The following is a 121,475-nucleotide window of genomic DNA, read 5'->3' as shown; positions in this document are numbered from 1 at the left end:
AGACTCTTAAAAATGTATCTGAGCCTCTATCTTGGAGACGATACCCTGTGAGTTGGTACCACATCCCAGGATGTGAGATAACCCATTATATGGTACTTCTGTATCCCTAATAGAATACAAGGGTTTGGGAACCAAGGAATGGTATAGGAATGTCCCTTTATATCATCACTTCCAGGAAGCCATTTGAGAAATCTGTACTTTCCATCCTTGCTTTGGGTTTTGTGTGTCTGGAGGCCCTGTTACGAAAGCACATAATAAAAGTATTGCATTTCATGAGAACACATGGACACAGGGAGGGGCACAAGACATGCTGGGGCCTGTTGGGGTGAGGTGTAGTGGCAGGGGGAGGGAGAGCATCAGGATAAATAGCTAATGCATGCGGGGTTTAATACCTAGGTGATGGGTTGATAGGTGCATCAAACCACCATGGCATATGTTTACCTATGTAACAAACTTGCACATGTATCCTGGAACTTAATAAAAATTTTTAAAAAGTATTGCATTTTGAGCTCTAGCTGCTACCTGGTCACTTTGGGCTCCATTTTACAAGAGACTAGCAAGCAAGAAAAGGAATCACTATCCTGGCAAATGTAATTGTTCCTGATCATCAGAAGAAGGTAGGGCTACTGCTCCATAGTGGGGGCAGTAAAGAATGTGTTTGGCACTCAGGCGATCCATGGAGCCTCTCTTGGTTTTCCCATGCCCTTTTGTTACAAGTAAATGGATACCATCAACAGCCACCACCGGAGAAGGGTGATGGTAACTAGAGGCTCAGATTCTTCAGGAATGAAGGCTGGGGTTACCCCACCAGGCAAGCTGCCTAGACCAACAGAGGTGTTGAATGAGGGTGGACAGTGGAGGAGGATAATGAGTATCAGTTATGACCCTAAGATATTTTATGTCAGCCTCAGAGGCTGTACACCATCACACTAACCTTTTTAAGTTGTCCAGAAAACATGGGGGGTTTCCCAAACAAATTCCTGGAGAAGCTACTCCTAGATGGGACAAACTTGTAAGAAACAAGTGGAATTGTGAGGTGCAGTGGCAGGCTTTGGTCAATTCTGTGGTACTCGACAGAATCTCTTCAGGGTTGGATCATCTAACTCCAGCTGCTGGGCACATTAACTGATAGCTTACAGCTGTGTCTCTCTCTGCCCTTTGCCATAGAAAATAACCGTGCCAAACTCTATCTCCACCACGATGGGGTGACCTGCAACCAAAGCCCAGCTCATGTGCAGGTACAAACGCATAGCCAAATTACCTCAATCTGAGACAACTCAGAAGGGCCATCTCCATTCCAGAGCTCCCTGTTGAATTAGCTAAAGTCTCAGTTGCAAATGCACTGGGGACTGGCTTCTCCCTCTGCCCAATTTTGTTTTCCTTTCCTCTTTGCAAATTTATCTCCTTAGAGATCTCTCCAATAAATCCTCAGCATGCAACTTGGGGTTTCAAGTATGTTTCCAGGAAAGCCAATTGCAGACACTATACTAGAAAATAATTTAAAAATATCCCAACAAACCAACCGTAGTAACCTGGTTACCACCAACTGCAACCAGCTGGTTAAAATGGCAAACTTTTATGTTTATTATAGCACTATTTACAATAGCAAAGACTTGGAACCAACAGAAATGTCCATCAATGATAGACTTGATAAAGAAAATGTGACCTATATACTCCATGGAATACTATGCAGCTGTAAAAAAGAAGGAGTTCATGTCCTTTGCAGGGACATGGATGAAGCTGGAAACCATTATCGTCAGCAAACTAACACAAGAACAGAAAACCAAACACTTCATGTTCTCACTCGTAAGTGGGAATTGAACAGTGAGAACACATGAACACAGGGAGGGGAACATCACAGACTGGGGCCCGTCAGAAGGGTGGGGGGAAAGGAGCGGGAGAGCATTAGGACAAATACCTGATGCATGCGGGGCTTAAAACCTAGATGACGGCTTGATAAGTGCAGCAAATCACCATGGCACGTGTGTACCTATGTAACAAACCTACACGTTCTGCACATGTATCCCAGAACTTAAAGTAAAATAAAAATTTAAAAATGGCAAACTTTGCATATGACATTATTATTGTTAACTTCAGGTAAAATAAATGTTTGTTGTTGTTGTTGTTTTATTTGAGATGGAGTCTCACAATGTCCACCAAGGCTGGAGTGCAGTGGTGCGATCTCTGCTCACTGCAACTTCCACCTTCCCATTCAAACAATTCTCCTGCCTCAGCCTCTTGAGTAGTTGAGATTACAGGCATCCACCACCATACCTGGCTAATTTTTTTTTTTTTGGTCTTTTTAGCAGGGACGGGGTTTCACTATGTTGGCCAGGGTGGTCTTGAACTCCTGACTTCATGATCTGCCCGCCTCAGCCTCCCAAAGTGTTGGGATTACATGTGTGAGCCACCGTGCCTGGCCAATAAATGTTTACTGATTCATTCATGTCTTAATAAATCTCTTTTGTTTTTAAAAAATGTGGTTTGCGTGAACAAGCACAGCAAATATTTATAGTACAGTAGCAGAGATTTGTAGAAAAGTGTAATAAGTATTTATCACTAAGTAGAAAGTTGATGGAATTTTAGGGGAAATTAGGGTGAGGAGGTAGAGGTGAAAGGGCAGAAATCTGTTTTTTCTTCTGTTTATTTCATTTATTTTGTTTTAAAAATAAAACTTTGGTTGCTTATGGCTGAAGGTGTTCCTTGTGTAAGTCCTGTTAAAAAAAATAAAAAAAGAGAGATCTCCCTAGACTTACAGTAATCTTAAAACAATGTCGTCATTAAACACTTTTGCTAATGTTTAGATTTAAGGCTTATAGGTTTATTATTCATTCTCATAGAGTGAGCTTTTCAACTTTCTATCTCACAAGTATTCATAAAATATAATTTATAGAAGAGACTGACCTAAATCCAATCTGACCTAAATTATATTCTGTGGTATTTTGGAGGAGATTACTGAAAGTCACATCGATGGATTCTTAGCCCAGGGAAACTTTGTGGCATCCTAAGTGGACGCTGTGCTAATTCAGGACATTCTTCGAATACTTCTTCAGAAAACATCCTCAAAAACACTGTTCTGAGACAAGAGCCTCCAGCACAATGCAAAGGTGCCCTAAAGGCCCCTATCACACAGTAATCATAAGAATTGATAAGTGCTTTGGTTTGCACATGAGCATTTTGAGGCGTAGGAAGGTGTGACATAATAAAAATATATATATTTGGTCTCTGCTCTGGTTCCTGGCACAGAGCTCCTGACACCCTTGTAATTTCATGAGCCACTGGGGCACTACATGCATCTTTTGTTCTAATATTTGGTCACTGACCTGGTTCCTGACACAGAACTTCTAATCTCTTGGAATTCCTGGGTCATAGGAGCATCTTTTGCTCTACAAGGTGACACTTGGCAGGCTCCTGGGTGGGGACTGGCCACCAGAAAGACCAAGCCATGATTTGAAACTGGGAACTTTCAGCCCCACCTTCCAGCTTTTTGGAAGGAAACAGGAGCTGGAGATTCAGTTAATAATTAATCATACTTATGTGATGAAGCCTCCATAAAAACTATGGGCCAAGTGCGGTGGCTTGTGCCTGTAATCCCAGCACTGTGGGAGGCTAAGGTGGGCAGATCGCTTAAGCTCAGGAGTTTGAGACCAGGTCTAGCTAAAAGTACAAAAATTAGCTAGGCGTGGTGGTGCACACCTGTAGTCCTAGCTACTTGGGAGGCTGAGGTGGAAGGATCAGTTGGTACAGGAGGTTGAGGCTGCAGTGAGCCAAGATCACACCACTGCACTCCACACTGAGTGACCCTGTCTCAAAAAGAAAAAAAAAAAAAAAGAAAGAAACAAAAAAAAACTGAACTATGAGTTTGGAGAGCTTCTGGGTTGGTGAACACACGCACGTCATGATAGGGCAGCATACCCAAACTCCACAGGGACAGATGCTCCTGTCCTTGAGACCCTTCTGAACCTTGCCCTACATATCTTGTCATCTGGCTGTCCATTTGTGTGTGTGTGTGTGTGTGTGTGTGTATATGTACATATGTATATGTTATATATATATTTTTTTTTCTTTCTTTCTTTTGAGACAGAGTCTCACTCTGTTGCCCAGGCTGGAGTGCAGTGGCGTGATCTCAGCTCACTGCAACCTCCACCTCCCGGGTTCAAGGGATTCTTGTGCCCCAGCCTCCCGAGTAGCTGCGATGAGGTTTCTCTTCAAATAATCTGATCAATCTTTTATTCTTTAATTCATAGTACTCCTCCACCACCACCTTTTTTTCTCCTTTTTTCCTTTTTGCCTTTGTTAGATGCCCAAGCACACCACAGCACCAGGCATTATCAGTACCAGCTCACATTCCTTTCCTTATTTGGAAAGAGGACTCACTTTCTAGCTCATTACAGATACCCCTTCCCCTTCTTCTCCACTTTCTTTTACGTGCCCACCTTCTCTAAAAAAATCAAATGTTTAGCCAACTGGGATTAGTTTAGATTGTACGACCTGACCCTGGCCAAGGGGGAAAGGGTACAGGGGCAGGACTTGCGTCAGGAATAAAGGTTATCGTGCCCCTGTTCGGGTGTGCTCTCATGGCAACTGGCCAAGGAGGCACCCCTCTGCCCAGAAGTAAAATTGTTTTGCTAAGAATCCTTTGTTCGAGTGTTCAATTTCCTCAGGATTTTGAGCGATATTCCTAACACTGGGGTTACAGGCGTGGGCCACCATGACCAGCTAATTTTTGTATTTTTAGTAGAGATGGAGTTTCGCCACTTTGGCCAGGTTGGTCTCGTGATGGTCACTCCTGGCCTCAAGTGATCTGCCAGCCTCGGCCTCCCAAAGTGCTGGGATTACAGGCCTGAGCAACTGCCTCCATTTGTATATTTCAAAGCATCCTTTGAAATAAATAGGCAGTAGTAAGTAAACTGTTTTCCTGGGTTCTGTGAGCCACTACTGCAAATTATTGAACCCACGGAGGAAGTCAAAGGAACCTCCAATTTTTAGCCAAGTTGGACAGAAGTTGTGGGCAATCTGGAGACCTCTACTTGTGATTGGCATCTGAAGTGGGGGGCAGTCTTATGAGACTGAGCCCTTAACCTATGGGATCTGACACTATTTCCAGGTAAGTAGTGTCAGAATTGAGTTAAATTGAGTTAAATTCTGACACCAGCTGGTGTCAGAGAATTGGCTGGTATGGGAAAAACCCTACACATTTTGGTCACAGAAGTGTTCTGTAAAAGTGTGAGTACAGAGATGAAAAACTGTTTTCATTTTCCCTTACATGTGGTGTCAGAAATAGAGTTTTGAGAGTACAGTAGAAGAAAACAGTTTCTTTTTTTCCTATTATACAAGAGGATGTCTGTTTATGGTGAAACATTGTGAACTCTGTCAGCCAGAAGTTTCTATCAATCAGCACTTCCTCTCACACTTCTGTAAGCAGATTGTACTGTAATTATAATTGATATTTGTAAAAACAATCCTCAGGCAATGAAAACATTAAACAAAGATTAAATTATGTTGCATATAGTCTAGTGTAGTATTAATTACATTTTACCCTACAGTTCTCCAATCCCATGAAAATCGGTAAACTTGCACAGTATATATGGAAATTTTATTACCCTGGGGGTTCCATCCTCTTATCTTGCTGTTTGGATTGTCCCCTTCCCATTCCTATCAGCAACTATCCTGTCCAACATTTCATATAGAAACTGGAGGCAGTTGGACAAGAACTCACTTGACTTCCTGCATTCCTCTTAACGAATTTACCTGCATCTGCTCCCATCCTTATCTCTTTCGCTCCAGGAAGAGATGTCTCTCCGGCTGCCAGCAGCTCATCTCTGCTCTCGTCTCCCTTTCTTCAAGAACCCAGAACTCTCACTGATCTCCTCTCTCACCTGTATTACCAAAACTCCACTGATTCTTTCCCCTTTAGAGTACAAACAGGCTCGGATGGCTCCTATCTTAAAAAGAGGCTTTCAATTGGACAGTCCCCTCTAGGTGTCACTTTTTTTTTTTTTTTTTTTTTTTTTTGAGGCAGTCTCATCCTGTCCTCTAGGCTGGAGTGCAGTGGTGTGATCATGGCTCACTGCAGCCTCGAATTCCTGGGCTAAGGAGATCCTCTCACCTCAGTCTCCTGAATAGCTAGGGCTGGGATTACAGGTATGAGCTACCCAGCCTCTCTGTCACTTAATACTGCCTTCCCTTCACAACTAAATCTCAAAAGAACAGCCTACACTCATTGCCTCTACTTTTTCACTTCCCAATCACTGCTTAGTCCCATTGTCTTTTTCCCATCACTCTAGGAAACTGCTTTTATCTAGGTTTTACTTTTTCTTTTCCTTTTTTTTTTTTTTTTTTGAGATGGAGTCTTGCTCTGTCACCCAGGCTGGCGTATAGTGGCATGATCTGAGCTCACTGCAACCTCCACCTCCCAGGTTCAAGTGATCCTCCTGCCTCAGCCTCCCAAGTAGCTGGGACTACAGGCATGTGCCACCATGCCTGGCTACTTTTTTGTGTTTTAAATAAAGATGGGGTTTTGCTATGTTGGTCAGGCTGGTCTCAAACTCCTGACCTTAAGTGATCTGCCTGCCTTGGCCTCCCAAAGTGCTGGGATTACAGGTGTGAGCCACCACGCTTGGCCTAACTAGGTTTTAAATTGCTTAATTCACAACATGCTCTTATTTCACTTTAGCGATCTGCAAAATTTGACAATTTATTCTTCCTTGAAACACCTCCCTTGATTTCTAGGATACCATCCTTGGCTAGTTTTCCATATGCCTCCCGAATTGCTTCTTCTTAATTTTCTCCCTAGGCTTTTGGTACTTAGTATTTCATCATTAGCCTCTTCTCAACTTTTCCCTCTCAACATTTTATTATAAAAAAATCAAATTAGAGAATAGTTGGAAGACTTGTGTAGTGAACATCCATACACTTGCCCCTTTGTCACTTTACCTTATCACTCTCATTGTCACTCCTACCCCATGTATCTAGTTTAGAACATTTCTGGGTTCATACCTGTCTAGTTCAAATGGATATTTCTACCCGGACTCTGGTCCAGCACCAGAGGCCTTTCAAACTCAATATGGTGAAATTGACATCATAATTCTAGAGTCACCCTTTATTTTTCCCTTTCCCTTATCAGAGACTAAGTCCTGTCAATTCCATTTCTTTAACTCCTCTTCCCTCTGACCAAGTTCAGGCCCTGATGATTTCTTGTCTCAACTGCTCTTCCTGCAGCCCGGCCTGCTCATCTCTAATTCACCCACCAGCAGCTGCCAGAGTGTTGTTTGTAGGTGCAAGTGTGATCATTTCAATTCCTTGTTTCATCTTTCAGGAATTTCAGGTTAAGCTCCTAACCTTTAGCACAGTCCTGCATGATCCCTAACGAGCTTCATCTTTCACCATCCTTTCTCTTGGACTTTAGGAACTAGCTATAGAAAGCTACTTAAAATTCTTGGAAAAATCCTCTGTGTTGGTATTATGCTAACTCTTCTCACTGGTGTGTTTTCCTTTACCTTTTCACCTAATTTTTGTCCTTCTAACTTCCAACAACTTTTCCAAGTTGCCCTTCAAAAAACAGTTTAGACACCACCTTCTCTGGGAAGACTCTGGGAAGAAACTTTCGTTCCTACCATTCTATCACCCCTAAGTGTGGGTGAGATGTCCCTCATAGGGCACCTTCCCATAGCATCTTGTGCTTATTAGTTAATTAATTGAGTAATTTAATAAATATTTGAAGGGTTACAATGTGCTCGACACTGTGTTAGGTGATGGGAATACAACAGTAAATAAAATAGGGCTGCTGGTCCCAAAGAATTTACACACTAGTTGGGGAGTTAGACCAGCAAAAGAAATAACTGTAATAAAGTGTGGCTAGCTCATGAAAAAAGTATCCACAAGGCACTCTGGGAGGGGCATAAGTAAGTCCAGGCTTGAAGAGCAAGGGATGGCTGCTTGGAGGAAGTCATCTAAGATATGAAGGAAGAAAAGGAGGAAGCTAGGGGATGGGATTGGGTAAAGTGGGAGTGACTGGAAAAGATGAATAGAGAGGGAGTGTGGCTCAGACTGCTGGTTAGTGAGAGACTGACTCATTCAGGGTAAGGTGTGTCCCCAGTGTTTGGTCCAGTACTTGACATAGTGTAGGCATTCAACAAACACTTATTGAATGAAACAATGAGTGAGTGAATGAACAAGAAAATGAGGCTGAAGAAGGGGTGATATTAGAAGGACCTCATATGAAAAGAAGTTTGGATTTTATTTTGAGGACACTCTACTGGTACTCCATGAAAGAAAGACTTTAAGCAAGAGGTTGACATAATCAGATGTGTACTTTGTAAAGATTACTCTGGGTAAGATGAATTGAAAAAGAGTGAGAGGCAAGTCTAACAGCAGGAGATCAGTTAGGAGGCTGGTGTGGTAATCGATGTCAGAGGTGACGGTGACTTGAAAGCAGGTCATGTGGTTGAGATGGAGAACAGTGGACTGGTCTGAGAGATTAAGGAGACAGAGCTCAAAGGATTGATCATCAGAATGATGATGAGAAAGGCATTGAGGATGCTATAGAAGTTTCTGATTTGGACAATTGTTGGCAGCACTCATTGGGATGGGAAAAAAAGGCAGAGGTTTCTGGAGCTAGGGGTGGGCTGTGAGGGAGGTGAAAAGTACAGTTTTAGGCTGGGTGTGGTAGTTCACGCCTGTAATCCCACCTACTCAGGAGGCTGAGGTAGGAGGATCACCTGAGCCCAAGAAGTCAAGGCTGCAGCAAACCATGATAGCACCACTGCACTCCAGCCTGGGCAACAGAGTCAGACCCTGTCTCAGAAAAAAAAAAAAAAAAAAAAAAAAAAACAATTAAAAAAAGTCCAGTTTTGAACATTTTGAGTGAGTTTGAGTTTGAGGCACATAGTAGTCTGATGCCTTTTTCTTATTCTTTCCTTCCTCCGTCATGCATGACTGGGAGATGATTTGCTGGCTATAACTCCTAGGCTCCCATGTCAGTGGGCTTCTGGTGTGGTTTGGGCAATGGGAGGCACTGGTCAGGGATTAGAGGACAAGAGCAGGGGAAAAGTGAAATATTACTCCTCTTCTCTTTCCACCTCAGACAGGGTCTACAGTCATGGATGCATCTTCTCTGCAGCCCCAGCTCCCTCCCGACAGGCTCGCTCCAGCCTTCTCCAGCAATACCTAGCCTTGTGCTCTAGTGACACAGAGGCTTTCCTTTGTCCTTCAAGTCTAGGGGTGATAGTGGCTTCCTGCTGATGCCAGATTCGGGGATCCCCCAGAGTTTTCTGTTTGGCTTCTCAGTGCTCTGTCTTCCCTGTGCAGCATTAAACTTTCTCTTTTAAATATTCAGGGTGGTTTCTGACTTGCTGAGGAACATCCAAGTGGAGGTATCCAGAAAGCTCCTGAGTATGTGAGACAAAGTTATAGGCTGAGAGTTATCAATACATAGATAGCTGGAGTTTCTACCATGGCACTTACTTCCCTGGAGGACAATTGTCTCCTTACCCGACCGTGTCTGGTACCAGTCTGGGAAATCCTTAAGTGCAGAAACAGTGTTTTATTTCCTTGTTCTTTTTTTTTGAGATGGAGTCTCGCTCTGTTGCCCAGGCTAGAGTGCAGTAGTGTGATCTTGGCTCACCACAACCTCTGCCTCCCAGGTTCAAGCGATTCTCCTGCCCCAGCCTCCCGAGTAGCTGGGACTATAAGCACTCGCCACCATGCCTGGCTAATTTTTGTATTTTTAGTAGAGACAGGTTTTCACTATGTTGGCCAGGCTGTTCTCGACTTCCTGACCTCATGATCCGCCTACTTTGGCCTCCCAAAGTGCTGGGATTATAGGCGTGAGCCACCTCGCCTGGCCATAGCATTTTATTTCTATCCATTTGCCTAGAGTCCACTCAGCACCTGGCACAAAGTAGGTGCTTGACAGTGTTTATTCACTGAAGAAATCAATGTATAAACTCTAAGCATTATTTTTAGGTGATATTAATTGGTGGATGCATTTTCACAATAAAACCGAACTCAATCAACCAGGGGAGTGCCCAATCTGAATTAAAACAAAATCCAAATCACTGGATATTTGCTAACATATGCAGTTTTACTACCTTCAGGATTGTCGTAATACAAATAAATGGACAGCAATAAGTCGCTCTCGTTATTAATTCACTTATTGAGTAGATAAGAGTAATTAGAAATTATTGCAGTTGTGAATATAACTGTGTATATAAAGGGCACTGCTAAATAAACTGAAGATAGCGGGCTTATTTAAATGGGTTAAACATTCCTCTGACTCTCCTGTCTTGGATACACAATGAATTTCCCTAGAAATGATCTGCAGAGGTAACCTCTGGCAAGGGCCTAGATTATTAAATCTGAGCTATGGCTAAATAAATCAGGTGGTACACACAGGGCATTAAGAAGTGTAGATGCTGACCTTGGCCCAGAGGAGAATCATCAGTTCTGTTCCTGAGAGCTACAGATCATATATTTTGCTTCTGTCAGCAAGGTGAGGGGCCATGCTGGTTTCTAGGGTATCTGTATATGTTGGATGGTGCTGACTCTATGGGTGGGAGGGAAAAATGAAGCTAATGATAGCTTCAGTTTGTCTTTTGTCTTCTGGTGGTTGAGAACCCATGAGAAACATATCCTTCTGTTCCCTACATCAAAAATGGAAATGGCATCAGGAAGGTGGAGAGAGGGAGTCCTTGATACCTTTCTTTGAATAGCAGTGACAAATGTTGTGTTTTAGAAACAATTTAACTTTGCAAAGAACAAACAAACAAACATGGATTTGTCGCAAAACTAAAAAATACATATAAGAAAAAAGGAAAACAACAAAATGAAATAACTGCAAATTCCACTATGTAGAGGCAATCTCCTTTCACAATTTGGAATAAATCCTTCTAAAACCATTCCCATGCAAATATGTATACTTAAAAGTATCTTCATATTAGACATATTGCTCTGTAACTCACCTTTTTAATGCAAAAAATATGTCATGAGGCCGGGTGCGGTGGCTCACGCCTGTAATCCCAGCACTTTGGGAGGCAAGGTGGGGGCAACATGAGGTCAAGAGATAGAGACCTTCTTGGCCAACCTGGTGAAACCCCGTTTCTACTAAAAATACAAAAATTAGCTGGGCATGGTGGTGCGCACCTATAGTCCCAGCTACTCGGGATGCTGAGGCAGGAGAATTGCTTGAACCCGGGAGGCGGATGTTGCGGTGAGCTGAGATTGCGCCACAGCACTCCAGCCTGGTGACAGAGCGAGACTCCATCTCAAAAAAAAAAAAAAAAAAAAAAAAGCCATGATCAACCTTCCATGTCAATAAATGGTTGCACTGTTAATAGTTGTATGGCATTCCATTTAATAAACCCACCGCAATTTATTTAATCAGTCTCCCACTGAGAAACATTTGGATCAGCTCAAATTTTTCACAATTTGCATACATCTGATGACCTGATTTTTAAGGTGACTCTTCAAGCATTTGTAAAAGATATTTTAGGGCAGACTGTGGGAAGAGTAGAGTAGGGATATGAGGGAGCCCAAGGGAGGGAAATATTTTATGAATTAATATTGTTGTTAGTACATAAAGGACATCAGTTAACAGGAATGAGGTGGGGAAGGGATAGTATGTAGCAGGAGAAAGTCAGAGAGGGTAAAATGACAGGCATGGATAGAGAAAGAGGAACCCAGAAAGACAAACAGAAGGAGAGAGAGGGAATGTGACAAGAACAGATATAGAGAGATTCAAATAATCCTCAAGGATGCTCAAAATAATAAAAAATAGTTTTGTGATGATTGCCAAAAAGGCCAGTAGCATTTACAGCATTCAGGTGATGATACATCATTGAAAGAAAGAAAAGGAGATTTTTATGTGAGACAAATTGCCCAAAACCTGAGGGGGAGTTTTGTCATCAGGATAGATAAGGAGTAACCTTTTAAAAATTCTGAAACAAAGAGCAAACAATATAAAGAAATCTCGGCCAAGCAAGGCGGTTCATGCTTATAATTCTAGCGCATTGAAAGTCTGAGGTAGGAGGATCGCTTGAGGCCAGGAGTTCAAGACCAGCCTGGGCAACATAGTAAGACTCCCCTCTAAAAAGCAAAAATAAAAAAATTAACTGGATGTAGGGGTGGGTGCCTATACTCCCAGCTACTCGGGAGGCTGAGGCAGGAGGATCACTTGAGTCCAGAAGTTTGAGGTTGCAGTGAGCCATGATCGTACCACTACACTCCAGCCTGGATGACAGACTGACAGAGAGGGATGCTGTCTCAGAAAATAAAATAAAAAAAAAAAAAAGAAAAGAAAAAGTAAAGAAATCTCATTCTACTTTACTTACCACACACATATGTTCATATCATGTGTTAAACATTGTCTTTTAAAAAATAGCTTAGGGCCACCTGTGTTGTCTCAGGCCTGTAATCCCAGTACTTTGGGAGGCCAAGGTGGAAGAATTGCTTGAGATCAAGAGTTGGAGACCAGCCTGGACAACATAGCGAGACTCTGTCTCTATTTCGAAATAAGCCAACAGCTCAGAAAATCATTTTCTTTAACTCTTACCTGTGATACTTTTAATTATGTGTTCTCTTATGGTGATTGGCTGGGGTTAAAATATTCTGAAGCATTGCTTTGCATCACAGCCCCAGAGAAAATGAAAGGGGAAGGCGTTAGCTTCCCTTTTCCCCGCTGTTCTGCCTGCTTCCTGTTTTAGAAAAATTAAAATAAGGCGTGAGCAGTCACTTTCTCTTGAACATATTCTTCCATATATTCTGGGGTAGGGTGAAGTATGTATTTTTGGGGGCTGGAGTATGGCCTCTGTCACAGATTTTCCTCCCTTATCTACACTAGTGGGGAATAATGAAAATTACTTGTACAATGAACATCACTTATACAGGACACATATTACGGTATATTCCAATTTTTAAAAATATCAACTCATATAAAGAGGAGGCCAACCCTGACTTATCTCATGGGCAAGCTGTGTGGCACAAATGAAATTACTAATGTGAAAGCGTTTGGTCAACTCTAAAGGTCCTTACAAGTTTGCGCGTGTTTTTTTTTTTTCTTCCAGATGGAGTTTCGCTCTTGTTGCCCAGGCTGGAATGTGATGGCATGATCTCGGCTCACCGCAACCTCCGCCTCCTGGGTTCAAGCGATTCTCCTGCCTCATCCTCCCAAGAAGCTGGGATTACAGACGACCACCACCACGCCCAGCTAATTTTGTATTTTTAGTGGAGACGGGGTTTCTCCATATTGGTCAGGGCGGTTTCGAACTCCTAACCTCAGGTGATCCGCCCACCTCGGCCTCCCAAAGTGCTGGAATTACAGGCATGAGCCACCGCACCTGGCCAAGTTTGAGGTCTTTTTAACAATTAGAAATTTATTCTACTCAGGGATCTGTAGAATCCATTCAAAGCCAGAAATTTCTGCTTCTTTCCCACACCTGGTGGGAGAAATGGAGGAATAGGCCCACAAATCGCCTTGGCTTTTGCGGTCTCCCAGTATGCACTTTTGCATGGACAGAAAAATGAGAGAAATGCTTTTACCTTCACCAAACCTGTTGGAAATGGTTAAGTTTCCCTTCTTTTGACTAAAACAAAACTAAAAACCACAAGAAACCTACTCAAGATTGGCTCATATGAATCACATCCTGTGTGGAACCCCGTCCTGTGTCAATGACATTGAGACACAGAACAAAGAAGGGAGAGGGCAGGTCAGTGCTTCTAAATGCAACTAAGGGCACTTTCATTAAAGAACTAAGGCTACAGGCTGAACAGGTTTAGCATGACTCAGCAAGGTGGGTCACTGAACACCATCCACCCAGGGGCAAATGAGCTTGTCCAATCACATGACCTACAAGATCAGAGGATAGCAAACCAGACCTTTGGTTTCCTGAACCGCATGCGCAAGTCAGTCCCGTTACACACAGAACAGTCAGAGGAGGAGGTCACCGCCAGGACAGTGGAGACCACTGTAGATCCTCTTCTCGACACTGCTCTACCATGTTACCTTGTGTCTGGTTGTGTGTGTGCCAACCACTTCTACAGCGGGTGCTGAGGCAAACCTCCTCAAGGGTTCTGATTTGGATCTTCCATTTGGAGAAGACTTTGATTCTGTCCATATTCATGGCTTTTCTTTCTTGCATTAGGGACTGATGCATTGCACACACAAATGAGCCCAATGTATTTTAAGTGAGAAAAAGTTCCAACCCTCACCACCAATTACACCCTATCTTGTCATTTTTTTCGTTCTAGTACCTACGTGTAATTTAGTACTTTCGAAGTCTTCCATTCTTTCTGAAAGCATGAGCACTAATATGTGTAATTTGCTTTCTTGTGATTCTGAAATCTTTTAATGCATACAGTTCAGACATCCTGTTTGTTTAATATGAGCAATGCCAACTTTATTTACTGTAATAAATATACTTCTTTATTCTTCTGGAAAAAAAGGGAAATTAATTGAAAAAGATACATTTAAGCTATTCCAGTGTGTAATACAGAGGCTGCTGCTGAAATACAATATAATATCAGGGAATTCCACAATCTTGTTTGCTTTTTGATTCATTTCCATATTTTTCTTAAATATGGCATTGCTGCAGTACAAAGTAGAACATATTTTAGTGTCTGATTCACAGTCTCTTTACTAACTTTGGAACTTTAAAAGTTGGCCAAATCTGATAGTGAGAGGGTTCAAGAAAATTGATATATGTGGTGAAATGTAGTTTTGTGGCCTAGCTTTGTGTTTCAGAGCTGTTACACAGTCAGATTGTTTTTAAAGGAATATCTGCAACTGTTCCAGCAATTCTGGTATATGAAAATGTTGCTGGTTTTGCATGGAACTTCATAACCTGTATGATATTACTCATGGGTATTTGTGGGTTTTGTTTTAGATGTAGAAAGGATGCCTCTTGGCAAAAATATTTTTTTCTTTTGCTTCTTAGAGGTTTTGTATTCAGCTCAAAAATCCCTAGTATCTGTTTCCTTAGGTTCATGGGCTCCTTTAAACTTTACATTTGTATTTCTTTTTTGTTTTTTTTTCCCAGTCAACTTCATGGACGTTTTGGAATGTCCTTTGTGCAAATTCACTTCCCAATGTTGCAAAGAGATTTTGCTTCCCTTTACCCTCTTCCAGTTGATTTTCTTCTCTTTTTTTTTTTTTTTTTTACCTTTTTTTTTCTTTTTTTCTTTGACAGAGTCTCACTGTCATCCAGGCTGGAGTGCAGTGACACGATCTCAGCTCACTGCAACCTCCGCCTCCCGAGTTCAAGCGATTCTCCTGCCTCAGTCTCCTGAGTAGCTGAGATTACAGGCATGCGCCACCACCATGCCCGGCTTATTTTTGGATTTTTAGTAGAGACGGGGTTTCACCATGTTGGCTAGGCTGATGTCGAACGTCTGACCTCAAGTGATTCGCCTGCCTTGGCCTCTGGAAGTTCTGGGATTACAGGCATGAGCCACCTTGCCTGGCCGCTGATTTTCTTTAAACAGTCTAACAACTTTTCCTGTGACATGTTTAGGCCTCTGAGTGTAATCCCTGTGGTAGGCGGTACAGTGTCTGAAATTCTCCATATACATTGACTTCTGACCTCTTTGAAAATGTGATCTGTAAGAAGGCCAAACAGGCTTTCAAATGCAAGATGATTTCAGATTCAACATGGTTTCCTTTGAGGTTGTTACTAGGAAATAATTTGAGCAACAAGTGTAGTCATCACCATATCCTGATATGCCAGTAGAAAGATAAATTACTGCCTGTAAGTTACAACATTTCACCTCCACCCATGGCAGTTTTTTTTATATTACCCATTTGTCCTCTCAGTAAATGATGTCTGTAAAAATAGTTGAAATAGTTGAAAGGAATTTAATTTAAAATATACTCACATGTATTCACCTAAGTACAAAGACACACAGCATTTAAAAATAAGTAAACGCAGCCTTTTCTCCCTTGAAATGTATCAAATACTAAAGCTTTTTATAACATCTTGATCCTAAAAAGAACTGCAGAAAGCCATTTAATCCATTCTCAGACATCTGGCCAGACTAGCCAGCATTATGCTAGTCTTCAACAAATGTGACCAAGGCTTCTTGTTCCAGTTTTGCTTTATTTGTAATACAGTTTCTTTTCTCTCTCTCAGGTGAATATATTGGTTCAGAGTATTGGGTCAAAGACAGGTCCCACTTAAAGGAGCAGTAAAAAGAAAGATTTGTCAGGATACATGGCGGCTCACACCTGTAATCCCAGCACTTTGGGAGGGTAAGGCAGGAGGGTCACTTGAGCCTAGGAGTTCAAGACCAGCCTGGGCAACATAATAAGATCTTATCTCAAAAAAAAAAAAAAAAAAATTAGCTAGGTGTGGTGGCACATGCCTATAGTCCCAGCTACTCATGAGGCTGAGGGGGAAGGATCACTTGAGTCTAGGATATTGAGTCTGCAATGAACCCTGATTGTGCCACCACTGCATCTGGGTGACAGATCAAGATCTTGTCCCCCAGCCCCCCGCCAAAAAAAGAAGATCTGTCAGGATAAACTTAATGGGAACAATTACAATATTTTAATTTGGAAATTGTTCTTAGATCACACAATATACAAGCAGACAATAACATGTAAGTTATTATGAAATGATATAAGCATGGACCTATAAATACTTCCTAACGGTTTCATAAACTGGCTGTTGTTCTCTCTCCACCCTTCCAGAAGAAGAGCTCAGAGCTGGAGATTTCACAATTCCCTTCTAACAGCTATGCATTGATCCCATTTGCGATAACCTGGCATTATATTCATATCACAATGATCCAGACAGTTGTGCATATTTTAGGAATGGAAAAGACAAATCATTTATTATATAGTAATTTTTTTCCTTCTTTGGTCCAACAAGTTGGGCAGGCCTATGGCTACATCACAACTGTTGTGTGCTTCTTATTTCATATATTTTATTTTTGTCTGCCTGAATCATTTCATGGCTTTTCAATGTCCAAATGTAATTTAGCACTTTCCTATAATTACACTTTTTCTAACAAGTGTATTTGTTTGTGCTTGCAGTTTTCTATAATTTAATTGCTTGGTCATTCAGAAAATCCTTTACATTTTTAATGCAGATATCCTATTTATGTAGTGCCAATTTATTAACTTTGGTAATTTTTTCTGTTGATGCTATTTTGTGAAAACACTGCATTTTTGTTTTGTTTTGTTTTGTTTTGAGACAGAGTCTTGCTCTGTCCCCCAAGCTGCAGTGCAGTGGTGCGATCTCAGCTTACTGCAACCTCTACCTCCTGGGTTCAAGTGATTCTGCTGCCTCAGCCTCCCAAGTAGATGGGATTACAGTCGTGCACCACCATGCCCAGCTAATTTTTGTATTTTTAGTGGAGATGGGGTTTCGCCATGTTGGCCAGGCTGGTCTCGAACATCTGGCCTCAAGTAATTCACCTGCCTCAGCCTCGCAAAGTGCTGGGATTACAGATTCATAAGCCACCGTACCAGGCCAAAACACTGCATTTTTATCCCAAAGGGAGTCTAATGTATTCCTCTCATTCTAGAGTTAAAAAATCTGAGCCTGCAGAAACTAGGTAGCTCTTCAAGGTTAATAGGTACTGGAGTAGTTGACAGAGTTGAGGCTAGACCTGGATCCTCCAGGGCTTTTTCTTTTCTTTCTGCGGGGGAAGAATTTTTCATCACTTCATGTGTTTTGTCACAGGGCTTACAAAAATCTTACCAGTAATTTAAATGAGTAACCAACTTCTCTTCTGATTGTTAAGATTATATCAACAGTTTTGTAATGATTGCAAATTTGGTATAAGGGAGGCTTTCTCCCATTTGAATGTAGGGGCAGTATTTTCCAGAATCACTCTTCTACAAGTCACTGAAAAACAAGCAAAATATTTACATTTAGATGAATATGGTGTTGGGCCATCTAACTTGCTAGTAATCAGTCTGCACCTGTACTTGCAACAGCTGTGTTCAGATTCGATTTTCTTTTTTCTGAGAACATCAGTAATACAAAGCAACTTCCATCCATCTCCTTGCTTAAATCTCATTAGAACTTTGGAAGGCCAAGATGGGAGGATTGCTTGAGTTCAGGAGTTTGAGACCAGCCTGGGTAACATAGTGAGCCTTTGTCTCTACAAAAAATAAAAGATTAGCTGGGTGGTGGCACTTACCTGTAGTCCCAGGTACTCAGGAGGCTGAGGCAGGAGGCTGAGGTGGGAGGCTGAGGCAAGAGGATCACTTGAGCCCAGGAATTTGAGGCTGCAGAGAGCCATGATTGTGCCACTGCACTCCAGGGTAGGCAACAGTGAGACATTGTCTCAAAAAAAAAAAAAAATCCACAAAAATCTCATTAGAAAGAATTTCAGGAAAAAGAAATCCAAATATTTCGTATTGAAGAATTCAAATTGCATCTGCAAAGTAGGTATTACAGAACACACTCTTGTAAGCCATCACTGCCAAAACTAATGTTTTTGTTTATGAAAGAAGTTCATTTAAGGACCTCCATTTCGATTAGTATCATATCAAAAACAAACTAGCAGGCAAATTAAGAAACAACTGAGGGCCGGGCGTGGTAGCTCAGGCCTGTAATCCCAGCACTTTGGGAGGCTGAGGTGGGTAGATTACCTGAGGTCAGAAGTTTGAGACCAGCCTGGCCAACGTGGTAAAACCCCGTCTCTGCTAAAAATACAAAAAATTAGCCAGATGTAAACAGATGTGGTGGCAGGTGCCTGTAATCCCAGCTTCTCTGGAGGCTGAGGCAGGAGAATAGCTTGAACCCAGGAGGCGGAGGTTGCGGTGAGCTGAAGTCGCACCATTGCACTCCAGCCTGGGTGACAGAGTGGTACTCTGTCTAAAAAAAAACACAAACAAACAAAAAAAAAAAAGAGAAACAACTAGGGGAACAACCAGTAAAACCACCTAGATGATATAAATGGGAAATCATTGCCAGAATCTATGTGGTTAACAGGCAAGATATAGCTCTCTGACCAATCCTTGTACTAACCATGATACCTGTTATTTCTTCTAAACAGAATCTGAATTAAAGCTCTCAAAAAGCAGCCATTTTACTTGAGGGCGGGAGTATCACTGACTAGTGATCCAGATTAATTTATAACTAGATTAACTAGGTTGTGATCATCTTAGAAAGCAGGAATAAGTCTCTAATAGGTTTGGATTCGTCTTTAGGGTGTCCAGGTATAGGTGGGATGGATTAGAACTGTGTTTCCCAAACTTAAGTCATTTGCCAGTTACTTTTAGGATTTTTGCCACTTCTGATCATGTACCACTTTTTTACATTTCTTATGTCATATTTTTCTTTAAGATGATTTAATTTGAAACTTAAATACATTTGTTTTAAAAAAGACTTTATCACTCCTGTAAATAGGAAACCAGCATCACTCGCTATAAACAGATAGTAATTGTGTGCTGATTGTGGTGGATCGTGTCTGTAATACCAGCACTTTGGGAAGCCAAGGTGGGAGGATCACTTGAGCCCAGAAGTATGAGACCAGCCTGGGCAACACAGCAAGACCCCATCTCTACAAAAAATAAAAAATTAGCCGGATGTGGTGCTGTATGCCTACAGTCCCAGCTACTTGAGGAGCTGACGGGGGAGGATCCCACCTCCTGAGTCCAGGAGTTAGAGGCTGTAGTGAGCTGTGATAGCGCCACTGCACTCAGCCTGGGCAACAGAGTGAGACACTACATCAAAAAAGAAAAGACAGTAATTGTGAAAATAAAGAAAATAAAGACCAATGCTATTATATTTTAGTTAAATACCATCATCTCAGAAGGCTGTGATCCCAAAATCTGCTATCTTTTTGTTGAAAAATAGAGTAGTGAACACCCGAAGTGTTAAATATGTGCTAACATCAAACTAAGACTTTTCTCCTGAGGCAATCAGAAGAACTGAAGAAAACTGGAAAAGGAAAAACCCGCCTCTGCCATGTCCCCTCCTGCCGTTCTCCATTGCCTCATCCTGTGTTAGCTCCCGGGGCCTCCATGCTGTTCTGTTCCACCAGTTCACTGAGTTCACTCCTGTCTCAGTACCTTCACACTTGCGGTTCCCTCTAACCGGATAGATAAGTTTTCCCCAGATCCTTACAGAGTTCCATGGCTCACTGGCCTCTACTCAAAGGCTGTTTTTCCTTTTCTTTTCTTTCTTTCTTTCTTTCTTTCTTTCTTTCTTTCTTTCTTTCTTTCTTTCTTTCTTTCTTTCTTTCTTTCTTTTTTTTTTTTTTTTTAGACGGAGTGTGGCTCTGTTGACCAGGCTGGAGTGCAATGGTGCAATCTCAGCTCACTGCAACCTCTGCCTCCTGGGTTCAAGCAATTCTCCTGCCTCAGCCTCCCGAGTAGCTGGGATTACAGGTGTGTGCCACCATACCTGGCTAATTTTTGTATTTTTAGTAGAGACGGGGTTTCACCATGTTGGCCAGGCTGGTCTCGAACTCCTGACCTCAGGTGATCTGCCCGCCTCAGCCTCCCAAAATGCTGGGATTACAGGTGTGAGCCACTGCGCCTGGCCAAATGCTGCTTTTTCTAATAGGTGTTCCCTGACTGACCACAGTCAGTAAAATAGCTCCTCATTCATTAATTAATTCATTCATTCATTCATTCATTCATTCATTCTGGGTGAACTTCCATTGCAGCCCATCTATTTGGCTTCCTTCCTTGTCTTACCCTGTTTTTTCTGAATGGCTGGATTCTCTTTGTTATATAGCCAACCAAAAATATAATTTATTCTTCTCTTGTTAGTTAAATAATATTGTTTGGTTTATAGGTAGGGTTAATTTTTATTTAAAAACATATATGTGTAAAAATTACAGAAGAATATATGAAACACTTTAACCATATAATCTTCGGGTAGTAGGAGTTGTGGTGATTTTTATTTCCTTTGTTATACTTTTCTGTATTGACTGATTTTATTCCCAGTAAATTCAGTTTAAGATGACAAAATCTCTGTTTTTTGTAGTCATAAACTTGTACTAGTCATAAACATGTGCTAGCTCCATGTGAAAAAATTAGTGCTGTTCAACATAAATTCTCAGGATATTATACTCGAAGGCAAGTAAGAATAAGGGCAAAGAAACAAGCATTAAGGTGAATAAATTAGATGACAAGAGAAAACCTAGTCTACAAAGTTACCATTTAAATCCTTAACTCCAGGCAGCTATTTCATAAATGGTTTTGTTTGGTCATACAAGGTGACCATGGGTCACATAAGGTAATGTTAAAATCACAAGTCAGGGTTTCTGTCTGACTGCTGGTGGGCCAGATATCTTCCCCTCCCATGAAAGAAAAATCATTCTGTAGTGTTAAGAATCTTGTCAAGTCTGTAGTAATGAGCACTTCCTCTTCCCCCACCAAGACCCTCACCCCAAATTCTGCTTGGGGCATTATACTGCAGGCTAATGATCTAAACAAAATTAAGATTGGTTAAATTAATAATTCCATGTTCCCAATTAAGAATTTATTTTGCACTTAAGATATTGATCCATAGTCCTGTGTATATTTTTAATGCAAGCAAATATTAGTGAAGCAAATTTGTCATTTTCATTTGTGTATTTTGGACAAAGGTTTGTTTATACTCAGTGAAATGTTAATTTGTCTGGTTATTTCTCCTTTTCCCAGCAAAGAATATTTAATCTCCTTTCTGAAAATGATTCGATTTGGGCAGCAAATCTTATGCTGAGAATTCTTCCCAGATCTCAAGTTATATAACTGAACAGATGGCATTCGCATGGCTTTGACAGGTCAGGCTGCGATCACAGGACATCCTGAGGAAGCAGCTCGGAAGCCTTCCCAAGGAGAGTGGGAAGATCCCGTGAGTGAGCAGGCATGTGTGGCTGTGGGATTGGGTGAAGAAATGCACTCTGACTCAGCTTCCCATCTTCACGGCCCAGGAGCAAATTCTTCAGGATCCTGAAAGAGGTACAAATAATCCTGCAGAAACTAGTGGTACATTTGATTGAATCAGAAAAATAAACAAATCTTTCCTGTGGGAGAAAACAAAGTTTCTCAGGGAATGTGATACAGGGAGAGTGATTTGGTTTGTGGTCATGGTTGAAATGCCACAGGTAGATGGACAGTGAATCGGATGTGTTCTAATTGTATCTTGGGCTTGCAGCATGATGGGGCAAAAATGGGAAAAATATCCCTGTCTTCACAGAGTTTGCAGCTTACTGGGAGAGAAAAAAAATCAGTCGCTCAGTCAATAAATACATGAACAAATACACACATGACTGTGATAAGGGCCAAGGAGAAAACAAAATATGCCGGGAAGGGGGATACAGAGATGTGTGTATAAAATTTTAGATAGAAATCCTCTTTTAAAAAGTATGTCATTTGAGTAAAGAAAGACCTGACGGAAATGAGAGAGAAAACCATGTGTATAGCAGGGAAAGAGAACTCCAGTGAGCGGAGACAGCCAATGCAAATGCCCTGAGCCAAGGGAAATGCCCGGAGTGTCCAGGGACCCATAAAAATCCCAGTGCGGCAAAAGCAGAGTACACCGGGAAAGAAGTGTGCAAGATGAGGTTTGAAAGCCAATGTGAGGTCAGATCATACAGAGTCTTAAAGTTCACAGCCTGGAACTGCCATTTCTTCTGAGTGAGATGGAAAATATTAGAAGGGTTTGGAGCAGACAAATGACATGATTTGGATTATTGTTTACTGGGATCACTCTTTGGAGGAAATAGATTGTGGGGCAGCAAGGGCAGAGGCAAGGGGCAGAGCAGTGAGGGGCAGGGAAGAAGCATCTAGAAGGTTATTGAGATAACCCAGGCAAGAGAGGAAGGTGGATTGGACCAGGATGGTGGCAATCTAAGCAGCAAGGAGTGGGTAAATTCTGGATATATTTTGAAGGTAGAATCAACAGGTCTGGTTAATCGATTAGATGCATTGTATGAGAAAAAAAAAAAAAGAGGAGTTCAGAGTTATTCCAAGGTTTGGGTGCTACACAACTGGAAAGACGGAGTAGATGTGAGAAGCTTAATAAGAAGGAGGAGAATGTGGGAAGGGCAGGTTTGGAGGATATCAGGACATCTGTTTGGAATATATTATGTTTGAGATGTTGAGTGGGCAATTTAATGCACAAGTCTGATGTGCTAAGGAGAGATTTGGGCTGAAAATATAAATGAGACAGTCATCAGTACAGACATGGCATTTAAAGCCGTGAGGCTCCGTGAGTTCACCTAGTGATGGATAGTGCGTACAGAAACTAAGAGAATATGCAGACAGTGATAGTCTGTATGGAATGCTGCTGGTAAGTCCAATGAGGCAAGCTGACCATTGAGTTTAGCCATATGCAAGTCATCACTGATCTTTATAAGACCAGCTTTTTAGAATCTAGAGCAAAAGGTTTGCTGGACTGGGTTCAAGAGAGAATGCAGACATTGGACACAGCAAACAAAGACACTCCATTCAAAAACATTTGCTTTACAGGGAAGAGGAGAGATAGTGGTAGTTGGATGGGAAGATGGGATCAAGAGAGGATTTTTAAATTTTTTAAATTGAAGTACTATATATATGGTAAAGATGCTTACTGCTTGTGTATCGCTCCATAATTTCCACAACCAAACACACCCAAGTAACTAGTACTCATTTCAAGAAAAATAATATTGCTAGTCCCCAAAGTCTCCTGCCTGCTCCCTCTCAATCACTGTCCCCACCCAAGGGCAACAACTATCTTGAACTGACTTCTAAAACCCAATTCATTTTCCTACTTTTGTACTTTGCATAAATGAAATCATACAGTTCATGCTTTTCTGCATCTGGTTTCTTTGCCTGTATGTTACATTTGTCATATTCATCTATATTGTTGCCTGTAGTGACGGTTTGATCATTCTTATTGCTATATAATAATCTATTGTGTGAGTATACCAAGATTTATTGATCCCTTCTACTGCTGCTGGACACATGGGTATTTTCCAGTTTTACAAAGAGTGCTCCTATGAGCATTCTAGTACATGTCGTTTGGTGAGCGACATTTTATTGGGTATATTGCATACACATTTTATTGGGTATATTTCTGTGAGTGGAATTGCTGGGGCATAGAGAATGCGTATGTTCAGGTTTAGTTTTCCAAAATAGATATATCGATTTATGCTCCCACCAGCACTGTAAGAGAGACTTTATCAGTAATAGGGGTGATATTATAATATCTTCATCTGTTACTCCTTTGTCTTATATCTTAATTTTTTGAGAATGAAGGGGGTGAAGAGGGGTAGTGATTACTGGGCCCCCTCAAAATCTTAAGGAAGAGACTGCTGCTCATAGGGTTGTTGTGAGGAGTGACCCACTGTAAAATACCTGGCATCATCCGGGCCCAGGACATGTATCCAGCATATGTTAGTTGTCACTCTAATTTTGTAGTCACCCTCTCAGCCTTGTCTCCAGGCAGAGGTCAAGGTAAAGCAGTGATAACTGCAGTTTCCTTCTCCTCCAAATCACACTCATCCATCCAATTTGCTTTATAGCCCTGGGAAAGGGTGAGCGCTCAGGGTGCTTCACTGACCATATTGCAGGACCAAGAATAAGTAGCACAGAAGCTCACATACCCCTCTTCATAACTTTCTCTGCCTCCTTCTGTTAGACCAGGCGTTTCATCAGGTTCCTGAAGGGGTTAAAGAAGAGTCCTGTGTTCGATTTCATTGCAAGTCATCTAATAAACCATCTATAGAAAAAGCATACTCTAGAGATGGTTTATACCACCATTGAACTCTAATAGTAGCAATCCTAAGGAGGGCTGGTTAAATTATAGCTGGACATAATTCCTTGCCATTTGTCGCTATCTGGAGATGTTCATTGTTTATTAACGAATAAATTTAATATACTTCTGCATTAAAAAAAATTCTTTCCTTATAGCTATGTCCATCCAAAAGGAGCATATGTGATTAAAATCATCACCAAGGAGATGAATTGATTTTTACAGGATTGTGTCTGATTATATCTTTTATTCCCACATCAAAACATCTTTCAGTGATGTAATCTAGGTAAAACCAAAATCTTCTCTATAGTGTATTTATATATACTAAAAGGATATATATATACACTTTAATTTTTAGAACAGTTTGGACTTGCAAAAAATTATAAAGATAGTAAAGAGAGTTCCTATGTACTCCATATCCAGTTTCTCCTATTATTAACAACTTATATTTGTATAGTACATTTGTTATAATTAGTGAATCACTACCTGTATATTATTAACAAGTCAATACTTTATTCAGATTTCCTTTGTATTTATCTAATGTCCTTCTTTATTTTTGTTTGAAACAGAGTTTTGCTCTTGTCACCCAGGCTGGAGTGCAATGGTGTGATCTTGGCTCCCTGCAACCTCTGCCTCCCGAGTTCAAGCAATTCTCCTGCCTCAGCCTCCCGAGTAGCTGGGATTACAGGTGCCCGCCACCATGCCCAGCCAATTTTTAAATTTTTAGTAGAGACGGGGTTTCACCCTGTTGACTAGGCTGGTCTCGAACTTCTGACCTCTGGTGATCCACCTGTCTTGACCTCCCAAAGTGCTGGGATTACAGGCATGAGCCACTGCACCCGGCCCCTAATGTCCTTCTATTTCAGAATCCCATCCAGGATACCATATTACATTAGTTGTTGTGTCTCCTTAGGCTCCTCTCGGCTGTGATGATTTTTCAGATTTACCTTGTTTTGGGGAATGAGTACTTTGAGGAATACTCATCAAATATTTTGTAGATTGCTCCTTAATTGGTATTTATTTGATTTTTTTTTTTGCATGATTAGACTGGATTATGGGTTTTTGGGTAGAAAACCACAAAGATAAAGAGGCTTTTTGTTGCATTGTATCATGGGTACATTCCATCAACATGACTTAGTACTGTTGATATTGATCTTGATTGCTCGGCTCAGGTAATTTGTCATGTTCTTCACCGTAAAGTTAAACCATGTCTATGCTGCACCCTTTGGAAGGAAGTTACTATATACAGCCCACATCAAAGGAGTAGGGGGTTATGTTCTACCTCTTTGAGTGTAGAATATCTACAGAAATTATTTGGAATTCTTCTGCATGGGAGATTTGTCATTTTCCTTGATTTATTTATTCAATTCATTTATAATAGTGTGAACTCATAGTTATTTAATACTTTCAGTTATAGTTTAATATTGCATTATTTTGTGGTTCAAATTGTTTCAGGTTTGGCCATGAGGAGCTCTTGTTGAAGCTGGCTCCTCTATCCCTTTGAGATCCTCCTATCATTTCGTGTGTGTGTGTGTGTGTGTGTGTGTGTGTGTTAGATACTTACTTTCCGGCACTACAAGATGCTCCAGGGCCAACTTGTATATATGCTAACTCAATCTTAGAATCAGCAGTTTCTCCAAGGAGCTCTAGTTTCTTTTACTGGAGAACAGTATTAAAGCCAATATCTGGGCACTAGAAGTTCTCCTTGCTACTGGGGTGTCATTGCTTTCTAGGCTCTCTTAGCTGACACAACAAGGAAATATGTACAGTAAACTCTGTATATATGTACAAATATCTGTAAATATTTCTATATGTAACCATAGGTATCTATGTTAAGCTAAACATGAGTGAATTCATACTGATAGCCCCAACTCTAATTCATTACCACATGGACCAACCCAGCCTATTCCCATTGCTTATCTGTGAACTCCATGAGAAATCTGGCTCCCACCATCTGCCATGCATTTACTTAATTGCTAATTCTTGTAAAAGTGCACAGCTGTATTAGAACCGTTAACTTGAAACCTTATGGGAAACAACTTTATTAAGTACAGTTTTATGGACATTTTCTTTCGCCTTTAGTCTTACAGACTCCTCTCATTTCCAAAATCACTTAGGTCAGCATCTTTTCCTCCCACCTCCTTCAGTGAAGCTGCTTTACAGATTTTTAATATAGTTAGATTGTTTTGTCACTGCAGTCCATTCTAGGACCCTTGACCTTCTAAATGATCTTGAAAATGTGCATACACTAATGTTTACTCTTTGTTCTATAAAGTTCCATGGGTTTTGATATATGCAGTGTCATATATCCATAACTACAGTATTACATAGACAGTTTTACCACTCTAAGAAATTTCTCCTGCTTAACCTATTTAATCCTTCCTCCCCTCTCCCTGAGCCCCTGGAAATCAATGCATTTTTTTTTTTTTACTGTCTCCATAGTTTTGCCTTTTCCAGAATGTGATATAATTGTAAACATACAGTATGTAGCCTTTCAGATTGGGTTGTTTCACTCAAAACTATGCATTTAAGATTCATTCATGTCTTTTTGTGATTCGACAGCTCATTTATTTTTATCATCAAATAATATCCCATCAACTGGCTGTACCACAGTTTATTTATCCATTTACCTATTGAAGGATATCTTAGTTGCTCCCAGTTTTTGGTCATTATGAATACAGCTGCTATAAATATTTGTTTGCAGGGTTTTGTGTGGATATATATCTCAAATCAGTTGCATAAACACCTAAAGGTTCCAATGCTGAATCATATGGTAAGACTGTGTTTAGCTTCTCTGCCCTGTTTAGCTAGCATGTGCCACTCCTCAAAGCCAGGTGGTGACCACCCTACAATCATCAACAGTCATCATCACCAGTTATTTCACTATTTCTTCCAGCCTCATTCCAATTTTCAGTACATAAATACGTCTATTGAGTGTACCTCCTGTGTAAGAATAATCATTCTTTATACTTTTCAAAGTCCTTTCACATGCATTATCACAATACCTCTAAAATAGCAGTATAGGAGCCAAGCTGTTCCAGGCAGAATCCTGGCTCTGATCCTAACCTATGGCCTGACACAGGGAAAGTATCTGAATCTTTTCACCTGTAAAAGGGGATACTGCAGCACCTATCTAAACTTACCTGTCCATGTTGTAAAGATTTAATGAGTGTTTAGGGTAGCACCACTTCTTGGACCATGTCACACGCTGTTTGAAGGCTCAGCCAAGATTAGAATGCGAATCTTTTGATTCCTATTCCTATGCTTCTTATCCTAGAAATGAGATTATTCCCCCAACCTCTTTTCCCTGCAACTTCGGCCAATATGGGGGCCTCGGTGGCATCAAAGCAATTGACCTAACAATCAATTTAGGAAAGGCTCTGGTATTTTTTGTGCACATGCATGGTAGGTGAAGGATCTGTTTATAGTCAAGTAGGATGATCCAATAACCATTGACAGAAATAGTCTTTTCTTATCTTTAATGAATAAAAAGAATAGCAGACTTCATTTTAATATCTAGGCTGTTAGATCAATCAATGGGCTAAGTACTGAAATAGTTTAAAAATCCATGAATTGAACTGCATGAACATGAATCTGTGCATTAAATTCTATGGACATAAAATGAATCTGTTCAAAAACAAGTTTGGGCAGTTCACATCTGGTATGTAGTGTTTTCAGAGTAAGGTTTAATTATTTTAAGAGGTTTTAAAACTCTGTATCCCAGCCAGAGAATGCTTATCTGCTTTATGCTAGTTTTTACCTGCAGAGTTTTTGTCTCTGTGACATCATATATTTATTTGCTGCTATATTTTAGAATGCATTGCACAACAGTGGGAACTGATCTAAGAAAGTTAATCATATTCTGGCAGTCGCTGAGCAGGCTGGCAATTAATGAGAAAGTCTGAAGAAAAATGTTATTTCAGAATACACCACAGCCTATTCTACATGGTCAAGTTGACTTTTTATGATCAGTTGGTTGCTTATGTTAACAGTGAAAGTGCAAAAATCCTCAAGGACTGACAAGCAAAGATTAATATTGTGTTTACAAAATAAGCAAACACAAAATATCCACAATGCTTTCACAGACACACAGACACACACGCACACACATATGCACATACATGCGTGCACAAACACATCTTTGTTGCAACCTGTTCGTCTTGGGCTAGAGGTATGTGTGGGACGTGACTAGAACTATCGGTGAGGATCATCAGGATTTCAAATAACTTGCAATGATTGATATCAGTTATAAAGACACTGAATTATCCAACTGATCATGGCTAGATTATAGTTTGGAAACCATTTATAAATAAAATTATATTCTAGTCACAACAATTTAACAATATAAATATATAGAGAAACTTAAACATACAAACATTTCAAGTAAATGCTAATTGTGACCTAATGCCTTTAGTAGAGAAGAATAATAAGAAAATTCATCTAGTGTTCTGTTTATAACTCTAATGCAAAAGATAGTTCTCTATCAGTTGAGTCAAATGTTTGTATCTTGATTATGGGCGTCAGAATTTTGAGATCTTTACTGACCTACACTCCTACCAAGAAAAAAAAAAAAGGAAGAAGTGTGGCATTTATTTGTCCATTAGTTCACTTCATTCATTCATTCTGCAAATATTCAGCATTTACCATGTATGTGGCATTGAACTTGGCCTGAAGAACAGACAACCTAATGGTGTTTGGAGAATTGAAATAGTTATACTGCAAGTAATCTAATTGATTAAATGTTCTTATTTAAAGTTGAAGACTGAGGCAAATTAAAACAGCCAAACAATTCTGGCTAGTTTTACCTATGCACTCTTGTTATGTCCATACCCATCTTCCACTAAACTTCTCTTGTCATTCTTCCCTATTTTCTAACCACTATTAAAACTCTGACAGATATATTGTTATTCACATTAATATACAATTAAGTTGGTTAATGATCCTAATCCATTCACTTCAACTACGTAAGTACAATGTAAGTGAAATAAACACGTCATTTAAAAATGAGGTCTGATCAGTACCATAAGACAGGGCAAAAAGGAAAATAAAGAAAATGAGGTCTGAGATTAAAATTTTTCATTTAAAAACATCAAAACTGAACCCAGAAATGATCACAATAGAAGCAGACAGACATTCCTTAGAACCTCTTTCTACTTTCTATTTCCTAAAATGGTTTTTCTCTGTTTTATTTCATTTTGTATCACAGATGACTATTTGGTTTAGTGTGTCTAATTCCTCTGCAATTAGATTTGCAGAACATATTATTTCATTTTAATATAAAAGTTTTTGAATCACAGCCAAATTGCTGTAGGACAAGCAGATTTTGTTTTCTTACAATTTCATTAGTAAAAAAAATGAGGATACCAATATTGAAATGTCACAGATATGGAATTTTAAGTCAAACATCTGTGTTCCCTTAAAGGAGAATATATTTTCTGAAGCTTGGGAGCCTCTATTAGTGAACAAATTAGTTAAACAGACATTTGCAATGAAAAAAAAAAAAAACCCATCAGTTTTGTTGAATTATTTTTGTTTTATTATGGGTTTATTTCATTATTAAAAGTAGAAAAAAATACATAAAATAATAGAAGAATAAGAAATAAAACAATTACTTGAGGCTCTACTAGGCAAATGGTTCTGACGTGCTTCACTGAACACATGATGTAACCTGAGCCCCTGTCTCTGGCTTGACAGAGCATCTGTTTCTCACAGATGCCTGAAAAACACCCTGCTCCTCTGGATGCTGGGGCGCATTTCTGAGCATTGCACTACCTTTAGCAAAGAGTGCAAACACGTATTCTGTTTGTGAGCGATGGAAGAATGTAGACAGTTGTGTTGTGCATAACGTCTACCTCCTTCTATGTATATATGCTCCTGTACCCAAAAGAAAAGTCACACTTAATTCATGGTCCATGGCTGTAGAAACAATAAGAAATACCACATCTCATACTGCAAAAAAGCAGGTAGAAGAACCAATATCTCTTATTTAGATATATTGTAGTAGTAAAAGAGCACATGCCCAGTACAAAGGAAGGGGCATCTGCTTCTCTTAGTTCTGGGGATGGCTATGTTTAATAACTTCAGAGGAACACTGATGAGGTGGAAGACACGTGCATGTCTCTTTTTTCCCCCTATTGCAAAAAGAGCCCTGGTACAGAGCACTCAGTGGATACTCATAAATATTTGTTGAGTGAATGAAAAGAGAACAACGAGAACTGTGATGCATTTCTAAAACAGGACTAAAACAGGCCACATGGTTAAAGTAAATGAAGATACTTAGCCAGAGAGGAGGAGACTCAGGGAGCACAATAGTTCTCTTTGTATTTGAAATAAATTTTCACGTAGAGGAAGAGCTAGATTCAACCTGAGTGACCTAGGGAACAAAATAAGTGACTGTATAAAGAGGAACATGCAATTAGAGCTGCCCCAAATGGAAGAGTAACCACTGGAATAACTCTTGTTAAGTCTTGACCATTCTAATTCTTACCCAGTTTCTACAACTTTCTGTTACCAAAGTTGCTCATTCATTCACCCATTCATTCAAAAACACATAGTTACATGGGTGAACACTTATCTCCAAACTCATCAAATTGTGTACATTAAATATGTACAGTGTTTTGTGTGACAATCATACCTCAATAAAGTAGTTTTAAAAACAGCCACCATCACCAAAAATCCCCCACAAAAATACATCTTGAGCACCTTCAGCATACAGGTACTCTATCAGGTTCTGGGGAAATAACTGTGAACCCAACAAACATGGCCTCTTTTCTCATTCAGTTTAGAAGCTGGTGAAGGAAACAGACAAGGTAGTCAGACAAATCCCTTACCAATGATCATGCAACTTTGGTTTCAGTAAAGTCAGTTGCTTGAATCAGAGTTGCATGATCACTTGTAAAGAATAACAAAAAGGGAAATCCTGAATCATGTAAGGTCTAGACAGGATGATCTCACTAGTCTTTCCAACTTTTGAGATTCCTAGAATACTGTGCTTTCTCCCTGCATTCTCATCTCAGTAAATTGTCCCGTGATGACACCCAGAAGTCATTATGTTCACTGTCATCCTCCTCATCTCTACTGTGAAGTCACTACTGACTCTTGACCATTCTAATTCTAGTTCCCACACTCATCACAAGGGTGTCCTCAGGGTAGCTGGCTGACACCTCCTGAGTCCACATCTCCGGTCCAGCAGCGTGCGAATGATAAAGTACAGCACCCCATGAGATCCTAATGAGGTTGGTTTGCTGATAATAGGTTGAGAAATAAGATTCTTCTGTCTGACGGGTTGAATGGTGGTCCCCATAAAGATATATCCACGTCCAAATCCCTGGAAACTGTGAATGCTACCTTACTTGGAAAAAGTCTTTGCAGATGTAATTAAGTTAAGGATCTTGAGATGAGATCTCTCTGGATTCCCCAGTGGGCCTTAACTCCAGTCCCAAGTGTCCTTCTAAGAGACAGAAGAGGACACAACAAACACACAGAGAAGGAGGTAATATGAACATGGAGTCAGAGAATGAATGGATGTGGCCAGGAGCCAAGGAAGCCAAGGACTGGCAACAGTCACCAGAGGCTTGAAGAGGCAAGGAAGGATTCTCCCCTGTAGCCTCCAGGAGTGTGATGACACCTTTATTTCAGACTTCTGGCCTCTATAATGATGAGAAAATAATTCTTCTGTTGTTTTAAGCCAGTTAGTTTGTGGCAATTTGTTTAGAAGCCCTAAAAACTAACCCATTATGCCTCCCACCATCCAATACAAACAGTTCATCACAGTGCTATCAGGGGGATCTTGCTAAACGTGAATCTGACCAACATATACCCCTGCTTTAAACCCCTTGTTTCTCTGCAACCAGTAGGCAGCATGCCCTTTCCTTGCTATGATGCCATGAAAGACTGTTCACTTGTATGACACACTTCCCTGGGGGGACACAGGTGATGCTCAACTCATAGCATGATGAAGTCAATGCCTCTGTCCCTCCCACTCAAGAATTCATATGAGAATAAAACTGATGAAACTTTTACAGGGATAGACACTCTAATTTAATTTAAACAAAATAAAAACAGAAAAGAAACCATCTTCAATCTGCTCCTGCTGTTAGGTGACTTGGAACACACCTCCATGGATCGTGCTCCGCTGATTGCTGCCTGCATTCCTCTCCAGCTGCCTCCCGGAGCACGTTTTGCTTCAGCAAACTGACTCGCATTCAGTGCCTAGGACACATGGCAGTCACTTGTGCCTCTTTGCCTTTGCACATCCTTTTCCCTTTGCTTGGAATGCCCTTACCACACATAGCCACCTCACAAACTCCTATTCATCTCATAAAGTCAAATTTGTAATCCATTTACTCCAGAAAGCCTCTCTGCCCATTTACAGTTTCATCATTCCCTTTCTTATGCAACGATCTTACTGTTTATAAAATATAACGTTTTATTTTATTACACCATATTGTAATTCTTTGTTTATGTATCCATTTCTTTGAAAGCCAGGCCATATTAAACTCATTTTATTCAGCCTTAATGAAAAGAAAAAAAGAAGATCCTGCCATTTGCCACAACATGGATGGGTGTGGAGGACATGCTGAGTGAAATATGCCAGACACAGAAAGAAAAGTATTGCATGATCTCACGTATATGTGGATTATTTTTAAAAAGAGTCTTATATACAGAAACAGTGAGTACAATAGCGGTTACTATGGGCAAGGGGAGGGGAGGAAATGCAGTGACATAGGTCAAAGGATACAAAGTAGCAGACACAAACAAGTCTAGAGATCTAATGTATAACATGGGGATTATAGTTAATAAAACTTCCATTGGGGTCAGGTGCGGAGCTCACCCAGCACTTTGGGAGGCCGAGGTGGGCGGATACTTCAGGCCAGGAGATTGAGACCAGCCTGGCCAACATGGTGAAACCCAGCCTCTACTAAAAATACAAAAATTAGCTTGGCTTAATCCCAGCTACTTGAGAGACTGAGGCACAAGAATCATTTGAACCCAGGAAGTGAGGTTGTAGTGAGCTGAGATCGCACTATTGCACTCCAGGCTGGGCGATGGCGTGAGACTCTGTCTCAACAAACAACAAACAAACAAACAAACAAAAAGCTCGTATTAGGGATTTTTGTTAAATAAGTGTATTTTAGCTGCTGTTGTCACACACACACAAAAGTAACTCTGTGAGATGATAGATATGTTAATCTGCTTTATCATAGTAACGACTTTCCCGTCTACATGTAGCATAACATCATGTTATAAACCTCAAATGTACACAAGAAAATTTATTTTTAAAAAGATGAATAAACTCATCTTGGTATTCTGAGTGCTTAGCATATAGAGGAAACCCACCACCATTCTACTGAATGATATTGATCCAGAATTTATGCCCTGGAATTGGTGAGCACGTTTGAGGGCTGTGATACTTCTTTTGCAATAAACATAACATGAATATTAATATTTAATGAAAATTTTCATGATTTTAGGAGAGAGGCTTGTGAGAGGTTGGTAAAGAAGGTGAAAAAAATGCATTCATTTTTTAGGGAACTCAATTATTAGGCAGCCACACTGGGTTTCATAGAATCGATTTGAGAACTGGGAACATAATGATCTTCATCCAGTTCTGGTGATAAAATTGAAAGGGGATACTTTTATTCTCCACAAGGAGAAATACAAGTAGTTTCAAGAACAAGACAGCATTTCGTCTTCACTTTCACCTGCAGATATGTCCCGGGCCCTGGTCCTTCTAAGTTGTCACCTGCCAATGCCTCTTCACACAGCTTTCTCAGCCCTGCCAGCACAGTCCCTCTTCTTCAGCAACAGAGAAGGGCACTGTGGCTCAGGGTTCCTTTGGGAATGGATGTTTGGAATAAAAATAACACCACAATACCATTTCCACAAGTGCTCTACATGGCTTTAAAGAAAGCCTCTTGGTAAAAGTGTTTCCATCCCTGTCCTGAAGCTGGGATTCTGCCTGAGCTATTTTCAGCCTTGTTTCCAGTTGCCGCTGGCCAGTGGCAGGATTTCACACTCGGCTGCCACATCTCATTACTGCCCATTGCGCCCTTTTTCGGGAAAGCTTCTCCTCCCAGGCTGACACACGTGGGAGGCAGGCGGGCGAGACACTGCCCCTCCTTGCTCCTGCTGGATGCTATGGCCCTCTGGTGTATTTGCCTTTGGCAAGGCAGGACCTGCGCCTCGTTTTCCTGAAAGATAGTCCCTTCTCTCCCTAGGCTGTGAGCACAGATTTAACCACTTTCTTGGGAAGTTGCAGTCAGAAATGTATCCAGATGAATCCAAATGTGGGAGACTTCTCTACCTTGCTCTCTGCCCTGGAAAGCTGAGCTGCAGGACAACATGGAGAGGTTTCCTTGCACACTGGCTTCTGGAGGGACTCAGCCAATGAGGAGCCCCAGGAGGACACTGAAGGGAGGGGACTGAGGTCAGGTTATATTCCCCTGACTTCCTCCCTGTGATGCTGCCTCTGTGAGGCTGTGGTCCTTGACTTCGGTCACTGCCCCTGTCAAGGCAGTATATATATCTCTGCACAGGACCCTTTCCTTCTGACTTCCAGTAACTACAGTTGAGTCTTGAACAATGCAGGGGTTAGAAGTGCTGAGCCCTATGGGGTCAAAAATCCATGTATAACTTTTGACTCTCCCAAAACTTAACCATGAATAGTCCACTGTTGACCGGAAGCCTTATCAATAACATAAACAGCCAATTAACACATATTTTGTATGGATTACATATTGCAAGTAAGCCAGAGAAAAGAAAATGGTAAGAAAATCATAAGGAAGGGAAAATACATTTATAGTACTGAACTGTATTCACTGACATGTAAGTTTATGTTGCCTGTTTTCAAGATGGACATCTGTCTGGAATGGTGAGGAACTGCAGCTGCAAACCTTGATGTATGGTGCATATCGAGCAATTAAACTTTTTCCTTTTCTTTTGAGATGGAGTCTCACTGTCGCCCAGTCTGGAGTGCAGTGGCGTGATCTCGGCTCGCTGCGAGCTCCACCTCCCAGGTTCATGCCATTCTCCTGCCTCAGCCTCCCAGGTAGCTGGGACTACAGGCGCCTGCCACCCCACCCGGCTAATTTTTTGTATTTTTAGTAGAGACGGGGTTTCACTGTGTTAGCCAAGATGGTCTCGATCTCCTGACCTCGTGATCCACCTGCCTCAGCCTCCCAAAGTGCTGGGATTACAGGCGTGAGCCACTGCGCCTGGCCTAAACTTTTTCTTGTAATGTCATGACTTTTCTCTGCCTCTTGGGAGAACTTCCAGCATCACTAGTGGCACTTTGTTTGGGTACCACGGTGTTATTCAAGGTTTACAGTATTGCACTAAACAGGATGAAAGATACAGGAGAACCGCAAGATAACTTTTTACAACAAGAAATTTAGTAGAGAGATAAATTGCTTACTTGTAGACGATTAGCAACACATGCGTTTTAAGTGGATACTTGCAACACTTGAGCTCACCACAATGGCAACAGGAGATGGCTATAAAATGATGACAGTAGTACAGTATGTACTGCAGTTAATTTGATGCAGTTAGCAGTTACGATTAATGCTGCATTTTTATGTTTGTTTACATTTCTCAACTGGGAACAGAGCCATGTGTGGTCTGTAAGTGTGTACGTTTTGATACATTTTAACTTTATATAATAGACTTGTGTATATTTTATGGTAGTAAATGATGAAATAGGCTAGTATCTATAGTATCTACATTTTTTTTTGCATTCATGACATACCTTACTTTTTCTTTATTTTTTCCCTATTTCTAGTCTAAGTGATCTGTTTTTCAAATTGTTACAAATCTCCAAAATATTTGCATATAAATGGAACCGCTCAGTTCAAACATCTTGTTCAAGGGTCAACTGTATTACTTCCCTTTATCCTTTCAGGGCAAGGTGTGGTAACCTCTCTGCAGTTACTAACTTGGGTTATTGCACTGTTCCTGTGGCTCTATTGTATCTCACCCACACCTTTATAAACAGTACCATTGTAAATCTTATCCAAAGTTGAGTGTGCCAACTATTTGCTGTTGGAGCTTTTACTTTTAGATTCTAGACTGGAGAGACACAAAAGTTTAACTAACAGGGATCTTATAGATTTTGATAGATTATTTGGTTTCAAGGAACCAACTCAGACTTTCATTGAAGTGAGGGTCGACTGAAAGGACACAGTGGATTAAAAACACAAATGAAGTCCAATAAGAGTACATCAACCCCTTTGAGAACTCGAAAGACTATTTTTTGATTTCAGGTCTTGCAGTTTCTTATCTATATCAACTGTTCCGTTTCCTCTACAGAGCTTGTTCCCCTGTTTCTCTTGATTCTTCCTTCATATCTATACCTCACAACTTCAGCTGGTGTGTGATTTTGACTTGCCAAGACACAGACTTCCTTCTTCACCTCTGACCTGGTAGTTGCCCTTACTAATTAAGTAGATGTTGTTGGAGCATAAAGCAAATTAATAAGCAAACTAACAAGATTGTAGTTATCAATGAGGAGATAAAAACCAACTCAAATTCTTTTTGGAAGAGACAGTGTTTGTAAGTGTTTGTAAACGAGGTTTGTAAACGAGGTTCATTGCTTAAGAGATGTACCTACCTATTTCTATAGAATCAAAAATCATGATGTATGTCTATTTATGTACCCATATTTCTCAGAAGTAAGAATCAAGTCTTCTAGAGAGTTGAAGAGAACACTTTTGTTCTCAAACATGATACTTAGGGACAACCTGGGATGAGAGGCCCGAGTTTTTGGTACACAGCAGTTTAGTGGCTTTGCCTCCCTCAAGCTGGTCTGAATCTCTCTGGAACAGACTTGTTTAAAACTACAAATAGGGCTAAAGAATCCACAGCAGCTTCAGTCATGAGTTCAGCCACTCACAATGGTTGAGTTTATTAGACTTCAAGAGATGCTTTGAGTAGGCCATGAGAGGACATCTGACCCTTCCTTCTGGTATGCCCAAGCTCTAAACAGAACCTACTGACCAGGACTTTCTTGTCTCAGAGAAATCTGTTCCATAGGAGTGAACTGGTGAAAAGGGTAGAAGGTTAAACCTGGATTTATGTCAGCCAAAATGATATTTGTTGTTAAAAAGATCATTTACTTTAAAGTATGTGTTTTACATGAGGAAACAGAGACCCAGGAAATATAAGTGGCCTAATCCTGGTCACACAGAGAGTTGATGTATGCTATACCAACTGCTCATCTTTAATTGATTGCCTATAATACTGAAAGTATTTTCAAATCTAGGATGACCAGGATAGAGGAATAGTTCAGTGTTCATAGAAAACCCCTGGGAGAGTGACTTCCATAATAGGTTGATAAGAGGTGAGGGTAACCATATAACTTATTGTTCAAACTGAGACCGCAGTCAGAGTGAAAAGGAGTGTTGTTAATAATGAGGCTAGAACATCAGGCATAGTGTGGAAGTGTCTGCCTAAATAATAGGCCATTGCCAAGAAGTGGTAAAGAGGAATCTCTAGGCTAATCCAAGAACTCAGGGAGGCTGGGGAAATAGATGTCCATGTGACAAGGTCCTTGTCAGTGATATTTGCCAAGGTTCTGAGCCTCTGGCTACTGAAATATATAGATGATGAATTCCTCTAAAACATGGAGCCTTAGGCTGAGGTTCTTCATGTAATTGGAGGTTTACTGTTCCCTTTAACGGGAAAAGGGAACCATTTATCTCTCAAATTATAGACCACTGGTCTGTTGGACAGCTCTGACTTCTCAAATTATAGGGTCAAGTTTTTCAGTCTAGTACCTTGTATGAGGAACAAAGAAGTTGTGGTGTCAATTCCATACTTGCTCTGTTCTCTTTTATTTCATAAAAAAATAGGTAAGAGAAATGAGAAATGAAAGTTCTCTTAGAGTGCATATCAATGTCCTCATCTATCTTACTCCATAAGCAAGGGACCAAACTGTATAATCTGTTTCCAGATCACTGGCCATTAATGCTTCTTCTGTGTTTGTTATGGCACCACTGTCAAAGTTTTGTGTTAATTAAAACTCCAACCCTAAATTGTAGGAAATAGGGTTGTGTTTAAGTTCTCTATCTCCTCTTTCCAAAATACATTTAAATAACTTGTTCCTGTTATGCAAAAAATAGGATCCATGCCTTCCAGTCAGAGCAAAAACAAAGGCAAGTTTTTACTGAGGATTTGTTTTTTTTTTTAACAAAAGCAAATGAACCTACTGACTAATAATTTCCAGTAACAGCATTATGGCTAAAGCATAGCAAAACTAAAATCTCTCAATTGATAGTTACTCTTCCTTAATAAATTGAAACATGAAACAACTCCATCAAATAGATAATTTACTCATTCACCTGTTATTTCCTTCTATCAAGGACCCTTAATTTCCTGGCATCTGGCCCTGAACTTGATATTAGGGGTTAGGTTAATTTATGATGTTCATTTTGGATATTTTCTTCTTCTTCTTCCACTTCCTCTTCTTCTCCTTCTCCTCCATTTTCTTTCTTCTTTCTTTCTGGTGTTTTTTTTTTTTTTTTTTTTTTTTTGAGACAGAGTCTGGCTCTGTCATCCAAGCTGGAGTGCAGTGGTGTGATCTCAGGATCTCAGCTCACTGCATCCTCCTCCTCCTGGGCTTAAGCCATCCTCCTACCTCAGCCTCATGAGTAGCTAGGACTACAGGCACATGGCACCATGCCCAGCTAACTTTTTCATTTTTTGTTGAGATGGGGTTTCACCATGTTGCCCAGGCCGGTCATGAACTTCTGGGCTCCAGTGATCCTCCTGCCTCAGCCTCCCAAATTGCTGGAATTACAGGCATGAGCCACCATGGTTGGCCTATATTTTTCTTCTAACCCATCCTTCCTAATCTAAAAAAGAATAGTATTATGGAAAATTAGATATTTTCTGGAAGACTTAGTGAAGTTCTTTCATAATCAAGACAGTCAATTGTTAACACCTATTCTTAATATTTTTTCATGTTGAAACCATATTTTCCATGTTGGCACAGAAATCTATATTGTCAACCAGATACTGATCTACATGCATGGATATACTCAAAAGTTGATTTTTGGAAAACTTTACCCTAACTACTAGGCACCCTCTAACTTATGCCAACATTCAAGGGGAATGACTTGTTCTCTGGCCAGCTCTGAAGGATAATTCTTCTTCCCTCATTCCCACTTTCTCAAGTGCCTGGCTAGATTTCCTTTCAGTCAAAAATGGTGTCTTTCCACTTTTCGGTGTCAGAAAATGTCCTCTGATATTTTCCAAGGCTTTCCCTTAGACGTCTGATATGTGAAAGCCACAAACCAAGAGATGTTACTTGGTTATTCTTGTGGCTTCCCTAAGTTTTCTCCCTGTGTTGAGTTGGAGCAGCTTCTCAGCCACAGTGTCTACCTATACCTATATGCCCTTTGAGAAACTCTCAGAATTATTCTGAGAGTCTGCATTTTTAATGACCTTATTTGATAATGCATGCTATAGACAGATGAAATTTAATGTTTAAATACAGAATCACATTTATGCACAATGTTATATCCTCTATGTAAGAAAAGGAATCATATTTCTGTCATTTGCTTTTCTACTTAAGAAAAAGGCTTTTACTCCCTCCTAATCCTCCCAAGTCTGACATGAAGTCAGGCTGTTTCATATTTGACACCACTGGGAAAATATCAGGAAGGTGGAAATCATGGTGAAGCCATGGATTTAGGATTTTTGGTCTGTGACTTTTGGTAAGTAAATTGTAGTATGTCTGAGTCATTCTCTCAAATCTTCTGAGTTTGGGGGAATGGGGCTATTGTTGGGCCACTGTTTGTGACTTAACCCCTAGAAAATTCAAGTAGAGGATTCTATAAATCTGTGATCTGCTATCAACTCTGCTGTTTATAGAGGATCAGGTACAGTTTAAGAAAAGAACATAATCAAGGTATGGAGTTTCTTGGAGATAACACTTTTCTATTTCCTTTTATGAGAAAACATAAGGGTTGTACTAAGAAATTAATATATTTTGAAACTTATGAATAGTAAAATTTCCCATTAAGTACATGTTCATTACTTAAAAATTAAATATGGACCCTTTAAATAATTCAATATTTAAGTTGAGAGGGATCATAGAAATAGAGGAAAGGAGAAGGACCATTTTGGCAGAGAGCCCATAGTGCAAATAATTTGATATTAATACTAGTTAGATGATTGAATTCTGTCAATGATTTACTTTATTTTCTAAATTAAAGCAGTTTTAAGATTATACACATACTAATGTCCCCTTGATTTGCATTCAGATGTGCTTTCTTGAATGGGAAAGAAGAGACATAACTGTGTAATTTTAGTGGCAATTTGTTAAACTTTTGAGCATACATGTATTTGTTTTGCTGAAACCACAGAATCGGATCATGAACAAATAAATTTCTTATACAATTTCACATAATGTCACCAATAAAATACCTTTACTGAGTTATAATTTTATACTTTCAGGCTTTATATAGGATCAACATAGAAAAGTTACCCAGAATACCTTCATAATTTTACAAAATTGCAGTTGAAGACATTGTTTTCCATTTTCTAAAGATCCTGTAGCAATTCATCCTTGAAACCAGATTGAAAATTTTTCATTTTAGAAAAATTTAGAAAAATTATAGTTTAGAAAAACTAAAAAATTAGAAAAATTGTATTTGCTCCGTCTAATTAGGCAAGAAGTCAAATATAACTTAATATATAGCCCAATATGTTTCTATTTTTGTCAAAGTCACTAAAAAAACTCAAATTAGATTTGCTGCCTTGCTGCACTAATTCATTTAGTTCAAGTACTTGGTGATTTTAGTTTTTCTTTTCTTCTTTTTTTTTTTTTTTTTTTTTGAGATGGAGTCTCATTCTGTGGCCCAGGCTGAGTGCGTGGCACGGCTCACTGCAACCTCCACCTCCTGGGTTTAAGTGATTCTCCTGCCTCAGCCTCCCTAGTAGCTGGGACTACAGGCACATGCCACCATACCTGGCCAATTTTTGTATTTTTAGTAGAGATGGGGTTTCACCATGTTGGCAAGGCTGGTCTTAAACTCCTGACCTCAAGTGATCCACCCGTCTCGGCCTCCCAAAATGCTGGGATTACAGGCGTGGGCCACTGCACCTGGCCTATTTTTCTTATTTTAAAAATTAATCATTTATTTGTAAATGGCATATAACCATACTGAAATAAAAAAGGTATAAACATGAAATAGATTAAAGCAGGCATTTATATGCATAAATTCTGTGTGGTTGCTTTTTAAACATTCTCATTATCCAGAGTCATCTGTTTTTGTTTTGTTTTTGACAACACGGGCATTATTTATAAGGTTGAAATATAACTTCATTGATTTTATAAATAGGGATGATTATAAATAGCAACTTTGTGAGAAGTATACGTATACTTTTTTGACACAACAATTAGAGGTGATCATAAAATTAATTTCTAATCCTTTGCCAAATTGGCCAATGGTCAGGAATAAATATTGGCTGCTTTGTTAATGTGTTTATTTTCAGGTCTTTAACAGTATGATCTGCCTGGCCATTGGTCTCAAAAATAATTATGGATGTAGGTTTTGTTCCACACTTCAGAGTTCACCTTGGTAAATGAATATATTCTTTCCTTATCATGTCTTGTGGGGAAAATGAATATATTTACATGAAGCAAGTAGCATATTGCCTGGGGAGAGATGAGCCTTGGCTGAAAAGATGGAATTAGATTCATGTGACAGCAGCTGTTCTGCAATATGTGTAGCAATATCAACCAATTTCGATTCTTGAAATAAGTATGCTCATATTTCCTCCTAACTTCCAACCAAAGTTATGCTTAGGTAGGAACTATGGTTAATAAGGATACTCCATCAATATTAAATGTAATAATTACAACTAAAATATATGTGCTACTTTATGGTTTATAATATAAATGGATAGGCAGGGAGCCAAAAATGTCAAATTCTGCATCCGTTACAATTATATTTGGCTATGTAGACAAGAATAAGAAAAGAAAACACACACACATACACACGCACACATACACACAGTGCAAATATAGAAACAAAACACCCCTGGCTTAAACAGGTGGAAAAGCAGTTCTCTCTTATCTACAAAAAGAGCTGAGACAGGTTATCTCTGGTCCTTGTGGTGGCTCCACAATATCTTGCTGCTCTGTCATCCTTAGTATTATCAATTTATGGGTCCACAGTAGCTACCTGCGCTCCAGCCTTCATGTCTATGTTCCAGGTAAGAGAAAGGAGGAGCAAGAGAAGAGCCCACCTCCTACCATTTTAAGAAAACCCCCTAGAAGTACCACCTAACAGTTCCACTCATACATAATTGGTCAAAACTGAGTCATGTAATCACATCTAACTGCAAGGGAGTTCTGAGAGCTGTAGTCATTTAGCTGGGTACGTTGCTACCTGAAATAAATGAGGGGTTCTGTTACTATGGAGGAGAGAAAGAATGGATGTTGTGCCAGGCACTGTTTTGTTCACTGAAGAGTACCATGTAATGGTTAAGGGCATAGGTTCGGAGTCAGACTGCCTGGTTCCCAATTCTGTCTCCTCATGTATTAGTTTTGCTACCTTGAACAAGTCATCTGGTTTGGTGCCTCAGTCTGTAAAATGAAGAAGACAATGGAACCTACCTCACAGGGTTATTGATTCTAAAAACATAAATCCCTCAATACAGTGCCCAACACATAGAAAATTATCAGTGATCTCTACTAATGTGCTTTTTGTGTATATTTTCCCATTGAATCTTCATAACAATTCTATGAAGTGCTTATTCTTACCCCCATTTTACAGATGAAGAATCTGAAAGTCATAGAGGTTAAATATTTTTTTCTATGGGCATTCAGTCAGTAAATGGCAGCAACTAGATCGAGCCCAAGTCCTTTGACTAAAAATCCTTACTCTTTTCCCATACAGAATGCTTCATTACTAGACGTCTGTTATATGATATCTTAGCCCGAGTTTTCCAGAAAGCAGAACCCAAGGCAAAATGTAGGCACCTCTAGGTATCAAATGCAATGGATTCCTTAATCCCCAAGACTGTCTTAAGAAAAGTCATATAAACTACTGCATCTCAGGACAGTCAGTGTTAGGGGAGGAAGAGAAAAACTATTCACCAGCTCCTGTCCCCCACTGATGAAAATTTTGCCCCATGTGTGGGGCGGCAAGTGGGCCTCACAGCATCACATGTCAGCAGCAGGAAAAAAGCTCCAGGGTGAACGGTGAGGTGGGTGTATTTTGGACACAAGGCAGGGCATTGTCAAGTTGTTCCTGTGCAAAACTGATTGAAGTGCATACAGAGTTGGTTCCATCGAAATAGCTGAAGCAGAAATAGTGTCCATGGGCCCTGAAAAGAGGGGAAGCCAAGAGGATATTAAGAGGGCATAAGAAGAGTTTAACAAATAAGGCAACTGATACTCCTTTAATAAATCTTTTATTGCCCTTAGCTTGCAGCAAGGTCAAACAGGATATTGCTTAGAGTAATTGTCTAGTTTATGTTTGCCCTTTTGGGTTTAATAGCAATTAAGTATAAACAACTGTAAAAGCACCATTGACTAAGGCACCATGTTGCTGGAGTTGCCAGGTAAAACAGTGAGCACTCAGCTAAATTTGAACCTCAGAAAAACAATGTGTAAGTAAGTCTCAAATATTTCATGGGCATCATGTTAAGTTTGACTTTACAGTAAACCACCGATAATTCTTTTAGTACAAATATGTCCTAAATATTGCATAGGACACATTTATATTTAAAAAGATGTTCATTATTTATCTGAAATTCAAATTAAACTGGATGTCCTTTATTTTTTTCCCTCAATCTGGCAACCCTAATGTTAGCTCATGTGGTCATTTAGTATTCTGGCTAAGCACCCAGAATTGGCTCTACACGAAAGTAAGCAGACACACACTAAATGAGATTGAAGTGATAACAGACATTTTCTACTTAAAAAATATTCCCCAGTGGGTTTGCAGTTATAGGAGCTGACATTTTATCACTTGAATCATTTATTTGTATTATGACATTTTATCTTCAGAGGTTTTAATTGAAATGCAAATAAAGTAACTCAGAAGGGTGCCTCGCATCTTACCTACTACCAAGTTAGAATGCCTTAGTTACTATCCTGTAGCTGTGCTGTCTGGAGCACGTGGACTTGTTGGGTGCTGTGCTTGGGGATGAGGGGCTAGAGAATCACGCCTAGGTTTTGCACTGCTTTTAGCTACAAGTCAGGTGGCCCCACAGAGGGAGGCAAAGCAGTACAGTCTTCCCGTGTCCAGGAGAGGAGAACTGGATATTTGTGAACACAATATAATGTCTTTTCATAGAGCCCTAAAGGATTAGGGAAAACCTTGAATTGTTAGATTTTGAGTAGAGAAAATACCAGTGACAATAATAATAAGCTTTTATATCATATGGCTCCATATTATATAATATTTTATTTGGTCATTGAAAAATCCTAGAAGTTATACAAATATAAGTAGCCTCATTTTATAGATTAAAAATTTGAGATTAAAATATTAGGAGACTTGCTTGAGGTCATAAAGCTGCCAAGAAACAGAATAGAGACTGAATATATATTTAGTGACTTGAGATTTTCTGCATGTTTTCCATCAATGGGGCTCAAATTTATTCAAATGACAGAGCCTCTAAGTGTTATGGTGTCCCTTGTGAAACATCTAACTAATTCATTAGGCTATAATATATGTATACAATATCAGAATCATATGTCCATGTCAAAAACTGTCTGCTAAAATAAATATGAGTTATTTATAAGTTTTTCCATGAATATAAATATAGGAACAACTTTATGAGACAGACACTCGCATTACCTTCATTTTGCAGATAAGAAAATGTCATAAAGAAGTTAAGTCACTGGCCCAGTGTCACAGCAAGAAGTAAAAATTAGCCTCCAACCCAGACTGTCTGACTCCAGAACTCATGTTCTTTAAGCATTATGCCATAATTTTGCTAATGCGGAGGAACAAAACTATAAGAGGGATTCAAGATGAAAAGATTTTAAATGGAGCAAAGATTACACATTAATTCATGTGTGTGTCTGTGTGTGGCAAGAGGTCTTGCAGGACTCCGGTTTATTTGTGCTCATGTAGCTTTGGCAGGTTTTAGAGTTCAAACCATCCTAGAACATCACCCATTCATTTCTTCATTCATTCAACAAGCATCTCCTATCAGTAGGCACAGTTTTATGAAATCCTTAGGGATAGAGAGAAGACTAAGATCCAGTTCTTGCCTTGAGAAGAGAGACAGGCAAATAAATAATCACAGTACAGTGTGATCAGAGCTACTCCAGGAAAATGCAACAGTGCCACTAGCACACAGAGGGGTGGCAGGCACCTCACCTAATTTGGGGTCAGTGAAGAATAACTGAGGGAAGGTGACACCTGGCCAGGAGTTTGAGAGATGAACAGAAATTAGTTCTGTGAGGTAGGGGTCACTGGTGGAGGAACAGGACATTCCAAGTGTGCAGGATGGCATCTATAAGAACAAAGCATGACAATACAAAATGGTCCATCAGAGAGTGCCATTTCACTCAGCCGTGTTTAAACAATCGTATTAACCTGTAAAACCACTGTTTGCTACCAAAAAGTGTATGCAACATCCCCGACTCTTACGTCCATCCCCAGACCTCTCCCTCCCCAGCCCCTTGCTATCTAACCCCATAACCGAACATCTCCCATCACTGACTCCAATCCCTGGGGTCTGTATCAGACATGGAGTAAGTTTACATGTGTGTGAATTAGGTAAGGTTAACGTTATTCAGTTTTAGTGGTAAAACATATTAATCCTCCAGTGGTGCCCAGTGTTTAGAGGAAGGCTATTTTGGTCATTTTTGCATTGGAATACGGGAGAAAGGCATCTGATGAGGTCTGAGTGTAGAGAGTGCACTGGGATCTGCAGCAACGGCTTTTATTATCAAATATACTCCCAACGTTGTCTAAGGCTCTTCCCAAGCCTTCACAAAGAAGCAGAACCCTATTGCCCTGATGTGGGACACATATACCAAAAGCCCAGAAGCCAAGGGACACAGATAACATTTTGTTTAGCAAATGATGGGCAGAAATTCAGGGGTTGGTCGAGCTGCATGGGGAAATGATTACAAAAGAGAGTCAATGAGGCCATTTCAAACTTTCTACCTTTTCCTTCAAGAACAATTTCACTCCAGCTCTGACCCAAGAACACACATGTAGCCCAAGCAAATCTCCCAAGTTAGCGCAACCCACTCTCCTTAGAAACCAGTCTATCAAGCCACCTGCTATTACCATAGCATGGCTTTTGGAGTGGGAGGATGTCTCTCATCCTTTTTCCTCTCTCCATCCTACTTCAAATGACTCATCGAAATTCTTCTACCAACACATACAATGTTCCTCCTGCAAAGATTACTAGGTAATACTGTTTTCTCTGTCTTGTTGCATTTTCTGCCATGTTTGCTCTAGCCCAGTGATGTATCAATGCACCTTATTGATTGGCATCTGCCCCAGGGGCCCTTTCATCCAGCTTTAACCAGTTCCAAAGCATGTAACTGCCCACCTCTTAGGTAGTTGAGAACCATTATATTAGAATTACACAAACAGAGAGAGAACCAAAATTCTGCAGATGACCACCCCAAAATATTGTTGTGTTACTATAATTGGGAACTTTTCTGCCCATGGTGGATGAGGTTTGAGCAAACAAAGATGAAAGTTGTGGGCGATGGAGTAAGTAGATTAATGCTTTTTGTCATCTCCCTAAGAATCCTGAGCATGTGTATTTGTTAGGGTCCCAGCAGGAAACATGTGGCACTCAAAGTGCATGATTAGAGAAAGGTTAATGAAGAGAATATATACAAGTGTAAGGGTAGAGTTGAGGGAAACCAAGAGAGGATAGTGAAACCTTCCTATGCTAGCACCAGCAGAGACTGTTACTACCTCTATGACCTCCAGGCCTAAGAGGCAAGAGGATGGAGAGGTTACAGGAACCTGGAGAATTTCACCCAACAGGAGCTGTGGCATTTGGTTGGGGAATGCAGCCATTGTCAAACCATGAACTGACAAGGAAGAAGTAACCTCTCTCTCTCTTCCCTTCTTCTAATCTTTTGCTGGTGGTGCTCACAGCCCAATCCCAATCAGAAACCCAGGAGATGGGCAGCCTAACTGATGTGGTCCATAAAGGTCAACCTCTTGGGGCACAGAACAGGGTACAGAATAGATCTGAATCAAGTAAATGCAGAAGAGTGAGTGCAACATCTACTTCAGTCAATGATTACCACATTTTAAAAATGGCTGGATCTGCTCACATTATGTTAAACACAGTGTGTACACTGAGCCTAACAATGATGGCTAGCAACTTATAACTGGATATCAGGGGCGCAGCATGACTAAAACCATCTCTCATGTCTATACATATTGCAGATGCATTCCATAAAATTTCTGAATTCATCTCTTAAGAAAAACTATGCTTTTTACACAAGTTCCTTAAAAGAATCATAACTATATGAAAAACACTACAGTATGCTCACTAAAGGCTATAATTAATTTTGGACAACTTATAGACTTTGAAATGCCTTGTTGAAATGCCAAAATTTCTAACATTTTCTGAAAGAAAATTTGCCCAACAGGCAAGACAGTGGATTTTATTGTGGACTAATAGCTGTCCATGCAGCGTGATTCACCACAGTGCCTCCTCACTGGGTCCTGAGGTGGGACATCAAATAATTAGAAATTCCTTTTCATGGCTTAGTAGTTTTGTTGTTTTATTTTTGTAAAACGTAAATACCCTGAGAATTAAAACATCATTCATTCATTCACTTAATTCTTTCTTCTTGAAATGTTTATTGCTACTATCTGTTAGACTTGGAGTAAAAACATGAACGAGACAGTCTCTGTCCTCAAGGCGATCAGAGTCGAATGGAGATTGGACAATGTAGTCAAGGATTCCAGAATTGGTTGATACATGCTATGGTAGAGGCATGCACAAGATCCTATGGGGGGACTATCTAAGTCTTTCACGATGGATGGAGAAAGGGAAGGACGGTGATGAGAATAAAGAAAGACTCTTCACAGCTGACATAATGCCTCAACCAAAGATAAATGGGAGTGCGCCAGGTAGATTAAGTAGAGACAGTGTAGAAAGGAGATTGCAGGAAAAATAGACCCTTCCTCACTTGGCTTCAGATGATATGAAGCTAGAAGGAGACTCTAAAGTGTAATGAGGAAGGGACTTGAATGTTATTCTAAGGAATCAGTGAAAGGTTAAGTAGAGGAAAGGCCCTCTAATATTTGACTACAGAAAAATCATCTTGAGGCAATGCAAAGGATTGGATGAAGGAGTCAAATGGAAAATGAGTCAGTTAAGAAGGCCTTGCAATGGTTTTAGCACAAGGTGAAAAAGTGTAAACTAATAAGAGGAGAAAGAATGGAGAGATTCCAAAAAAATTTTAGTAGGTTACTGAGCATGACTATTTAATCAATTCACTGTGATAAAGACTAGGAGAGGGTGTGGATAATTAAAGGAGAAAGATTATTATGATGCCTGTGTTTTTGTCTTGGGAGACTGGGTAGAGAAGTTAGCATCGAATAAGATGAAGCATACAGGCAGAGGGGCATGTTCACAAAGGAAAGTGGTTGAGTTTTATCTCACATATCTTGAGAAAAAGCATAGGAGAGAAGTCCGAGAGGTGGGAATATGAGTGATAACTAAAGCAGTGGGCCAGGAAGAGCCCTCTTAGGAACTATGGGAGGCAAGCAGAGAAGAGGTTGGAAGGCTAGTCTTTCAGGAAGCACCCATATTTGAGGGTCATATTAAGGAAGCGTACATAGAGCACATAGAGATGAGAGTCAGAGATTTTAATGAAGCAGTGGTCTACAATATCACATGCTACACAGACAGATCATACTAATCAGGATGCATTTGGCTGCAAGTAACAGAATAAAAGTGGCTTCAGTCATTATAAATGACTCATCAAGTAGTCTGAGGTAGGTGATGTCTTTCTGGGCTCTGTGACCCAGCGATGTCATGGAGGATCCACACATTTTCCATTCTTCTTCTCTGCCCACCTTCAGGGTGTAAAAAATTTCACCTTCAGGGTCACAGGCTAGATATTACAAGCAAAAAGTTTGCATGTGAGAACTTGCCAAACAGAGATCAAGGGGAGTAGAGACAATAAGGCTTTCTCCTTGTGTGCCTCATTCTTTTTCAAGGAAGAAAATATTTTCCAGGGGATGGCATCAGATTTCCCCTTATGTCTCACTGATCAAGGGTCCTTGCCCTTCCTAGATCAATAACTGAAAAAATGAAAGGCGTTGCCATGACTGCCTGAGCTCAATCATGACTCATCTCTGAGGGCTGGGCAAATAAAATGGAGTCCTGTTAGCAATGTCTCTCTCCTACAGGAGCCCAGTTAGTATAAGGACCGGGGAGTGTCCACTGGATTTGGCAATTAGGAGCTTACGGGTGGCCGCAGTGAGAGAAGTTTTAATGGGGGCTGAGTTAGGAAGTGGCACTGAAACCAAATTATAGTAGGTTGAAGACTGCATAGTAGTAGGCTGTAGGCTGTTCTTCGACTAAACGGGAGTACGTTTATTAACCCTTTGCTGAAAACAGATTTTTATGAATGGAGAGATAGCAAAGGCTATCTAAGAGTTCAGGGAAAGAAAAATCAAGAAAGAAGAAGTTGAAAGATGGAAGACAAACTGCCCAATTCATCATTTGAAAAAGAAGTCCTCCTTTTGGCAAGGAGGAGGATTTTCTCCAAACTTTTCCAAATTTGAATTTCTTTTCATTGCTAGTCTCAGCCACAAATGTAATTTTTAGAAGTCTGAGTCAGCAACAAGAAAGGGAGGCTGTTCTGAACTCTGAATAGAGCCTTACTATTCCACAGCTGTATACAACTAGGGGAGAAATGTGATTAGAATGTTTCTACAAAGAACCTAAATTAAATTAGCTCAGAAGAGATTCAATTTTGAACTCCTTCTAGGATTTTTGATAGAGAGATTATAGATTTCATTTTTAAAATAAGGATAAGGTGGAGAGTAGGGTGATACATCCCATTGAATAACAGAATAGATTTTCTATTAAAGGCATGCACTGTACATTTTTCTTTGGCACTTAAGAATAGTCTGTGGGCTGGGTGCAGTGGTTTATGCCTGTAATCCCACACTTCGGGAGGCCAAGGTGGGATTACAGGTGAGCAGATCGCTTCAGTTCAAGACCAGTGTGGGCAACATGGTAAAACCCTGTCTCTACCAAAAAAAATTAGCTGGGCGTGGTGGTGCACACCTATAGTCCCATCTACTCACACTCACAAGGCTGAGGTGGGAGGATCACTTGAACCCACGAGGCAGAGGTTCCAGTTTGCTGAGATCATGTCACTGCACTCCAGCCTGGGCGATTTGGTAGGGCCCTGTCTCAAAAAAAAAAAAAAGAATAGTTTGTGTGTGCCTCTATGAGCCTCAAAATGCATCTTTTCCTCTGTCCACCCATTACTGAGTAGAGTGGTAGATAGCCTCCTCTTCATATCGATAAACTCAAGAACAGACATTATCAGTAAGCTTTTTGTTGTTGCTGTTGATGAGTTGTCTCTTATGCAGCTGTGGTCATTGGAGTCTTAACTTTTGAGGTTAAGAAAATGTAAAGCAGCAGGAGAAAGGTTGTGTCTCGTACATAAATTTACTGATCAGAGTACACAGAGGACAGCTGATGATCTCTTTTCCTGGTTGTACGGCACTATCTCTAAACATGCATTTTACAGAAAGAGTCTTAAGTACAGGGAAGTTAAATACAGGGTAAGCCAGTCTGTATCTGCTGGCGCCTTTTTGAATTGCTTTAACCAATTTGGAACAAAATTCACTCTGGGTTTTACCAACTTAGAAGCACAGAGTATCAGAGATGAAGGATTTAAGCAGTCCTCTGATTAATATGAGAAAACAGAGGTCTGGTAATCTCTGTCACATACAGCCCCAAACCAGAATCTGCAGCCTTTGCTCTGCTCTACCTGGTGGCCTCACTTTTACAATATCATATTTAATTAAGAGAAAATCCTAGGAAAATCCTAAAATCTCAATCATTGCCAAGCTCTCTTTAATTTTCAGGCATAAAAAGGCCTGTAGCTCTTGTTCTAGGCAGTGACCAGCAGCAAGCTCGGAAATGCTTTGTATGTGTGGAATTGCTAAAGGAACTTAAACTGCAATTTGCCTATTTATCCAATTCCTTGAATTTTGTTTTTTTATGGAAAGTTAAAGAATGTTTCATCTAGTTCCTATACTTATACTTTCTTTTCTTTTCTTTTCTGTTTTTTTCGAGACAGAGTTTTGCTCTTGTTGCCCAGGCTGGAGTGCAACAGTGCAATCTCGGCTCACTGCAACCACCGCCTCCCGGGTTCAAGCGATTCTCCTGTCTCAGCCTCCCAAGTAGCTGGGACTACAGGCTCCTGCCACTATGCCCAGTTAACTTTTTTTTTTGTATTTTTAGTAGAGACAGGGTTTCAGCATGTTGACCAGGTTGGTCTCAAACTCCTGACCTCAAGTGATCCACCCGCATCAGCCTCCAAAAGCCCTGGGATTACTGGCATGAGCCACTGCACCCGGCCCTATACTTATACTTTCTTTTGATAACAGGACAAAAACTTGTTAGGGTTCTTAGCTGTAAGCAACAGATATCAAACTCTGGCTAATTTAGGCAGGAAATGGAATTTAATGAAAGGATATTGGATAGTTCCTACACTCTCTGGAAGGGATAGGAATCAGGTTTAGAGGATACGCTGTCACACAGTGCTGAAATCATGCCATGGAACTAGTTCTATGAGCACCCACTGCTGCTACTGCTGCTGCATGATGGTCACTGCAGATGGCACTCCCAGCATGGCCAGTGTTGGCCCCTGGGCATGGCTGCTTTCCCTACTGACTCTGAAAATTGGACATAGCTGTCACTCCATTACCAGAAAGGATATGGTTTAGTCCCCTCTTGGATCTCTAGTTTCCAATTTCAAGTCTGGGGCAAGTGCATCTGATTGGCAGAACCTTGGTCATATGCCAATGTGCTAGCAGCAAAGGAAGCAGGAAAAGGAAATTTCTGGCATATTCAATTTCCCACAGTGGGAGGTTCAACTCTTCCTTATAATGTGAGTGGTTCAGACGCTACACAGCCAGTACAAAAGCCAAATGTGGATAATATTCTATCCAATGTACTGTGTATCACAGTAGTTTCATCTTATTGTTCTTACTATTATTTATTGTTTTGAGTAGGTAATATATTCATACATTGCAAGGTTCAAAAGATAAGAAAAGACAGTATATATATATAAAAACTTTCCTCTCTCCTGGCTCTGAGACATCCACATAGACTCCCTTGTATAATGAATTGGTTACTGTCACCAATATTCACTTTTGCTCCCTGGAGAAGCACTATTTTCCTCCACCCTTTCTAGGCAGACTTGATCATGTGATTTGACAATGAATTATAAGCATAGGTGATCTTATCACTTCTGGGCAGAAGTTTTAAAAGCCAATTTAGATTTTTGCCTCGTTCTCTTTCCTTCTGCCTTGTTGACTGGCAATGTTCCAGATGGTGCCAGACTGAGTTCCAGAGTGCACTATTTGATATTTTGCACCCTTTCCATGATGCTTTGTGGCCAGAGGGGCTGCCTTTCATGGACAACATCAACAAGTTTCCTTGTCCTCTGGCTTCTGTTTGGGTTCAACTAACGAGAGGTACTGGCTAGATATCAGGGGGCAGAGGAGGGCGATGTTGAGATATTGATTCTCTGGCTCCCTCCCTTTCAGGTCTCCATGGGCTGGTTGCATTCCCGTACCAAAGATCTCCATCTTCTGTTCGGTGACATCTACTCTCTTTAGGTTCTGGTCACTGCTGTTGCTGGGCCTGGGTGCTGTGCCATTTTTGTTGACTTCCGTGAACCTTACCCTCATCTTTACAAAGAGTACCTTTACTAAGCTCTCCTAAATTACTTGAGTATGTCATTTGTTTCCTACCAGGATCCTGACTAATACACAGAATGAAGACCAACTATCATGAGAAGACCTTTCCCCAACCTGCACTGGGCACACATCACAAACACTGAGATTTCAGAGTCATTTTTTACCACCACAAATCCTCGCCTATCCTGACTAACGTGCAACATTTCTAGTGTCTTATAATACAGTTATATTTTAACCAAGAATTGGTGTCCCAATCAGTATGAAGCTTTAATAAAAATATACCTACTCTGGTTCTATTCCTGGAGAGTCTAATTCGGTAAGACTTAGGTGGAACTCATAGTTTCTATTTTTAATAAGCTCCAAACCAAGGGTTTTGAGGATTTCCAATATGTAGAATATTCTTGTATTAGCCTATGTTTTTCAGATGTTTTATGACTTGCAGAATATGGGGGTATATTACTCAGGGTTCTCCAGAGAAACAGAACCAATAGGGTGTGTGTGTGTGTGTGCGCATATGTGTATAGACACACATGCATGTGTACACACACACATACACACACACACACACACACACACACACACACACAGATTTTAAAGAATTGGCTCATGTGATTATGGAGTTTGGCAAGTCCAAAATCTGCAGTTCAAGTTTGAAGGCAGTCTGCTAGCAGAATTTCTTCTTGCTTGGGGGAGGTCAGTCTTTTTCTGTTCAGACATTCAACTGATTAGAAGAGACCCACCCACATTATGGAGGACAGTCAGTTTTGCTCAAAGTCCACTGATGTAAATGTTAGTCTCATCTAAAAACACCCTCACAGAAACATGTTTGATCACATATCTAGGCACCATGACCCAGCCAAGTTGACACATACAAAAATTAACCATCGCAAGGGATTGTGTGGACCATGGGTAGGATTAAATGCAAAGTATGGAAGGGAATGGTAACATTCTTCCATTGACAGAAATGTAAAAAAAAAATCATATATATGTCAGTATCTGTATCTGTCAATGTCAGTCAGATTGACATCAGCTAAAATCTAAGTAAAATTCCTAGGTTCATTAGAGATATATATATATATAATTTCCTTTATAATCCACATAGAATAATTATAACTGTATAGTTAAAATATGGGCTTTGGAATCAGATAGGCCCAGTTTTGAGCCCAATTTCCACCCCTTACTTGCTGTGTGAATTTAGACAAGCTCCTTGAATCCTTTGGTTTTCCTAACTATAAAATGTTTTCTTTAATGTTGGGATTCAATTTTAAAATGTATATGAAGCAGTTAGTACTTATTACATAGTAGATGTTCAATATGGTTATTAGTAAATGTATATCTTCAAAAATACTGTGTGTGCAAAATTGCATTTCAGTTCATAATAATATGAAAAGGGACCAACCACTGTGAAATCTTTTAGATATTTTTTTCTTCAAAGAATTGAGAAAGAGTGGTAATGTAATTCATCACTTTCAGACTTTTATCTCACATGCATGTACCAGGAGAGGATTCCTGGAAGTGAGGCAGAACCAGGGGCTTGGCTAAGTGGGAGGGAGAACAGCTCAGATGTCTTAGCACTCATAAACATTATGTCTGGGAACAGTTTCAGATTCAGAATAGTTGCATGGATATATTGGCAGAGAACCCTTCTCTTCTTTAACTAAGTACAAATGACTCATTTCTAACCTTAATGAGAAAAATGAGAAAGGAAGTGTGAGTCCCAGCATTGGCAGGAAAATCTACATACATCGTCTTCCACCCTTCGGCAATCAAACCTGGGATGTATTGTTCATATCTAAGCTTCTCCTTGAAGAGCAGATAAAAATGCTGCTGTTGAACCAAGCATATATCCTGTCTAACCCGAGAAAGGGGCAGAGAGCTTAGCAGCAATCTTGTAGCTAACCAGAGCTATCCACAGGCCTCCCTGGATGCTGTTCTTGACCTTTGTTTCACCATTTTAGTTATTTGCAACATTTCCTCTGGGCAGCTACAAATACTTTGAGATCATTAGTCTGTAATTGTCACAAACTACATCTTTGTTAAATTGATTTAATCCCATACTGCTTAAAAGGTGATGGATCCAGAATAGCAGTCTTGAAACTTTTGGAGTAAAATTCCATAGCTTCCTACAATGCTCTGCTGCACCCAATAAACCTGTCTCCCATTGTGTAATGCTCTTTTTCTCTACACATCCCATTCTGCTTTGTTCTGCTTTATTACCTAAGTCCTGGGTTATGATATCAAAAGGTTCTAGTGAGAACTACTTCAGATCTTTTGAGTGTCTGGTAGTCTTCTAAACGGACCTACAAAAAGCAGGATTTTTCAGAAAACACTCCCGTTTCGTGTCGTGCTATTCTTAAAAGTAAATACACAATACAATGATCACATGAATTTGGTGTAAGAGATGTCAGTTGGTTGTAAATATTTCACAACTGTATAATATTCTATTGTATTTTCAGAACTTAGCGTTATATTTTGAGAGAACTTCCTTCTAGAAGTCTCAACACTTCGTTTGCTCTTATCGTTTTCTGGGGTCTTCCTTCTGCTCCTTTGTTTTTTCCGCTATCCACTCCTTCAGCAAAGATAATATGGTGCAGAAAAAGGAAACACTGGTGGATGAATTATGAGGACAAGGAAATCAGTAGGACTCAGCTGTCATCACTCTCATGGTGTAACATTTGGACTCTGTTAACTATGGCGGACTCCGTGAGACACAACAGACTGGAAGTAGGTCATCTTTAAGTCTCTCAAGCTGTATGACTCTAAGAACTCCATGGAGTATGTAAACAAGGATGTTATCCTCTTCAAACGAGGACATGCCAGGATTATATAAAATACTGTTTCATCCAAGGTTTAGGGCTATCCCTTGGTGGAACATAATTATATCCTTATTTTGGATAACTGGGTATTTATTGACATTTTAAAAGCAAAGACTTTTAAAATATGTAAAAAATGTAACTGGTTAATTTCTTCTAGAGTCATCTTTTCTGCATTGTTTGTTGTAGTAAAAAATACGTAAAATTTACCATCTTAACCATTTTCCATAGTGTTAGGTAAATTCATGTTGTTATGAACCAAATCTCCAGAACATTTTCATCTTGCAAAACTGAAACTCTATCCTCGTTAAATAACAACTCTTCTTTTCCCCTTCACTCATCCCCTGGCAACCACCATTCTACTTTTTGTTTTAATGGATTTGTCTACTTTTGATGCTTCTTATAAGTGGAATTATACAGTATTTGTCTTTTTCATGACTGGCTTATTTCACTTCACATAACTGCCTCAAGGTTCATCCATGGTGTAGCATGTGACCGGATTTCCTTTCTTTCTAAGGCTGAATAATATTCCATTGTCTGTGTATACTCCTTTTTTTTTTTTTTTTTTTTCATTCATCTGATGATGGACTTTTGGGTTGCTTCTACCTCTTGACTATTGTCATAGCCCCATTTAAAAAATATTGCAATTTAATTTAACAATTTAACTCTTACCTTCTCATTCCCTCTGGTGGATTTAATAAATGCAATATCATCTGTAAGGCACATGTTCCAATAAGGGACAGAACGTAGCATGAGAAGAGAGTTGAAGGCAGAATCCTAAGGAACCCAGTTCCTTTAAGATGCCAGGAAACTAACAAGAAGGAGGATGATAAGGAAGGATCAGTGGGAAAGAACAAGCCCTAGGGATGGGAGTGCTTCCAAGAGGAAGAAGACAAACGTCAGGAAGTATAAGGAGGCCAAGTAAGGTAAGTACAAAAGGGTGTTCACAATAGCAAGGCTGTTCGGATGGTTTGCAGTTTCAGAAGAGGCTGGAAGGCTGATTAAAGTGAATGAAGGAGTGAGTGGGAGGTGAGAAGGTATAGGACTCTGTTGGAGACCTCTCAAGAAGTTTAGATGTGACAAGAGGAAAGAGACTGGGTGGTAACTAGAGGAGGATGTAGTATTTTTGTTTTGTTATTGTTTCTTAACCTGAGAGAGACTTCAGGATGTTTAAATGTTTGTTTCAGTTTAACTACTGTTATATAAAAAACTACCCCAGCCAGGTGTTGTGGCTCACGCCTCTAGTCCAAACACTTTGGGAGGCCGAGGCAGGTGGATCACTTGAGGTCAGGAGTTCAAGACCAGCCTGGCCAACATGGTGAGACCCTGTCTCTAGTAAAAAATACAAAAATTAGCCGGGCATGGTGAAACTCTGTCTCAAAAACAGAACAACAAAACAAAAACTATCCCCAAACCGGATGGCTTAAAAGAAAACATTTTATTTTGCCCCATGATTTTGTGGGTCAGAAATTGAAAAAGGGCTTAGCTGGGTGGTTTGGCTTTGATCCACGTGGTGTCAGCAGCAGCGGTTGAGACTGGAGGGTCTGCTCTCCCAATGGCTGCTTCACCAGCACATGGGTTGCTTTGGTGCTCCTTGGCATCTCTCTCCTCTCCCAGGCTTCTTACAGAATGGCAGTCTCAGGATAATCACACTCATTCCATGGCAACTGACTTCCAAGAGACCCAGGTAGGAGCGGCAAGGTTTCTTTTGACTTAAACATGAAAGCCAGAGAATATCACTTCTGTGGCTTTCTTTTGGTCATGCAAGTCATTAAGGCCTGCACTGATGGATTCAAAAGGAGTGAAGGAATAGACTCTATCGCTTGATGAGGGATGGCATGAAGCCAGAGGGAGGGAGGGACTTGATGGCAGCCATCTTGGAGACAAATAGAGCGAGAGATTGAAGTTGCTCAGGTAGCTGAGGTGGCAGGAGTTGATGAGACATTTGAGATTTGAAACCACAGATAGGTAGACTGAAAAATCTGTGGCAAGAGGAGGGAGCTCTTTTTATGACGCTACAACCCTCTATAAACCACATACTCGAAGGTAACCTGAGGACACTTTACAGAATGCTGCAAAGTCACAGAGCTCTACCTACTTTCTTCATGCACTTAGCACTCTCTAGGAGGAAATTAAGGGAGTTAGGGGACCGTTGCCAAGCCAAAGGGTACTATGGTTTCACAGATAAATACGCTAAAGGGCCTACTACTGTTATATACTGGTCTTTAACTCTCCCATCTTAAGTACGAGCTGAGGCAATCACTGCAGTCAAAGGTCTCTCTTGTTATCTTTACCCACCTATCTTTACGAGTAATCAGTGATTAACACTTCCAATAAAACAATTGTTCTGCCACTTTGAGAGGAAGTGCAGTGAACAGCCCCTGGACTTAAGCTAACTACTCCAAACTACTCCATCTTCTAGCTATGTGACCCTGAAGGCCAGTTACTTGAGTTGAACATCAGTTTTCCCATCTGTAAAATAGGCACCAATAACCACGCAATAACCTCAAAGGGTTGTTGCAATAATAAAATAATTATCATAAAGTGGCACTTAGTAAGCTCTCAGTAAAGTTAAGGTATTTTTATTCTTAAAGCTGTTATATCTTCAAATGAGCTCCTCAGTTTCATCTTTGGGCAGGAAGCAGTTTAGACCCTTAACATCCATAAGCATTTGCTAGACATACTGGAAATCATCGTGACTCACTCTCCACAAATGAGGCCCTTTGTGCAGGAGTGGAATTTTACCTTGCGTGCTATCCAAACTTTATAAGCTTCTCCAAGGGCTAGCTAACAGGGAGAAGTGTCTTGGCCACTTAAACAAGAAAATGAAGCTCACTGAATCAGAGGGCTAAGAAAGAGACTTTGAGCCTCCTTCTAGTTTGCTCCCACCTATACCATCCACACGTGAGAATCTGCCTTTCTGCAAACAGCCCATGGATCTTACCAATTCCATCTCCAGTTACCTTCTCTCCCAGTCAGCCCTGCCCTCCCCCCACCCAGCCAGGCTCCTGGAGCCCAGGCTGGCCGAAGTCAGAGCCCTGGGCCTCCTTCTTGCCCGGGAGCCAAGTTGGAACAATGGCATTTATCAGTCTTGTGCCGTATTTTAAAATGAGCTATGATAACAGAGCACTTTGACTAGCATTTTTATAAATACCATAAAAAAAATCTTCCTTGGGCCAGTTTCAAGAATGTGGGGCATTAGGTCAGTGAACAATGAAGCAGAACGGACTTGATCTCTTTGTTTGGCCAGCCGGATACCCATGGCTGGTTATAATCACCTTAATGGTTTCTCAGCATTCCCCTTGCTCTTCACAATATTCAGCTTTCTGCAGAGAGGGTCATTTATACATATGACACTCTGAGCACTCCCATATCCCACCATAATACTCTGGATTCCAGGCTAAATAGAGTTTGACCACGAAGTTTCACCTGTGGCCTGCTCTCAACTCCCGCCCTTGATGTGCAAGTGCAAGTGGATCCTGGATGTCCTCCCTCCAGCCTGTGCACGAGGTCTCTTCCTTGCCTACATGCTAGGAAGCATTTCCTGACCGATTCTTCATTCTCACACTCTCTACTCCCCACAGCACCTGCCCTCCCTTTTCCAGTTAACTCACTCTCATAGTAACTGAGTTCCCGTGTACCATTTACGGATTTTAACAATGGAGTTCTATGTAGGCTTAGAGTTTTCTGACTTTTTTTTCTCACTGAAAAAAGAAATGAAGGAACCCTGATACTAGCTCTTAATCCAAAATGATTCTACCCAGGGTATCAGGAAACAAAAGTGAAATGACGGTGGGGAGTCAGGGGTGAGGTGGGGAGAAGTGTGTAGGTGACTCTGGTAGCGGCGATGAAGTCGTGGGGACTCCATAATCAAGACATTGATGTTAGGTGTTTGTCTCGGGGCCAGAAGTATCTTAGGGGCTGGGTCCATATCTGTTTTTTAAATTATTATTTTATTATTCTTGTACATACCACATAACTGAGGTAAAAAACTAGAGGTCAAAGTTCCTATTTGATCAGTCATTCTAACAGAGAAACTGCTTATATTTGTCTTACTTTGGGTTCTTTCGGGTTCACAGTGTTTTTCAACAGTTTTTTAAAAAAGCATGATTTCCCCTCCTAAGGACCCTTGGTAGATATTTTCTCCTAAATGAACCCCCATGAATTTTTAATCCCTCAGGTATACTGTAAATTTGTATAATATATGCATAGCTGTGCTTTATACATGAAAAGAGCAATATTGTTTTGTCACCCACGTAAGCGGTCCCCAATCTTTCTGGCACCAGGGACTGGTTTCATGGAAGACAATTTTTCCACAGACCATGGGGGAATGGTTTCAGGATGAAACTGTTCTACATCAGATCATCAGGCATCTGTTAGATTCTTATAAGGAGCGTGAAACCTACATCCTTCTCATGTGCGATTCACAATAGGTTTCGTCCTCCTACGAGAATCTAGTGCTGCTGTGGATCTGACAGGAGGCGGAGCTCAGGCGGTAACCTTTGCTCGCCTGCCGCTCACCTCCTGCTGTGTGGCCCAGTCCCTAACAGGCCACGGACTATACTGCTCCCTGACCGGGGAGGGGTGGGGAAGGAACCCCTGCTCTATGTAACCAATTTTAGCCCCTTGGCGGCTATATCACCCCTGTTGAGAATATATGGCCCAGAACCAAAGCAAGACAAGGCAAGTAGTTTATGAAGAAAATGCTGGAAGAGGAGTGGGAAAGTGAGACAGGGATAGAAAGGAAGCCAAGATAGAGGAATTTGAGCAGGTTGCCACCGTAGGCAGCTGGAGTTCAGTCTCACTGGGGTTCACTGGGAACCAGGATGAAACACCCACCTCCAGGACATCTTGCCTGAGGGGCCAGGTATCTACCCAGAAATTCCCATCAGTCATTGGGTGAGGGTTGTTCCCAGGGGAACAGGCATTCTCCAACCATTTTATTTTGTCCATGCTTGGGCAGAATGGGCCATAGAGGACAGAGAAAGCCCTCAGGCAGGGTCATGGGGGCTGGCAGCAGCCTGAGCTGTTAACTCCGGCACAAACAACGCTAAGTGCTGGAGATGTGGTGGGGGGCACTGACACTTGCTGCGCTATTTTTAATGTTTCCTTCCATTGCATGGCCCCGTGATATGCTGTTTTTACATAGCTATAATCACAACTATTACAGATAGGATTTTGTACTGTACTTTTTCACTTCAAGCATTTTTTCAGGTTGATCCAGTTTTCATAATTATAAGTTTTAAAGGCTGCATAATTTCACCTCATATGCACATACCATAATTCCCATAACTATTTCCCCATTGCTAAACATTTTGTTAATTTCCATCTTTCCTGCTGTTATAAATAAATTGCTAGCGGAAAAAACCCTGGAAGGCACAAATTAAAATACAGCAAATTGTCTTTAAGTGATAGAATTATAGGTATTTTTTTTGTTCTGTCTACTTTCCTATAATTGCTTTTGCAGCAGGAAAAATAACAGTTTTATGCACTAATTTGGCTAGCCTAAATAGTACCCAGTTGTTCAATCAAACACCAATCTAGATGTTGCTGTGAAGGTATTTTATAGTTGTGATTAATGTCTACAATCAGTTAACTTTATGTAAAAGAGATTATCCTTGATAATGTGGGTGGGTTTGATCTAATCAGTTGAAAGGCTTTAAGAACAGAACTGAGGTTTACTTGAAGGAGAAGAAATTCCACCTTTGACTACAGCCTCAGATCTGACTTGAGCTTCCAGCCTGTCCTTCCTGATGACCTGCTTTATGAATTTTGGGCTTACCTAGCCATCTCCCACAATCACATAAGTGACCCTTGCAGTAAATCTTTTTTTATATATTATCTGGCAGAACACTTAATGATTCCATAAGTTCTCACTGCTCTCCATCAAGATACTGCAAAAAACATCTTAAAGCATACAGATGTTGTTTCTTATTTTGCATTTTTTTTTCTTTCCAGGATTGAGATTTCTAGAAGTGGCATGAACATATTTAATTAACATGTACATTCCTTATTATAAACCCCAAACAGTTGATACAGGGAACCCAGAGCCAAATTAAAAGGTGAGCCAGATGGGGATGAAATGAGGTATTAATCTAAAATGGGTCTTGGAACATCTCTGAAGATATTTCAAGAAGATAGAGAAAACTGAGTTCAACAGGAGCCCTCTCAGAGAGAGTACTGTTTGTGATTAGAAGGATAATTTAGTAAATTCCTTGGGCTGGGGCAACGAGACTTCCAAAGAGAATACTTAAAAACAAACAAACAAACAAAAAGTTTCTGACTGGGTGTGGTGGCTCATACTTGTAATCCCAGCACTTTGGGAGGCCAAGGCGGGTGGATCACCAGAGGTCAGGAGTCCGAGACCAGCCTGGCCAACATGGTGAAACTCCGTCTCTACTAAAACCACAAAAATTAGCTGGGCGTGGTGGCACACTCCTGTAATCCCAGCTACTCGGGAGGCTGAGGCAGGAGAATTGCTTGAACCTGGGAGGTGGAGGTTGTAGTGAGCCGAGATTGTGCCACTGCACTCCAGCCTGAGCAACAGAGTAAGATTCTATCTTAAAAAAAAAAAAAAGGGGGGTGTTTCTAAACTCCCCTCTAAAAGTGGTGAATCCAATTAACTATAGGAGCTTTTTCTTGGTTGGAATGTTCCAGTTTGGGACCAGAGCTGAACTGCGAGGAACAACCAAGGAGAGGCAAACCTCTACTACAATGGTCAGTTTATCCCCATGAAGCCCTTTGCCTCCCCTCTAAGAAAAACTTTAAAAAATATTTAAACAAATGTCTGTTGAATGAAGTGTCAAAATAGTAATCTAGCTGGGTTGCCCACTTACCTAGGTCATGCCCACGGACCGCAAATTGATATCTGAATTAAATTTATTAACCACGTGAAGTGTATGTTTACTGTCTTGAAACAGTAAGGGGCAAATCTTATGACATTTTTAGAGTTTGGAGTAGAGACAGTTTGCATAATGGTGGGAATATGAGATGCCTAAATCCCAGAAGGTCCCATAAATGGTGTAGGGTTTCAAGAACTGTTTTCCAATTATTCAAGCAATGTATTTTGAGTTCCAGGCATTATACCAAGTGCTATGGGTACGGAAGTGAGACAGTATAGACGGTCCTCCTGAGAGAGACTGGGGGAAAGTCAGCAGTAATCACATAGTGAGTACATGTATAATTACCTAATTATAAGCAGAGTAAAGGAAACATATATGCTGCTATGAGGACATACAATAGAATGAATAGACTTAGACATGTCAGAATGGTAGAAGCAGCTTTGTAGAAGCAGGAGGTGTTCTGGTGGGACTGATGATGAAGCTGCCTTACCTAAGCTGTATGTGAGTCCCTGAATTAGGTTGGGCGTGTGTTTGTGAGCATGTGAGTAAGTGTGTGTGTGTGGAGGGGGTGGGAGGGAAGAGCAGATAGGAGATAGGCTGAAGAAGTTAGTGCCTGTGGCTATTCATCTTGGTATTTAGAGAGACGATCTAATCATCTCTTAGCAAAATAGCAGAAGGAAGACACAGCAAATACACTAAAAATATGAGTAGCTTTCCAGTGCCTCAAATAGTCCTGGGTCCTCAGTAGGTGCTTACTGAAGACTAAGTGAGGGAAAAATTGCCCAGGTGCTGCAGTATGTGCCAGGCACTATCATAAGGTGCTTTACACAAACTTGATCTTCCCATGATAAAGTCATTATCCCAGTAGAAATATGGGGAAGCCCCAGTCTAGAGATTTTGAAAAGCTGGCTCTAAGTCATAGAACCTAACATAAAAGCTAGATGTTTGCTAGAGCTACAATGGACATAAGAATGAAATCAGGCTGGGTGCAGTGGCTCATGCCTGTAATCCCAGCACTTTGGGAGGCTCAGGTGGGGGGATCACTTAAGGCTAGGAGTTCGAGACCAGCACAGATCACTGGAAGCCAGGAGTTTGAGATCAGCCTGGCCAACAGAGTGAAACCCTGTCTCTACCAAAAAAAATACAAAAATTAGCTGGGCGTGGTGGTGCACCCCTGTAGTCCCAGCTACTTGGGAGGCTGAGGCAGGAGAATGAATCACCTGAACCTGGGAGGTGGAGGCTGCAGTGAGCTGAGATCATACCACTACACCCCAGCCTGGGCAACAGAGTGAAACTCTGTCTCAAAACAAAAACAAAAACAAAACAAAGAGATCCTCTGGTTTTTGTCTTGCTGGATCTATTAAGATCTGGCCAGGCTGGTCATGACAGGTTAGTATGACATATGCTTTGACAAATTAGAAGATACGCTTGACATTTCCAGTAAGGCTGCGGTGCTACATGTTTAGTGCTTTTATTTGTCTGTGGTACACAATTATCTTGGGTTTCAGAATTCATCCTCAAAGTATTCCTCTGAATTAGGAATTCCAGTAAGAGTTACTGGCCGCAAATGACAGACACTGACTCTGGTTAACTTCAGCAGAGAAATTCACTAGAAGGATATCTGGGAGCCCAGATAATCAATGTCAAGCCCAGAGAATCAGGCTTGACAAATAGAAAACCAAGGTGGCTTGGTTACCAACTTCCAGCCAAAATCACAGTACAGGAAGGGTCTGGTTAAACAATGCTGCTGCTGAACATCATAGAGCACTCCTGGCACCATCACCAGTCCCACAAGAATGGATTCCAAGATATCCTTGCACCTTCAAGTCACCTACTCCAGACTCACAATTCCAGGTGGAATTCTGCTGTGCCTGGTGGGCCACACTTAGGTCACCTGCTGGTGCTCTAGCTGTTCCTGCTTCCCAAGTAATAGGCACAGCTGGGAGTAGGGGAAGGCATAAAATGGAAAGAGGCACTCACTCTCAGGAACTTCTGTTTTTAAACAATGAACAATTGTTGTAAGAATAAATTTCAATTTTAAAGATATTCAAATTCAGTAAATATTTCATGTATGAACTAAAATTTACACACAACCAACAAAAATGTGACACCGTGCGGTTTGCAATCTGTTTCATTGTTTTAAATTTTACAATCAAATTAAAAACTCCTTATGGTCAAATAGGATGGAAATAACTCACATTTTGTGTACAAGAAGCAACAGTCCAGCTATTAAAGCATAGGCCATAGCATTGCTATGTTATTATTGCTTATTTCGAAACTGTTTACGTGCAGGAATGTGTAGCATCCCACAGGATGGAAATAAAAAATGTGCTGAAGGGAGCTTGGATGAATCCCACCTGTCTCAAACTTACTTTCCAGAGGAATGCCTGTGGCTGGGTCCACCTATGTCAGTGGCAACAGCAACTTCAGCAATTGTTTAGAGCTTGCAGGGAAGAGTGTTTTATCAGTGACATTGTTTAAATTGTCAGCACTTGATGATAATAAGCAGCAGACTGACTTGGAGTCAGTTTTATTACTGTCTTTAAATTTTCACCCCATTACTGCCTGCACTCGCTCTCTCTCATCTCCCTGCCCATTATACAGCACTGTGGGTGCACCATTACAGGGGAAGCTGGTGATACACACTGACTCCAGGGACACTGTACCGGAGACACAGCAGAGGGAAGGGCGCGTGGTATTATCTATCCAAAAGATCAATAAAGATGAAACAAGACAGCTTCCTACTAGGGAAGTCTTAGTGTGGCTCATTGTTATGCCAAAGTCCCGTGTTCAGGATCCAGCAGGAAGGTTGTGAGCCCAGGGCCCTGTGGCCCAGTTAATTGTCCCCGGCTCAGCCCTGGCCAGCTGCCTCGGAAGTGAACGCCTTTGGCCATACTGGCAAGAGGGACAGGAGAGTCATCAGTTCAGATCACATTCATTGCTCTTGTGAGAAAGACAAGAAAAAATACACAGTCTGCCCATGATGTGTCCTCATCTCGTGAAAGATGGGACACTACTGACTAAAATCAGATTCCCATCCGAAAAGCACATCTTCCGCTAATTAGGCACATTAGCTTTGTGCAAGGTCGGGTGTAAAATAACTTTCATTTCACTCATTTCAGAAGACAGGGCAGATGAGGGCAAGAGGATATGCCCCACATAACAAGATCTATTGTTCGGTTTTTCAGGAAGCCGTGGCCTGAACAAGGCAGTGGGGTTTTCACAGCTGGACTCACCCCCAAAAGATGATTTTATAAATAGTGTTTTTGTTTTTCACCTTTTCAACTTCATTCAAAAATACAAGGTTTACCTAACCCTAACTCCCAGTTGACAGACATAACGAATTCCCAGACATATAGACTTGGCAGTGACTGCTTCACCCCTGAACGGTTGCTTTGCACTAAGCGCTTCTGACACTAATGTTCATGCTTAAGCAAACACATTACTAGGAGAGAAGAATAGCTCTGTCAGCCTGCCCGGGCCACTCAGCACAATGGGAGCTGCAGCTGTCCTGGATCTCATTAAAACAGGGGCAGGGAGACACGGTCCTGTAGACACACATGAGGATTCTCAGATTCACAGACCTTTGCTTACATATCACACACCATCAGCATCAAACAGCTGACGTCAAGAAGTTTCTAAGAAAGAAAACTTTACTGGTTATTAATAAGCCTGAAATATTTGTGTCTCTGGATTCTCTGCCATTCTTCTTTTTCTCTTTGGTTCTTTTCTCTTTACATGAAAATACTCACTTTTGCAAATGAGGCGTGTTAGAGAATCAGATGATTTCTAGAGAGAGCTATGCTTGGGACCATTTCTTAATCTTTTCCATCATTGCTGGTCCCTTGGAGTGTCTGTGTTCACATTAGCATTTCTGTCTGGAGCTATGAATTATGCTGTCAAAAAGAATTTCAAACTAGGTTTGTTACCTGGATACCCACAAATATGCAAGGTCTGTTTGTATAAATCTGAAAAACCTTCCTTGTCCTTAGGAAACCAGGCCATTCTGCATATTAGGAAGCGGACAGTGAATCCAGGCTTCCGTTAGTTCTCTGGGCCAGTTGGGGAACAGTGCCTGGATAAATAACAGTAGAAGGAGTCCAGAGTCCGTTCTTGACTGGGGTGGCTGTAATCCATTCACAGGGAGGGAGACGTCTCTGGCTGGAGATGCAGGGCTGAGCATGCCATCAGACATCCCTAAAGGCAAGCTTAAGACCACATCCCATCTGCCTACAATCACAGCAGTCACTATCCCCTCCACATGGTGCACAATATGCCTCAGAACAGTCCAGCTGTTAAAGCACAGGCCAGAGGCAGGGACCAATGGAAGCAAGAGCAATGCAGACACTGGAGGGATGATGGGGTTCTGTGGGTCCTGAACCATCTGCACCCAGAGTCCACCAGATCTGCTAGGAGAAGGCTCAGCCGTGCTTCTCTCATCGGAACGGACTCAAGCATTGGCATCTGACAATGTCCCCCATATGTCATTCTCACTCTTTTCATAGCCCACCTACCCCCAACCCATAGCCCAACCTGGAGAAGCCCACTGTGAGTCAGGATGATCACGTCAAGCTTAGGACCCCTGGTGGCACTACACCCAGCAGCATCCTCATGAAGAAAAAGCCCCCCAGTGGCTTCCTGTCTCCAGACACACTGCCCAGACGGCCGTTGTCAGTTTCCATCACCCAAATCCCTTCAGGCCAAGCCCACTGAGATTGGCTCACGAAAAAAGGGAGGGGAGAGAGGCAGCTGATGCTGACAGGGCCAGCTGCTTCAGCGTCATTTCCTTGCTGCCGGTGCTGGGCAGATGTTCTACTGTCATTTCCCTTGCTTCTCACTTCTGATCACTCTCCTGGTAACTTGACTTTACCTAGTTGAAGGTGTCTCCAAGTGCAGTCTGTGGTCCACTTATAGGAGAATCACCTGGGATGCACCTTTAAAGTGCAGGTTCAGAATCTGTGTGTGTGACCCTCAAATTTGTTCTTTTAACAGATACCTCAGATGACTCTCATGCACATAAAAATTTCAGAGCCACTGAAGTTCTTTGACCACTGGCTCTATGTATTTATATTTTATTTAATTTGGACCTCAGGAGAATAGAGTAAATCACTCAGTTCATGCACCATGGCCATCATCAATATGCTTTGGTGACCCATCCATGCTGCTATATGTAAATCTCCTTTCCTGCTTCTGGCTTGAATAGTGGCTCATCTTGTGTTTGTTTATGTTTAACTAAACCATTGCTTTATTAACAAACATCAGTCCTTGTTTACACGCACACACACACACACACACACACACACACGTGCGTGCGCCATGATGGACAGCTTTGCATGTATTCTTATGATCTGCACATTAGTGTTTTCTTGGGCACATACTCAGGGCCAAGATTGCATCCTTGATTTCTCTAGGGACTCCTAGATTGCTCTGCAGGATGGCTTCATTTATTTCCACCCCTCTAGCAGTGTGTCTTTTCTCTACTTGATTTTATCCAACTTTCTGTAAAGTAATCTCTCATCGATGTTTTAATTTGTATTTCTCTGATTGCTAGTAATGTTTGGCATCTTTGCATACACTTATTGGCCATTAAGCATTTTCCTCTTGTATATTTTGCCTGTTTTCCCTTTTTATTACTGTTTTGCAGGATTTTCTAGATCTACATCCTTTGGTTTGGGATGTCAATAACATCTTCTTCCAGTTTACCTGTTGACTTTGTAGTATTTGTTGGAATAAATCTTTAATTTTGTTTTGTAGACAAATCCATATTTTTTTTCCTCCTTCTGGTTTGTACTTTTGGGTTTTCCTTAAGAAATGTCTCCACTCAAAAGTCACAGAGATATGCACGCATATTGTTTCCTATCACTATACACTTTTATATTAAACATTTGGGCCTTTAATCCATTGGGGTTTCTTTTTAAATTGTCTAAGGTGGGGCTGAATGGAGTCAATTTTTCCAACACCATGTACTACTTAATCTATTGCTCCTGTAGTGATTTGTGATGCCCCCTCTATCATATAACATGTTCTCCTCTATAGCTGGGTCTAATTCTGGGTTCTCTATCTTGGTCAACTTGACTTTTTCCCCCTTTTCTTAATCATGGCTTTGTGATGTGCCTTAATACCTAGCAAGGCAAATTTCCTTTTTGCCTACATTTTAAAAATTAGCTGTCTGTGGATATTTATTCTTCATATGAATTTTAAAATTGTTTTTCAAAGTCCCAAAAACTTGGGGTGGGCATTTTACTTGAATTGCATTGGATCTACAGCTTCAGTTTGGGAAGAACTGATACTCTTAAAATGTTAAATTGTCCCACACAATCAGCATATCACTCCATTTATTCAAGTCTTTGCTTGTATCTATTATTGGAATTAAAATTTTCTCCAAAAGTCTTGTGCATTATTGTCAGATTATTTCCTAGATTTAAATTTTTCCTTTCCCATTTCTTTTCTGGATCGCTCTATTGATGACTATTTGCTTGGACCTTTCCTCCACTCCAGTCTTGTTTTCCCTTGAGTTCTGATACCCTTTTGGGTCCTCTTTGCTTTCCTGGCTTCAGCCCTCACTACTCTGTCTTTACAGTTCTGCCTCCTCATCCCATTCCCTTGATCTGTAACTACCTGGTCACTAGGTGTGACCATTTAGATCTTCATTATTCAGAGTGCTTCAGAGATGTCACCTAAAGCCGTATCTGACATGAAGCCCAGGATGTTAATGAGGCTTATGTCTGAGCATAGACTATAACTTATATGGAAGTAAAAACAGAACTAATGATCTGTGGCCCAGCTTTAGGTCATAAAATGCATGCAAAATTGGATTTGTTCCAAAGGATATCAGAAAAAAAAATGGCTCCTGGCAATATAAAGCTCAAATAACAGTAGCATAGATGATAAAGGCATGTGTGATCTCACATAACAAGAAAGCTGGGGTATAGTTCCAGGGTTGGTACAGGAGCTCAATGAGATCATTTTGGCATTTCTTCAGGTCTTTCCCTCATGGTTGCAAGATGGCTACTGTAGCTCCAAACATAATATCCTCATTCCACCACATTTTAAAAGTGAGGGGTTGAGGGCAGAGAAGACTGAAGAGAGCTCTACTTATATTCTTTATTTTCCATCAAGGACAAAAATCACCCCCCTCGACTTTTCTTTCTAGCTCATTAGATAGAAAAACATGGCATAACTACTCTGATCTATTGCTGGTATAGGGAACAGGATCGCCTGTTCATGGCAAATTCATGATTTATAAAGTCCCTGGGCTGGACATTTTGTCAACCAAACAAAATCAGTCTTCTGATAGGAAAGAACACAGGCAAATGGTGTTGGGTAGAAAACTAACAAGATTCCTGGTATGGATGGGAAAAGATTTAAGGCAAGTTCATCTGTGTTCTGAAATATCAGGGCCCTGAAGTTAAGAGTTTCTTATTTATTTATTTAGCAGTATTGATTGATCTAGGCACTGGGAACACAATAAAGAACGCAACTGGACAGGATTCCTAGCACCACCAAGATTGCAATGCTGTATGGGAGAAAATATCAAATTAATGTTCTTATACAAAAAAATAAAGTTACTAATTTAGTAAAGTGTTATAAAGGACAACAACAGGAAATTAGGGAAGTATATGATGAGGGTAACTGTCCTGAAGCAGTGTGAGTTCTTTCACATCCCTGGAAGGTGCTGAGAAGGTTGATGGTCCAGCAGAAGCCTGAAGCTGCCATGAAAGTCTATGGGACTAGGAGCAAGTGGCTGGGGCTCTGGAATCTAGTGGAATCTGTCCATTGAGCTCAAACAGACCAATGGGACCAAGTACACACACCTGTCTCCCAGGCCAAGGAGCAGAATTGTCCAGCTACTCCACAGCAGAGAGGAGAAAGGCTCAAGAGGACACTGGATGGGTTTAAGGATTCCATCTCTCCTCTGCTGCCACAGGGTCACTGACCCATAGACCTTCCCTCAAACCCCCAGATACCATCTTGGAGGAAAGAAGCAAAGGCCATCTTGAAGACTTAACATTTTTCCCCAGAGATCTTATATCCCTATAGAAATATTAAAAGTATTACATCAGTATGAAATGAGTGCACTGGACAAAAATTAAGGTTGTTTCTGTACTACTCAGCAGATGGAGTTCGTGAGGAAAACTAGAGAAAAAATTCATTTTTATTGCAACTGAATGTTGTATGAATATATTTGAATTCTTCACAACAACCTTATGAGGAAAGTACTATATTGACTCTGTAAAAAGATAAACGTAGGCACATTAAAATATTAAAGAGTTAAGTTGATCAGACAGGGCTCACAAATTGAGCAGCTGCAAGCCACAGGTTATTTGGGGCTCCACTGAAGAGCATAAAGGGAAGGCCTTTTTATAGAGTGAATGCGGAAGCAAGGCAAATAAAATATTTGGTTAAAATGAAGCAATAGTCTTATTTAGATCATTCCAGTGAAAAGTCCCTAGCGAGAGGTTAGTTGGTGGTTTTTGATTGGCTAATCTTAGGTTTCATTTTACCTTTTACACTGAGCTGGATTTCAGTCTGTTTACCTAGGAACCCAAGGCACTGAATTATTTTAACAACTCCTTTTTTTTTTTTTTTTTTTTGAGTCAGAGTCTCACTGTCACCCAGGCTGGAGTGCAATGGCGTGATCTCAGCTCACTGCAACCTTCGCCTCCCAGATTCAAGTGATTCTCCTGCCTCAGCCTCCTGAGTAGCTGTGATTACAGGCTCATGCCACCACACCCAGCTAATTTTTGTATTTTTAGTAGAGATGGGGTTTCACCATGTTGGCCAGGCTGGTCTCAAACTCCTGACCTTGTGATCTGCCCACCTCAGCATCCCAAAGTGCTGAGATGCTGAGCTATCACACCCAGCCAACTACTCCATTTTATAGACAAGGAAATTGAGGCTCAGAGAAGATAAGTGACTTATCTAAGGTCACAAAGTTAACAGGTGGCTGGTCTTGAATTTTAACCCAATGTGACTTTAAAACCTCCATGCTTTTGATCACCGCAAGATACTACTTTCTACAGTGGTACATGCAATAAGAAGTATAGATACATTTTCAGGATAATATGGAGAAGGAAAAGATGATTTCTAGAAAGGGAGAACCAAAGAAAGCTCCTTGGAAGAGGTAACAATTGATTTTATCTTTCCACCAATGTTGTTCATCTTTTCCTCTTTAACATACAGTGGTAGGCAATTGTCGGTTTTGTCAACTAACTTGAACATCTGGATCACCTGTTTGTTTCTACTGTCTTCTTTCTCTCAGTTTTTCAGTTATGTGAGCCTGTCTTTTGTCGTACCTCGTACATTTTAATGGCAGGCCAGACATTACCTACGCAAAATTGTAGAGACTTCAGATGATAGCTTCTTTCAGAGAGGGAATACCCTCCCCCTGCTGTACAGACAGAATGGTGGCTGATCATGTTAATCCAATTAGTGATTTGCTGAGTCAAGGTTGAATTATAGCTCTCGTAAGTCTCAGCGCTCCACAGGTTCATCTCTGACCTCCTGGATTTCCAACAAAGGCCCTTTTGTATTCTGCAAGAACCCTCCCCCAGCCAGTAGTAAACTCTAATCTTAGTCTTACAAGAATGCTGAAAAACTGCACTCTGCTCTTTAGAGGCAGGTTTTCCACTTGCATTTTAGAATCCCTGCTCTGAAGCAACCCAGTAGGCAGCAACATTCCTCAGGTCAAAACAGGCTGTCTTGTTTGAGGCCCTTTCAAATCTTCCACTAACACTCTTATTTTCTCTATTCTGAGCAGTCTTTTGCCAGCCTTTGCACTGCATTTCGCACTGGGTTCTCAGCCTCCTGCAAAAGGCCCTACTGGTAAAAGCAGCTGCAGAAGCCAGCTCATTCTCCTCAAGTTTCTCTCTCCAGTGCATTAGCCCTTCCAGTGTTCCCTGTCTCAGCAGCTCTCACCTTCCCTCAAATAGGTAATTTCTGCATTGTATTTGGCTTTTCTAATTATTCTAGTTGAGGGTGCTGGTCTGCTGACCATTTACCCAGAAGAGGAAGTAAGTATAACTGGAAGGGTAGAGGGATAGGAATATGTCAAGTGACCTGCTTTAAGAAGCACCAGTGATCTCCCTGTCACCAAATCCAGTGGTGTTTTGCTTATCCTTAACCTCCCTGGTCTTTCTGTATTATCTGGTTTCTCTTCAGGGGCTCTGCATTCTTTATCTTTCTTTCTTCCAGAACTTTGCCCCTAGTTTCTCCTCCAGCTCCTCTTTCATGCATATTGTTATTGGTGTAACTTGAGACTCAGTGTCCATCACTCTTCTTCTACACATCCTTCCTTGTAAATCTCCAGTCGCTGGGCTTTAGCAGTCTCCCTGTGTGGATAATCCTGGCTCCTCTGCTAAGAGCCTGGAAACTCTAATCTCACACTGATAGCCATTTATATTTGCCCATCTGGACGGAAGCAATTTGCAATCTCTTCCTAAAGAGAAAGAAGAGGCACAGGTGATTCTACAAGTAGGGGTAATCTCTGAGAAAGCAGAAATGCTGATGCTAAGAATGGGAGAGAGGTTTAGAGGAGGCACTGGCCTGCAGGAGATAACACTTTACAAGCAAACGAGAGGGAAGAAAATTATGAAAATATGATTTTCCAGGGAATGTAAGAGACTTATATATAATCATTATGAGATGTGTAAAGAGGCCGGGTGCGGTGGCTCAGCCTGCAATCCCAGCACTTTGGAAGGCTGAGGTGGGTGGATCATGAGGTCAGGACTTTAAGACTAGCCTGGCCAAGATGGTAAAACCCTGTGTCTACTAAAAATACAAAAATTAGCCAGGCATGGTGGTGTGTGCCTGTAATCCTAGCTACTTGGGAGGCTGAGGCAGATAATTGCTTGAACCCAGGAGGCAGAGGTTGCAGTGAGCTGAGATTGTGCCATTGCACTCCAGCCTGGGCAACAGAGCAAGACTCCATCTCAAAAAAAAAAAAAAAAGGAAAAATGAATATGTGTAAAGATTCTTGGAAATAGATGTTACAAGGTGAAAAAGTTTCATTATAAATTATAATATGCAAGTACCTTAATATGTAGACATTATATAGATAGTATTTCAAATTAGTAGGGAAAATAAAGATTATTTAATAAATAGTTTTGGAAATAACTGGTAAGCCATCTGGAAAAAAATAAAATTGTATCCAAACCTAAAACTTTAAACTTTAAATCAGAATAAATTTCAGACAGATTAAATACATAAAAGTAAAAAATAAACCTGGCTGGGTGCGGTGGCGCACACCTGTAATCCCAGCACTTGGGGAGGCCAAGGCGGGTGGATCACCTGAGGTCAGGAGTTTGAGACCAGCCTGGCCAACATGGCAAAACCCCATCTCTACTAAAACCACAAAAATTAGTTGGGCATGGTGGTGCCTGCCTGTAGTCCCAGCTACTCGGGAGGCTGAGGGACGAGAATTGCTTGACCAGGGAGGTGGAGGCTGCAGTGAGCCAAGATTGCACCATTGCACTCCAGCCTGGATGACAGAGCGAGACTCTGTTTCAAAACAAAACAAAACCCTAAATGAGTAAAAAGGAAGCCATAGGATAGATATTTTTTATAATCTTAGACTGAGAAAGTCCTGACTGAAAACACAGAAGCCATAATAATAAATTTATTTTTTAAGACAGGTTCTGGTTCGGTCACCCAGGCTGGAGTGCAATGGTGTGATCATAGCTCACTGTAACCTTGAGAATTCCTGGGCTCGAGCAATCCTCTTACCTCAGCCTCCTGAGTAGCTAGGACTACAGGTGCACGCCACCACACCTGGCTTTTTTTTTTTTTGTAGAGATGAAATCTAACTATGTTGCCCAGGCTGACCTTAAACTCCTGGGCTCAAGAGATCCTTCTGCCTTGGCCTTCCAAAGTGCTGGGATTACAAGCACAAATAAATAAATAAATAAATAAATGAATAAATAAATAAGAATTTTAAAAATGCTAATAGTAAAGTTACAAGATAAAAAACAAACTTGAGAAAATATGTGCAACTGAAGTCACAGATAAATCACTAATTTTCCTCTTGTCTATGGAGCCCTTATGAAGCAATAAGGAAAAGACCAATAACATGCTCAATAAGAAAGACTAAGAGTTCAAACACTTTACAGAAATACAAATTACCTTCAAATATATGAATAGATTCTGAATCTCACTCGTAATACAAGAAATACAAATTAAAACTACACTGAGATACTATTATTTACCTAACACATTAAGGTAACAAAGGTTTACAAAAAAAGGTTGGCAACACACTGGATCAGCAAAGGTGTGAGGAAATTCGTACTTTCCACATTACTGAGAGGGTTTTAAATTGGTACAATCTCTAAGAGGGGAAATGTAGCAATTTCTGACAAAATTGCAAATGTTCATATCCTTGTATCCAGCATTTCCCATTCTAGGACTTTATTTTTGATGTAAATTTGCTGATATATAAAATAATACATTAATTGTAGCATTATTTGTAATAGCAAAATTTGGAACAACATGAATGTCCATCTATAGGGGAACTGGATAAATAAGGTATGCTTTATTCATGCAATAGAGTGTAGTGCAGTCATAACAAAGAATAAGGTAGTTCTTTATGTACGGATACAGAACATTCTTCAGATATTAAGTAAAAATATCAAGATGCAGAACAGTGTGTGTAGTATGCTACCCCTTCTGTAAAAATTTTCACAAAAGAATATCTGTATGTACTTATATATTTTAATATGTCTAAATAACTCTGGATGGGTTAATAAGAATGTAGAACTTGGTTTTCCCCAGGATGGGGAACTTGGTCACTGAGGACTGCATGGAAGGAAGTTTCCTTATCATATATCCTTTTGTACATCTGAATTTTAAACCATGTGACGATATTTTCTAATAAAAATGAATTAAACTATAAAATATCTTTAGGAAACTAAACATATTTTTAAAACGTCGGTGCCCTCAGATGGAAGGTTGTTTGCTAGCGAATGACTTTCCACGAGGTGGGAAAGATAAGAGAGAGCCTGGTTAGCTTTTAAAGAACGTAATTGGAGAGTTTTCCCAATAAAGAAAAGAAAACACACAACCCTTCTCCGATTATCAGTGCTTCCTCCCATGCCTTGGCTATAAAAAGCTTTTCTCCTTTGCTTTGCTCACAGAGCTACACATTTCCTGCCTCTCAGCTGTCTGTGCTTGCTGATGTCCGACCTAAATGACCTTAACATAGCCAACCAGGGTGACAGTGACACTACTGAGAAACGCCTGAAACTTTTTTTTGAAAGCTCAATGCTGGGTAAGCTACTACTACTGAAGCACATGTGCACTTGTGTGCTATTTAGTGTGTCTGTGCTCTTTCCTTTTTGTGAGTTTTCTGAGGACTCAGTCAGTTAACATCAAAGGGCTCCTGTACCTTTAACTTCCCTCTCAAACTGGTGCTCCAGAAACTGCTCATTTTCCCTTAAAGAAGTCAGATGCTGGAGATCTAGAACAGAGAGGACCATCCTTTTACTAATCCTGTGTTTGCCATCTTTGACAAACTCTCACTGTGACCATCTTCCTCCAGCATGGTTTTAGGGGTATATACCTTTGTTCTAGTCTCAGTTCTCTACTAAATAGTTTTGGTCTAGTCTTGGCTTAGTCTCAGCTCTGCTAGCTATGTTAACATTGAACAAGTCAATTTACACTTTTGGAACTCATCTGTGAAATTAGGAGATTAAAATAGAAAATGTGTAGGTCTATCCACATCTGAAACTCTAGGACTTGGTGGGTGGGGGTGGGAGAATTCCCTTCTCTAGCACATCTCCAAAGTAAATAAAATGACATTGCTCTTTCTATTGAAAGTGGCAGTCATTATTCTAAAAACTTGAGGAGTCTTTGGAATGAGAACTTTCAATCTGCATAGTCAAAATAATACATAGTTCTAAAAGACTGACATATAAGGCTACAGTAAAAAGACAAGTGACAGAAGAGCTCAAGGATCTGTAAAAATTTAGAGTATGGCAAAGAAGGCATTTCAAATCATTAGAAAGACTATGTGGACTATCCAGTCCAAAGGTTATTGGGACAACTTGTTGACAAGTTAAGAAAAAGCTAGATTCCCTACCTCACTCCACACATCAAATAAATTCCAAATGGTTTAAAAATATAAATGTAGAAAACAAAAGATGATAAAAAAAGTACAGATAAAAAAATTATATCATTTTGGAATTAGGAATTCCTTTCTAAGCATGATTTAGTAGTAAGAAATATTAAGGAAATCATTGAATACTGGCCACTTAAAACTTCTATGTGTCTAAACTACATACCATAAGTTATGAAAAACTGAAAAAAGAATTCACAACATATGACAGCAAAAGGTTAACATTTTTGAATTGTGAAGAACTCTTGGAAATCAATGAAAAGGTAAGATACAGTTAAAACATGGTCAGACGAGTTACACAAAAAAGGAGAAATGCAAATGGCCAACATGAAAGCTATTTCACCTCACTAGTATAAAGAAAATGCCAATAAAAATAAAAATGAAAATGCCTTTTAACCTATAAAACTGAAAAAGGTTTAAAAGAATGATAATAACTAGTGCTGACGAAGGCATGAGATAATAGGTACTTTCATACACTTTAAAGGGAATGTAAATTGAGTCACGCTTTCTGGAGGGCAATTTAGCAAATTTAAATAGTATTTTTAAATGTATATACTCACATTTAAATGTTCGACTCTAATAACTTATCCTAAGGAAATAGCAGGATAAATGCATAAAAATGCCTGTACAAGAATGTTCGTTAGCACATCATTTATCATAATAAAACATTGGCAAACCTAAAGATTTGTCAAACAGGAACAGAAAGCTATGAAATAATTTAAAAAGATGGACAGAGATGTCTTCAATATATTAAGTGAAACAAGAGATTACGTAATGGAATATACAGTATGATCATATTTACATATATTTTATGAAAACCAAATGTTAATAACTATGATCTCTGGATGTTCTGAATAATAGGCATTATTACTTTACTTTAGGCTTATGCTTACTTTTATTTTCTGATTAATCAAAAATAATGAGCATGTATTATTTTTATCATTAGGAGAAGCAATAAAACCATAACCCTCCTTCCAAAACTCATGAATGAGCCTTAGAGATGAAAAGAAAACAATTGTAAATGAGCAATGCAAATATTTCCATGACACAGTTACCATAGCAAAGTGACCATAGGAATAATGTTTAATACTAATCATCAGTGTCTGTCAAATGTCTCGGCAAGATTTGCTTCCTCTACTGCAGATGGAAAGCTGAATTTTCCAGTGACTGTCCCATGAAGTTGCCACTTCACAAGGTGGGTTCCAGCAATAATATTTTGAACAAGATCTGACATGGTCTTTGGTCTCCATTTTCCACAGAGAAAAGACACCCAAGTCAGAAGCAGCCTACGGTTGTCTTTCTGTCTATCTCACTCTCTTTATCCACCCACCTCCAATCTCATTCCCTCCTTTTCTTCCTTTACCTTTTTCTCTTTTTCTTCTCTCTTCACCCTCCTTCTTCTCTGCCTTTCTTTCTTTCTTTTCACGCGTTCTTTCATCAGACATTTCCTGAGAGCTTTTTAGGATAGCAAGCACTGTTCTGGGCACAGAAAGCAACTTCAGGACCATCATGGGAGCGTGGGAAATAGTACTTTTCAAGGTCAAATAGTACCAGGATTTGGGGATTTACTTTACTTAATACTGAAATGCTTGGATTGATATTGTTATTACAGTTTTAAACATTCAGAATTCATAAACTTTAAAGCTTCAGTAAAATGATATGTACAGTACTTTTCAAGAGCACACATTTATAGCACACATTAAAACCTGTTTCAAAACATGAAGCAAATGTGTGTGTTTATAAAGGTATAAGCATAAACATACAGTCTTATGCTATTACAAATCAGCAGACAAATGAAAAAGATAATATGAAAAATAGTACTCATAAAATGAAATTTTGATTAATTTGAAAAAAGCCATCATTGAAATACTAGAGTAGCAATATACATTTGACTGTTTTTAACAGCACAATTTTTAAAGCAAAGTGCTTCAGTGTATTGCCAGTGTAGTTTTATGCAAATTGTTCCAACTGTTGAAAATCCTCTTTCCAACTCTGTGCTAGTGAGTGAACAGTGAAGAGATAGTAAGGATTAACTGCAAATTATTTCCCTCTGGCTGGGCATGGTGGCTCACGCCCATAATCCCAGCACTTTGGGAGGCTGAGGAGAGTGGATCACCTGAGGTCAGGAGTTTGAGACCAGCCTGTCTAACGTGGTGAAACCCTGTCTCTACTAAAAATACAAAAATTAGCTGGGCATGGTGGAGGGGTGCCTGTAATCCCAGCTACTCGGGAGGCTGAGGCAGGAGAATCACTTGAACCTGGGAGGTGGAAGTTGCAGTGAGCCGAGATCACACCACTGCACTCCAGCCTGGGCGACAGAGTGAGTCAAAAAAAAAAAAAAAATTATTTCCCTCTGACTCATTCACCTTCAAATTATGATTTCTTGCTTTATACCACAGGAGTTGTGGGGATTCTCAGGAGTTGTGTATGTGTGTGTGTTGTGGTATGTGTGTAGTGTATGGTGAGTGTGTGCGTACATGCATATAAGTGTGTGTGTGTGTAAAGTGTCTGTGTGTATGTATGTACACATGGTATGGGTGAGGGTATTGACGTGGATAACTGTGTGGTATGTGTGAATGTTGAGGGAGCTGTGTATGTGTTTGTACGTGGCATGTGTGGTGAGTAGGCGTGGATTACCATGTGTGGTCTATGTGCATGGGTGAGGCGTGTGTGGTCTTGGGTGGGATTCTTGCAGGGAATGGCCAAGCTCTCAAACTCTGCAGCTGGACTCTGAATGTGGATCTTTCTCCACCTAATTTTGGCTAACTGTGATCAGAAGGCTGAGTTCAGTGCTTTGTTTACACTTGCAGGGGCGAATTGCCCTAAGACCAACAGCACTAGTTGGTGAGGCCCAAGGACTGATAAAGAGGGTCTCCAAGTCACTCTTGCAGCTGCAGAAGGGGACCTGCCTTGCTGGAAAGAGGCCTCCAGGAGACTCTGGGAAGCCGCAGGGGATGTCAGAGAACCAGGACTAGAGGGTGCCTCAGAGAGTATCCAGACTAGCATTTGTCAATCTGAGGACTTTACATTTTAGTGGGTAGTAAAATCCATTTACTGGATATCTAAGAGCTATTTGGAAGAACAGAATGAAATGCAATAGAACAGACTAGAATGAAAATAGTGTACATTGTACTAGTAAGAATAAGTATAGATTCTTGGAACTTCTGTTTCAATACTCTCTCTCTCACTTGTGTGTGTGTGTGTGTGTGCTGGGTTATGATGTAAGATGAATTTGTCATCATTGGTTGTAGTTATTTTACATTTTTATTTTACAGTGAGAAAACAGAGGGTACCTGAGGTAAAGTGACCTGCCTTCTAAGGTCACAGTGAATTACAGGAAGAGTCTTTCCATGACAGCACATGTTCCAAGAGCCAAAAATGAGTCACTAGAAAGGACCAGAATAAAGACTTCTCTTTCTACTAAAGAAAGAGAGTCTTTTTGAGGGAAATAGTATTGCTTCTCAAAATATTTAAACTTGTTGCAATTTCCAAAGGAGGGAATTAAATAAGTTGAGTGATGTTTAAAGTCCCCTTTGAGTTTGATCATTCTAAGTTCTATTATTTTAAGGAGGTCAGAGAGAGAGAGAGAGAAATAAAGAATGTAGGTGACTCAGTTGTGGTCTATGGGGAAAACCATTTTTATCTAGAAACAGTCAATATGAGTTCAAGGTTTCCCTTTGTCACTGTGGGTGCTCGGGCAAGTCATTGGCGATCTCCCCACAACTACTACATTCTTCCCATTTCACAGATGTCTTGCAGGAGTCCAATGTGCTCATGCATGTGAAATCCTTGGAAAAGCACAACAGTGAGGCAAGAACTTCTGTCAGTGATTCCCTCATGACCTGTTCTGGTCTTTGCATGCCATCTTGGAGCCAGTCTTTGCAGTGCCAGGTATGGACACCTAAGACCCACCTGGGCACCCTTCATTGACCTACACAGGGTGACTTAATGTGCTTCTTACCCAGGTGAGAATTTGAGTTAATTATTACATATTTAAGGGTTTTTTTTTTCCAGTTAGAAACATGCAATGATAAGATTCTTCTAGGAGCATTAAAATCAAAACAAAACCTTGGGCTGAGTGAAACCTTATGTCCTGACTTTGTCAGCCACTGTATCTGCCCACATAATGACGCCTGTAGCCAGAACTCCCCTGTCCATCTCTCCAGTCTATATCTTGACCACTGCCCCCATCACTCTGAGTCCAGATCCAGACACACTGGGCTTCTCGGAGGTCTTCCAATATTCCATGCTTCCTCTTTGCCTTTGCACACGCTGTTCCCTCAGCCTGGAAAGCTCTTCCCTCCTCCCCTTCCCTCTTAATACACGTGCTCAGCCATCAGATCTCAGCTGAATTGTTACCTCTCAGAGGCCAAGTTCTAAGCCCTGTGATAAGCTTCATAGCACGGTGCCTTTGAAGAGTTATAAATACAATTTTACATTCATTTGTGGATTGTTTGATTTCTGTTCATCTCCTCAATTAGACAATAAGCTCTATGAGGGCAGGGAGGTTTTCTGTGTTTATCTCCTGCTGTATCCCCAGAAGCAGGACAGTGTCTATCACGTTGTTAGGTGCTCAAAAACGGTATGCTGAATAATTAACATGTCTGTAGGTCTATAGCTCACACTCAGAAGGCACATATTTCCTGCCCATTTCTGCTCAAGTTACATGATAGGCACTGAATAAACAAGGCTGTTCTTGAGCAATTTATTTGAATGTCTTAAATATGACTACAGATGCTTCTTCTGGAGAAGGTCTGCCTCAATCTCAACCTCTTTATTGCAGGAAGATTCTGTATTCTCAGTAGGTATACTCTGCATTTTTCTGACTAACCAACCATTTTAGATGCTGCAGGCTCTTCCTGCTGCTCTGTAACCCCTCAGTAGCTGAGAGGGGAGGGAATGGGAGTGAACCCTGGTTTACTATCTTCTTTTCATTTCTCACTCACTGTATAAAGTGGAGATTCCAAAACGGTTGGCATTGGTCTGATAGGTATCACTCTGTTACTTGGATTCATTAAGCATCTATCTAGGAAGAAGTGTTTGGGTACCTGGCTATGCAATATTTAATAAAGAACATTTGTGTAGCATTTCACACAGCACCCCAGCCTGTATTACTTGATTTTAACTTCACAATACTATTGTGAGAAGATAGCATTTTCCAAATTTTACACACAAAATCCAAAGACTTTTTAAGTTACTTGTCTAAGGTCACACAGCAAGTATTTTTAAGAGCAAACCTGGTTCTTTCAATTTCAGTGTTTTATGTTAATATATAACATGCCCTTGGTACCTATGTTTGGCAGGCTCCATAACACATCATAATTATTCCTTATATTTTACAGCATTTCTTTTTTTCCAAATGTGCTATGTTAATTCATGTGATACAATAACTTCCTGAGGTAGGTGGGGCAAGTACTCATCTCATTTTTACAGATAAGTGAGTAGGTTTCCAGTGGCTAAATGACACATCTCATTAGTAGAATGGCTCAAGATAAATTTCGGTTCTCTGCTGTCCAGGTGACTACCTGTGGTAGACAGAATGGCTCCCCAAAGATGTCCAAATCCTAACCCCCAAAACCTGTGAATATGTTACCTTACATGGCAAAAGGGACTTTGAAGATGTGGCTAATTTAAGAGCCTTGAGATAGGGAGATTATCCTGAATTATCTGGGCGGGGTCAATGTAATCACAAGCGTTCTTATAAGAAGGAGGCAGGTGGGTCAGAGTTGGGGAATGAGCTATGATGATGGAAGCAGGGGTCATAGTCAGAGAGAGAGTGGGCGAGCTTTGAAGATGCTATGCTACCAGCTTTGAAGGTGGAGGAAGGAGCCACAAGCCAAGGGATGGAGGTGGCCTCTAGAAGCTAGGAAAGGCAAGGAAACAGGTACTTCCCTGCAACCTCTAGAAGGCAAAGGCCTCGCAGACGTCTTGATGCTAGAATTTCTGAGTTCCAGAACTATAAGATAGTACATTTGTGTTGCTTTAAGCTACTAAGTTGTGGTAATTTGTTACAACAGAAATAGGGATCTAATACACCACTCTGAACAATGACTGACCTCAGCAGGGAAGATAGTATATTTGTGTTGTTTTAAGCTACTAAGTTGTGGTAATTTGTTACAGCAGAAATAGGGATCTAATACACCACTCTGAACAATGACTGACCTCAGCAGGGAAGGAGACAATCAGACTACTTCCCGTTAACCCAAAACCCCAGGCCTGGAGGGAGGAGCCGGGGCAGGTCAGAGACAGGCCTTGGGATGCTGAGAGGCCAGTACTCTGCAAGCCTCTGCTGTCACACAGGGAGATGTGGGCCTGCTGTTCTTCTTGCTAAAGTCTTCCAGTGGCCTCCCAGGGCATGGGGAGTAAACCCCAAACCCCCTAACACAGCCCACCTCTCTAGCCTCATCTCAGCCCATCTCTCCCTCAGTCACCACACTGCAGATGTTCCTGCCTTCTTCCTGTTGCTAGTCTTGCCTTAGAATCTCACAGGGAACCTTCTGATCACCTCCTCAGGGAGCATGTACCTGACCACTTCTCCAAAGTGTCCCCCAGTCATTCTCTGACAACTACTTTTGTTTTCTTTATAATGCCCGGTAATACCCGTGACTTTATTTTTTAATATATTTTTTAATTTTTAGTTCTGGGGTACATGTGCAGGATGTGCAGGTTTGTTACATAGGTAAACGTGCGCCATAGTGGTTTGCTGCACCTATCAACCCATCACCTAGGTATTAAGCCCAGCATTCATTACCTATCTTTTCTAATACTCTCCCTCCCCCTACCCCATCCCCCAACAGGCCCCAGTGTTGTTCACTCATATTGTCTGTGTCCCTCCCTAAAATGTATACCCATGAGAACTATCCATGTCACAGCTCTGTCCCAAGTGCCTGAGTATGTTTCCCATTCAAAAAGTATTTGTTGAATGGATGAATAGACCTGAGGCAGCCTTCCAACAGGAGCACCTTTCTTCCAGCATCGTCTCTAGCCCTGCAAGAGGAGTTTCTGCTTAGATAACATGAATGCCGAGAACCATCAGAATCTTTTTCTCTGCAGGATTCCTGGCTGCCTTTAGACATAAGCCTGGCACTCACATCTGGGCCATGGTGTGCTCTTGTTGAACATAATTTCCATAGAACAGCAACATCAGATACAGCCACTCTGTGACTGTAATGGAGCAAAAGAAAACAAGATGACCCTATAATCTGTCTAGACCCAGACAAAAATAAGAACATTGTCCAAACCACAAGAATGACCAAAGATGCTCCTTTCCTGGCTAATATGAGCCACTTCTGCTTCTTTATTAATTATACCTTTAGCCTCATCCCATTCCTTCTACCTTCTAGGTAAGAATTATTAAAAATCCCAGTCCTAAGATACCCAGTCCTAGAATTACCTCTGCTTCCTGATAACATCCAAAATCCAGAGCAATCTCTCCCTTCCCTGAATCCTCCCCAGTATCACCTAACCCAAGCCCAAATCCCCCAAGAAGTCCTTGATCACATCCTCTTACTGAGCTGCCTCATGGCTACCCATGCTATCTGTGTGTTATCCCTCATTGCAACAAGTCCATAAACCCAACATCGTCTGACTTCAGTTCTGTAGCGGGAGGACATTGGCAAAGTGGACTGGAAGGCAGGCCCAACGTTTTTGCTATCTGTGAGGGAGAAATTCTAGTTGGGCCAACAGGTCAGCTAGAAAAGCCTGAACTGCTTTGCCAATGAAACTATAATACTGGATGCATCTGGGTGCACATTACCCAACTGGCACAAGACAGAGGCTGGTGGGGTTCCTGGTGGAGCTGCTTCCTTACAGGTGCATGGCAGGAAGGGGCCCAGCAGGGGCAGATGTGGCCTGCCTGGCTGGCCTCAGAGGTGCCTCTGCCCAAGCCACAGCTGCTCCACACTGCTAACCTATCCAAGTCAATCTCCTCAACACAGTGCAAAAGCCCCTCCCGCTTCCACTGTTTTCCCTGCCCCATTTCCTGTGCTTCTGACATTCCCCCTCAGACTCTTCTCCCTGCCTGAGCTAATCTTGTTGATTCCCCCACCGCCTCCCTCCTCCACGCCACCCCACAGCTGCACCTCTGTCACAGGTCTGTGCATCTGCACCAGCGGGGGTCTGGCCTCTGGCCTCCTGCTTTTAAAGCCCTGCTTAATGATTAACTCACATCTTCCCCAAAGGCTTCTTGGCTGAGCCCAGTTGGCTGCCCAAGCTGATAGCAGCTGCTCTCAACATTTACAAAGGGAGCTCCAGTGATGGTAGCTGACCGGGGTGATTTACGGGGTTTGGCTGTGGTGGGAGTGGGGTTCACATAATTCAGCTCCATACCTAAAGCCTCAACTTCCCCAGGGCAGAGGTTTTTTTTTTCCCCCTGGGTTTTTGACCACTTCCTCCCCAGTACCCAGAAGCTGACTAGCCAGTGCTCAGCACTCCGGAGGCTCAGTGCCCTATGAGAAGGTCAGTCAAGAGACCGTCTCCTACAGGACTGGGGAATGATCCTGCTTCTCAGGTGATCAATGCCTGCAGCTGGCAGGAATTTTCAGGGATTCTAGAAGCACGTCCATTATCTTGATGGGCCCAAGTTGTTCCTAACTCTGAGCTTCATGGCTTTCTATCCACAAAACCTTGATCCTGGGATATTTTTACTTCTCAATCTAGACATCTGCCAACCTGTCTGACTACCACAGGGCCCAGCTCAGTTTAGTGAGGGGTAGAGTTAATCTCTGATGTCTTTCTCATCAACCTCCTCAGGTAAACACTGATGACTCTTTAGAGAGCAAGGTTAAAATTACATCCAAACAAATTTGTATTAAAGGGGGGTATTGGGATAAAGGAAGCTCTGCTACCTTACAGAAAACCAGGTTAATCTAAATGCACAGATGTGGGGAAATGCACAAGATAGGATGTTAAGTGAAAAAAGCAAAGGTTACAAAATAATATACACATCATGAGCTCATATTTAATATGAGTATTAAATATGAGTATAAGTATATAAATATGAGTATTTTTATGTACAGAAAGAGTTAAAAGGATATTTACCAAACTGTTCCATAGCAGGAGTTATGAAAGGGCTTTCAATATCTAACCTTTCTAAATAATTTCAATTCTTTTACAAAGTTATATTTGTTATTTTACAATCATTCAAAAATAATTTTTTAAAAACAGATTTGGGATAGCAGCTCTTTCATCTCATTTAATTATATTTTTTGAATCTACAAAAAATACATAATTTTGCTTCACCATTTAAAACATACTACTTAAATGAGGCTTTATGTATACCTTCTCTGTTTAAATTTTTATCATTTCCAATTTATTCTTTACTTTTTAAATATCTCAAAGCACTTTGGATTTCCCACAAGCTTCGTATTGATGCTGTCCTGTGGAAATTTGAGAAGGGATCATTCTGAACCCCTCAGAAAAACAGCTCCTTGGGGAAATGGTTGAGCGGCAGTTTTTCATTGTATTCTTTCAACATACATTATTGAGTGCTACTGAGTACCAGGCTGCGTGCTTGATGCCAGGGCCTAAATAGTTGACACAAAAGGAATTGCAATTTAAAGGAAACACTGTAGGCTCTTCTGGTGCCCTGGAGCCACAGGCTTGCCCCAACAGTGTAGGGTAATGAGAACCCAGTACCTCTGCCTAATGGCCTCAGGGGCTTATGCCAGTTAGGGATTGGGTCAGATGCTAATAACAATTGCCAAAAATAACACAGGCTTAAGTAAGATAGTTTATGTTTCTTTCATTTAAACAAGCAAGTCTGGAGCTCAGCAGTCCAAGGTTGCTACAGCAAGTCACGGTCACCAGGGACCAGACTCCCTTTGCCTTTCTCAAGGTCACAAGTTGGTGCTAGAGCCTTAGCCATCTTGTCTTCATTTCAGGCAAGAACCAGAAAGAAGAGGAAAGAGCTAGAAACACCAAGTAAACATATATACCCCTTTTAAGAAGCTTTTCTGGAAGTCTGACCCAATGATCTCTGCTTCCATCTTATGGGCCATAGCTGCCTGCCAGGGAGGCTGGAAAATAGAGACTTTAAGCCAGCCACACTGCCTCGCCATGTAAAGTAAAAAAGTGGCTTTTAAATACTGGGTGGGCAACCAGCAGTTCCTGCCCCAGGGTGATAGGTGAAAAGGTGACTTTTCAAAGATGGAGGCCTCAGACCTGGAGGATATTTAGATTTGGAAGTAAAATGGCTCAAGTAGTGACATAAAGAAAGGAGGAGAGAGAAATTATTCAACAAAGACTGATTTGGAGTCTAGGGTCTTCAGGTACTCCAGGTAACAAAGGGAAAGAAGGCCCCACTCTTGGCCTCAAAGTCCAGTGGGGGTGGACATATCACCAAATACTAAGGAATTAAATAAGATAATACTTGTAAAGCCTTCAGATGTCACCTCTCTTTTGAAGTCTTCCTCAAAGTTAGTCATTTTTTTTTTTTTTTTTTTGCTTAAGAATTCAATAGCATAGTTTTCATACCTAAATCCTAACAACTGGCTGGGGTTCCTTGTAATTTTGTATGACTGTCACCCCCATTTCCCTTTGCTACCTGGAGTACCTGCACACTCTAGACTCTCAATCAGTCTTTGTTGAATAAATTTCTCTCTCCTTGTTTCTTTATGTCACTTCCTGAACAATTTTACTCCCAAATCTAAATACCCTCCAGGTCTGAGGACTTCATCTTTGAAAAGTCACTTTCAGGCTCAGGTCTTCTCAGGCCCGAGACAGAGTGAAAAGAGCACATAGGACTGGCCTCAAGTAATCTGCTTCGTGCCTTATCTGCTGTGTGGTACTACAGTAATTGCTTACCCTCTCTGAACTGCAGTTTTCTTCTCTGGGAATTGGGGATACTATTAGTGACTGTGTGTGTGATGTGAGGATTGAATGAATGATTTCAGCATGTATCTGGCATGGAGCAGCACTGAGTAGACAGTAGCATCTTTGGTTTTCTTTTCTTGTTATAGCTTCCTTCCTACTCTAATAGAGCACGTCCAGGCAAGTCAGAAGTAGCTAGCAATCTTTTGAGCTCTTCCTATGTGCCAGTCTTCTTCTTCATTTAGTCCTAGTAGTAGGACCTGAGGTAGTAGTACCTGAGGTAGGTACTACTATAACCATCCCCATTCTACAGATGAGGATACTGAGGCTCAGAGAATCACCCAGCTAGAGGACAGAGGCAGGGCCGTAGTCTTCTGGCCACAGAGGTCATGCTTCTAACTGCTACACCACACTGCTTTTCATGTTGCACTTGGCAACTGTTAGCCTCTGCTTGTCTACAATTGCTTCTTCCACTGTCCGGTCATTGACAATTTCCCTGGGTGCTCCAGAGCCCACAACACTCCAGGGATAAGCCAGGAGGATTCTGGGTCAGTGTGAGAGCTTAAAATCCCCCACAGAACCCTGGCAGCTACATACTCCCCAGAGAACGTTATAAAAAGTTCAGCTTCTGAGTATGAGAACAACTGTGACCTCAGACCAGTTGTCATCATAAGAGGCGCCCCTACCTTATGAGAATCTAGCCTCTGAAAAATTCAAAATTTATATATATATATAATCAATGTGTGTGGGGGGAGGATGATGTACATTACATAAAGATAATTCACTTTATAAAGTGAGCCAGACTTCCTTTATTTAGCCATCTTTCCTTGTGCACTTACAGTGATTTAATTTTTTAAACATTCCATTTATATGAAACTTTACAGGAACATGTCTATTAAGCTAAGTGAGATACACCCATATAATTTCACGAGCTTTATATTGCAAGGAAACTGCTACAAACCCTGTCTGAGAGGACCCTTTCCCTTTATTTTTCTCTTCCAAATTTCCCCCTGAGGAAAACTTTTTGAATCCTGTTACAGGAAGAACATCATTGAAAATCATTCAATTATCACGAAAGAAAGAAGTTAATTTTAGCTGTGCTGGGTGCTTCCACCAACCATTCCCATCCTTTTTTAGCACTGGAAAAGTACAGTTTCTTTTCCTAGAATTTTCAAACGTGGAGAGATCTGGGAATCAGTAGTTAAGGATCTGGCCGCCAGCCAGGGGCAGAATGCTGATGACATCATGGAACTTAGAGGCCAGTAAAGGAAGCGACTGTTCAGAGAGTTGGCCTCCCAAGCAAGGTTGGCCTTGGCTGTTCTGGGCACACTCTCCCAGTGGGTGGATTAATGAGGTGCCTTCCTGACCAGGCTGCCAGTGATAGGGCAGAAAATTGCCAGCAAGGCAAGGGCAGAAGGCAGAGAGGGAGGAAGGAGAGAAGGGGTGAGAGTCTTTAAAACCTTGGAGAGAAGAGTGAAACCTATACTTTCATTACATCTTGTAGTAATTTAAAATCATACTTGAATGTGAAACAGAATCTATAGGATGCCAATGATTAGAAGCTCCTCAATCACCAGCCTGAACTGAAAAAGAACAAGGAACCCAAGCATTTAAAGCTTTTTAGGAGTGGTCTTCTAGAGGAAACCAGAGCCTGCTGTAAGTTTACATTTCAGGAAAACCTGGCCTGGTGAAGCCTGCCCTGACTCATGCTTATGAGCTGGAGCTGATGTTCATTGCTGGGAAAGGTCGATTTTCCTTCTAAAGCAATGAAACACAGAGCTGGGACCCAGGACTGCTCAGAAATGTCCCGCAAGCTCTTCTGCACAACCCTGTACCTACCTACATCTTTTTCTTTAACTTATTTTTTTTTTTCTTTTAGAGATGGGTCTCCTTACGTTGTCTAGGCTGGATTCAGATTCCTGGACTCAAGCAATCCCATCTTCCGCATAGTAGGGACTACAGGTGTGCTGGCTTACCTACGTCTTTAAATAGGGCCTTACTAGGGTGAGGCCAGCAGGTGTATAGGGCACAAGATTTAAGGAGGTTCTCACTCTCTAGGCTGCGCAAGTGCGGGGTTGGCTCCTGAGAGTGGCTGCCTCCTTAAATTTGCGTGCTATGCACTTGCCTCTCCTCACTCTCCCTGCCCTGCCTTTCTAACTCCCCATTCAGTAACCCCCAAATTCTAAGTTAATCGGTTAGGGATGGGGTATGGACATTTTAAAATGCTCCTCAGACAATTCTAACGGGTAGTCAGGATGGGGAGCCACTGCTTTAAGTGAACAAGGGTTGGTGGTAAATTGAAAGAATCCAATTGAAAGCCAAGAATCAATCTTGACTTTATCTTTTTCTATTGTGTTAACTGGGGGAAACAATTCTTATCAAATTCATTTTGGTTCCGTCTGTTCAATAGAAGTCACAAAGGGTCCTGTACAGGGTTGCCAGATAAAAAACAGGACACCCAGTTGAACTGAATTTCAGATAAACAACAAATAACTTTTTAGACTTATCTGAAATTCAAATTTAACTGGGGATCCTGTATTCTTGTTTGCTAAATCTGGCGACCCTCGTTTCTCATGACAAGTCAGACATGTGGATTTAACTGCATAGGGCAGCATTTCCTAGTTTGTAGTACGGAACACATGCTAAAGTAGATATAATGTATATTATACCAAGAAAAAAAATTTGAGTTTGGCAAACATTGGGTGAAACAAAGTTAACTGAGATTTTTGAGTGCAAAACTTCTCAGAGTGTTTGATATGCAAATATGCAAATGTTCAGTGACCCCTCAAGTTGGAGACTTGTGGAGTTCCCAAACTTACATAATGGGGGGCATCTTACATAACTAATGTTCCAGTAAACTTACTGCCGAAAACACTACTGGGAGAGGAGGGGGTGCTATTGAAGGGTTTTAAACAGGCAAGTGACAAGATCAGACTAATGATTGAGGTAGATAATTCCACCTTCAGAAGTACCAACTTGAAAGGAACAAGCACAGAGCCCAGGCAGAAGGTGTGTTATTTTAAGAGGGCTGCCATGACTAAGTGCCACAGACTGGAGCTTGAACAACAGAAATGGATTGTCTCACAATCCTGGAGTCTGGACTTCTGAGATCAACGTTTGTCACAAGGGGTGGTTTCATTCTGAGGACTCCTTCCTAGGTTTGCAGATGGCCGGTTCCTCCCTGTCTTCACATGGTCTTCCCTCTGTGTGCATCTGTGTCCTACTTTCTTCTTATAAGGACATTGCGGTGGCTCATGCCTGTAATCCTAGCACTTTGGGAGGCTGAGGCGGGCGGATCACGAGGTCAAGAGACTGAGACCATCCTGGCCAACATGGTGAAACCCCGTCTTCACTAAAAATACAAAAATTAGCTGGATGTGGTGGCACATGCCTGTAGTCTCAGCTACTCGGGAGGCTGAGGCAAGAGAATCCAGGAGGTGGAGGTTGCAGTGAGCCGAGATTGTGCCACTGCACTCCAGCCTGGCGACAGAGCGAGACTCTGTCTCAGCAATAACAAAAAAGGACATCAGTCATATCAGATTAGGGCCCAGTCATATGACCTCATTTTGCCTTAAAGGCCCTGTCTCCCAAAACAGTCATATTCTAAGGTGTGGAGAGGTTGTTGAGGGGATATAATTCAGCCCATAACTGAGAGCTATTATAATAAATCTACTGAAAGATGATGGAGGTGGTGAATTAAGGCAGTGGGGATGGGGAGAAAGATTGAATCCCAGAAATATTAAAGAACTAGTAATGAAAGGACAGGGGAATTGATTAGACATGGTGAATGAGCAAAAGTAAAGCATAGTTTTGAGCAAAGAGTAGCACTCAAATATTTTTGTTTCCATCTCTTTGCTGTTTCCCAAGTCTAGAATAGAATCATATAACACAAATTCATGCTCATAATGCAGTGTTTGATTGAATTCATTTCTGGGATAGATGCATGAACAACACAATTATTAAATATTTCCTGGCTGGGTGTGGTGACTCATGCCTCTAATCCCAGAACTTTGGAAGGCGGAGGTGGGAGGATCAGTCGAACCTAGGAGTTCGAGACCAGCCTGAGGAACATAGTGAGACCTGTCTCTATTAAAAATGCAAAAAATTAACTGGGTGTGGTGGCACACACCTGTAGTCCCAGCTACTTGGGAAACTGAGGTGGGAGGATCACCTGAGCCCAGGAGGTTGAGGCTGCAGTGAGCCATGATCATGCCATTGCACTCCACCCTGGGTGACCGAGTGAGACTGTGTCTCAAAAAAAAAAAAAAAACACCACATTTCCTATTTGCCAATATGTCCACTAATTTTTATATTGGGATGATTGACTAATCTCTGCATCATCTCTCTTCACTCTTGGAAAGAGATGTTGAGCATCATGGGAATGCTGATCTGTGCCAGATTAATGCTGCTCCATTAGTCTCCAAGGAGAAAAAAGGCTTGGTGAAGAGTCTCTGACTTGGAAGCAATGCCTTGAACAGACCTGGCTCCCTTGGGGGCTGTGGTTTTCAGGGCCTAGTCCCTGTCTTCAATCTAAGAATTAGCCAGAATGCAGCCAATAACTTTTAGAAGTGGAAATCTTAGGCAAGTTTTGATAGTATTAAATCACTGGGTGGTTTTGATAGTAAAAAATCACTGGGTGGTTTAGACAAATGGAAATGTAGCCATAGGACATTTTGAGCAGCAGCCTTCAGTTTTACATATTCTACAAAACAAAAAGAAACTTTTGTTATCACTAGAGTTAGGACCAAAGACCCACAGGTCAACATACCCTCCAAGCACCAGTCTTTGGGCTCTCTTTCTGGCCTCCTTTGGCCTGGCACCAAGAACGTCAACAGCTGGACCGCCGTGGTATGAAGCGGGTATATTGGTAACACTCTAAAAATCTGCCAAAACTACCACAAGGACCTATCTTTGCTGAAGTGGCCAGAATTCTTGTTGATACAAGTGTTCTTTCAGTTAAAAGCCATAAATTCCTTCTGGTTTAACTAAGGACAAAAAAATTAGTTGGGAGAACTTGGTTCTTTTCCTTTTTGTCTCCTGAGGATTGATGCATTGCTCAGCCTTTTGGCCTCTCCAACAAGTAAGGAAGGATGCTGGCCAAAGTGCAACCGTTGTCTGTCATCTTTGACTCTTTGGAGTCTGTAATCTTCCATGGTTTCTTCCTCTCGGCCTACACTTGAAGTCTATCTCCTTCCAAAGAATTTCCCTTAACCAGTTATCTCATAGCACTTAGTATTTTGCCTCATTGTAGAACTGGAGGCTTGCCCTGAACTCCCTGTTCAAATACTATCTCCTTGAAAGGCAGAAAGGAATTCCTCTGTGATCTCCCGTGGCTCCTAGTACATTCCTTGATAATGGCGGACAGCACTGAACTGGTCCTGAATCGGATGCAGCATCTCTGCTCCAGCTGGGCCTGGTCTTAAAAACTACCCCTGGTATACACAATGCTCAAAAATTACAAACGTGCTCTAGAGTTGACATCTTTTCTCCTTCAATCTAATTTAAATTTATCCCATAACAATTTAAGTCCATTTCATACATTGTTTGCAAAAATGTCCAAAAATCATTCTCTTCCTTGCATCCATGCCCCTTTGCAATGTGGTTTTCTAGCTTGTCTCATCAAAGATAATTCTCCACCCCTTGAATGTGGGCTCACCATGATATCAGCTTTGATCATACATCGAAGCAGGAGTGATGTTGTGCCATTCCAAAGCCTAGGCCATAAGAGGCCTTGTGATTTTTCTGTTATCTCTCTCAGAAATCTGCCCACTACCTACCATGTAAACAAGCTTAAGCTAGCCTGCTAGATAGTAAAGGACCACACAACCAAGTCAACCCTGTAACCCCTGTGGCCTCAGCCAACAGCCAGTTAATCCTCAGAAGCAGTGGTCCTTAGCTGGACTGTAGTTGACAATGGATGCATGAAAGCGCCCAGGATACCAGAAGAATGTGCAGCTGATCCACCCCAAGTTGCTGATTTGCAGAATCATGAGCTAAATAAATAGCTGCTGGTTTAAGCCACTAAGTTATAGGGTTGTTTGTTCTGCAGCAATAGTTAACTAACACACCATCCGAAATGTTCAGATACTTGAAGAATGTAAGAAACTTCTAGTCAATTCACAGGCTTCTCAAATTTATGCTTTGGTGCTCTAAACTCACGGCAATAAGAGAGAAAATAGGAAAAAAAATAGTATGGATAAACACCTCTACAAACCAGAAATCTCCCGTGTTCCAAGATAAAAACAGGAAGGAATCAGTGGGAGTTTAGTCTCTGTAAAGGGAATGAAAGAGTTCCACCTGAGGCAGAGTATGAACGCCAATTACCACTTGAAGCCAAAGGTTGTGGGAATGGATGACATCCCCACTTTGCCAGCTCATGAAAAGAAGGCTTAAAAATCATTGTCAAGTATTACCACTCCAACTAGGCATTCTCCCCGACCTGACTGCTAAAACCGAAAATCAGTTCTCCGCCCTCATTTTACTAAGCAGAATTTGATAGTTGATCCTCTCAGATTTTCTTCTTTTCTGCATGGGGATACATAATGCTTTCCTGGTTTCCCTGCTACCTCACAAACCCCTTTTCTCAGTTTCCTTTTTAATGCTTTTTCCTTTTCATTACAAACTCTTAATGTTGGAGGACACATGGATCCAGTTCTCAGTTCTTTATCCATATGCACTCTTTTGGTGATCTTATCTATGCTCATGGTTTTAAATATTATCCAATTCCTACTTCCAATTTAAATCTTCAACTCAGACCTCTCTCCAAGCTCCAGGCCTCCTTTTTTTTTTTTTTTTTTTTTTAAAGAGGAAGATATGAAACACAAATAGGCTGAAATGAAATAATACTGTATAAATATGAAAATATACAATTTGAAATCTTTGAAATCAAAATTATAGTTATTTAGAAGTTCCATAGAACAAACTCTAGACTCATAGCAATTACACAGGGAATTAATGAATTGGAAAAGAGTACTGAGGAATTATCCTTACATAGCCAAAGACAGAGGGAGATTGAAAAATACGAAACAAGATAAGGAACATAATTTGAATAGCTACAATAAATGTTGAATAGGATTTCTGAAGAGGAAAATAAGGAAGAACAGTATTTGAAGAGACAAGTAGTAGAGACTTCCATGATTGAAAAGTGAGAGATGTCCTTGGGCTAAAGGAGCACTCTGGGGACTTAAGTTGAATAAATAAAGAAAACCCACACCTACCATACACACTGAAGTCAGATTGCAAGGCATCAACATGAAAGCGCTGAGAAATCTCCAGAGAGAATGACGTTGTTTATAAGGAAGTCATAATTGCACTGACAACAGATTTCTGATCACAAGTAACAGAGTTGGAAACTCTACTAAAAGAACTATTATAGGATGTTATTTATTAGGAAGAAAAGTGAGTCTAAGGCATGAACTATATATAAGAAATAATGATGCATGTAGAAAGTGGTAACATTTAACTTGCTAATTAACATTAAATTACTCAGATTAGTTTAATTAATTACTGACCATAAGGACATACATATCGACCACATGTTTAATAACTTTTTTTGTATTTAAAAGATGGTAAAATTAAAGCTCTGTACAGCAATAAGATTGGGGGAAAGGAGCATCACGTTCAATCTCTGAGGCATATGTGATATTAAACAGGACAGAAACTGAATAACTCTGGCCTTTGGTAGAAAAGTTTACGATTAAGTGTACATGTTTTAAAAATTAAGGGGAATTGGCCGGGTGCGGTGGCTCACGCCTGTAATCCCAGCACTCTGCGAGACTGAGGCAGGTGGCTCATCTGAGGTCAGGAGTTTGAGACCAGCCTGACCAACATGGAGAAACCCTGTTTCCACTTAAAAATACAAAAATTAGCCATGCATGGTAGTGGGCACCTGTAATCCCAGCTACTCAGGAGGCTGAGGCAGGAGAATCGCTTGAACTGGGAGGCGGAGGTTGCAGTAAGCCAAGATCGCGCCATTGCACTCCAGCCTGGGTGACAGAACAAGACACCATCTCATTAAAAAAAAAAGGTGGGGGGGGGAATCACTGAAATCAACAAATTTATATTTATTAAAATACTACATATGGAACTTTATTAATTCAGTGGAAGGCAGAAAAGGAGAAATTTACAAAGCAAGAAAAAATTATGGTAAGGAGAAAACCCAAAATAAGAAGGCATAAGTTCAAATAAAATAAATATAAGGAGATTATATTGATCTTCTAAAAATAGTATCGATTTGTTTTTTTAAAAAGTCCAGGTATATGTGCTTCTTATAAGACACACAATGAAAACAAAACCAAAGAGAAAATCTGAATGTAAAAAAATAAAAATAAAAAAGGGGTTTCATGCAAATAATAATAAAGAAGAATCTGGTATATCAATATTCATATCAGGCTAAATATAATTTAAGGCAAAAGCCTCTACATAATAATAGAAGCAACAATCCACCAAGACGTAATATTCATGAACTTGTCTGCAGCTAATAGCATAACTCTGAAAACCACAAAGTCAAAGCTGAGAGAATTAGGAGAAATCGCCAAACCTCCAATCGTAGTGTAGATTACTGAGATCAACTAAAATGAAAGTTTAGCAAGAACTGAAAAGGTTTAAACACAACAAATCTACCAGATGTATATAAAAAAAAATTCCTTATACCCAACAGTAGATTCAAATACATTTTTACCTCTTACCTCCTATTAAAATCACAAAAGAAGTCTCCACAAGAGTGAAAGAACTGTCATAGAGACCATTGTTTTTTGACTACAGTGCAATGAAATTTGAAATCAACAATGAAAAGAAGTTAAAAATAATAATTACAACATGTTTGGAAACTAGTAAAAAAAAAACCTTCTAAAACATGGATTAAAGAGGAATTCACAAAAGAAATGATAAAATATTTAGAAGTAAATGACAATGAAAGTTCCTCATATCACAACCTGCAAGATCTGGTCCAGAAAACAAAACAAAAAATGCTGTTAAGAGTATTTTTGAGGTAACTAACAAAATTTGAACAAGATCTGTAGATTAGATAATAGTATTATATTACATTTCCTGATTTTGGTAATTATATTTTATAGTAACAGAATGTCTTGTTCTTAGAAAATATACACAAAAAATTTAGGGATAAATATTTTGAAACTTACTCTGAAATGGATCAGATGATGATGATGATGATGATGATGATGGTGATGATGATGGTGATCATATCCAGAGAGAAGCAAAATGAATGTGGTAAAAGTTATCCCAGAAATGGTGAATCTGGGTGAAGGGTATACAGGAGTTTTTCTTATACTATTTTTGTAATTTTTTCATAAGTTTGAAATTACTTCAAAATTAGAAGTTTAAAAACCTGTAAGGTGTAGTTAGTGCTAAAAGATTTTATTTTAAAATCTAAATAGTTCTGACCTTTAAAAGGATGCTGATTTACCAGTCATAATTTCCCTTCTGAAGGTTCTCTGTCTCACTGATTAGATAAAACAAAATCTGTAGTCTGAGAAAACGGGATGTTCTGCAAATTAGCACAGTTGACCATGATACCTGTTGTATACAAAACAGCGTCTTACAGTTGCCAGCACCATTCATTAGCAATTGCCTTGGGGATAAACATAGGCCAAGGACTAAACAGTGATGTCACACAATTGTTTTAAACAAATGAACCAAAAAGACAACTTGTGCCACATTCCAACTAGGTCACAAAAGCATATTTAAGGAGCTTCAGTCCTGGGATTTCTCTAAGCCTATTATAATACTCTGTTTTGACTTTTCTCTCCATGTGCCATAATTCAAAACAGAGACACTCAATCTCCTTTTAAATGTTTCCTGAGAAATCTGCCTCTTGACTTCATGAGAGTGCTAAAGTGACAACACATTACTGAGAGATTGTTTCCAGGCGCTCAGCATTATGTAGAAAGACTCTGTGATGGAGGATGAGAGCAGACATAGGGACAAACATTGTGGGATCACCAAAGAGGAAGAGAGAGGGTGGAGGGAGAAACAGAGAGATGAGAAAAGAGACAGAGTATCAACACGTGGTCTCGAGAAGAGCTTTAAGGATAGGTTCAGAAAAACCTACTAGTCCCAATGTGTTCACAAGATCTCTCTGTTGGACAAACCTTTTGAGTTTGGAGAGTTTTAGACTGGGGGCCTTAGGAGGGTTGCATGGTAGGGAATAATTGCTGGAGATGGAAGAAGTGAACATGGATTCTAGATGTGTGATGTCCCCACTTTCCCAGCAGACAATGGTGGGCAGAGTGGGGTAGGCCAGGGGGATTGTTTGAGGACCTTACCCATTTTGCAGCAGATTCCCTTTGGGGGCCTCCTATGGGATGCCACTCTCCCTGGCCCACCAAATTTAGTCTTGGTCCTTTGTTACCTGGCAAAGACACAGCAACATTTGGGTCAATGGCACTCACAGCTTATTGACAGCCAGAAGACTAAGCAAATTATGCCACTTTTAGAAGATAGGAGTTTAGGTTTTTAATGAATTGTCCATCTCTTCATTTATGTTGGTCTATTTTAATCAAGATTACTTCGGAAGACAGAACATAGGACCCATCCTAGAAGTACACATTTCATTACTGGCTAGTATAGAGGCTCAGGAGTTACTTGCAATTTTCTATCTTCTGCCTGTACTCTTTGGGAAGATGGCCAGGCTATGAGGGTTCCAGTCCTGGTTCCTATTTAACGTGACCAAAGCCCTCTTGTCACCACTTCCTATAGAAAATCTTTCCAGACTGAGTGGATCAAGTCGAGAATCCCTGATCTACCAGACATCAGGGCCATAACCTCTTTTTTTTCTTTTCTCCTTTTTCTTCTCCCCTCCCCTCCCCTTCTCTTCTCTTCTCTCTTTTTTTTGAGGCAGAGTCCCGCTCTGTCGCCCAGGCTGGAGTGCAGTGGCGCGATCTCTGCTCACTGCAAGCTCCGCCTCCCGGGTTCACGCCATTCTCCTGCCTCAGCCTCCTGAGTAGCTGGGACTACAGGCGCCCACCACCACGCCCAGCTAATTTTTTTGTACTTTTAGTAGACACGGGGTTTCACTGTGTTAGCCAGGATGGTGGTGATCTCCTGACCTCGTGATCTGCGTGCCTCGGCCTCCCAAAGTGCTGGGATCACAGGCGTGAGCCACCGCGCCCGTCCGCCATAATCTCTTTCTAACCACTATTCCCCCACATTTATTAGCTTTTAAGGAAAAAGAAGAAAAATTTGGACTGGATGAAAATAAATATCTCATAAAGCAATCAGTGGGGGTTCTGGTAGAATTTTTGGAGCATTAGAGGATTAGTGCTGAAAGCAGCAGTGTTTAAACTTTTTCTATTAGCTCAAATTTATACAGATGCCAAAAATGCAAAAAATAAGAATAATAATAATAATACCTCTACCAAAGGGTTTCACCAAATGGTATTTGAATACCTCCAACTTAGAAAAATGAGGTCCAGAGAAATGGAGAACCACACCCCAGACATGCCAGCTATTTGGTGACAGCTGTGTAACCATAGCCCTTTGCCCTTAGAAGCATTTACTCACGTCTGGAAATCACTGCATCATTAAAAAAGAATGGCAGGGACTGGTTTCTGTCTTCAGTAATTTACAGTGTAAGAAAGACACTGTGAGAGTCAGTGCACACACAAAACTGTTTTTCAAGCCCTCCAAAAATTGGCAGCCAGGCCAAAATGTTTGGTGGAATTTATGCCAATATTCAACAGACTATGCCTCCAGGAATTGGTACTCCCCTATCCCCAACCTGAGGTACAGGCCATGGAGACAGTGCAAGGAAGCAAACACAAGGCAGAGATGTAGAGTGTGTTTATTCTTAGGGACCAGGGGATGCATCTCACGATAGTGCCAGCTTTCTCCACTCTGGACAAGACGTAAATTAGGCCTGCCATCACAAATGCTTAGTTTGGCACGACTTTTGTTTGTTTGTCTTCCAGGGAGAATAGAGAGAATGGGTTGGAGAACACTATTTCACATAATAACATGATTATACTTCTATACTATATTTAAACTTTGCAAAGTTCATCCACATACTGCACATTAAAAATGTTTCACCAGAACTCTGTGAGCACATAAGAGTAGTATTATCATTTTCCTGCAAACAAAGAAAGTGAGGACAGAGCAGTCAGGTGGTTTGTCCAGGGCCACCGCATCAGTTGGTGACAGATGGGATGATCAGTCAGTAACTGAGGGAGGAGCACATCATTTTATTCCCATCAGACTCTAGACTGGATTTAGATTCTGCTTTTTGGCCAACATGGTCTTAGACCCAAACAGAGGGACTGGTCCAATTTGGAGGAATAAAACAGAAAAGATATTCCGATATGCATGGGTCAGAAAGAAAATTGCACAGCAAGGTGACTACAATTAATAATAATGTATATGTCAAAATTGCTAAAAGAATGGATTCTAATGTTTTCACTACAAGGAATTGAGAAGTATGTGAGGTGATGGATATGTGAAGAGCCTGATATGATCATTTCATAATGTATACATATATCCAAACATCACATTGTATGTTATAAGTATATACAATGATTGTCATTTTAAAATAAAACAAAATTTGAAAAATTACAGAAAGACGGTAACAGGCATCATGGAATTGCTTCTGACATCTGTGTTCTTCAGAATTGTTTACAGAACACTTATATCCAAATACAGATTTGAATTTGGTGGGGAAGTTCTAGCACCATAATTTACATATTCTTTGGAACCTATTTGCTTGTTGAAACTGTGCTTTTCTATGAAAAATTTTAAGGCCGTTTATTTCACCCCTGAAGTAAGGCTGAGCAACGTTTTAAATGAAGAGTGGACTTTGAAAGAAGCATTCGTGAGAGTGCCAAAGCGAGCTCCAGGAATGAGAGGACTAATTTGGCAGCTGTCAGGACAGATCAGTTCATAGAGTGAGAAGTGGGTTGAAGGAGGAGCTCTGCCTGCAAGGACAAAGCTGGGCATGTAGGTCCAATTTTTCTAGCAGCCTCTCTTTCGGGGAGCCACCCCAACAACCCTGCGTGCCTTGCCACCTCACCTGATGGAAGTAGAATGCTACCTCTGGCACAAGGGCCATTTCTATTTTCATGGCATTACTGGGGCCTGAAACATCCATGCTCAGAAGTTGTCAAATAACAACAGTTTTTTTTTTTTTCAGCAGCTTGTCTGAGCACTCCTGGAATTCCTTTAAAATACAGAAGGATGAGTAATCCTGGTTCTCATTTCTGCAGAGAGGGCTGGGAAAGGCCCAGGCACAACCTGCCAATGTTGCAAAATTCATAAAGCAAATCAAGTGAACAAACCGCTCCTTTTCAGATCAAAACCTGTTAAGGATTGCGGTGTCTTTTTGGCAACCCAGGGGTTATTCATATGCCTGTTTCAACTGTTCCAGTAGCTTCAGGAAATAGCAAGGTGGAGCAGCCCGCAAGAAAGCCAGCATCATCCTCAAAGGATGCTCATAGCTACGGAAGAACCAACTTGGCTAAAAACACTTTTCAAGTAAGGAACCATTTCCCCCTCAAAGAGATTTTCTGATCACCCCAGAAAATGATCCTGGGAACTTCTGAGTCACAGAATAAACATTAATAGCAAAGAATAAGTTTACATGTTTTGGGAACATGGAACACTTTCTTTTTCTAAGCCTCTGACAGCCGTCCTGAGGAGTGCATCTGCCTTGAGTGCAGGGAATTGAAAATCTGTCCTTGGTGTGGCAGCTGACTAGCTCATTGACCTTGGGTTAATCATTTAATTTGGGATCGGCAATTCATAGTCAAAACCATGATTACTGTGATCCAACAGAAGCGAGCCTGCCTGGGCATGGGGACCCAAAGGTTATAATTTTAAGGATTTATTCCTTGGGAGTGGAGGCAAAATGCTGATAGTAATGAAGTGGCCCAGATTCAAAAGCCTGAACAGTGAGTTTTACCAGGGCCCCCATGCCATTCAGTAAGCTCTCTGGGATTTTCAGTGGGCCTGGGGAGGTATAACTCACTTTGGCTCAGAGCTATGAAAGCAGAACTTGGGTGGTTTATTAGAATATACAATGGAAGAGTTGGATGAGACCTGAGTAATGATGTTTTTGTTCACCGCTTGTCTCATCAGAGCAATCTCTGGACACATAAATTTAATGTTCTCATCCTCTGCTTAAAACGGCCTTCCACTGTTCCAAAATAAAAGCCAAAGTCCTCAATACTGTGTATGCATGTGATCCAGCCCCTGCCTACCTCTGTATATCTTGGTTTTCCCTGTTCCCTTTAATCCAGCCACAAGGACTTTACTCCACTTCCTCCAATGAACTAACTGTTTATATCCTGAGCACTCTCTAACTCCTCTTCACTTTTTTTTTTTTGAGACAGAGTTTCACTGTTGCCTAGGCTGGAGTGCAGTGGTGCGATCTTGGCTCACTGAAACCTCCGCCTCCCGGGTTCAAGCAGTTATCCTGCCTCAGCCTCTCAAGTAGCTGGGATTACAGGCACCTGCCACCACACCCAGATAATTTTTCTGTATTTTTCGTAGAGATGGTGTTTCACCATTTTGGCCAGGATGGTTTCGAACTCCTGACCTCAAGTGATCCATCTGCCTCGGCCTCCCAAAGTGCTAGGATTACAGGTGTGAGCCACCGCACCTGGCCCCCTCTTTACTTTTTAATTTTTATTCTTCTTTCAATGCTCAGCTCAAATGTCACTTCCCCTGAGAAGCATTCCCTGAGGCTTCCCCTCCCCATACACATTAGATCAGATAAAGCTCTTGTAATATTATTGCAGAACATCCTATTCTTTTGCTTCAGGGCCTTTATCACAATTGATAATTATATACTTACTTTTACTTATGGAATTAATTCCCAGTCTCTCTCAGTAGATTACATGCTGTGTCTGTTTCACTTGCCATTGTATCTCTAATGCCTACTACAAGTGCCTGGCAGGCGGCAGACATGACTGCTTGTGAATGAATGAATGTTCTCAGTGATTCTGTAAGGATGAAGGTGATGTAGAGTAGTAGATAGTAGCTCTGCTCTGGAAGTCCAGAGTCTGATTCACACCTGCAAGCCTTATTGGTCAATGACTACTGATATTCCAGCCACCCAAACAACTGCTTTCAGAGAAGCATTAATACCTGTGAATAAAACAAATCTACTCTTTTCGTATGTTTGGTTCAGAACACTAGGGGAATTTGAGAAGAAATGAGCCAGCCCCAAGCTGTCCTGGTTTCTTTTATTAAGAACAGGCCATGATTTGAGCACATTCTCCTACTTGCCTCACTTCTGCCTATTGCTGGGGATTGCACAGGGAAAAGTGAGAGTCTGTGTGTTGGGACTCTGACTTGGCAGTGAGATTTAACACAGAAAGACCCTGAAGAAATATGCTGACAATGGGGTTTTATCTCTTCAATGCACTGGAGACAAAACCCCTGCTTTTAAAAACAACATTCATACAGAGCCAAGGATGTCCCAGTGTCAACAGTCCTAACCCTTTCTCAGTCTGCCTAAGAGGTCGTTGGTTTCAGATGGATGAACCAAGGACCTGCTACTTAGAGACTACTGTCTAGGTCAACCCAACTGGCATAAGTAAAGCACCTACTGTTTATAGTAGGAGGCTGCAAGATAACAGGAGATGCAGACTATTGAAGGCTACTGATCTATCTGTGTAGACAGGCAAGAAAAAAACAACTGGAGAAGAATTCCATGACTATACAAAAAGAAGAGTGTGATGGTATGGAGACTATTCCTGAACAGTGAATTTCCCCTGCATTAAGGATGAGATCCCTATGAACTGGGATCATTCAGGAAGTCTTCTTGGAGAAGAAAAGTTTGAGCATTTTGGGAAAAAAACTTGGATTGGCAAAGAGAGCTGAGCTGTCAGTAGCTGGGCCCATAGTAAGTAGGCTGCCTGGAGCTGGGAGTTATGCTAAAGGAGTTGTAATTTGGGATGCCTCTAATTAACCATTTTGGGAAAAACATAATAAATCCCTTTGTAGCATCTATAATAAACTGCCCAATATCTAGGTCGTGGGGAAAAAGTTTTATTCTGCATTTCACGTGGATGGTGATAACACTAGATAATCTCAGCATCTTTCTGATTCTCTTGCTAATCCAGGATTCTAAGTAATAATCACTTTGTTCTACAACCTGAATCTAGCCCTTGTACTGTGCAGTTTTTTTTTTTACAGTTATTTTTCCTGTTCTCTGAATCAATCTCCATGGAAACATAAGTTTTAACCAGCTGTGTCCACTGAGGTAAAGATGCAATAAAAGGCACAGGGCATACATACCACAGCAGCAGTTACTTCCCACAAGGAACCAGAGATTGGAAGTGAAGCTAAAACATTTTCACTTACAATAGCATCTCTTTCAAGGTGAACCATTTCCCCAGGGAGAGTTTCCAGCTCTGAGCAAAGGCAGAACAATAAAACATCAAGGATGTCTTTCTAAGGCTACAAACAGAGTAGCTAACACCTTGAAGTTGATCTGCTTCTGAGTCCTTTAAAAGCCAGGACAGCAACAAAGTGCCCACATTACATTTTCTATAAGCTTGCTAAGCATCTCTTTTCCTAAACCACAAAACCCTAGGTATTTGTACAGAACAGGCAGAAAGGGAAGTCCTAGGAGATCAGGACCCTGTCTCAGCAGGCATCACTCCAGCCTATCTTTTCCTGAGTGGTTTTCTGTACTTGTCTTCCATCTTTTCCCTTCTGTCCCACTCTGGAAGTCACTAGTCTGTGCCTTCCTTACCTCCCATGGTTTCTGCACCTTCATTTCCAAAGGCAAGTGAAAACAGTGCCAGGCTGTGCACATGGGTAACTCCAGGGACTTCTCCTCCTCCCATTTCCCCTAAAGCATTTGACAGTTAGACCTTGGAACTGAGTCCAGCAGCACTAGGTCAGAGTGATGGCTAAAGCTAAAGGCAAACTGGATTCTGTTCAGGAGGTTCTCCTTTGTCATTTTTATCATCAGATAGAAGACCTCTGTCTTCCCAGAAGATTAAATAATAGAAAAGAATAATAGCCCAAGGTGGGTGACTCTGCAAACAGGTGGGTGAGGTCTCTAGTTGAGTGAGGGGGTGTCTGTGGGTTGTGGGTTCTTCTTATGAGCAGGGCTTGGAGGAATTTGGTCTATTTGTTGTGGTTTTCCCAGGGGGAAGTGGGGAATGGCTGGGACTCTAATGATCATTATCAGAAGACTTTGGATTAGGCCTCTGAAACATTAAGATGTGAATCCTCTGGCAATTCTGCTAAAATGCAGATCTCCTTTCAATAGGTCTGGGACAGAGCCTGCCTTTCTATCAAGCTTCTGGTGATGGGATGTCGCTTGTCTCATCCACAATTTGAGTAGCAAGAGGTTAGCTTTTCTATTTACTGCCTTTATATCCGCAGTTGGGCTATGTCATTTTATCAAAACAATGTGGTAAGAGTGAGCGCCAATTACTAGCCTGTTGAATCATCTATTGTTAGAGCTGTTTCTTTTGGGTACATTTAAGAGTCCCCTCCCTGTGGTTTCCCATTGCACAAGAAGCCCATTTGCCAGGCAATACCTTGGGCAAGCAAGCTACTGTGCAAAATGGCATTGCCTCTTCCTGCTGCCAGCCAGGCGGCTGCTGGTTGACAGTGGAGTTGTACAGTTTATGTGATAGTGATGACAGCGCTGACTCTGAAGGGTACTGAAGATTCTGAAGAGGCACTTCGCTGCAGCAGCTTCACCTCCCACTTTGTTTTACCCACCCCCCAGGCTTGTGGGAGAGAAGGATCAGGCAGAGCTCTGCACATGCCACGCCAGGGGTGGGGGAATTATTTTTTTTGTTTTTTGCTTTCTCTGCTACAGGACATACCATGCCTTTTACAGATATTTATAGGACAATTTCCCCCCTGAGCATGCCCAAGCATGGGGGATGGTGAGGAAGATGACTGAAGGGAGGAAGCAGGAAAAGGGGGTGCCTGCAGGTATGAGGATTGGAAGGTGGGGAAAACCCTTCATGCTTGGTTCAGCCTTCAAGGAAAAAGAGGGGTTGACTAGATTACAGATGTTAAACCAGGGGTCTGTGGTTCAGACCAGCAGCTCTCTGCACTTGTAAGCTATATTTGGCTGGTGTGTTCATTTGTCTAGGGTAAGAGCCCCTAGATTTCAACAGATTCTCACAGAGTCAATGATAACACAAAAGGTTAATCAGCTCCATTTCCAATCAGGATCACCTGCAAGTTCCTCCCAGAGCAGATATTTGGAGCACTAGGCTTCTAGAAGCAGCAGACATCAAGTTCGGGCCATGGGATTAGGGTGGACAGGGCAGCCATTTGGAATCATTTTCTACCAGAGGCAGAAGAGGCTCAGCCAACAACAGCCCCATTTTACATGGCAGAAGCCGAGCTGCAGTCAATTCAGTGATTCCTCCTAAAGTAGGGAGTCAGAAGCTGAGCCTGGACTGGAACCTAGGCCTCCTAGCAGACAGAGCGCAGGTCTACACTGGGGAAAAGCCCCTTCATTCTGGCAGTTGCCTGGAAAGAGCAAGACATTTATGGCCAGAGCGCCAGGAGCCCAGCTGGTTATTTCTAGCTTGCTGAATGTCAAAAATCCAGGCCGCTTCTCAAAGCAGCCTCTACTTGTCAGACCAAATCAAGGCATCAGCGCGTCAAGCAGGCGAATCCTCTGCCCCCGGCACCAGCCTGGGGGCGCACGCCCTGCCTCCGCCCCGCCCCGCACGGCGCACCTGACCGGTTCCCGCGGTGCGCCTGACCGCGGGCGGGCGAGCGCTGCACCCACGCATCCGGACGCCACTCCCACCTGCACCCCGGCGTCACGCCTGAGTGCAACCTGCAGCCTTCACCCACCTGGGCGGCTGCCTGGCTTTGCTCAGGGTTGGAGCCAGCTCGGCAGCCTGCCTTGGCCAAGTGTGACCAGGGAGCTGGTCTTTGACCCTAGCGGCAGATTGGGCATGACAATCTGGTCTCTTGTGGAATCTCCCACTTTCACCTTCTTTTCTTCTTAGCAAAACTCCCACCCCAGCCTCTACCCCAATTCCTCGATAGATCTAAATCAACGGGCATGTTGGTACCTCTGCAGAATCAATCCAGTTTTACAGGAACAAAAACGAACCCCAGTCCTGAGTGTCTGTTGGTTTCCCGTCCCAACTTCTGTTCATTCAGCAAACATGGGAGCATCTACTGGCTGGGTTTGGACACAACAGACTGACCTTTACCCCAGGGAACTGGCAGCCCCCGGGGAAAAGAGAAGCGGATGCTTTTAGGCTGTAATGTAATGGTCGCATGGGAATTTGCTAGGGGACATGGGGGCAGGGAATGAGCATTGTAGGCAGAGAGGACAGAGGCTGGTGACAGAACATGGCAGGCGGTAGGATCTGCAGGAAGGCAAGGTGGCCGGTGGGCACAGACAGATGAGGGCAAGTAGCAGTGATGGGCTGAGGAGGAGCCAGGACTCAGCCAGAGAAAGGAGCATTGACTTCATCCTGAGAACAATGCAGGGCCTTGGAAGGTCTAAACAGGGAAGTGACGGATCCAATTTGCTTTCTTAGGTGGGACTGGAGAGCACAAGTCCTGTAAGTCCCAGCACAGGGGCAGCAAGCGGCAGCATCGCTGAAAGTAGCAGCATTTTCAAGGACATGGGTCATGTTCTCCCACTTGGGGATCAAATTAACTAAGTTTTCTTCTATTTCCACCCGCACACTGCTGCCTTATTCCTATCCCTGGCCCCACTGTGAGTGGTTTGGCCTTCTGCCTCCATTGGCCCTTAACTAGCCTTTAGGTAAGATGCTAGGTTGACCAGGGGTCCAGAAACAAATGACTGGATAAAGAAAACATGGGGGGTGTGTGTGTGTATTTAACAATGGAATACGACTCAGCCATAAAAAAGAATCAAATTCTATCATGCAGTCCTGTGCAGCAACATGGGTAGAATGGAGGGACACTATGTTGAATGAAATAACCAGGAAGGCAAAGTTAACCACTATATGTTCTTACATGTGGAAGCTAATAAAACCAGTTGATCTCATAGAAGTAAACAGTAGCACAGAGGACACTGGAGGCTGGGAAGGGATGAATAGGGAGAGATTTGTTAAAGTCAACACAATTACAGCTAGATAGGAAGAATAAGCTGTACTGTTCTATACCACTGTGGGATGATTATCTATATATTTGAATATAATTTCAAATAGCTAGAAGGAGGATATTGAACGTTTCCAACACAAAGAAATGATAAATGTTTGAGATAATGGATATGCCAATTACCCTGACCTACTGTACATGATACATATCAAAACTTCACTATGTACCCCATAAGTGTGTACAATTATTATTTGTCAATTTAAAAATTATTTTAAAAGATGCTAGGTTGACTGTACTCCCAATCCACCAACCTATTTTCAACCATCCATTTGCTCATTGACTCAATAACAATTTCTAAAGTGTTGCTGTGTGCCAGGTGCTGAGTTAGTCATTGTGGGATACAGAATGCGATACTCATACGTTTCCTGATCTCAGAGAGCTTAGAATTTATCCAATGTCCAAACTTGCCAGTGCATCAGAATCATCTATAAAGATTTAGAAAAAGATAGCCAATTGAGCTTCACCCCAGTCTGACTGAATCAGAATGTTTCCGGGTAAGTTCCAGGAAGCCATATTATTAAAATTCTCCTCCAGGTAATTTTGTTGAGCAGTCAGAATCTCTGATCCCTACAGGAATGCCAAACTGGAATTTCTCTGGTGACCTTTCCTCTACATAGTTGAACAGACCCAGAGTCTGGCTCCTGACCATAAGACAGAGAAATCACCAGAGAAGACGGGGCAACCGCAGTCCAACTGAGCTGTAAGCCTGGGAACTGCTCGCTCACCTTCAAAAAAGCAGGAGGGGCAGGTGGGATGGGTAAATGTAAGGAAAGAGAAGAATGTACTGGGACGGCGGGCTGGGTTGTGCATGCCTAGAGTGGAAGATGCCTCTCTATGTAAATTATATAAATTGTCCATTTAGAAAGCAGAAGACCAGTTCTCTGGCTTGTTGAAACACACATTCCTTCTTTCTCAGCCACGCCTTGATTACTATGGCCAAGTAGGGATGACTGTGCTGGCCAATTTCAAATGGTGGCCCTGATGAATAATAACAAACACTTTCCAAGCGCTTTATACACAGACCCATGTCCCCACCAATTAAGTCTGAGTACTAGGGCAAATAGAAGCAAAGGGTGGTGGGGGGTGATCCTGTTAGCTTGCTGTCCTCAGAAATAACCTCTCCAAGGGACTCTAAAAAGCAGAGATTCTGTTGGATCATGCCTGGGAAACAGGTCTTCTTGGAGTTTGAGAGGATTAAAATTTTAGTTCCAGTTAACTTTCTGTCTCTTGGTGAAGACGGCTCCAAGAAATCTAATGGTGAAGTATTTACTTGTTGACAGCTAATGATGAGCCAGCTACTGTGATGCCTTAAACATAAATATACTTCCAATCTTCCTGGGAAGATAAGATACAGTTATATGTAAAAGTAAATAAACGTAAGACTTATTTCCAGACAACACTAGGAGAGACAGTTTTGTGGGTATCTGAGGTTCTGTATCCTGAAAGCTTATCTGAGCAGTACATATTTGAGAGCAAAATACTCTGGGTGCCATACACACATGTAAGACATCATCTTTGTCCTCAGGAAGCTTACCATCTGATAGAAAAGACAGGACACATAAGTACATAATATAAAGAAAATAGTATAGGCTAGGCCAGGCACAGTGGCTCCTGCCTATAATCCAGCACTTTGGGAGGCTGAGGTGGTGGATCACTTGAGGTTAGGAATTCAAGGCCAGCCTGGCCAACATGGCGAAATCCTGTCTCTACCAAAAAATACAAAAATTAGCTGGATGTTGTGGTGGGTGCCTGTAGTCCTAGCTACTCGGGAGGCTGAGGTGGGAGAATCGCTTGAACCCAGGAGGCAGAGGTTTCAGTGAGTCAAGATCATGCCACTCCATCAACCCTGGGTGACAGGGTAAGACGCTGTCTGAAAAAATTAAAAAATAAAAAAAAAAAGTATAGGCTGGGATAAGTGAGTGATTCAGTGGTAGCTTTAGTGTCAATAGAACTTGCACTGAAATATTCAACTTTTTTCCCACAGCCCTGGACAACTTTCAGGAAGACAGTTCTGATCTGTAGCAATTAACACATGGTCATCCTCAGAAAAAGGCTAAGGAGGGTGCCACTTGACCTAACAGAATCTTACATGTGCCAATAATGTGAAGGCTCGATGGGTGTTTGTACTTAGTCCTCTCTATTATTTCCCAGAGATACCCAGAGCTTAAAATGCAGACACCAAGAGCTTTGAGCCTAGACATTTGGATGAAAAGTGATTTCCACCTGGAGAAAGTCATTGCCCTTCTGTGCAGAGGTAGGTGCCCTGATACTTGCCTGACAGCTGGAAAGGGTGGCTCAGAAGAGGTAGGCGGGAGAAGAGGCCACATAGTATCTCCCTGGGCCTCCTGGTGAAAAACTTGTGTGTGTTTTTTCAGGCCTGACCATAAACTCAGGGAAAGTTGACCCCTACACCAGACCTGGGGCGCAGCCCATGCGTGGCAGTCTCTGGAGGGAGCTTTCAAGGTCTCAGGTCTCTGGCTGGTCATAGTCATCACATGTTTGCATTCCTAGCCCCTGAGCCTTCATTCCTGGGTTCATTAGAAGCCTTGGGGAGAGGTGTTCTTTAGGCGCCTCTGCTGAGGCCTCCTTTGGGTGGGGCAGGGAAGGGAGAGAAACCTTGAAGTCACTTTTCCCCACAATGACTCAGAACCTAGTACTTCCACTCCTAGCCTTCCCGGTCCCTTGCTCTTGGCCCCAGAGTCCATACAACTTCCAGAGCCTTTTGTTCAGGGCCCTGTCAGCAGTGAGACCACCCCAAGCCCACATTCCCGCTGACCTGCTTGACCCTGGGCCCCTGTGTGTTCCACGGGGGAAATGGAACGGGGAGAGGCCACGCTTTCTCTGGTTTCAGATACTTGCTTATACCATTGCAGGACATGATTGAAAGCTTGATTCTTTTGTTTTGGGCTTGTTGCCTTAATTGACTATTGTGACACCTGGCAGCTCCCTCTCCCAGTTCAACTGAGTTCCTGACAGAGGGACTCCGCCTTCAACCCGCCAGGGGCAAACACTCAAAGGATGGGCTTCATTACTGTTGCGGGCTCTGGCTTCTCCTCCTATGTTTCTAATTCATTTCTAGATTCAATCTCTCCCACTCCATATCGCACATTCACAAACATTAACTGCCCGAGGACCAGGAGAAGCACAGGGCCTGCCTCGTTATTCCTCCCTTGCATGCTGACTCTTCCACGGGGGCTGGGCAGAGTCAGCACACGCAGGAGGGGAATCATGAGCCAGGCCCTGGCCGGATCCAGATTTCTAGACATGAGAACTACCCAAATCCCAGAGACCCAGTTCTTCCATCTACTTTACTGAGGAGGAACCGGGGAGTCTGAGAAGTGACTTGGCCAAGGTCACCCAACTGGAACCCAGGTCCTAAGCCTTGGGTTTGAACTCGGATCATGACCAGACTGCCTCCTTGAATCTTCTTTCTACTTTCCTGGTACAGTTTCTGTGCAGAGCTGAGTCCTTGGGTGCCCAGGACTACACTAAGCCCTCTCAAGTCAGTACTTTCTAGGAGGCGGTAGCCTAACTGGAGAGAGAGGTGAGGCCAGGGGTTCCCAGACTTGAGCAGGCATTGGAATCAGCTGGTGGGCTAGTTAAAACACAGATCTGCTGGCCCCATCCCAGGGCTGCTGATTCAGTAGGCCCGGGATGGGGTCTGAGAATTTATACTTCTAACAAGTTTCCAGGTGTGGCTGATGAGAACCACTGGGCTTAACCATAAACAACCCAAAGTAACAGAGGCAGTGAATGGAAACTGAGCAAAGGCAGGCAGAGAAAGGAGAGGAATGAGGGTGACATTGTTTCTCAGGGGAGGAAATGAGCTCCAGGGGCTGGTCCCTGGGAGGTCCTTCTCTTCCCTCTACCTTCATTTACCCTGACTTCGGGTTTATCTAGAAGTTTCACAGTAGCATATAAATTCCCCCTCTCTGCTGGAGGGCTCTGGCCAACAGGTGAAGCCAAAACCATCACCTGTAGGAGGTTGCTTAGAGCTGGCTCCTGTCCCAACACCCTCCTCTCGGCTTCCCTGTTCACATTGCTGCAGCCTGCACAGCTGCCTGCCTCCCATGGAGCCTGGGGGCACCTGTCCTAAAGGCCTCGAGGATGAAGAGTCGAGGAGGGTGGTTGTGGTGATCTCACCCACCTCTCCCTTGATTCCTCCATGTACTCACACAAGCCCTGGAAGGCCAAGGACACTGACGCTCAGAGAAAGCTAAGGGAGTGGGTACATTACAAAAGGATTGGGAGAGGGGGAGTGGTAAAAACTCCACAGCTCACATTCATTGACTCAGCTCATCTTTCAAGGTCCCAGTTCTCCTGAGTCATCAGTGAGCATGGACTTGCTTCAGAGTCACTAAGGCTGAATGTGGGTCATTGGGATCTAAACTGGTGTTTAAACGTAACCGCACAGAGGTGAGTCAGACACACACACACACACACAGAAAAAGAGCAAAAGAGAGAAAGAAGAAAGAAGGAGATTTAGCTCTCTCAAGTGGGGGTGAAAATCCAGGAGCGAATCTGAAATGATCCACCTCTCCAAATCCATCCACTGTTTAATTAGCTCCATGTAGCTATAGGGAAATTGAGGCATAACTGCTGTGTCCAGTAGCCCAAAGTCGTTCCAGGGACAGCAGCAACCTCAGGAGGAGGCCAGAGATTGGCCAATGGAAAGGCAGAAAGCAGAGACTCTCCACCCAGGCGGAGGCACCAGAGGGCCCATGGAGGGAATGGACAGCTGGCGTTATGGTCCCCCTACGTTTTCCCAAGACTCTTCCAGCTGTCTAATGGCCTACTGAGGCTGCTCCTTGACCTTGAGTACAAATGGCCCTCATACCCAAACAGCCACCTGACCAGAGCCAACCGACAACCTCCGTGAGCTTCTCAGCCCCAGGCTGGCTCTGCAGGTAAGAGACAGACGTTATGTTGAGGCCAATGTAACCCGTGCCAACCAGCGTGTAGAGATTTCTACCTAGTTTTATTGTTGTGAACTCCAGACAAGAGACTTAGAAACGATGTATGATTTTCTACATCAAAAGCCTGAGTCTGAGGCTTAGGGGTCTGTCTTCCCTTTTCCAATTCCCTTTGTGTGGTGTGGGGTGTGGGGTGGGGCAGAATGGAGAATCGGCTATGGAGTCCCCATCTCTAGTCCCTTCCAGAACAGCCTGTATATGGCTAGTGGGCATTTCCCTTCCTGGAGGGGAGGTGGGGGAGGCCCTAGACGTGCTTCCTGGAGCCACAAGGAAAGGGGAGGCTGCTGATTCACCAGCAGCTGCTTCCTGGAATGGCAGTTCCGGGCTGGCAGGCGAACAGTATTTTTCCAAGGTGATCTAGGGCTGTTACAACATTCCCGCTCTGCCCCCATCAGACCTTCCTGTAAGTCAAACCAGAAAGTTACCCAGACCACACATTCCTGAGCAGTCAAGCACAAGATTCCAGAAACAGTGTTTCCAACATGTCTCGCTATCTCTCCTGGGACCTGGGATCCAGTCATCCCCGCAGAACTTGTGCTTCCTCAGCCAAGGCCATGCGTTTGTCGCGCTGGCCATGGAATCTGGAAGCTGCTGTGTGGCTCCAAGTCAGCTGGGACGGGAAGGCCTGCCCTGATTCCCCTGACGGATGGCCAGCTGAGAAAGAGCAGAGCCCTGAGCTAGCTTTGTCCCCACATTTCACAAAGCCACTTTCTCTGGTCCTGCCCAGCTTTCTGAGACAGAAAGCTACCATATCCCAGATTGAATCAGTGTTTTTTCTTTTTTCTCCCCAGAAATAAGGCACAGGTTTGGAAGTGTCTCTGTTTGACCCTGGTGTTTGGTTCTCTCCCTCACATACAGGGAACATGAAGGAGAACCCATCTCTGCTGCTTTTGAAGTGCAGTGGCTTTCACTTGGAATGGAAATCTTTACAGGTGGCACCAGGGGCTGTGCAGAGACGACCAGGGAGAAATTCCGGACTTCTCATGTTCTGCCTCTGAGACAGACTGTGGTGGGAAACACAAACAATACAAATCCTTGGTTCCATTTTCCTCATCCCTTCCTGGCAAATGAAATCAAATGAGGGTGAGGGTGACTGGGGAATAAAGCAGGGGGAGTGAAGAGATGGGGGCCTGCTCTTAGAAGCAGGGTCTGAACTCCACCTGCTCCGGGATGAACTGGAAAGTGCTTCTTCTCCTCCCTTCCTTGTCTGATGGCTATGGGAACTTTAGATGGGGAAATACTGATACACTGATCTCTCAACCAAATATAATTTGTATTAAGAATTAAGAGTTCACAAGTTATTCTCTGTCTCTCTCTCTTTTTTTTTTTTTTAAAGAAACAGCCTTGCCCTGCCGCCCGGGCTGGAGTGCAATGGTGTTATCATAGCTCACTGCAGCCTCAAAATCCTGGGCTTAAGTGATCCTCCCACCTCAGCCTCCCAAGTAGCTAGTACTACAGGCGCACACCACCATACCTGACCAATTTTTCTATTTTCTGAAGAGATGAGGTTTTGCTGTGTTGACTAGGCTGATGTCAAATTCTTGGCCTAACACGATTTTCTCCCTGGGCCTCCCAAAGTGCTGGGATTAAAAGGAGTGTGAACCAATGCACCCAGCCAACTTATCCTTTTTTATCTTCATCACAATCTTATGAGGTGGGTATGGTTATTAGTATTGTCATTTAATAGAGGTAGAGAACAAGGATTGGGAGTGTTTAACAGCCGGCCCAGGATGAATGCATCAAGTTTCAAATCCATGTCTCCTGATTCCAAGTCCGTATTTCTCACAGTCCACATTATATACTCAGCAGATGGTGTTGACAGGTTCTCCGAATCCAGGAGGCAGCTCTGAGCCTCAGGAAGTAAGCTGCTAGAATCCCAGTTAGGGTCCTAATATTCTAAGAGATACAGACCTAACAGAGAAGTGTGCTGTGCCTGTGGCTTTGTGGCAGGGTTTGTCTACAATAAGCACATGTGGTGTTCACAGGGCTTAACTCACGGCTGTAACAGGAGCTTCAGAACGGACAGGGCAAACAGTCCTCTTCAGTAAGTACAGCTGGCCATGTCTTACCCTATCAGATAAATTGCAAAAGCTTTTTAAACTCTCTCCCTCCCACCCCTTATTATAGAACCATTTCTCAAAGCTTAATTCAATACTTTATTTCTGCTTTCCAACAGTTATACACCTTATCTCTAAGAATAACCATTTTTAATGCCTTTGATTTTTCCCACTGAGCTCTTTGCCCCACGATTGTCCAGTAGCTGGGAATGGAGACTGAGTCTGCACTTTCCATTACCTGGTCCTTCAGGAGAGAATGAACCTCTCTCCAGCCCCCGGGGGCTAGGGTTTTGTCCGAGACTTCGACTCTCAGCCATTGGTTTGGTATTCTGACTGCGCACTGGAACCATCTAGGGGGCTTTAAAAATCCCACTAAGGCCAACAGGGGCTCCAGGGCTCCCTCAGGAGCTGTGGCTTGGCTCTCATTTTTCCCTTGCCAAGTGATTGGCGTTAGGGATGGTCATGTGACGCTAAACTGGCCAATAGCGTATGAGGACGCGAGGCTGTGAAGCGTCTGGGAATATTTTCCACAGCTAAAAGCAAAAAGCTGAAATTCAGGCCTGTTTTCTTTTTCTCCCTGGAAGTTGTTCTCTATGTGCCCCAAGGGAAGGAGCTTAATTTAGTTAGCAATCTACGGACATCACCTCATTTGATCCTCACACTACCCTTTGAGGTAGTTAATATTTTGGTTTTAGTTATTAATTTACCAACAAGGAAACTAAAATTTCTTACTTTTACAGACAAGGAAACTAAGGTTCACAGAAGTTTCAGTATCTCCAAAATATATCCCTTTCAATGATAACAGCTGAGCAGAGTCAGGGTGAACTTGGTCCTGCCTGGTTCCAAAGACCATGATTTTCTCACTATCTCCCTATTTGCAAGGTTGTGCTGGTAAGCTGTCTAAATAATAAAACTAATAAAAGGCGTGGCCAGCTGCAGTGGCTCATGCCTGTAATCCCAGCACTTTGGGAGGCCCAGGTAAGAAGGATCGCTTGAGGCTAAGAGTTCAAGACCAGCCTAAGTTGATAGCAATAACTCATCTCTACAAAAGTTGAAAAAAAAAATTAGCTGGGCATAGTGCAGGAGCCTGTAGTCCCAGCTACTCAGGAGGCTGAGGTGTGAGGATCACTTGAGTCCAGGAAATCCGGGACTTTGAGGCTACATTGAGCTAGGCTCACACCACTGCACTCCAGCCTAGGCAACACAGTGAGACCCAGTCTCAAAAAAAAAAAAAAAAAAAAAAAAAGTCCTAACTTTTAGCACTTACCAATTTCCATGGTGTAAATATTCCCACAATAACCAATAACCAATTTTAAGCTACCATTGTGAGCTCTCCAAGCACTAACTTGAAAGAGATGTGCACAATCAGCTCTCATAAGCCAGTGTGATCCAGCTCCAGCCAACAACTGGAAAAGGGGGCAAGTGCTCAAACCTGGTCTTTGACGCTAAAACCATGTTTTCCTTCATCCCCTTACCAGGGCTTTCTCTGAACACACACCTCCCCAGAGCAGATCTTTACACTGGCATTCTGCATTGTTAAGAAAGGTGCTTAGCTCTAGTTCCTAGAAGGCAGAATAAGGATAATGAGGGACAAATCAGTAGGGGTGAACTTCAGAGGCTTCCTAATGCCTCCAGGATGCTAATGATAAGGAGCCCCAGAGGACTACTTATCATTCTGCATGAAAGCGGGCCAAGAGAACCCTTGCCATTCGTTTGATCTTGTTGCCATCTGAGCTGCTGTGCCTTTTGTACACCCTGCTGAGCCCCTAGCAATGCTGTGCACAGATTCATGACTGTGTGGTACAGTGAGAGCAGCAGGGGCCTGGGCATGTGGCCAGTGGAAACATGATGGTGAGCCAACTCAGGACTGCCCCAGTGGGCCCCCTAGGGCAAACACCACAATAATAGTGTGCTTGCTAAGCCCATTCCACACTGTGGTACGCCAGCCTCTCAGGGTTGGGAGAGCCCTCAGGTCCAGGTCCATCATCCCCACCGAGGGTTGCAGACTGAAGATGTCCAGTGATCTTCCCTCCGAAGGAAGTCTATTACATATTTAGGGACCTTGGTGGAAAAGTTCATATTTATGCTATTCCATAACAAATTCAGTAACTCCTGCTGCAGCCTGAGGTGCTCCTAGTTCTAACCCTGGGAGCCATATGTTGCCAGACTAGTCCCTCCATACATGGCACACATATCAGTCAGGATAGGCTAGGTTATGCTGCAGGGACAAACACCGATCATAATCTCAGTGGCATGAAACAGCAGTAATAAAAACCATAACAGCAACTAGTATTTCTTGCTCATTCAAAATGTCCATTGAGGGTAAGCTAAGGATCCTATTCATGTTAATCACTCAGGGGCCCAGGCTGTCAGAGCCCAGCCACCACCTCTCATCATTGCCGTTCACTGGAAGAGAAAGAGTGTCTCACCAGCACTGAAATGTTCTGGCTTGCAAGTACTATACACCATTCTGTGCTGGACTTGTTAGCTAGAATTATTCATATGACCTCACCTGTCTGTGCTCAGGAGGCAGAGAGCTGGAAATAGTTGGGAAGCAAAAATACTAACTATCACATTAGCTTTTCACATATTTGAAGGTGGTTATGCTGCCCACTTGCCTTTTCTCCAGAGACTCACCCATTACCTCCTCACTTGCTGTGCTACATGTTTCTGCTCCCTTCATCACTCAGTTCACTCTCCCCTGAACATGATCCAGCTTTGTATCTCTCTGTGGTGGTATCTAGAGCTGAGTTCAGTTTTCTAGGCATAGCCTAACCATGGCAAAGCTCAGTGGAGTTCATCCTTCCCCATATCTGAGACATCACACTCATAATCCTTGAGGCTAAGATTGCATTTTATATTTTTTTGGCAGCCACAGCACCATTGTGTATTTGCTAGATTCTAAGCCCCAGAATGGTAGGCGCTATGACTTCCTTGCTCATTGTTCTGGCCCTATCACTTGGAAAAAGGTCTGATAAATCCTAATATTTGTCAGATGAATAACTATATTGAATTTATTCTCTTTGCCTCTGCCTAATTTTCACTCATGCTGTCAAGACCTATTGTCTCCATCTCATCCCGACATAATGAGCTTTTTCAGACCCAAGTACAGTTTATTTCTTCAATTTGTTCTGGCATACAGCTATGAAAGAGTGTTATCTTTGGAGTCAAAAAGTGTGTGTGTGACACCCAGCTCTGATTTTATCATTCAACAACATATATGTCTTAAGCACCTACAATATGCCAGGTGCCATGGATACAGTTATGAAGAAGACAGACCACAGGGCTGCCTTACCACTTGGTTAATTTGGGTAAACAATATAACATGTCTTGATTAGAATGTAAATTCCATGAATGCAGGGATCTCTGGCTGTCTTTTTCACTCTAGTTTTTCCAGCAACCACAATATGCCTGAAATATAATAGGTGCTCAATAAATATTAGTTTAATGAATGACTGACTCTCTAAACTCATGTGCTCTTCTATATCAGAATCTTCTGGGAGGGCACGAGTAGCCTGAAAACAAAGTAGCCCTTTGTCCCTGTTTGATTTTTGTGTTTAGTCATAATGTTAATGGTATGAAATCTCAAATAGGATTAATGTAAGACTTGAAATTTGTCTGTTAATCCAATGGGAACAGGGGTTATGCAAGGTTGCAGAACCACTATTCCAGACGGACACTTAATCTATTAATCGCCACATTTTCGGTATCATTGTGTCTTGAATACAGCTTGGCCACAAGGAAATGGGGTGAGACTTTGTCATGTATGTCACTGAAGTTCAGCTATGCAAAAACGTTCATCTATCCTTGATCGACCAGTCCAGGAACCATCAGAGAAGAAAATGAGATTTGACTGTAAGACCTGTTCTTTATAAACCCCTGCACAGCCCTAATGATCAACACCACTTCCAGTGCTCATAAATTACTGCTTCAATAATTGTTCTGCAATTCTGCCTATTCTCATTGAATGCTTTGTATAATCCCTTTATCTACTTTGGGCTACAATTCATTTTTATCAGTGAGTATTGTACTTGTTTCATCTCAAAAATCATTCTCCTTGAGAAAAAAAAAAGAACGGAGTTGAGGAATCCTGCTTTCTCTTTCATCCACATATCCTCTATTATCAGAAGGGGGCTTATACTTCTTGTGAACTTCTTGTGCTGATTTTAACTTTAGAAAGCTCTCCTGTTTTCCATGTATGAACAAGCATGAGAAATGTGAAGGGCAATCAGGTATGAGATATTGTCAAGTATGTGACGTGAGGGACAAGTGATCTATGTGAGCCTGAAGGGAATCCTGGGATTGAGAGAGCACGCAGAGAAGGCACATAGGTGTGCTAGGGCATGGAGGTTGTACAGAGATGGATAGGGAGAAAATTTGAGTGATAGAGGTTTTCTATATGGTGGGAGTAGTGTGGGTTGGCGTCTATCAGGGGAGACCAACTGACCATATCCCCCTGTTCACTTTTAGCCACAAGTACAAGGCTATAAGAACTCAAGAGGTCATCTAAGTTATTTCTGGCTCTGTCAGGTCAAATGACTACTAGACTATCCTGGTTTCTAATTTGAAATGTATCCAAAGAAGATTCCTGTCTCACCCTCTGCAATCCACTTGCATGTCTGACCACACTCAATACCTACACAATCTTCACTTTGTCTAGCCTAAATTCTTCTAACTGTGGTCTAAGGCCTTGGAAGAATGACGCCTCTGTGGGGTAAGAACTGCCTTGGTGGCATGAGAAAGGCAGCCCTGAGCGATCTGGAAGGGCTGTTGCAAGGGGATAGGAGTACTGAGACCTTTTCCAGTAAGAATACACAGGACTATGGAGACTCTTGTTTTACTAGAAACCTTCTTCACAGATACCTTAATCTAGGAAGAAAATGCCTTTGGTTCTTGGTTCTACTATTGGCTTCAAATTCTTGGGCATGCCAGACCCTACTGAACATCTTGACACATGTCCTTTCTTCTCTGAACTGGCCCACAGGCATGATGAGTAACCAGAGGGGGCCCAGCAGGTACTGATGATGGGTGTGGTCCCTGTGTTATTCGGTCAAAGCAGCAGAATCTCAAACTTAAGACTGATCCTGTATGCCAGTTGGGGCAGGATGAACTCAAAACATCCTAGGAGAAGAAGAAGGTCTCCTGAGGAGGTTCTGCAACCAGTTAGAAAAGTGAAATCCCTCCAAATTAGAGTGGCACGGCGTTGGCATCCAAAGGAATGGGCATCATGGAGAGCACAAGTGTCTCACTCTGTCCATTTTCAGATGGACATCACAAGCAACCCTCCCTTAGCCCTCTGTGGGAGAGCTGACAATAATAGCCAACATCGATTGAGCATTTCTGTGTCCCAGTCCTGTAGCGAATGCTTGACATACATTATCACAGTTAATCCCTGCAGTATTAACAGAAGGCAGGCAGGCGCTATTCTCACTCCCATTTCACAAATGAGAAAGTTGAAATGGAGAAAGAACTACCTTTTCTCAGGAACATTCAGTAAGTGTGGATTCAGCCCCCAGGGCTGCCCACTACTCTTACCAGCCAGGGCTCTTACCCATGTGACATCTTGCCCCCTAGACGGCATGGGCAGCATAGGGTAGGGTGGCTCACCTAGGCACTCAGTGCTGCTGACACAGGGTGATGCAAAAGACGCAGAAACACATGGGAAAAGTGACTGCCATTTCTAGGCTCTAAAAGAGCCTATAAAATAAATAGGCAAATCAAAATTGTATGCCATCTTCGTGGTCAGAAAACCTTGCTATATAACAATTGGGCTCTAAGAATCAAGTGGTGCAGGGAGAGAGTGCAGAACCAATTTACTCCACTAGGGAGTAAAGGGTCAGGAAGCAGGAGGAGGGAAAGAACAGTTGGCAGGGCAATGGAGGTAAAGAGACAGGGATAAAGCCCAGGGTGCTTCCCTTAGCTTTGGTTCCAATTCAACACAGGAACAGAAGGAGACTACAAAGCTCCCTTTACAGCTGCACTCTGGCCAGCTTTGACCAACTTGCAACTCAATTCAGAGGAACATCTCAGCAAAGGGCTCATTTTCATCGCAAACATCTACTACGGTTGTACTGGAGTCTTATCCTTGGATGACGTAAAATGAGAAGTTACAGGGCCCAGTGTGACCCTGAGCCAGGGGCAATCACTGTGGGCTGTCTAGTCATTTTAAGTCAACATTGCTAGATTAAGCAACCAGGATGAC

The 121,475-nt window shown here is 41.6% G+C and overlaps 2 long non-coding RNA genes across 6 annotated transcripts; one reads left to right on the top strand and one right to left on the bottom strand.

The window, feature by feature from the left end:
- Positions 1-21,775: 21,775 nt before the first annotated feature.
- Positions 21,776-114,515, top strand: LOC135971993 (uncharacterized). 5 transcript variants are annotated; one of them, XR_012415846.1, is made up of 4 exons: positions 104,977-105,145; positions 105,392-105,472; positions 110,395-110,497; positions 114,075-114,515. It is a non-coding gene; the product is annotated as an uncharacterized lncRNA (long non-coding RNA). The 5 variants fall into 5 exon arrangements; XR_012415845.1 differs by lacking the exons at positions 104,977-105,145; positions 105,392-105,472 and adding an exon at positions 21,776-21,901; XR_010588512.1 differs by lacking the exon at positions 105,392-105,472.
- Positions 49,487-98,703, bottom strand: LOC141407289 (uncharacterized). The gene is made up of 2 exons (XR_012415849.1): positions 98,442-98,703; positions 49,487-51,057 (listed from the first exon to the last, which is right to left on the bottom strand). It is a non-coding gene; the product is annotated as an uncharacterized lncRNA (long non-coding RNA).
- Positions 114,516-121,475: the final 6,960 nt, after the last annotated feature.

This window comes from Macaca fascicularis, chromosome 7, assembly GCF_037993035.2.
Source record: "Macaca fascicularis isolate 582-1 chromosome 7, T2T-MFA8v1.1".
Classification (NCBI taxonomy): domain Eukaryota; kingdom Metazoa; phylum Chordata; class Mammalia; order Primates; family Cercopithecidae; genus Macaca; species Macaca fascicularis.
This window is presented reverse-complemented; position numbering and strand designations above follow the sequence as displayed.